Source organism: Odocoileus virginianus, chromosome 3 (assembly GCF_023699985.2).
Source record: "Odocoileus virginianus isolate 20LAN1187 ecotype Illinois chromosome 3, Ovbor_1.2, whole genome shotgun sequence".
NCBI lineage: Eukaryota > Metazoa > Chordata > Mammalia > Artiodactyla > Cervidae > Odocoileus > Odocoileus virginianus.
The window spans coordinates 12,222,257-12,366,435 of NC_069676.1; the positions used below are offsets into that span (position 1 = coordinate 12,222,257).

General features: G+C 41.2%; 4 protein-coding genes, 1 long non-coding RNA gene and 2 pseudogenes across 27 annotated transcripts; 5 read left to right on the forward strand and 2 right to left on the reverse strand.

Annotated features, from left to right (window-relative positions):
• Window positions 1-3,623: 3,623 nt before the first annotated feature.
• Window positions 3,624-4,259, forward strand: LOC139033945 (eukaryotic translation initiation factor 1 pseudogene; annotated as a pseudogene).
• A 12,885-nt stretch (window positions 4,260-17,144) lies between these two features.
• Window positions 17,145-47,712, forward strand: LOC110147038 (zinc finger protein 266-like). 5 transcript variants are annotated; one of them, XM_070463807.1, is made up of 6 exons: window positions 17,152-17,225; window positions 34,031-34,120; window positions 34,638-34,764; window positions 35,382-35,462; window positions 36,332-36,414; window positions 36,894-45,863. In XM_070463807.1, the coding sequence occupies exons 2-6, from the start codon at window positions 34,088-34,090 to the stop codon at window positions 38,778-38,780; spliced, it is 2,211 nt and encodes a 736-aa protein (XP_070319908.1). In that variant the 5' UTR covers window positions 17,152-17,225; window positions 34,031-34,087; the 3' UTR covers window positions 38,781-45,863. The 5 variants fall into 5 exon arrangements, 4 of the variants coding, with proteins under 4 accessions (XP_070319923.1, XP_070319908.1, XP_070319892.1 ...); XR_011486367.1 differs by lacking the exons at window positions 17,152-17,225; window positions 34,031-34,120 and adding exons at window positions 17,232-17,398; window positions 46,024-47,712 and having other exon boundaries at window positions 36,894-44,828; XM_070463816.1 differs by lacking the exon at window positions 17,152-17,225 and adding an exon at window positions 17,310-17,398.
• LOC139029633 (zinc finger protein 266-like) lies at window positions 44,751-83,630 on the forward strand. Of its 17 annotated transcripts, none has more exons than XM_070463854.1 (7): window positions 60,312-60,560; window positions 62,112-62,255; window positions 70,636-70,724; window positions 71,229-71,355; window positions 74,301-74,381; window positions 75,112-75,194; window positions 79,580-83,630. In XM_070463854.1, exons 3-7 carry the CDS (start codon window positions 70,692-70,694, stop codon window positions 81,002-81,004), a joined length of 1,749 nt encoding a protein of 582 aa, XP_070319955.1. In that variant the 5' UTR covers window positions 60,312-60,560; window positions 62,112-62,255; window positions 70,636-70,691; the 3' UTR covers window positions 81,005-83,630. The 17 variants fall into 17 exon arrangements, with proteins under 17 accessions (XP_070319937.1, XP_070319944.1, XP_070319953.1 ...); XM_070463857.1 differs by having other exon boundaries at window positions 62,112-62,240; XM_070463859.1 differs by having other exon boundaries at window positions 62,146-62,255.
• LOC139033950 (uncharacterized) lies at window positions 71,365-74,096 on the forward strand. Its single transcript, XR_011486427.1, has 2 exons — window positions 71,365-73,180; window positions 73,864-74,096. It is a non-coding gene; the product is annotated as an uncharacterized lncRNA (long non-coding RNA).
• An 8,042-nt stretch (window positions 83,631-91,672) lies between the features above and the next one.
• On the forward strand, window positions 91,673-97,958 carry LOC139033946 (LIM/homeobox protein Lhx2-like). The gene is made up of 2 exons (XM_070464003.1): window positions 91,673-94,849; window positions 94,949-97,958. Exons 1-2 carry the CDS (start codon window positions 93,930-93,932, stop codon window positions 95,235-95,237), a joined length of 1,209 nt encoding a protein of 402 aa, XP_070320104.1. The 5' UTR covers window positions 91,673-93,929; the 3' UTR covers window positions 95,238-97,958.
• Window positions 97,959-103,617: 5,659 nt separating this feature from the next.
• LOC139034482 (leukocyte surface antigen CD47 pseudogene) lies at window positions 103,618-104,774 on the reverse strand (annotated as a pseudogene).
• Window positions 104,775-105,167: 393 nt separating this feature from the next.
• On the reverse strand, window positions 105,168-128,633 carry LOC110147032 (zinc finger protein 713). Of its 3 annotated transcripts, XM_070463988.1 has the most exons (8): window positions 128,430-128,633; window positions 125,387-125,510; window positions 120,871-120,959; window positions 120,135-120,261; window positions 118,625-118,708; window positions 117,417-117,466; window positions 116,725-116,807; window positions 105,168-115,992 (listed from the first exon to the last, which is right to left on the reverse strand). In XM_070463988.1, exons 4-8 carry the CDS (start codon window positions 120,212-120,214, stop codon window positions 115,822-115,824), a joined length of 468 nt encoding a protein of 155 aa, XP_070320089.1. In that variant the 5' UTR covers window positions 120,215-120,261; window positions 120,871-120,959; window positions 125,387-125,510; window positions 128,430-128,633; the 3' UTR covers window positions 105,168-115,821. The 3 variants fall into 3 exon arrangements, with proteins under 3 accessions (XP_070320089.1, XP_070320086.1, XP_020763950.2); XM_070463985.1 differs by lacking the exon at window positions 125,387-125,510; XM_020908291.2 differs by lacking the exons at window positions 116,725-116,807; window positions 125,387-125,510 and having other exon boundaries at window positions 105,168-116,687.
• Window positions 128,634-144,179: the final 15,546 nt, after the last annotated feature.

Genomic DNA, 144,179 nt, shown 5'->3' on the forward strand with positions numbered 1-144,179 from the left:
ATAAACTTGGACTTGGTAATGGAGCACAAAGTATGAGGCCCCAAAGTTGAGCATCCTGTACTATTTTTGATGTGCTTCTCATGTTGATAATGTTGTATTTATTTGTTGGCCAGAGGTCATGACTGTATTTGCTCATCATTGTCTTTCCAGGGACCTGTGTGGTGCCTGGCACATAATAGGTGCTCAACACATGCAAATGATGCACATGTAATAAAGATTGAGTTGAAAAGCATAAACTATTACACAAACAAAGAAAATTTCAAGCTTATCATACATTGAATTTAGAAACAAAATTGAATACTAGTATTAGTTAAATGCATTCATATCTATAATATATCATGAATAAGTAATAACTATTCTCAGAATGTAGAGCTGGTTTAATACAACAATGTTTATTAACATACTTCAACACGAAAATAGGTCACTGAAGAGAAATCATAATCACAATTACAATTAAAAATTCATTTGAGAAAATGTACCAATCATTACATTTAACAGTTGTGGTTATCAGACAGGACAAAGCTTCTCACTAACTGAAGAAATCAAGGACAATTTTTAACTCAGTAAAAATGTTTTTAAAACTGTACCCAAAAGGCTATTCTACATTAAAACATGAAAATATTTGTTATTAAATTTACAAACAGAACAAGTCAATCTATTCCAACATCAATATTTCAGTAGTCTCCTGAACAACTAAAAAGATGGTAAGATGAGAAGAAAAAAATAGCCTGCATAATGAATGTCAGATTTAATTAAATTGTGATCAGATAATATCATGGACACTAAAGTGAAACAGCAATAATCAATACAGAACTATTAAGTGCTAACAGTACTCAGTTCAGTTCAGTTCAGTCACTCAGTCATGTCCAACTCTTTGGGACCCCATGGACGGTAGCCCGCCAGGCCCCCCTGTCCATCACCAACACCTGGAGTTTACTCAAACTCATGTCCATCGAGTCAGTGATGCCTTACAACCATCTCATCCTCTGTTGTCCCCTTCTCCTCCCACCTTCAATCTTTCCCAGCATCAAGGTTTTTTCAAATGAGTCAGTTCTTCGCATCAGGTGGCCAAAATATTGGAGTTTCAACTTCCACATCAGTCCTTCCAAGGAACACCAAGGACTGATCTCCTTTAGGATGGACTGGTTGGGTCTCCTTGCAGTCCAAGGGACTCTCAAGAGTCTCCTCCAACACTGTAGTTCAAAAGCATCAATTCTTTGGCACTCAGCTTTCTTTATAGTCCAACTCTCACAGCCATACATGACTACTGGGAAAACCATAGCCTTGACTAGATGGACCTTTGTTGGCAAAGTAATGTCTCTGTTTTTTAATATGCTGTCTAGGTTGGTCATAACTTTCTCTCCAAGGAGTAAGCGTCTTTTAATTTCATGGCTGCAGTCACCATCTGCAGTGATTTTGGAGCCCAGAAAATAAAGTCTGCCACTGTTTCCACTATTTCTCCATCTATTTGCCATGAAGTGATGGAACCAGATACCATGATCTTTGTTTTCTGAATGTTGAGCTTTAAGCCAATTTTTTCACTCTCTTCTTTCACTTTCTTTTTTTTTTCCCCCTTCTTCTTTCACTTTCATCAAGAGGCTCTTTAGTTCTTCTTCACTTTCTGCCATAAGGGTGGTGTCATCTACATATCTGAAGTTACTGATATTTCTCCCGTCAATCTTGATTCCAGCTTGTGCTTCATCCAGTCCAGCATTTCTCATTATGTACTCTGCATACAAGTTAAATAAGCATGGTGACAATATACAGCCTTGATGTACCTTTCCCTATTTGGAACCAGTCTGTTGTTCCATGTCCAGTTCTAACTGTTGCTTCCTGACTTGCATACAGATTTCTCAAGAGTCAGGTCAGGTGGTCTGGTATTCCCATCTCACTCAGAATTTTCCACAATTTATTGTGATCCACACAGTCAAAGGCTTTGGCATAGTCAATAAAGCAGAAATATATATTTTTCTGGAACTCTCTTGCTTTTTCAATGATCCAATGGATGTTGGCAATTTGATCTCTGGTTCCTCTGCCTTTTCTAAAAGCAGCTTGAACATCTAGAAATTCCCAGTTCACATCCTATTGAAGCCTGGCTTGGAGAATTTTGAGCATTACTTTACTAGCATGTGAGATGAGAGGAGATACCTCATGTCCAACGTCAGGAGTGGCAGCTGCACTTTGCTGGACCGGCCATGTGGAGATACCCCATGTCCAAGGTCAGAGAAACCCTAATAAGATGGTAGGCGCTGGAGTGGCTGTGAGGAGATACCCCACATCCAAGGGCAAAGGAGAAGCCCCAGCAAGATGGTAGGAGGGGCGAATTCATGTTTAGAATCAAACCCCATTCCCACCAGAGATGCTCAGAGGGCTCAAAGAAACCTTGTGCATGCCAGGACCCAGGGACCCCACAGAGTCTGAGACAGAGCTGTGTTTGAGCATCTTCTGTGGAGGTGCAGGTTGGCAGTGGTCTGCCACAGGTACAGAAGCTTTGGGTGCAGCAGACTTGGGTATGGCATAAGCCCTCTTGGAGGAGGTCACCATTAACCCAACATAGAGCTGCCAGAACTTACACAGGACTGGGAAATAGACTCTTGGAGGGCACAACAGAACCTTGTGCACCAGGACCCAGGAGAAAGGAGCAGTGACCCCACAGGGGACTGACCCAGACTTGTCTGTGGGTGTCCAGGAGTCTCTGGCGGAGGCATGGGTCAGTGGTGGCCTGCTGCCATGGGTTGGGGGCACTGAATGTAAGAGTACATGCATGGGATCTTTTGAGGGAGGTCACCATTATCTTCATAACCTCCACTATAGTTTGGCCACCCACCAACAGAAAGTTGGATTAACAATTTACTGAGCATGGCCCCGCCCATCAGAACAAGACCCAGATTGCCCCAGTCAGTCTCTCCCATCAGGAAGCTTCCATAAGCCTCTTACATTTCTCCATCAGAGAGCAGACAGACTGAAAACCACAATCACAGAAAATGAACCAGTCTAATCACATGGACCATAGCCTTGTCTAGCTCAGTGAAACTATGAGCCATGCCATGTAGGGCCACCCAAGACGGATGGGTCATGGTGGAGAGTTCTGACAAAATGTGGTCCACTGGAGAAGGGAATGGCAAACCACTTCAGTACTCTTGCCTTGAGAACTCCATGAACAGTGTGAAAAGGCAAAAAGATAGGACACTGAAAGATGAGCTCCCCAGGTCAATAGGTGCCCAATATGCTGCTGGAGATGAGTGGAGAAATAACTCCAGAATGAATAAAGAGACAGAACCAAAGCAAAAACAACACCCACTTGTGGATGTGACTGGTGATGGAAGCAAGGTCTGATGCTGTAAAGAGCAATATTGCATAGGAACCTGGAATGTTAGGTCCATGAATCAAGGCAAATTGGAAGTGGTCAAACAGGAGATGGCAAGAGTGAACGTCAACATTCTAGGAATCAGCAAACTAAAATGGACTGGACCAGGTGAATTTAACTCAGATGACAATTATGTCTACTACTGTGGGCAGGAATCCTTTAGAAGAAATGGATTAGCCATCATAGTCAATGAAAGTCCGAAATGCAGTACTTGGATGCAATCTCAAAAATGACAGAATGGCCCAGTCACTGAGCCACCGCCGAGGACTCAGCAACCTCCCCCTTGAGCCCCCTCGCTTCCCGACGCTCTGTCCCCCCTGCCCGCCTTCTCCCGCCGCCGCCTTCCGCAGGCCGTTTCCACCGAGGAAAAGGAATCGTATCGTATGTCCGCTATCCAGAACCTCCACTCTTTCGACCCCTTTGCTGATGCAAGTAAGGGTGATGATCTGCTTCCTGCTGGCACTGAGGATTATATCCATATAAGAATTCAACAGAGAAACGGCAGGAAGACCCTTACTACTGTCCAAGGGATCGCTGATGATTACGATAAAAAGAAACTAGTGAAGGCGTTTAAGAAGAAATTTGCCTGCAATGGTACTGTAATTGAGCATCCAGAATATGGAGAAGTAATTCAGCTACAGGGTGACCAACACAAGAACATATGCCAGTTCCTGGTAGAGATTGGACTGGCTAAGGACGACCAGCTGAAGGTTCACGGGTTTTAAGTGCTTTTGGCTCACTTAAGCTTAAGTGAGGATTTCCTTGCAATGAGTAGAATTTCCCTTCTGTCCCTTGTCACAAGTTTAAAAACCTCACAGCTTGTATAATGTAACCATTTGGGGTCTGCTTTTAACTTGGACTAGTGTAACTCCTTCATGCAATAAACTGAAAAGAGCCAAAAAAAAAAAAAAATGACAGAATGATCTCTGTTCGTTTCCAAGGCAAACCATTCAATATCACAGTAATCCAAGTCTATGCCCTGACCAGTAATGCTGAAGAAGCTGAAGTTGAACGGTTCCATGAAGACCTACAAGACCTTCTAGAAATAACAACCTAAAAAGATGTTCTTTTCATTATAGGGGACTGGAATGCAAAAGTAGGAAGTCAAGAAACACCTGGAGTAACAGGCAAAATTGGCCTTGGAGTACGGAATGAAGCAGAGCAAAGGCTATGGAGTTTTGCCAAGAGAATATACTGGTCATAGCAAACACCCTCTTCCAACAACACAAGAGAACACTCTACACATGGACATCACCAGATGGTCAACACCAAAATCAGATTGATTACATTCTTTGCAGCCAAAGATGGAGAAGCTCTATACAGTCAGCAAAAACAAGACCCAGAGCTGCCTGTGGCTCAGACCATGAACTCCTTATTGCCAAATTCAGACTTAAATTGAAGAAAGTAGGGAAAACCACTAGACCATTCAGGTATGACCTATATAAAATCCCTTACAACTATATGGTGGAAGTGAGAAATAGATTTAAGGGACTAGACATGATAGACAGAGTGCCTGATGAACTATGGATGGAGGTTCATGATATTGTACAGGAGACAAAGAGAAAGACCATCCCCAAGAAAAAGAAATGCAAAAAAGCGAAATGTCAGTCTGAGGAGGCCTTACAAATAGCTGTGAAAAGAGAAGCAAAAAGCAAAGGAGAAAAGGAAAGATATACCCATTTGAATGCAGAGTTCCAAGGAATAGCAAGGAGAGATAAGAAAGCCAAAGAAATAGAGGAAAACAATAGAATGGGAAATACTAGAGATCTCTTCAAGAAAATTAGAGATGCCAAGGGAACATTTCATGCAAAGATGGGCTCAATAAAGGATAGAAATGGTAGGGACCTAACAGAAACAGGAGATATTAAGAAGAGGTGGCAAGAATACACAGAAGAACTATACAAAAAAAGATCTTCATGACCCAGATAATCACGATGGTGTGATCATTCACCTGGAGCCAGACATCCTGGAATGGGAAGTCAAGTGTGCTTTAGGAAGCATCACTATAAACAGAGCTAATGGAGCTGATGGAATTCCTGTTGAGCTTAAAATATGATGCTGTGAAAGTGTTGCACTCAATATGCCAGCAAATTTGGAAAACTCAGCAGTGGCCACAGGACTGGAAAAGGTCAGTTTTCATTCCAATTCCTAAGAAAGGAAATGCCAAAGAATGCTCAAACTACCACACGATTGCACTCATCTCACACGCTAGTAAAGTAATGCTAACAGTACTAGAGGATAGTTAATGGAATATAATAGAAAAATCCAGTCACATTGTTGTAGGAAGGGGGACCCCCTTCCAGGGGGTTGGGTTCTTGTCTAACACTCGGAAAAGAATTGTCCGAGGAGACACGTGCTGACAAAGCGAGAGATTTTATTGGGAAGGGCACCCAGGTGGAGAGCAGGAGGGTAAGGGAACCCAGGAGAACTGCTCTGCCGCGTGGCTCGAAGTCTTGGGTTTTATGGTGATGGGATTAGTTTCCGGGTGGTCTTTGGCCAATCATTCTAATTCAGAGTCTTTCCTGATGGCGCACGCATCGCTCAGCCAAGATGGATGCTAGCAAGAGGGATTCTGGGAAGTGGGTGGACAGGTAGTGTCTCCTCTTGACCTTTCCTGAACTCTTCTGGCTGGTGGTGGCTTATTAGTTCCTTATTCCTTATCAGGATCTCCTGCCATGAAACAACTCATGCAGATGGTTACTATGGTGCCTGGCCAGGGTGGGCAGTTTCAATCAGTGTGCTTCCCCTAACAACATGAAGAACAAGTTAGACAATATCTTGTGCATAATAAATCTCCAGTGACTAGTTAAATAAAGGATGTGGCATGAGAAATCAAACAGGAGCCTACTGTAGGGAATATGCTATGCACAGGCCTGTACTATAATTAACAGGGCTTCTTTGAAAAATAAGAACGACTTTCTCATTACCCCCAGGCGAAGAGCTGGGAGCAGTAAAAAGTACGTTGTGGGAAAACATCTTGAAAACAAGATGTTTAAGTACTGATGTGACTGGTGGAAAAGCATTAGTGACTGTTCCTGTGAGCAGAGCTTTGAGGGAGTTGCTGAGAAAGGGCATCACTAGCCTAAGGGCTAAACAAAGTCACGAAAGGCCTGAATGCTTGACATTGAGGACTGTGCATTGTATATCTTTATCCCCAGCCTGAGATTGTAAAGAACAGATATCTCTAGAACATGAACAAGGAAGTAGAAATTAACAATAAAAGTCACGCAAGGATTAGGATCTGGGCTTTTGCCTGGGAATGGCATCAGCCCCCTGATCCCACCTTATTTCTGAGTCTTCTTTCTCCTTATTCTTCTGTGGCACCACTCCCTCACGTTGGTTTGTTGTTGGGCTGGTCCCAACACCTAGAATTTGGGAAAGTAGGGAAGAGGTGGAGACTCTCTGGAAAAATACTCTTCACTGGAAGAGGCTCTAAATCCCAAGAAGGGAGAGAAAGAAACAGCCAGAACTAGAAAAGACTAATTTCATTTGAAACTAAAGCACCTTCAAAAAACAGGGACTTCAATGTTACACATCAAGTAAATATGAGACTCTCCCAGTCTCAGTATTTTACAAGTCAAGCCAACGAGAATGGGCTGTTTCCTGCCACATCAGTAAACAAGGATGTCACAGTCTTCAGCAATTGCAGCCCTCCTTCATGAACCTGTGAGCCCTGAGAGAACACAAGAAGACAAAGATTACCTGCCATTTAGCAGCTATCTGAGCACAGCCCCTAAGGTGAGCCCTGAGGAAACCCAGGTTGTGAAAGCTCAGGATACCGGCCCTACTTAGCCGATATGCATATCAAAGGAACCATCTCAGTAAGCCCAGACTCTTGAATCTTCACAGGCATAGAAAATCACTAAATTCCTAACGTGGCATACCAAATTTCTTTAATTAACAATAATCTTTTGACATTCAGACTACTTGCCCTTGGTTATAAAACTTCTATATAACCTGGCTGCCCCCCTCCTCACCTTCTCAAAGTAGTTCTCTCAGAATTCCTTTAGATGCTGCTTCCCAGGCTTGAAGTCCTAAAAATTCCTGCTGAATAAAACACACAACTTTCAACTTTTAGGTTGTCAGTATTTTTAAGTCAACACCCAGTACCCACCATCTCTCTATTCCTTCTTATTCCAGCAGCACATCCTGAGGGACATACTCTCTGATGTTTATCACTGAAGCTTTCTGTTCTCCATTGTCTGTTCTTGGGAAGCCCAACTGTGTTTTCACTTGGCTAGAGTCAGAAAATTATAGGAATGGGACAATAGAAGAGTTTTAAAGTCTCCAGCATCTCAGAGGTTGGATCCTCATAGCTCCTCATCAAATAAACTGTTCTATTGTCTTTCTGCTCTCCAAACAATTCACCTCCTTTGGGGTGCAAAGATAAAAGAATGGAAAATTTTCAGCCAGTGTGGTGTCCTTGCAAGTAGCCTTGGAGGGAGATGGATTTATTTCCTCCAAGGAGAAATTTTTCTTTCTTTGTCTTGACTTAAAATTACAAGGTGTCCCCCCAGAGAAACTTTAATATCTACAGGAACCAACTTTCTATAATGCTCTTCCCTTGATGAATCTTTGGAGGTTTCATGGATTATTTGGTGTCCACAATATCATGGAGAAAAAATGTCCTTTCTGAGGAAAAATAAACTGGTTAATAATTTTGGTTTTCTTCAAATAACTATCAAAATGAAGACTGAAAAATATCCCCTGGTATTTGCTGATGTCAGGAGACCTTTGTTGCTATTAGAGAGGGCTCCATTTATTATCTCTAAAGAGAGGGACAGAAATAACCCAGGTAAAGTGGGTTGAAAAATATTAAGGACATATATGTGGCAAATATAAAGTAACTATAATGAGAAGGAAAGAGGAACGTATAATCTAAAAGGAGTATAAAATATAGTAAAGATTAAAATTTTTAATAGAAGACATAGGAAGAGGTTTAATTTCAGAAAGAATGATAATTTTTAGTGCAAGCATTTGAACACACGGAGTATTCTAATTAATTTGCAAAATGCAGTATACACTCTAAGTCAATGACAATCATTATGTGATGTATCTCCAACAGAGTACATAGGTCTCTAAATGAAGAATTTGATGTGGAGAAACGGGCTCATGGAACATAACTCCTGTTGGAAAAAACTGTAAAACATGACAGTTATGAGTTGTTTTGTTGCTGCTTTTTGTTGTTGTTGATGTTGGTTTTTTTGGCCGCACCTCATGGCATGTGGGATCTTAGTTGCCCGACCAGGGCTCAAATCTGCACCCCTTGCATTAGAAAGCAAAGTCTTAACCACTGGACCACCAAGAAGGTCCCCAGCAAGTTAAGTTTTAGTGGGGGCCAAATAAGAACTGTATCCTGGGAAACAGCTTTTCAGATATTCTGAGAAACTGTTCCAAGGAAGTGAGAGGTGAGCTAGGATATAGAGGAGCTTTTGCGACAAAGACCAGGTAACCTGAAAGTAAAAAGATTATTGTTAATTAAAGAAGTCAGATATGTCAAGGTAAGGAATTTAGCGATTTTCCATGTACACGGAGAGGCAAGGGTCTGAGCTCACTGAAATGATTTCTTTGATACTCTCTTTCACGGTTTCCATGGGTTGTTTTTAGGGGTGAGGGTGAGTGAGATAAACTACTACTAAAAAGAAGGTCGATGGGTCAATCTATAGCCTCTGCTACTGTAGGTGGCCTCAGAGCCATAGTTGATTCTCATTGTCTCCCTCCTGTGCTATCCATTCTCAGCTCTCACCTCCGGATAACACTCTGCTAGATCAGATGGCTTAGTTGGTAGGGTGACCCTGAACCTCATCCCTGAGTGTTGTCAGCCTGGTCATCATTTCTTTCTCATGTTGTATTTTACCATTTACTGTCAAAACTGGGAAAGGCAATTCCAAGAAATGCTCATTTTACAATTTTTAAAACTTTTTCCTAGAGACATTTTTGGCTCCTCTGGTAGCTCAGCTGGTAAAGAATCCACCTGCACTGCAGGAGAACCTGGTTCAATTCCTGGGTCAGGAAGATCTGCTGGAGAAGGGATAGGCTACCCATTCTAGTATTCTTGGGCTTCCTGGTGGCTCAGCTGGTAAAGAATCAGCCTGCAATGCAGAAGACCTGGGTTATTTTTATCACCCCAACAGGAAACTCTGTACCCATTCAGCAATTACTATTTTGCTTTCTCTACCAGGCCCTGGAGACCACCAATCTGCTTTCTTTCTCTATGGATTTACTTATTCTGGATATTTCAGATAAAAGGAGCCATACAATGTGAGACCTTTGTATCTGGCATCTTTCACTGAGCATGTTCATGAAATTAGTATTTCTTTCCTTAGAAAAAATTTCTGGCTGTGGTCAGTTCAACTCAGCCGCTCAGTTGTGTCCAACTCTTTGCGACTTCATGAACCACAGCACACCAGGCCTCCCTGTGCATCACCAACTCCCGGAGCCCACCCAAGCCCATGTCCATTGAGTCGGTGATGCCATCCAACCATCTCATCCTCTGTCATCCCCTTCTCCTCCTGACCTCTGGCTGTGTAATTGATATTTAATTGCTCCATTCTTTTTTTATGACTGAATAATGTTCCACTGTATATGTGTACCACAATTTGTGTATCCGTTCATCCAGTGATGAGCATTTGGGTTATTTCCATGATTTATTAATTGGGAGTAGTGCTGTACATATTAGATTGCATGTACATATTGGTTCGGCTGAAAAGTAACATCTTATGGAAAAACTCAGACTTTTTTGTCAACCCAATATATTTGTTTGAGTGTTTTCAGTGATTTAGGAGTAGAACTGCTGACTCATATGGTAATTCTGTTTATTCCCAAAACATGCTCCAAAAAGCTTCCTGTAAGTCTGTCCTTGTCTCAGAATCAGCTTGTCTCAGAATCAGCTTTTCAGGTTGTGTGACCTACAGTAGTATGAACAGTGTCTGATGAGAAGTTATTTGTGCTGCATGGGGTTCTATAGTTGGGAAAGGCTTCTCTTAAGAAGTGACAGCTAAACTGAGAACAAATTCAATGTTTTTTCCTTCTTTCCTTCATTCCTCCCTTCCTTTCTTCAGAGGGAGCATAGATTTTTTTTACACAGTATGTACTTTCAAAACTTTTGCATTTGACCCTGAACTTATTGATAAGACAAAAAATATAAGCAGGGTATTAAGGCTCAAATTATTAATATCACAGAAGCATTTTAGTGAGAACTTGGATTGGAAATGATTTATTAGTAAAAACTATGGGAGTTTTTTAAAATAACAATTTTGATAGGAAACTTGACAAATGAGAGTGTATAGAGAGAATATTGGTTATTTGGAAAATTGGAAGCACTTCCTTAGTGGTTTAGTGGTAGAGAATCTGCCTGCAGTGCTCAAAAAGTGGATTCAACCCCTGGGTCAGGAGGGTCCCCTGGAGAAGTCAATGGCAACCCACTCCAGTTTTCCTACCTGGGAAATCCCATGGACAGATGAGCCTGGTGGGCCAGAGTCCATGGGGTCACAGAAGAGTTAAACAAGACTTAGCAACTAAACAACAACATCGTAATATTGATGTGTTACACAAATTCTTCCAATTACTTGAAAAAAGGAGTGTTAAGTCAGCTTGGGTTGCTGTAAAAAAAAAAAATACCGTAAGTGGGGGTGGGGTGGGGGTTGAAAACAACAAAAATGTATTTCTCACAGTTTTACAGGCTGGAACTCTGAGATCTAGGTACCAGTGAAACTGTGAGCCTCAGATTGGGACTTGAACCCATTACAATCACTCACCTCATGTCTGAACTTAGCGAGGCTCGGATTCTTTGTGTCTCTGCACAGATGGAATTCAGCAAGAGGCAAAGTAGTAGGCATGAAGTTGATCTGTTAATATAGGACACATGTGAGAGATGCAAGCAGGCCATGTGGAGGGGACTCTACCCCAAGGATTGGTGGTGGTGGTGGTGGTGGTGGTTTAATTGCTAAGTCGTGTCTGACTCTTGCGACCCCATGGACTGTAAACTGCCAGGCTCCTCTGTCCATGGGATTCTCTGGTCAAGAATACTGGAGTGGGTTGCCATTTCCTTCTCCAGAGGATCTTCCTGACCCAGGAATTGAACCCGTGTCTCCTGTGGCTATTGCATTGCAGGCGAATTCTTTACCTCTGAGTCACTAGGGAAGCCCTCCCAAGGATTAAATAGGCTATATTTTTATAATCAAAAGAGAGTCGGGGAGAAATAAAAGACCTCTTTCTTCCTTGTTGTTCAAGTAGATGTTAAGCTTTTGTTACCAACTCCCCCTTTGTATGGGGCAGAAGAGTGTCTGACCCTATGAGGTCAAAATAGGACTGTCATAGTGCTTATTCACATTATCAGAAGATTGATAACACTTTTTTCTTTCACTTAATGACCTGGGGCATGTCTCATACTTTATACTTAAGCAAGCCTACTTCATTTCCTGAGGTTCTGATAGCCTTCTTGAGTGATCATTAACTAACAATATTTGCTAGGTTTCTTTCCCTCTGTATCTGTAATTCCCTACCAGGATTTCAACAATTATCTGTATGACTATCCTGTTTCATCTCTTTCACCAGGATCATCAAGTTATCTTCTGGTTTGCAGATTGTTTCCTTCTCATTGAGTTCTCACAGGGCAGAGGGCAGAGAGAAAAAGCAAGCTCTCTTGTGATTAACAAGGGTAAGAATCACGTCATAAAGGCTTCATCCTCGATAGAAATGAGAACTTCTATCGAGGATGTGAAGCACTGCTACAAAGATCAATAGACCACGTGTTTACAGAGAGAACTACTGGACTGGCTGAAAAGATAATTTGTGTTTTTCTGTAAGATATTATGGAAACAATACAATATATAATAAGCTGCTCACAGAATAGATTCATCTGTCTTCCCCCAAAACAGTCTCTGACATCAGTAGTCCATTCCTGGAAATTCACTCCTCCTCAAGGAAATCTGTACTCTCATTTAAAAAAAAAAAAAAAACAACAACTAATGAAGCTACATGGAAGACAAAAAGGACTTTTCCAGCTCTAAGATTTGTTGATTAAACCTGTTAGTCCAAACTTAGTTCCAAAAGGTACCTCAAATATGGTTTCATTCACTTAACAATATTTGAGAGGCTCACTATGGTATAGACTTGCTATGCACAAAGTTGGCCAAATATATATCTTGACTCTCAGGGAGCATGTAGTCTAGACTTTAGAAAAGAGTAGGGAAGAGAGTGAGTCAGGGAGGAGCAGGACTAGAAGAAACCCAAACAGGAGGCTTCAGATAATTTATCAATATAATCAAAGGTATTTAGGCAAATTGGGTTAATTTTATTTCATCCCTGCAGACCATATGCACTTCCTTTGATTCTGAGAGTGTTAGCTTATGCAGTCCTTAGCGACCCCATGGACTGCAGCCTACCCATGGGGTCGCTAAGAGCTGGACACGACTGAGCGACTTCACTTTCACTTTTCACTTTCATGCATTGGAGAAGGAAATGGCAACCCACTCCAGTGTTCTTGCCTTGAGAATCCTAGGGACAGGGAGCCTGGTGGGCTGCCATCTATGGGGTCGCAGAGTCGGACACGACTGAAGCAACTTAGCAGCAGCAGCAGCAGCAGCAGCTTATGCAGTCCAGACCCCTTTAAGGAGGAGGTGAACATTCTCAGTCTTGCTTTCCTTAAGCCTTGTGCAGCAATGTGTTTTGCCTGAGAACTGGCCTTTCTTTCAGAGCTAATGATTACACAGCATAATGTCTTACTTATGGAAACGCTTTTCTTAGGCTCTATGTTAATTATGATAATTGTAACAAATCTTGCCTGGGAACCTGTGTCTCAAGACTTGTAGCTCTGATTACACAGCAACAGTATATCTTGATCAGAGAGGTTGCCCAGAACCCGTTGTCTCTGGCTAATCTTGTGCCGAAGTTATCTCAGGATGTTGCCTTGGGAAATGGTCTGATGGAACTCTTTCAACCTTGAGGTATTATTTTTTATTTATTCTCAGCAGCCAGTTGAAAAGTATATAATGCCCCACTTAAACTTTGTGCCCCTTCCAGTGATTTTGTTGGAAGCTTTCTCTATCACTGTTACTTTAATAAACTTTACTGCACAAAGCTCTGAGTGACTGGGACTGTGTCTTTTGGTCCCGGACTGAAATCATCTCTTTTGGAGCCACAAACATGTTTGACAATGGTCTCAATGCTAAGCTATCAATTCTAAACTTCATATAGTAAATAAAACTTAAGTTTTGAATGATATATATTAATTTTGAAGAGACGGTTTTCAGTGAACATGATGTCACTGCTTTATATAATTGGCATTATCTCATTTTCTTAAATTAAAAAAAATACGTATTTGTTTATTTATTTGACTGCATCAGGTCATAGCTGTGACGTCAAGGCTGTATACTGTCACTGTGCTTATTCAAATTATGTGCAGAATACATCATGAGAAACACTGGGCTGGAGAAAGCACAAGCTGGACTCAAGATTGCTGGGAGAAATATCAATAACCTCAGATATGCAGATGACACCACCCTTACGGCAGAAAGTGAAGAACTGAAGAGCCTCTTGATGAAAGTGAAAGAGGAGGGTGAAAACGTTGGCTTAAAGCTCAACATTCAGAAAACTAAGATCATGGCAGCTGGTCCCATCACTTCATGGCAAATAGATGGGGAAACAGTGACAGACTTTATTTTCTTGGGCTCCAAAATCACTGCAGATGGTGACTGCAGCCATGAAATTAAAAGACGCTTACTCCTTGGAAGAAAAGTTATGACCAACCTAGATAGCATATTAAAAAGCAGAGACATCACTTTGTCAACAAAGGTCCATCTAGGCAAGGATATGGTTTTTCCAGTAGTCATGTATGGCTGTGAGAGTTGGACTATAAAGATAGCCAAGCACTGAAGAATTGATCCTTTTGAACTGTGGTGTTGGTGAAGACTCTTGAGAGTCCCTTGGACTGCAAGGAGATCCAACCAGTCTATCCTAAAGGAAATCAGCCCAGAATATTCATTAGAAGGACTAATGTTGAAGCTGAAACTCCAATACTTTGGCCACCTGATGCAAAGAACTGACTCATTTCAAAAAAAAACCCTGATGCTGGGAAAGATTGACGGAGGGAGGAGAAGGGGTTGGCAAAAGATGAGATGGTCGTATGGCAACACCTACTCAATGGACATGAGTCTGAGTAAACTCCGGGTGTTGGTGATGGACAGGGAGACCTGGCATGCTGCAGTCCACTGGGTCACAAAAAGTTGGACACAACTGAGCGACTGAACTGAACTGAACTGATCCGACTAAAAGATGAACACTTCTGCACAGGAAAGAGGTCATAAATTTCACTAAAGGAAGTTCTTGAGACTCAGTTGCTTTTGTTTTATTTTTTATTACTTATTTTTTACCTTATTTTTAATTGTACTGGGTATTCATTGTTACAGGCTGGCTTTCTCTAGTTGTGGCTGGCAGGGGCTGCTTTCCAGCTGTCATTGGAAGGTTTCCCATTTCAATGGCTTCTTTTGTTATGGAGCACAGACTCGGGTGCACTGACGTCATTGGTTGCAAAACACAGGCTCAGTCACTGTGGCTAATGAGCTCTAGATCATGGCACTCAAGCTTTGTTGCTCCTCAGTATGTGGAATCTTCTTGGACCAGGGATCAAACACATGTCCCCTGCATTGGCAGGCAGATTCTTATCCACTAAGTCATCAGAGAAGCCTAAGAATCAATTGCTTTAGGAAGTGAAAACTTAGAAGAAACTCAAGCTATGGTATTTTTTGAAAAAGAGGGACAAAGCATACACTCAATGAAGTTGAAGATTTGGTATTTCTGATTACCAGTGTATTTATATAGGTTATTAACAGTGATTCTCCCATCCCAACATCCATGTCTCCTCACAAGGACAAGAAAGACCTGCTGGCAAGTTTCCTCGGGGCCCTATTCATATCCCTGTTCCTCAAGCTGTAGATGAAGGGGTTCAGCATAGGGATGACTACGGTGTACCCCACTCAGGCAATTGCCTGCTTTGAGAAGGAGGGGGGAGAAGGCAGAGCTGAAATACACTCCTAATCCTGTCCCATAGAATAAGGAAATGACTGTTAGGTGAGACCCACAGGTTGAGAAAGCTTTGTACTTCCCCTCCACTGAAGAGATGTTCAATATGGAGGAAATAATCTTAGTGTAAGAGAAAAGGATCCCAGCAAGTGGAGGAATTCCCAGCAATCCATTCACAGAATACAGCATGATGTAATTGCTGAGAGCATCCGAATAGGCAGACTTGAGCACCACAGCAAATTCACAGAAGTTCAGAATTTCCACGTGTGTGCAGAACAAGAGATGCCATCAGACTGCAAGAGGCTGACTGGGACACTGAGAGATCTGGAGACTAGAGCCAGCAGGTCTCACAGGTGGGGACTCATGGTGATTGTGTAGTGCAAGGGGTGGCAATGGCCACATAGTGGTCATTGGCCATCACAGTCAGGAGGAAGTTGTCCAAATACCCAAAAACCAAGAAAAAATACATCTGGGTGATAGTCTCATAGGTGATAACTTTGCTCTGTGTCTGGATATTTGCTAGCATTTTTGGAACTACAGTGGAATTGAAACAAATATCAGAAAGAGACAGGTGGGAGATCAAAAAGTACACTGTGGGTAGAAGTGGGGATCAGAGCTGACAGTGAGGATGATGAGATTCCCAAGCACCAGGACCAGGTACGTGGACAGGAAAAGCCTGAAGAGGAGGGACTGCTGGTATGGATCTTCTGAGAGTCTTGAGAACAGGAACTTTGAGACAACTTTGGTTTTCTGCATCCATGTAGCTGATCACTGTGCCAGGTAACCGACAAAGCAAAGCTAATTCAAATAAACAGGAGTCCCCAAATATAAAGAAACTTTATCCTATTAATGAACACCCCCAGATAAATGGACATGAGTTTGAGCAAACTCCAGGAGATAGTGGAGGATAGGGAAGCCTGGCGTGCTGACATCCATGAAGTTGCCAGGAGACACAACTGAGTGACTAAACAATCAGGAAAACGAGGGGAAAACCCCACACATTTTGACTAACAACCTAATGTGCCTCCCTGAGAGCTTGATAAACACCATTATCTTGTACAGATATTATTTTAGGGAAAATTTCTTCCTCTCTTCTAACTTTTTCACAAATAAGTGACTGCCTTCAAGACCATCAACCTTTGTGGTGTCCAGCTCAGCGTCAGGTGTAGCATGTAAATGGCTTGAACATTCTTCCTTCTTTGGGGTGGAATTTTGCCTCTTGGATAATTCTGCTTTTTCCAAAATTTCTGTAGTAGTCGAGCAGCTCCATGTGTGTTGGTGGTGCATTTACCCCACTTTGCTTTGTGGCCCTACCCCCTGACAACAACGAATTTGATCAGAAAGTGGTGTCTGGCCGAATCTGGCCATCTCAAGGATTGCCAAGTTTGTCAATATGGGAGAATCTAATTTTAAGCGCTCCAGGAATTTGAGAACAGGCAAGCAGAAAAGTTTTTGAGTAGCATCGTTTTGGGTGAGTAACCATCGCCAGCCTCTCCCATCTGCCCTCTAAACCCAGAACTGTTACCCAAAACTCGCCTCCAAACCTACAGCCTGGTATGGGCCCCGGCTTCTGCTTGCAGCTCCGCCCATAGAGTTAGTTCTGGCCTTAGCCGCTTCCTCTGGGCCTGCTTCTGCCTGCAGTCCGCATTCTGAGCTGACCTAGGGAACCCGCTCCAAAGCAGTTATCTCTGCTAACAGAACTTGCCAATCAATCGAACTTGAATGGCAGCCAGCGTTCCGGAACCCCGCCCCTCTACAGCCGCGGCACTAAACGGAAGTGGCGTCACTGGCTCGCGACAGCATTTTGATCGGGCTGGTCTGCGCCTGGTGGAAAGAGGTAGGCTTGTCGTCCCGTGTTTCACATTGTTGTGAGTGAGTCTTGCGTCGAGGCAGGGTTCTGGGATGCACCGAAGTCGTTATACAGCATGTTGGGCCTGGCTTCCGAGGGGACTCCTGAGAGAGGCCTGGCCCCTCCTTTTGAGTCCGCGGGATCTGAGTCACCGTCGGGTGGTAAGTGCTGTGAGGGCGCGTCTAAGGGGTGTATTCATTCTCTGTGCTTCCCTATTTGAAAGCCTCCAATGAGTTCTTTGTGACTTTCGTCCACGAGGAAAAGAATTTCCGCTGTAGTGTGCGTTACTCCGTCCCCCACGTCCTCCGGATGTCACGAACCTGGCCACACTGCCCTGTTGCTCAGAGTATTGGGGAGAGTTGGTTTAAACGCCTGCTTCTTTTGTATGAAAAGTAACGTTTCACCAAACAATTTGGCTTTCTGTTTGCACGTTGTTTTTTAATATTACATAGAGGTACAGATTCCTCGGATATCAAGACTGCGCATATTGCTCTATATAAATGTATGTAGATTACAGAACTTGTTTTAAAAACAAACACACAAAACGAGAGCAGTTAACTCATCTGAAATACCTAGGGTCGTAAGATCCCACAGTCAAACACGGGTCTCCAGGAGATATGGTGGAGGCTTTTTGATACAGGTTCAAGAATGAGAAACCATAATTTGTTTGGATTAAATGTGTATTTCCCCACATTATGTGATTGTGTAACGCCTAGAACCTCAATAAAATGTGACCTTCCAGTACAGTGAATGTTCGTTGTTGTAGGTTCATTTAGTTTTAGTATTTTCCATGCTTGTTCTCGCCTCGATTTACCAACACACCGTGGTGAGTTGTTTGAGAATAAGTTGAAAATAAATTGCATACATGATGACTTGCCTTTTAAATACTTGGTAATACTTCTTCTAAAGGTATGGGCATTATCCTACTAAATATCAGAATTCCATTATTTCACATAAGAAAGGTAAAAATAATATTTTGAAGTATCTACTATAATAAGTTAGCCTCTCCAGGTGGTTCCAAAATATATTTTTGGTACTTTGGGGATCTAGAACCCAATCAGGGCTTATATGTGACAACTGTTAATTTCTTTTAGTCTTTTTTAACCGAGATCACTTGCCGTTGTCTATTAAATTCATTATATTGACACTTTGAGGAGTCACACATTGCTTAAAAAGCCACGGTTTTATATTTGTGCTTTTATATTCACGGTATGTTTAAGTTTTCCTTCATGTCCTGTAGTTTCTGTCAGTTGGTAATTGGTTGAGAGCCATGGTTGGCAAACTTACTGTCTGAAAAGGTTCAGATTGTTAGTGCTTGATGCATCACGAGCAATAAGGTATGGAATTACTCAACTCTGTCTTAGTAGTAGAATAATACTGTCGACTTAGGGAAACAAATAGGCATATCTGTGATCCAAAGAACTTTATTTACAAAAACACACCTGTGACCAAAATGTGCCAACTCCTGGTATAGAGTATTCTACTGGTTATTTCTTATGCATATTTTAAAGGTGATGTTGTATACATCAAGTTGGATTCCATCAGGAAATGTAAATTTAGGACATCCCTTGGTTGTGTTGCTAAGTGGGACTACTTGCTTAAGCTAGGAATCTTCAATGTTTTCTATTTTAATGGTAGACTTTCCTATAAAGTCCTAGGTGCAGTGATATTCTGATCCTCAGAATAGCTTGTTTCCCAGCACTTTGCTATAATTTCTTTTAGCATCTGTTATTAACTTGTGTGAATAAACTTCTCGGTATATTATTTCGCTTTTGGGGGGTATATTTTGAGGGTCAGCTTCTAGATTGTTTTTCTAGGTCATCAGACAAATGTATATTTACTTCAGTGGATATTAAATTCTCTTGCTTAGCTCTTGTGCCATTTTGTAGTTTCTGATCAACTTTAAAAGGCATATCTAAAACCAATTATGCAGAAATGCAAGGGACAAATTTTAGCTTTGACATCGGGACACTTGTTTTCAAGAAGAATGTCCCAAAAGAATTTTTTCATCTTCAATGAAAAATACACACTTTATCAGAACTATAGCATTTTGATTTATGTTTTTGTTCCAAGACATTTCATGTGAGTCTTACTTTATTTTTATGTTGCAATTCTATTTTTTATATTCCCTCAATTGTGTGTACTGTACTAGAATATTTTGTGGAAAGTGGCAAATTGGCAGCCCACAAGTGGTTGTGGAATCCCTTTAATGAGTTAGGCTTTGTGCCAGGGACAGAGACACAATGGTGATATGTATACCTGTGGCTGATTCATGTTGATGCATGGTAGAAACTAACACAATATTGTAAGGCAATTATCCGCCAATTAAAAATAAAAAATATTAAGTCTGTTGTTGTTCAGTTGCTCAGTCATGTCCAACCTTTGCAACCCCATGGACTACAGCATGCCCAGCTTTCCTGTCTTTCACCACCTCCCAGAGCTTGTTCAAACTCATGTCCATTGAGTTGGTAATGTCATCCAACCATCTCGTCCCCTGTCATCCGCTTCTCCTCCTGCTTTGTCTTTCCCAGCATCACGGTCTTTTTCAGTGAGCCAGCTGTTCACATCAGGTGGTGAGAGTATTGCAGCTTCAGCATCAGTCCTTCCAATGAATATTCAGGACTGATTTCCTTTAGGATTGACTGGTTTGATCTCCTTGCAGTCCAGGGGACTCTCAAGAGTCTTTCAGCACCACAGTTGTAAAACAAACTCTTTGGCGCTCAGCCTTCTCTATGGTCCAACTCTCACATCCATACATGACTACTGGAAAAACCATAGCTTTGAGTCTACGAACTTTTGTCAGTGAAGTAATGTCTCTGTTTTTTAATACAGTGTCTAAGTTTCTCATAACTTTTCTTCCAATGACCAAGACTTATTTCATGAGTGCAGTCACCATGCGCAGTGATTTTGGAGCCCAAGAAAACTAGTCTGCCACTGTTCCCATTGTTTCCCCATCTATTTGCTGTGAAGTGATGGGACCAGATACCATGATCTTCAGTTTTTGAATGTTGAGTTTTAAGTCAGCTTTTTCACTCTCCTCTTTCACCTTTATCAAGAGGCTCTTTAGTTCTTCTTTGATTTCTGCCTTAAGGGTGGTATCATCTGCATATCTGAGGTTATTGATATTTCTCCCAGCAGTCTTGATTCCAGCTTATGCTTCATCCAGCCCAGCATTTCATGTCATGTACTCTGCATATAAGTGAAATAAGCAGATGACAATATTCAGCCTTGACATACTCCTTTCCCAATTTTGAACCAGTCCGATTTTCCATGTCCAGTTCTCACTGTTGCTTTTTGACCTGCATACAAGTTTCTGAGGAGGCAGGTAAGGTGGTTCTGGTTTTTTTAATCTCTTTAAGAATTTTCCAGTTTGTTGTGATCTACAAAGTCAAAGGCCTTAGTGTAGTCAGTGAAACAGAAGTAGGTGTTTTTCTGGAAAAACATATGGAAACCCATGATAGAAACTTTTCATGTGAATACTGTGGTGACTTTTTTGTTAGATCTGAGATTAGGACACATCGAAAATCTCATGTTGTAAACATGTTTTTATGTGAACAATGTGGAAAATACTTTAAATGTTCCTTATGCCTTCAGTGTCACAAAAATATTCACTCTGAGTTAAAACCCTACAAATGTGAGAAATGTGGGAAAGCCACATTTGTTGATTGGGTTGTTTGTTTTTCTTTTTTGATAGGGAGCTCCATAACCTATCTGTATATTTTGGAGTCTAACCCTTCCATATTGCTTTCTTAGAAAATTTTTTGCTCCCAATTGGAGGGTTGCCTTTTTATCTTCTCTATAGTTCCTTTGCTTTGAAGAGTCTTTTAAGTTCAATTAGGTCCCTTTCAATTTCTTAAATTTTCAGTAGGTAGGTCAAAAAAGATCTTATTGTGACTTATGTTAAAGAGTGTTTCTCCTATGTTTTCCTCTAAGAATTTTATAGTGTCTCAGCTTAAGTTTAGGTCTTTAATCCATGTTTAGTTTATTTTTGTGTAGGGTGTTAGAAAGTGTTCTAATTTCATTCTTTTACATGTAGCTGTCCAGATTTCTCAGCACCACTTATTGAAGAGTCTCTATTTTCTTCATCAGATATTCTTCCCTTTGTCATAGGTTAGGTAACCAAAGGTGGGTGTGTTTATCTCTGGACAAGAATACAAAGAAGAACTATAGGAAAAAGGTCTTAGTGACCCAGATAACCACGATGGTGTGGTGACTCATCTAGAGCCAGATATCCTGGAATGTGAAGTTAGTGGGTCTTAGGAAGCATTACTACAAACAAAGCTAGTGGAGGTGATGAAATTCCAGCTGAGCTGTTTAAAATCCGAAAAGATGATGCTATTAAAGATGATGATGCTGCACTCAGTATACCAGCAAATTGAGAAAACTCAGCTGTAGCCACAGAACTGGAAAAGGTCAGTTTTCATTCCAGTCCCAAAGAAAGGCAATGCAGAGAATGCTCAAACTACAGCACAGTTGTACTCATCTCACATGCTAGCAAAGTAATGCTCAACGTTCTCCAAGCTAGGCTCCAACATTACGTGAACTGAGAGCTTCCAGATGTTAAAACTGGATTTAGAAAAGGCAGAGGAACCAGAGATCTAGTTGCCATCATCCATTGGATCATAGAAAAAGCAAGGGAATTCAAGAAAAACATCTACTTCTGCTTTATCGACTACGCGAAAGCATTTGCCTGTGTGGATCACAACAAACTGTAGAAAATTCTTCAAGAGATGGGAATAGCAGACCACCTTACCTGACTCCTGAGAAATCTGTATGCATGTCAGGAAGCAATAGTTAGAACCAGACATGGAACAACGGACTGGTTCCAAATTGGGAAAAGGCTGTATATTGTCACCTTGCTTATTTAACTTATATGCAGAGTACATCATGTGAAATGCTGGACTGGATGAATCACAAGCTGGAATCAAGATTGCTGGGAGAAATATCAATAACCTCATATATGCAAATGACACCACCCTTATGGCAGAAAGCAAAGAGAAACTAAAGAGCCTGTTGATGAAAGTGGGAGAGGAGAGTGAAAAAGCTTGCTTAAAACTCAACATTCAGAAAACAAAGATCATGGCATCCAGTCCCATCATTTCATGGCCAATAGATGGGGAAACAGTGACAGACTTTATTTTCTTGGGCTCCAAAATCACTGCAGATGGTGACTGTAGCCATTAACTTAAAAGACACTTGCTCCTCAGAATAAAAGCTATGACCAGACTAGACAGCATATTAAAAAGCAGAGACTTTACCAACAAAAGTCCATGTCATCAAAGCTGTGGTTTTTCCAGTAGTCATGTATGGATGGATGTGAGAGCTGGACCATAAAGAAAGCTGAGCACTGAAGAATTGATGCTTTTGAACTGTGGTGTTGGTAAAGACTCTTGAGAGTCCCTTGGACTGCAAGGAGATCAAACCAGTCAATCCTAAAAGAAATCCATACTGAATATTCATTGGAAGGACTGATGCTGAAACTGAAGCTTCCATACTTTGGCCACCTGATGCAAAGAACTGACTCAGTGGAAAAGACCCTGTTGCCGGAAATGACTGAAGGCAAGAGGATAAGGGTTCAACAGAGGATGAAATGGTTGGATGGCATCAGTGACTCGATGGACATGAGTTTGAGCAAGCTCCAAGAGTTGGTGATTGACAGGGAGACCTGGCATGCTGCAGTCCATGGGGTCACAAACAGCTGGACAAGACTGAGCAACTGAACTGAACTTTCCACAAAACATTAATCTAAGATAGATTTGGGAATTGTATTTGAGCCATATTAGAGGATTATCCCTGGAAGAACATCACAGAAAGCCCTTGTTTAGTGTGTATTTGTGTGTTTATTTATTTATTTGGGGCTTCTTTGGTAAGTCAGTAGTAAAGAATCCTCCAAGACAGGAGACTGGGTTCAGTCCCTGGGTTGGGAAGATCCCCTGGAAAAGGAATTGGCAACCCATTCCAGGACTCTTGCCTAGAGAATCCCATGGACAGAGGAGCCTGGTGGGCTACAGTCCATGAGGCTGCAAGTGTCAGACATGACTTAGCCACTAAACCACCACCATCATTTATTTATGTATATTTTTGGCCCTGCCACAGTGTATGTGGGATATTATCTCCCGGAGGCATGCAGGATCTTATTGCCCCAACAGGTACTGAACCCTAACGGCTGCAGTGGAAGCTTCCCTGTGCTTTGCTATCTGCCTGAGTTTGCTCAAACTTGCGTCCATTGAGTCAGTTACACCATCCAACCATCTCATCCTCTGTTGCCCCCTTCTCCTCTTGCCCTCAATCTTTCCCAGTATCAGAATCTTTTCCAGTGAGTCTGAATAATATTTCATTTTTGAATCTTTTTCATCCATTCATGTGTTGATGGACACTTAGGTTGCTTCTGTAACTTGCCTGCTGTAAATAATGTTGCTATGAACTTTGGGGTGTATGTATCTTTTCAAATTACTGTTTTCATTTTCTTTGGATATACATCCAAAGGAACGGAATTGCTAGATCATGGTGTAGTTTTTTGAGGAATCTCCATACTGTTTTCCATAGTGGCTGCACCAATTTACATTCCCACCAGCAGAATACCAGTGTTCCCTTTTCTTCACAGTCTGGGCAAATTTGTTATTTGTGATCTTTTTGATGACCATTCTGTATGAAGCGATAGCTCACTGTAGTTTTGATTTGCATTTCTCTAACGATAAGTGATGTTAAGAATCTTCTCATGAGCCTGTTGGCTATCTGTGTGTGTTCCTTGGGAAAATGTCTTTTCAGGTCTTCTGTTCATTTTTTTAATAGGATTATTATTTTCTTTTAGTCTTAAGTTGTATGAGCTATTTACATATTTTGTATTTTAGTCTATTATTGTTCATATCATTTGCAGATATTTTCTGCCATTCAGTAGATTGTCTTTTTTTTGTCTTTACATTTTTTTATTGTTTATTTTGCTTTACAAAAGCTTTTACATTTACTTCAATCCCATTTGTTTATCTTTGCCTCTGTTTTCTTTGCCTTAGGAGACAGCCAAAAGCATTCTGCTAATACGTATGTCAAACAGCGTTCTGTGTATGTTTTCTTCTAGTTGTATGGTTTCTGGTGGTGGTTTAGTCACTATGTCTTGTCTGACTCTTGCAACCCCATAGACTGTAGCCTGCCAGGCTCCTCTGTCCATGGGATTCTCCATGCAAGAATACTGGAGTGGGTTGCCATTTCCTTATCCAGGGTATCTTCCCAACCCAGGAATCAAACCCGGATCTCCTGCCTTGCAGGCAGATTCTTTACTGACTGAGCTACAAGGGAAGCCCAGGTATCTAGTCTTTTGAGCTTTTTTTCATACATGGTATGTGAAAATATTCCAATTTTATTCTTTCACGTGAGCTGTCCAGTATTTTTAGCACCGTTTATTGGTGATACTGTCTTTTCTACATTGTGTATTTTTGACTGCATTGTAGAAGATTAGTTGACTCCAGGTGTGTGGGTTTATTTTTTGGCTCTTTATACTGTTTGACTCATCTATGGGTCTGTTTTCATATCAGTTTTATATGGTTTTCATTGCTGTAGCTTTGTAGTGTAGTGTAGAACCTGCCTGCCATTGAGGGAGACACCAAAGACACACATTTGCTCCCTGGGTCAGGAAGATCCCCTGGGGAAGGAAATGGCAACCCGCTCCAATATTCTTGCCTGGGATATCCCATGGACAGAGGAGCCCATGGGGTCGCAGAGTTGAACACGACTGAGTGCGCGCGCACGCGCACACACACACACACACGTAGTGTAGTTCGAAGTCAATGACTGTGGTACCCCTAGCTTTGTTCTTTGTTGCCCATACTGCCTTGGCTCTTCAGAGTCTTTTCTAGTTCTATATAAATTTAAGAATTATTTGTTCTAGTTCTGTGAAAAATATCATGAGTACTTTCCTTAGGGGTTACATTAAATTTCTGGTTGCTTTGGGTAGTATGGAATTTTAACTGTATTGATTCTTTCAGTCAATGAGCACAGAATATCTTTCCACTTCTTTGTAATATCATCTTCAGTTTCCTACACTGTTATATAGTTTTCAAAGTATAGGTCTTTTTTGGGTTGTTTATTTCTAGTAATTCTTTTCGATTTGTTTTTCAAAGGAACTTCTTTTTTCTGCTTTCTTTTTCTGGTAATTCATTATTACAGTATAGAAAAGAAACAGATTTCTTTATGTTAATCCTGTATGCTGCCACTTTACTGAATTCATTTATTAGTTCTAATAGTTTTTGGATGGTGACTTTAGGGGTTTTTTATATATAGTACTATGTAATCTGCAAAGAGTGGCAGTTGTACTTCTTCCTTTCCAATCTGGCTGCCTTTTGTTTCTCTCTCATCTGATAGCTATGGCTGGGACATCCAATACTGCATTAAAGAGATGTGATGAGAGTGGGCATTCTTGTCTTACTTCTGATTTTAAATGAAAAGCTTTCTGTATTCCATTGAGTATGATATTAGCTGGGGCTTGTCATAAATGGCCTTCATTATGTTGAGATGTGTTCCCTCCATACCAACTTTGATGAGAGTCTTTATCGTGAATAGATGGTGAATTTATTCAGTGTCTTTCCTGCGTTAATTGAAATTATCTGTGATTTTTATTATTAATGTAGTGTATGACATTGCTTGATGATCAGATGTTGAACCATTCTTTCATCCCTGGAATAAATCTCACTTGACCATTGTGAATAATCCATTTTATAGACTGTTGAATTCTATTTGGTAATATTTTGCTGAGAATTTTTGTGTCTCTATACATAAGAAATATTGGCCTGTAATCTAATTTTTTTTATACTGCCCCTTTCAGGTTTTAGCATCAGGGTAATTGTGGTCTCATAGAATTTGGGAGTATTTCCACCTCTTCTGTTTTTGGAAAGAGACATTAAGGGACTTCCCTGGTGGTCCAGTGTTTAAGACTATTTCAGTGCAGGAGGCACTGATTCAATCCCTGGTAGTCAGAGAACTGGGATCCCAAATGCTGTGTGGCACAAGTATATGTATTCAGCCTTCTTTATACATGGGATTGAATTCTCCTGTGCAGCTGCCTTGCCTGGACTTTTAATTTGGGTGAATTTTGATTGCTGCTTCAGTTTCAACATTAGTAATCAGTCTACTTAGATTATCCATGGATTCCTATTCAGTTTTCAAAGGTTTTGTAATTCTATATACATATTTCTTCTAGTTGTTCAATTTATTGACATATAACTATTTATAGCATACTTTCTTTTTTTCTCATAGTATTCCCTTTTGATTATTTCTGTGTTTGTGGAATCAGTTATAATTTCTCCTCTTTGATTATTTATTTTGCTTATTTGGGTCTCCTTTTTTCCTTAATGAGACAGGCTAAAGCTTTATCAGCACTAATTATCTTTCCAAAAGACCTGCTCTTGGGTTCATTGATCTTTTCTAATTTAGGGGGAGTGGGGTTCTCTGTTTTATTTTCTCTCTGACGTTTATTACTTCTTTCCTTCTGCTGACTTAAGGCTTTGTTCTTCTTTTTCTAATTCCTTTGGATGGTAGATTAGGTTGTTTACGTGAAATTTTTCTTACTTCTTGAGATAGGCCTGTATCATTATAAAATCCCGCATCATGACTATTTCTGCTGCATCCCATCAATTTGAGGACATTTTGTTTCTATTTTCATGTGTCTTGAGGTATTTTCCCATATCTTCATTGGCCCATTCATTTTGTAGTAACATGTTGTTTGGTCTCCACATATTTGTTCTTTTCCCATTTTTCTTTCTGTAATTGAATATCTTTGTTTCACAGCATTGTGGTCAGGGAAAATATTTGATATTATTTCTGTCCATTAAATTTGTTGAGCATACATGTCATCTGTCTTGGAGAACATTCCATGTGCACTTGTGAAGAATGTTTATGTCTCTCTTTTGGGTTGGAATGTCCTGTAGGTATCTATTAAGTCCAAGTGGCCAAATGTGTCTTAAGACTACTGTTTTATTCTGGATTTTCTGTCTGGATGATCTGTCCACTGCTGCTGTTGCTGCTGCTGCTAAGTCGCTTCAGTCGTGTCCGACTCCGTGTGACCCCATAGACGGCCGCCCACCAGGCTCCCCCGTCCCTGGGATTCTCCAGGCAAGAACACTGGAGTGGGTTGCCATTTCCTTCTCCAATGCATAAAAGTGAAGTCGCTCAGTTGTGCCCAACTCCCAGCGACCCCATGGACTGCAGCCTACCAGGCTCCTCCGTCCATGGGATTTTCCAGGCAAGAGTACTAGAGTGGGTTGCCATTGCCTTCTCTGGTCCACTGATGCTAGTTTGGTGTTAAAATTCCCTGTTATTATTGTATTACTCTCAATGTCTCCCTTTATGTGTGTAAATACTTAATTTATTTAGCTTCTCCTGTATTAGATACACACATGTTAACAGCTGTTACATTCACTTGTGTTAATACCTTTATCATTATATAATGTCCTTTGTCTTTTATTTAGACTTTGTCTTAAAGTCTGCTTTGTCTACTGTGAGTATCGCTACTCCAAATTCTTGTTTGTTTGCCTTTGCATGGACTATCTTTTTTCCATCCTTTCACTTTCAGTCTGTATGTGTGTCTTTAGCCTTACTAATTTGTGATTACCCTGGGATTCATATGTTGACCTGTAACTAGATCTGCTTGTTTTAAACTAATAGTGGTCTGCTTGTTTTAAACTAATAGTGATGTAATTTCAAGCACATTCTAAAAGACCTATGTTATTTCCCCCTTAGTGCACATTTTTTGTCTTTAATGTCATATTTCTTGTTTAATACTTAATTGATTGTTGTAGTTACAGTTTCTTTTAATTTTGTACTTGCTTACTTAAATGGTTGTTGCACAGGCTTTACTATATGTTTACTTTACTAATGGGACTTTTCTTTCCTATACATTCTTCTGCTTGTTTTTCCACTTATGAGAAGACGCTTTACTATTTCTCTTAGAGTTGTTTTAGATTTGATGAGCTCCTCTAGTTTTTGCTTACTTGAAAGTTCTTTGTTTCTCCTTCTGTTTTGAATGATAACCTTGCTGGATAGAGTATCTTTAATTTGTAGGTTTTTTCCTTTCAGTACTTTCAAAGTATATGCCCTTCTGTCCTGCAAGGTTTCTGCAGAAAAACCAGCTGATAGCCTTAAGTGGGTGCCTTGTATATGACTCCTTGTTTTTTCTTACTGCCTTTAGAATTCTCTGTTTACCTTTTGAATTTTAATTATGATATATTTTGGTGTGTGTCTCTGGGTTCATCTTGTTTGAGACTCTGTGCTTTCTGTAGCTGGATATCTGTTTCATTCTTCCATTTCAGGAAATTTTCAGTCATTGTTGTTGTTGTTCAGTTGCTAAGACGTGTCTGACTTTGTGATTCATGGACTGCAGCACGTCAGTCTTCACTGTCCTTGAGGATCTCCCAGAGTTTTCTCTGGGGAATTCATGTCTTTGAGTCAATGATGCTATCTAACCATCTTATCTCTGCCACCCCCTTCTCCTTTTGCCTCAGTCTTTCCCAGCATCACGTTTTTTTTCCAGTGAGTCAGCTCTTTGCATCAGGTGGCCAAGGTGTTGGAACTTCAGCTTCCGCATCAGTCCTTCCAATGAGTATTCAGGGTTGATTCCTTAGGATTCACTGGTTTGATCTCCTTGTATTCCAAGGGACTCTCAAAAATCTCCAGAACCACAGTTTGAAAGCATGAATACTTTGGCACTGAGTCTTCTCTATGACTGGAAAAACAGCTTTGAATAAATAAAGCTTTGCTGGCAAATGATGTCTCTGCTATTTAATATGCTATGTAGGTTTGTCATAGGTTTTTTTCCCCAGGAGCAAATATCTTTTAACTTCATGGCTACAGTAACCATCCACAGTGATTTTGGAGATAATGAAAATATGGTTTCTGCTCCTACTTTTTCTCCCTTCTCTTTGCCATGAAATGATGGGAACAGATGCCATGATTAACTTTCGTTTTTTTAACGTTGAGTTTTAAGCCAGCTTTTTTACTGTCTTCTTTCACCCTCATTAAGAAGCCCCTTAGTTCCTCTTCACTTTCTGTCATTAGAGTGGTATCATGTGTGTTTCTGAGGTTGTTGATAATATCTTCTGGCAGTCTTGATTCCCACTTGTGATTCATCCAGTCTTGCATTTCAAATAATTTACTCTGCATTGAAATTAAATAAGCAGGGTGGCAATATACAGCCTTCTTGTACTCCTTTCTCAACTTTGAACCAGTCACCCCTCCCTGTCCACTTCATTTGCTTTTTGATCCACATACAGTTTTCTCAAGGAACAGTTAAGGTGGTCTGGTATTCTTACTCGTTAAGAATTTTCCACAGTTTGTTGTGATCCACCCAGTCAAAGGCTTTAGCATACTTAATGAAGCAGAAGTAGATGATTTTCTGAAACTCCCTTGCCTTCCTATGGTCCATAAATGTTGACAATTTGATCTCTGGTTCCTCTGCATTTTCTAAACCCAGGTTGAACATCAGGAAGTTCTTGGTTCATGTATTGTTGAAGCCTAGCTTGAAGGATTTTTGAGCATAGCCTTACTAGCATATGTGAAATGGGTGCAGTTGTACGGAAGTTTGAACATTTTTTTGCATTGCCCTTCTTTGGGATTGAAATGAAAACTGTCATTTTTCAGGCCTGTGGCCACTGCTGAGTTTTCCAAATTTGCAGACGTATAGAGTGCAGCACTTTAACAGCATCATCTTTTAGGATTTTAAATAGCTCAGCTGGAATTCCATCACCTCCACTAGCTCTGTTTGTAGTAATGCATCCAAAGGCCTACTTGACTTCACACTCCAGGATGTCTGTCTCTAGGTGAGTGAGAACACCATCGTGTGTTACACACCGTGTCATTAATACTTTTCTTTAAATAGGTCTTCTGTGTATTTTTGCTACTTTTTCTTAATCTTCCCTGGTTCTGTTTGATGATACCATTTCTGTCTTTTATCATGTCCATCCTTGCATGAACATCCTTCATATGTCCAATTTTCTTGAAGAGATGTCTAGTCTTCCCCATGCTGTTGTTTTCCTCTATTAACTTTGCTTTATTCATTTAAGCAGGCCTTTTTATCTCTCCTTGCAGTTTTCTGGAGTTGTATGTTCATTTGGGTATATATCTTTCTTCTTCTCCTTTGCCTTTTGTTTCTATTCTTTGCACAGCTATTTGTAAAGCTGCCTCAGACAACCATTTTGACTTTTTACATTTTTTTTCTTTGGGATGGTTTTGGTCACTGCCTCCTGTACAGTATTGTGAACCTACGTCCATAGTTCTTCAGGCACTCTGACTACCAGATATAATTCCTTGAATCTGTTTGTCACCCTCACTTATAATGGGTATGATTTAGGTCATACCTGAATGGCCTAGTGGTTTTCCCTGCTTTCTTCAATTTAAGCCTAAATTTTGCAATCAGGAACTCATGATCTGAGCTACAGCAAGCTCTGTGTTTTCATATTTTTATCAAATACATTTTCCCTTGTCTTTTTCTCTCTTCTTCTGAGACCCAATTACGAGAAAGTTAGAATCGTTTATGTTAAACCAGAGATTCCTTAACCTGTTCCTTTTTCTTCCACAACACACAGTTTGTAGGATCTTAATTTCTCGATGAGGAATCAAACCCGGGCCCACAGTAGTGAATGCACTGAGTCCTAACCACTAGTCTGCCAGGGTATTGCCATACAGTTCTCATTTTTTTAATTTGTTTTCTCTTTCTGTTTTTCTGATTTTTGTTATTTTATCTTCCATATCAGTTGTGCATTCTCCTATGCCCCCTGATCTGATGTTAGTACTTTCTAGCATGTTTTTTATTTCAGTTATTTTATTGTTCTTCAGATCCAACTGGTTCTTTTTTATTGTCTATGTTCCTTGTTACAACTTTAACTATGTTCATTCATTCTTTTCTCCAGTTCAGTTAGCATTCTTATTTGTTGTTGTTCTTTAGTCACCAAGTCATGTCCAACTCTTTGCGACCCTCTGGACTAACAGGTTCTTCTGTCCATGACATTTCCCAGGCAAGAATGCTGGAGTGGGTTGGCATTTCCTTTTCCAGGGAATATTCTTGATCAAGGGATCAAACCCATGTCTCCTGCATTGACAGATAGGTTCTTTACCACTGAATGACCTGGAAAGCCCTAGCATTCTTGTTCTTTACATTTTGTATTGGTTTCTGCCATATAACGCTGAGAATCAGTCACAAGTTTACATGTATGTGTGTATGTATCACTTCCCTCCTGAGTCTCCCTCTTCTTCCCACATTCCACCCCTGTTGGTCATCACAGAGCACCAGACTGGACTCCCTTTGTTATTAAGCAACTTCCCACTAATATTTTACACATGATAGTGTATATATGTCAGTGGTGCTTTCTGAATACACCCCGCCCTTATCTTCCCCTTCTATGTCTACAAGTTGCTTCTCTGCCAGGTTCATAAGTACCATTTTGCTGCCTTCCATGTATATGCATTAATATATGATTCTTGTTTTTTTTCTCTTTCTGACTTCACTCTGTATAAGATGGTCTAGGTTCATCCACTATTACTGACTCAGACTTGTTCCTGTTTATGGCTGGGTAAAATCCACTGTATTAATGTACCATAATTGCTGTATCCATTCATCCGTCAGTGGACATCTAGATTGCTTCCATTTCCTAGCTATTATAAATATTGCTGCAATAAACACTATAATTTAGTAGTGAGATTTGAGTTATATGGTAGATTTATTCTTAATTTTTAAAGGAATCTCCATATCGTTTTCCATTTGGCTGTATCAGTTTCCTTTTCCACCAGCATTGCCTTGCTGCTTTTAATCATTTTTCTTTGTGTTTAATTTTTGTTAGTTTGAATAATATGTGTGTTGGTATGGTTCTTTTGGGGTTTTTCTTTATGAGACACTCTGGGCTTCCTGAACTTGGGTGACTATTTCCTTTAATATCATTACACTGAATTCTTTTTCAGGTAGACTGCCTGTTTCATCTTCATTTGCTTCATCTGGTGAAGCCCTGGAGTTCTTTTACTAATGCTTTAAACTGATTATTTGGTATATTATTTATCTATGTTAAATTAGTTGTTTCATCTATGTTTTATCTTTGTTCTTTTGTTTGAAACAAATTCTTCTATCTCCTCATTTTATTTCACTTTCTCTGTCTCTGTGAAATTAAGTGAAACACTTACCTATCCCATCTTTGAAGGTGTGTCCTTTTGTAGGTCCCTATGCAGTCTTTGGGAGGAGGCAATGGCAACCCACTCCAGTACTCTTGCCTGGAAAATCCCATGGACGCAGGAGCCTGGTAGGCTGCAGTCCATGGGATCGCTAAGAGTCAGACACGACTGAGCAACTTAAAACTTTCACTTTTCACTTTCATGCATTGGAGAAGAAAATGGCAACCCACTCCAGTGTTCTTGCCTGGAGAATCCCAGGGACGGGGGAGCCTGGTGTGCTGCCGTCTATGGGGTCCCACAGAATCAGACATGACTGAAGTGGCTTAGCAGCAGCAGCAACACGCAGTCTTTGTGTGCAGTAGCTTTGGTGGGAGAGCTGAATTTAAGCAGAGGAGAATCTTCCTTGGCAGTCCCTTGATTGAGGCACCACATTCCACTACAGTGCTTGATCCCTGGTAGCGGAGCTCGGATCCCACAAGCTGCGTGGCATGGACAAAATTTAAGAAATAAAACTTTAAAAATACAAATAAAGGGGCTTCCTTCGTGGGTCAGTGGTGAAGAGTCCACCTGCCAATGCAGTGGACATGGGTTTGATCTCTGGTCCAGGAAGATCCCACATGCCACAGGGCAACTAAGACTGTGTGCCCTGACTATTGAGCCTGTGCTCTAGAGCCTGGGTACTGTAATTACTGAGCCCACATGCTGCAACTACTAATGAGTCTGTTCACCCTGGAGCCTGTGCTCCAGCACAAGAGAAGCCAACCCAATGAAAAGCCCATGCACAGCTACAGAGTAGCCCCAGCCCACTGTAACTGAGTATGGCAAAGGAGACCCAGCATAGCCAAGGAAATAAGTAAATAAATCTTCAAAACAAAAAATAAAATGTGGTGAGCACAGGTTATGTCTTTCCTCGGGGTGTCCTTGTTGGGAAGTTGTGCTGGAGATACAGTGGCTAGAGCCAGAGCCCTGTGTGAGCGTTTTTCTCCTGTGCACAGTGGTTATCACTACCCGGTCATCAGGAGCAGGAGCCAGGTCTGGTTCTAAGGTCCTGGAAGCAGAAGCCCTGAGTGTTGCCTCTCAGTCAGTTCTGTTCTCTCCATGTTTGTGCTCTCTCTGCTCCCAGCAAGGGTACCTTTGCCTTGGAGGAAGCAACACTGGAACAGGAGGGTTTTTGCGGGCCAGACACACACTGAGACTGTCTGCCAGTCAGGTATACAGACAGCTCCTGATCCATCACCTCCACAAGTGTCAGCACTGGCTTAACTCATCTTATTCAGATGCAGTGCTGGGTCCAGATCTGCTGCATACCCTCCAGTGTGCACTCTACTTGGCAGCGAGCACTAAAACTGGATCAATTCCCCTCCTTTCCTAACCTGACTCTGTGGGTCATTTTTACAGCCTTGGTTTTGGACATCATTCTGAATGTCTCCAGTTTGTTTTCAGTGGGAAGGGGCTCCATATAGGTGTATTTTTGATATGTTCCTGAGGGGGAGGTGAGCTCAGGGTCCTACTTCACCTGCTTTCCTCTCAGTGTGACATTTTCTGAGTGTGCAGGGATATTCAGGGATTTTGAACTAGAATGGAATGACTTTCACACAGTGATTGTGGGAATTATGATCATCTCTGAATGCACATGCCTTCTTTTCTCATAGATCTTCCTTCTAAGGACCCTTTATGTGATCCTGAGGAAAGGATAGAGGCAAGACAGAATGGTAGCTGAGTGTTTGAGTGATTGTTCTCAGGTAAGAAGACAGGGCATCCTAATACAGAGTGAGCTACTGCATGCACCATATGGAAACATTTCCTTCTGGTTAGACTTATGTACACAGCTTCTTAAATAAAGCCAGTCTGAGTCCCTTTTGAATTTCTTCCCAATGTGAAAGGTCTCATATTGATAAGGGATTGCTCTCAATAATCTTAGTATTTTAGTAATTACCTTCTGATATTGTCTCATGATTGCTTCTGCATGTGTTTTATTTTGACTGTTTTGACGTCGTACAGAATGAGAGTATATATTTCTTAGTGACCTTATTTATTAGCTTGCACAAGTGTGTGTAATTTGTTTAGGATTGTGTTACTGGTTCCATATCAGTCACGAGTGGGTGTAGCTAGAAAGGAGAGCTAAGACCGTTATGTCCTGGGAGAGATGATGAGAGACCTTGAGGCCCTCTGTTGATATTTGGGCTCCCTTCCTCATTCTCCACTGTACATTGTTGGAGATCTTACTTTACTGAAACTACTGTGTGTGCAATGGTTTAGGACTCAGTGACCTTCGCTGATGTGGCTGTGTACTTCACCCAGGAAGAGTGGACTTTACTGAACCCCTTTCAGAGAAAGCTATATAGAAATGTGATGCTGGAAAACTATAAGAACCTGACCACAGCAGGTAAGGCTGCCATCATTCCTGTATACTCTTAGGGAATGGACATACATGTGCTGTACCTTCTGTGTTCCAAGATGGGTGATGCCAATCTGAACACAATGGAACTAGTAGACACTCGTATCTAAGGAATGAGTTTTACTCCAGTATACTTTCTGTAACAATGAGCTTTGAGAACTAACAGCATTATCATGACTCTTGTTTGAAATATGCATTCTCAAGAGTTCACCTTTGGCATAGAGAATGAAACTTTGGAATTTGGGCCCAGTTATCTGTGTTTTAACAAGCAGTGGGCATGAGTCTTGAAACCAACATTTGGCAACCACTAGTTTAGCGGCTTCTCCGTGAGACCAAACATCTTTTTACACTTACTTTATTTCCCATTTAACAACATTCAGTGCTTTTTAAATGTTCACATAGGTCTGAATATGTTTTTCACTGGCCACAGATACAGTCTCTTTGACACACTGAAAGAGTGTGAAAAGCTATTTGCCTTTTTATCTCTTTGAAAATTATTACCACATTCATTCTAATGACTTGATTAGATATCGGACCTGATTCATGGGAAGGTTTGTCGTATCTGACAGGGACTTTTTCATTAATATATCTTTCCTTGTGAACAGGACATCAGGCATTCAAACCCACTTTAATCTCTTGGTTGGAACAAGAAGTATTAAAAACTGTGGAGAAAGGAATCCTCCAAGGTGAGCAATTATAAAGAACTTCCCATGTCAATTCAATTTCAGTGTGTTTTGAATTTATAAGAAGGAAGCTTATTGAAATGGGCTTTCTCTCAGAAGGCTGAGGACATTGGTTTCTAATGTTCTGTGACTTCTTGAACTTCTCATACATACATACATTTAATCAGACTTTCCTGTGATCTCACAAAATAGCCTTTTGTTTCTGTATTAGTTATATTATATATATATATATATATATATATTTTTTTTTTTTTTTTTTTTTTTTTTTTTTTTTTGGGTGGGGTGAGGGCACTGTATATAGGCTCTTTGTTGCTGTGTGCAGACTTTCTCTAGTTGCAGTGATCAGGGGCTACTCTACTTTTGGTGCACAGGCTTCTCATTGGGTAGTTTCTCTTGTTGCAGAGAATGAGCTCTAGGGCCTCCAGACTCACTAGTTGTGTCACTTGGGCTCTATAGTGCAGGCTGAGTTGTAGTACACAGCCTTGGCTCTTGCCATATTAGTTTCAGGACCAGGGATCTCACATGTGTCCCCTGCATTTGTAGGCAGATTCTTAATCACTGGACCACCTGTGAAGTCCCTTAGTTTTATCATGTTGATGTATATTCTTTGTCCAGAACTTTCCCTAATAATATTCTCTTTTCTTCCTTTTTACTCTTCATAGACTCGTCTTTTAAACCAAGTACTCAATTTTGACTACATATATATACTCTTGCTTAATTTTTGTCATAGTCAAATTCCTCATGTCTTTGTTGCCTTTTTAAAAGGTATGTTAAATTGGAAACTTATACAGATGAGCCTTATTGTTTTTAAACCCCTTTAACATCCATTTCTTTTTGCAAAGTCTTAAATTTGTTATTCTCTTTTACTTTAGAATGGGAAATGCAACTTACATCCAATGACTTGGGAATTCAGCAGGATATTTTGCAGGAAAAAACATCAAATAGGGTACAAATGGTAAGATCAGTAAGTTTCATTCATAAAAAATACTTATTTTCCTTTTAGTTAATATTGGGATTTCCATACAGCATGAACATTAGTGATAGATATTTGAGTGGCATTCACCCCAGAGACAGCAGTGTCTGTCAACAAATTCTGATTATGATCAATTTGGGAATATCCTAACCCAAGGTTAGGAATAGTTGCTGCAGACTTCCCACAAGGAATCATTCCCATGTATATAATTAGACAATGAACTTTGAGAACAATTCAATGAAATTGTATTGAACTGTTTTACCATTAGAATATATGGCACCTCATTGTGTCAAAAGGATTTCATCATTTAACTTTAAAGAAATCAATAGGAAGTGTATGAATGTAACAGAGATGGTAAAAATCATCATCCTCTCTGTAATGATGTTTCTGTTTTGAGATGGGTAGGATCAGTTAATGAATCTGAGAGATCTTTGAATCATCATCCATCCATTTCTCCACAGACACAAAGCCACAATGGACAGGAACTGTATGACTGTGAGCACAGGTGGAAAGACTTCAGTGACAGTGACTACTCATACCTTAGTTCACACAAGAGAACTGAAAATGGAGGCAATTCTTATGAATATAATCATTATGGAAAAAGCTTCTTTACTCTGCACAACGAATCCTTTACTGGAGAAAAATGTTCCATGTTTAATCAGTGTGGAAAAGCCATCAGGCTGACTCCAGATACTGTGTACTGGCAATGTAGCATACAAGAGAAAGCCTTAGAACACAGAGATCTTGGGCGATCCTTTGCTAATGAGTCTTTTCTTCAGGCACAAATGAGAGCTCAGAAGAAAAAAAGACATGACAATTGGAATGAATGTGGGAGAGCTTCCATTCAGTCAACAAGCCTCCATGCACATGTACCAACTCACACAGCTAACAAACACTACATACATGAGGATTCTGGAAAATTCTCTGATGCAACCCTAAGCCGTAGACGACATATAAAAACACACACTGGAGAGAAGCCTTTTCAGTGTGACACATGTGGGAAAGCCTTTGGATCATCCTCATACCTACGCATTCACATACGAATTCACACTGGAATAAAACCCTACAGATGTAAGAGATGTGGAAAAGCATTTGTATCCTCATCATACCTTCAAGTTCACAGTCGAATTCACACTGGAATAAAACCCTACAAATGTAAGGAATGTGGGAAAGACTTCTCTCAATCCTCAAACCTCACTGGACATATGAAAACTCACACTAGAGACCAGGCCTATAAGTGTAAGGTATGTGGGAAAGACTTCCATCGATCCTCAGACCTCATTGGACATACGAAAACTCACACTGGAGAGCAACTGTATAAATGTAAGGAATGTGGGAAAGCCTTTGGGTCGTCCTCACACCTTCGTGTTCACAGTCAAATTCACACTGGAATAAAACTATACAAATGTCAAGACTGTGGGAAAACCTTCACTGGTTCCTCTCGCCTTATTGAACACATGAACACTCACACTGGAGAGAAGCCTTTTAAGTGTGAAACATGTGGGAAAACCTTCACTCAATCCTCATGCCTTACTAAACATATGAAAATACACACTGGAGAAAAGCCTCTTAAGTGTGACATATGTGGGACTACTTTTACTCAAACCTCATACCTTACTCAGCATATGAGAACACACACTGGGGAGAAGCCTTTTAAGTGTGACAAATGTGGGAAGGCCTTTGCTGCTTACTCATATCTTAGTAACCATTTCAGAACTCACACTGGAGAGAAGCCTTTTAAGTGTGACACATGTGGGAAAACCTTCGTTCAATCCTCAGGCCTTTCTCAACATAAGAAAACTCACACTGGAGAAAAACCTTTTAAATGTGACACATGTGGGAAAACCTTCAGTCAATCCTCATACCTTTCTCGACATATGAGGACACACACTGGAGAGAAGCCTTATAAATGTGATACATGTGGGAAAGGCTTTGGGTTTTCTTCTATTCTTCGTAGACATTTACAATCTCATACTGGGGAGAAGACTGCTAAATGTGAAAAATGTGGGAAAACCTTCACTCGAGCCTCAGGCCTTACTCAACATATGACAACACACACTGGAGAGAAGCCTTATAAGTGTGACAAATGTGGGAAGGCCTTTGCTGATTCCTCGTGTCTTACTAAACACATTAGAACTCACACTGGAGAGAAGCCTTTTAAGTGTGACAAATGTGGGAAGGCTTTTGCTGTTTCCTCACGTCTTACTAAACATTTTAGAACTCACACTGGAGAGAAGCCTTTTGAGTGCAATATATGTGGGAAAACATTTACCACTTCTTTGTCTGTTACCATGCACAAGCGAAGGCACACTGGAGAGAAACCATATTCTTGTAAGGGACGTGGGTAGACCTTTTTATGTTCCTCAATACTTACTTCCTATGTACAATGACACTGGGAGAGAAGCCATTGGAACATGATATGTGGGAAAGCCCTTGCTGATTCCTCCTGTCTTAACATTTTGTTTTTAATATTTGACGGCACCATGCAGCATATGAAACCTTAGTTCTCCGACTGGAGATCTAACACGTGCCCCCTGTATTGGAAGGTAGAGCCTTAACAGCTGGACATCCAAGGAGGTCCCCTACTAAACATTTTCAAAATCAACACAGGAGAGAATCCTTTTGAGGGTAATAAACATGGGAAAGGATTGACTCACCAGTTCTTCACCCTTTACCATTCACTAGTGTATTCACACTGGAGAAACACCATAAACTTCAAGAATATGGGGATCAATTTTATCATTCGTATCTCAGTAGTAATGGAAAAAGTAAGGAGACTAGTTCAGGAATGCCTTTGCCTAAATCTATCATGTCTTGTCTCTAGAACAAAGCCTAGAGTTCTTGATCACAAAACATGTTTAGACACACACATACAATTCAACCCATGGTGACTCCTGCACACCAGGTCCCTGCAGTGGCATGAAAGATGAGGTGATGCCTTTGCATCAGCCAGGTAGATTGGAGCCCAGATATCTCCAAGGGCAATTCCAGGAGCTACTGGGTTCCCCTGAGCTGGGAATACATAGCACTGTTGTGTGGGCTTCTTCCTTGAAATACATCTTGCAGGCTGATGTGTGTCAAGACTCACCTTTTTGTGGATGACATGATACTAATACATATAAAACTCTAAAGATGCCACCAGAAAATCATTAGAGCTAATCAATTAATTCAGCAAAGTTGGAAGAAATAAAATTAATATGTGGAAATCCCTTGCATTCTTGTATACTAACATTGAAAAATAAGAGATACTAAGGAAACAATTCCATCATCATCGCAACACAAAAAGTAAAATACCAAGGAATAAACCTACCTAAGCATTCAAAAGATCTCTGTACAGAAAATTATAAGATACTGATGAAAGAAATCAAAGGTAACACAGTTGGAGACATGTATCATGTTATTAGAAGAATCCATATTCTGAAAATGACTGTACTATCCAGTGATATCTACAGATTCAGTGCAAATCCCTGTCAAATTACTGATGGCATTTTTCACAGAACTAGAAAAAAATGTTTTTTAACTTGTCTGGAAACACAAAAGACCCCAAATAGCCAAAGCAGTCTTGAGAAAGAGCATAGAGGTGGAGCAATCACCCTTCATGACTTCAGACTATACTACAAAGCTACAGTCATCAAGACGGTATGGCCCTGGCACAGAAACAGACCAATGATAAAAGATAGAAAGCCCAGAGGTTAACCCACACACCTGTGGGCACCTTTTCTTGGACAAAGGAGGCAAGAATATACAATGGAGAAAAGACAACCTCTTTAAAAAGTGGTACTGGGAAAACTGGACAGCCTCATGTAAAAGAATGAAATTAGAACACTTCTTAACACTATACACAAAAGAAATTTAAAATGGATTAAAGACCTACATGTAAGGCCGGGAACTATAATACTTTTAGAGGAAAATATAGGCAGAACACTCTTTGACATAAATGATAGCATTATCTCTTTGACCCACCTCCTAGTGTAATAGAAATAAAAACAATAATAAACAAGTGTGACCTGATTAGATGTTTTAGCACATGAAGCTATAAACAAGATGAAAAAGATAACCCTCAGAGTGGGAGAAAATAATTGCAGTGAAACAACTGAAAAAGGATAAATCTACAGAATATTTAAGCAGCGTAGGCAGATCAAATACCAGAAAAACAAATGACCCAGTCAGAAAATCAGCACAAGACCTACACAGACATTTATCTAAAGAAGACATAGAGGTGGCCCCCAAACACATGAAAAGATGCTCCACATCACTCATTATGAGTGAAATACAAATGAACTCTACAATGAGGTATCATCTCACATTGGTCAGAATGCCCATCATCAAAATATCTAAAAACAGTAAATGCTGGAGAAGGTGTGGAGAAAAGGGAACCTTCTTATGTTGTTGGTGGGAATGTAAGTTGATACAGCCACTATGAAGAACAGTATGGAGATTTCTTTAAAAACTAGGGCCTGAAACTAACATGACCCAGCATCCCACTGCTGGGCATATACCATGAGAAAACCATAATTGAAAACGACACATGTACCCCAGTGTTCATTGCACCACAGTTTGCCGTGGATAGAACAAGAAAGCAAGCTTTATGTTCATTGACAGATGAATGGATAAAGAAGTTGTGGTACATATATACAACTGAGTATTACTCAACCAATACAAGCAACGTATTCAAGTCAGTTCTGGTGAGGTGGATGAACCTAGAGCCTGTTACACAGAGTGAAGTAAGTCAAAAAGAGAAAAACAAAGATTGCATATTAATACATATGTGTGTGGTTTAGTTGCTAAGTTATGTCTGACTTGTGACCCCATGGACTGTAGCCTACCTGGCTCCCTGTCCATAGGATTTTCCAGGGAGGAATACTGGAATGGGTTGCCATTTCCTTCTCCAAAAACATACATATGGTACCCTAAAAATTATATTTGTGAACTTATTTTCAGGGAAGCCATAGAAATGCAGGACCTGGAGAATAGACATTTGGACCTAGGCTGAAAGGCTGGAGGTGGGGTAGATTAAGAGAGCGGTATTTGGATCTGCTTGTAACACGGGAGACCTGAGTTTGATCCCTGAGTTGGGAAAATCCCCTGGAGAAGGGAACAAGTACCAACTCCAGTATCCTTGCCCAGAGAATTTCAGAGACAGAAGAGCCTGGTGGGCTACAGTCCATGGGGTCCCAAAGAGTTGGACACAACAGAGCAACTTGGAAAATCACTCAGTCAGACACGACTGAGCAACTCACTCACTGACGTGTATACACTACCATGTGTACAATAGCTAATGGGAAGTTGCGGTACAACACAAGGAGCTCAGCCTGGTTCTGAGTGGTAGGATGGTGTGCAGGTTGGGAGGGAGGTTCAAGAAGGAGGGTACATATGTATCCTTATGGCTGATTCATGTTGTATGGCAGAAACCAACACAACATTGTAAAGCACTTGCTCTCCAATTTAAAAAACATTTTTAAAATAAAGTTCCTTTCCCTCCCAGCACTGGCTGTCAGTGACGTCTGCCCACTACTGTCCTTGCATGACCCCCTGCATTTGACCCACCCTCTGGTACCTGCCTGTGAACAGGGAATTCCTGTTTTTGTAAGACTGAGGCAGCTGTGCTTGTGAGACTACTGACCTCCCCCAGCAGGCTGCCTACAGAAGTGACCCTGCATGTGGGTATTTTAAAACACTGTTTTGTGGGACTTCCCTGGTGGTCCAGTGGTTAAGAATCCACCTTGCAATGCAGGAGATTCAGGAGACACAGATACATTCTCTGGGTGGGAAACAAGCATCTCAACATGCAGTGGGGCAACTAAGCTATTGCACCACAACTGGAGAAAAACCCCTTACAACCTTGAAGTCCCAATGCATCACACACAAAAGATATTGTTTGTGTGAGATGTTTTGTTCAGTGTATTAAGTCTTTGAAATAACCAGCTAACCAATTTCTTTATATTCTCTTTATTCATACTCTACATTTCTCCATTTACAATCTGACTTTAGTAGTTTTTTTAAAACTAACATCGTCTAAGAATCTTGAGTTTTGATTTACTAATTTAAAATATCCATTTTAGATAAATAGCTGAAATACATAAAATTCTATATATTACTAGAGAAGCCTCTAGCACTTTAGGTCCTCTGCACAGATATTTTATACAGCTGAGTCTCTAAGAGAAGAGAAGTCTCTCAGTCATGTCCAATTCTTTGCGACCCCATGGACTGTAGCCCACCAGGCTCCTTAGTCCATGGGATTTTCCAGGCATGAATACTGGAGTGGGTTGCCATTTCCTTCTCCAGTCTCTAAGAGAGGCACTGCCAGTCATGCTGGTTTTAACTTTTTCCCCCAGATGTGTTATTTCTGGAGGATCCATTAAATACTACTGTTAGTAATTCTCTACTCACACTTTTCTACTATTGTAAGATGTACATCATGTAAAATTTACTGTGTTAACCATTTTAAGTATGTAGTTAGGTCAAGTTGCATTAAGTACACATTTTTGGGTAGCTGGGGCTGCTATGAGGCTAGTGGAATGTTAGCCCCCCAACTAGGGATTAAACCTGTGCCCTGGGAATGAAAATACAGAGCCCTTAACCACTAGACTATCAGGGAGTTCCCAGGCATATTCTTATTGTTATGCAGTCATTGCCACCATCCATCTCGAGGTGTTTTTCATCATCCCAAATTACTACTTGGTACTTGTTAAATAATAACTTCTTGTTGTCCCTTACTCTATTTCTGGTAACCACCATTGTACTTTCTATCTCAGTCTTTATGAAATAAATTCCTCTAGTTAAGTTATGGAGTTGGAACTATATATTAGACTTGGCCCTTTTGAACACCATGAATTGGAAATGCACAGGGATGGTATTCATAGGGACTTGGGGAAAAAGTACAAATTGGAGTTTTGACCTATGGAAATTCCTTCAGTTGGATATAAAGCCACCAGGGAAGCTGTCTATAGCACTAGAGCATTTAATTTATGTTAATCTTTTCTGTGTTTGCCTCTACATGGATATTTATTATATGCCACAGAGGACTGTGTATTACATCAAGCAACATATGAGTTGTGATTTTGCAATATCTAGGTATCCTTTAATAATCATGAGAAGATAGCCAACAGGAATTTGCTGTATGTCTTAGGAAGCTCAAACAGGGTCTCTATATCAACCTAGAGGGGTGGGATGACGAGGGAGATGGGAGATGGTTCAAAACAGAGGGGATATATATCTGGCTGATTGATGTTGAGGTTTGACAGAAAACAGCAAAATTCTGTAAAGCAATTATCCTTGGATTAAAAAATAAATTAATTTTAAAAATTACTCATGAGAAGAAATATAGTATGTGCTAGTCACAAGTCACTGGGTTCCTTCAGTGAGCAAGGCTCTGTGCAAGGTTCTACGCCATTGGTAATCAAAAGATACAGAAAATGCCCATGATGTGCAGAAACTCTCAAAAGGAGATCCTAATGAGACAGTGTAGACTTTAAAGCATTTCTACATACAGGATTAACTGGATAAAACATTCCAGTCCTTCAAAATAGGAAAGGTTAAATGTGTCTCCTCTTAATACTTCTGTAAACCATATAAAGGAATGTTTGACAGAAATAAAAGAGATAGTACATTGTTCCATAGGGGGACTTAATCATCTTTCTCCCCATAATGTTTCTCCAAGCAATAGGGGATAATCAGGACATTTGTGACAATGAGTAAGGATTTAATACATGTGTACTGAATACTGTCTCTAGTAACTTAGAAAGTGCTTGTCTGGGGATGGAGGTGAGGGGATGGACTAGAACAGGCAGTTGGTTTCAGGGGAAGATTATGTTCTGTATCTTTTTGCAGCTGGTGTTTACTCAAGTATGTGTGTTTTCAAAACTCATTGCCTGAATTCTTAAATGAGCATTTCATTGTACATGAAATATATCTCAACAACAAAAAGTAAACATCCTATGCAGTCACCAGGAAAATAAACAGATGTCTGACCTTGTTCAGTACAAGATTTCCCAGTTTGAGGAATGTGGTATTAAACAGAATCTCTACTAAGAAATAGATAGCTGGTGTGTGTGTGTGACTTCACAGTTAACAAAGGACATACAAAATCTTTCCAAAAGAATGCAGATCCTAATGCCAGACTCACAGACTTGATGTATATGGTTTCAGGCTTTATACTTCTCATTTGTGGTGTTATCATGATGGTGGGTTTGGTTCACACTTAAGAACTGTGGAACTTTCCACCTTTGTCATTCTAATACCATTGGAGATGATCATCTTAGACTGCTGTTTGGTTTTTTATTTTGTTGAAGACTGAATTCCCAGTGGTGGTTCTCCGAGAAGACACACATCTATGGAGACCCATACAATACACAGATTTTGGAACAAGTCTGACTTGCCACTTCCCATCTACAAAGGTGAGTGGGAGAGAGCAGACCTATTTCAATTGAATGTTCTCAACCAAAACATTCTTGAAGTTGCCCAGTAGTTAAAATTTATTCAAAGGGTTTTGGGTGGAGGTGGGGTGTGGGGGGGGTCATAACATTGTTTATCTAATATTTTTTGGTAAAAAGGTATAATATTTATTTTCCTTTTCTGCCATTATCTGCCCCAGAGTACTTTGCCATTGTGTGTGTGTCTGTGGTACCTTCTCTTTTTTTCTTGCCTGCTTCACCTTTCCCATAACACTTTTGAACTGATATATTTATCATTAGTTTATTATCTACCTCCTATATTCCTAACAGGTCATTTGGGCCTTGTATATATATATGTATACATATATATATATATACACATACATATATATGTATATATATGTATACATATGTATATAGATGTATATATACATATATATATATATATATACACACATATACATATATATATATATATATATATATATATACACACATACACACAAGGCCCAAATGATCTGTTTATTGCTTTTAACTTTTTATTGAAATACTACATACAGAAAGTACACATGAGTGTTTACCTCCATACATTTTCACTGTGGAACAGCCTCGTGACCAGGACACAGACCAAAACAAAGAATGTTACTACCACCTCATTGTCCCCTACTGTACCCTTCTACACACTCACCTCCCAGAGTTAGAACTTTACTGACATCTACTAGGACAGAGTGAATTTTATGTCTTTGCTGTTTGACATTGATGGGATGTTACAGTGTCACTTTTTTTATTTAAATAAACTTCTAATTTTTGAAACAGTTCAGATTTGCCCATGAAAAACAAACAATACAGAAAGTTCCAGTGTATACCACATCAAGTTTTTCCTATGGGCACAAGGGAGCTTTCTAGGGTAACAGAAATCTAAAACTAGATTGTATTAAAGTTGCATAATTATAAATTTACCAAAACCATTGATTTTATGCTTTCAGTGACTGAATTTCATGATATATAAATGATCCTTCAATAAGCCTGTTAAATATATTTTTAAAAAAATTTTTTCTGGACTGTCTCAAGGTGAATTGAAAAGTGTTACCTTTGTATTCAGCATGCCTTATTACAGAGCCATATTATTATGGTTATTACTGTGTATTGCAAATAGATGGGGGAAAAATGGAAACAGTGACAGACTTTATTTTCTTAGGCTCCAAAATCACTGCAAATGATCACTGCAGCCATGAAATTAAAATGCTTGCTCCTTGGAAGAAAAGCTATGACAAACCTAGACAGCATATTAAAAAGCAGAGACATCACTTTGCTGACCAAGGTCCGTCTAGTCAAAGCTGTGGTTTTTCTAGTAGTTGTGTGGATGTGAGAGTTGGACCATAAAGAAGGCTGAGCCCCAAAGAATTGATGCTTTTGAACTGTGGTCTGGAGAAGACTCTTGAGAGTCCCTTGGACAGCAAGATCAAGCCAGTCAATCCTAAAAGAAATCAGCCCTATGTAAAGTAATTAGCCTCCAACTAATAAAAATTAAAAAAAAAAAAAAAAAGAAATCAGCCCTGAATATTCATTGGAAGGACTGCTGATGAAGCTCCAATATTTTGACAATCTGATGAGAAGAGCTGACTCTGGAAAAGATTCTGATGCTGGGAAGAGGAGAAGGGAGCAACAGGATGAGATGGTGGATAGCATCATCAATTCAATAAATATGAGTTTGAGCAAGCTCTGGGAGATAGTGAAGGACAGGGAAGAGTGGTGTGCTGCAGTCCATGGGATCACAAATAATCAGAGATGACTGAGCAATTGAACAACATTAAAAAAATAAGAACAGTCTTGATGTGTGAAGCTGGTTATCAGTATTGTGTGATTTTCATTCCTATTCTTTTACAGAAAAATTAAGGAGACAAATATCAATATTTGAGAGGATAATTGTGGGGAAAACCATGCCACATTTGATATGAGTGCTTCAAACCTAATGTTGGAAATCACTCTAAGAAATGTTGGAATGGCTCTAAGAAAGCGGGCCCAACATAGAAATGTATGGTCTGCAAATAGGAAAGAAAAGAAGGAATTACTGATGAGGGTGTTGAAGAGAAACTGATAAAACAACAAATGTCAGGAGCTTTGAGAATAGAAGAAACGAAGCATGTGTTTTAGGGTCAAAAAAGGATGAAGATGTTTAACTTCACAATGTGTCTTTGAGCCTTGTGATGTCCATTTAGTTCTGAGGCCAGTGACCCATCACAGACAAGGAGCAGCTCGGCTGAGGGACCTTCCCAGAGCCCCCTTCACATCCCTGTTCCTCACGCTGTAGATGAAGGGATTCAGCATAGGGGTGACCACAGTGTACAGCACAAAAGCAATAGAGCTTCTCTGGGAAGAATGGGTTATATCAGAACTGAAATAGACCCCAAGCCTTGTCCCATAGTACAAGGAGACCACAAAGAGGTGAGACCCACAGGTGGAAAAAGCTTTATGTTTTCCTGCTGCAGAGGACATTCTCATTAAAGAGGAGACAATTTGGGAGTAAGAGGATTCCAGTGAGGGGAAACACACCCAGAAAGGCAGTGACCACATACAAGCAGATGTTATTGATGAAGGTGTCAGCAAGCCACCTTGATAATCTGAGCCAGTTCACAGAAGAAATGTGGAATTTCAGTGCCAGTACAGAAGGTCAGTCGCCTCAACAGAATATGAATCAGAGCAACCAGAAAATGATGAACCAACACATCAGAAGAACCAGGAGGCAACAGACACATGGGTTCATGATGACCGTGTAGTGCAGGGGTTGGCAGATGGCCACAAACCAACCATAGGCTATTCCAGTCAGGAGAAGACCGACCATTCCTGCAAAAATTTTTAAAAATAAACCTGAGTGAAACATCCTGTGTAGGAGATGTCTGTTCTGTGACTGAATGTTCACAAGCATCTTGGGGACAGTGGTAGAGACATAGCAAATGTCAACAAAGGACTGGTGGGAGAGGAGGAAGTACATGGGGGTGTGGAGGTGGGAGTCAGAGCTGATGGCCAGGATGATGAGCAGGTTCCCAAGCACGGTGACGAGTATATCGACAGTAACACTCCAAAGAGGAGGGGCTGCAGTTTAGGATCATCTGAGAGGTCCAGGAGGAGAAACTGATTCTCCCATATGATTTCTTGCTCCCATGTAGCTGTGTGTCTGCTGGGGAACAAGACAAATGGAAGTTTCACCTAATAGCCAAGTGGCAACTCGGCTAGTTATCAGTTACGATTCCACCTTCTGGTTGATATCCTTTACCCTCTATTAGTCCTTCTTGTGATAGTGATTCACTCAGTCAAATGGTAGCTCATTTGCATTTAAAATGTTTTTTCAGCTAAAATATTTAGCTGAAAAATTTTTTATCTCCTACCACAAGTTCTAATTCTTTTGTTGTTGTTTTTTGTTTTTTTTTTGTTGTTGTTGTTGTTTTTATTTAAGTATAGTTCATTTATGTTAATATGTGCTGTATAGCAAAGTGAGTAAGAATTATACATATATGTATTCTTTTTCATATTCTTTTCCATTGTGATTTAAGTGATTTATCTCAGGATATTAATTTTAGTTCCCTGTGCTGTATAGCAGGAACTTCTTTATTCACTGGTTCTAATTCTATATGAAGCTATGGACATAAACAGATTTTTATAATATGACAGTTGCAAAATGATTAAAGACATTTAATATTGCTAAATGATAATCTTTCATTCAAATAGTTTAATAATAGTTTTTAAGACATGGTATCCCAACTCAGACAAAATTAATTCTATGACTTGATCCTCCCTATTATTGTGACAGTTAATGCTTAATTAAAATTGCCTTATTTGTTTATTTTTTTTTTTAATTTATAAAGGTATGGTTACTCTGGACTTCCTGCTAGTACAGTGGATAGAATCCACCTGTCAATACAGTGGACATGGGTTCAGTCCCTGGTCCAGAAAATTCTGATGCCATGAGGCCACTAAGCCCATGTGCCACAACTACTGAGCCTGTGTGCCACAACTACTGAAACCCATGCACCTAGAGCTTGCACTCTGCAGTGAGAGAAGCCACCAGAATGAGAAGCCTATGCACCACAAAAGAGAGTAGTCCCTGCTCACCACAACTAGAGAAAACACTATGGGAAGCCACAAGGTCCAGTTCAACCAAAAAAAAAAAAATGGTTATTACCTTGTGAGAATTAAAAAGACCCTTGTGGCAGAGGAGGATCCCAGGAAGTGATGGCTGCTATTATTACTATTACAAAAATTATTAATATTTTTGATACATAACTTTTCAAAGTATAGAGATGTCATTCAGATAATGGGATCTTGAGTGAGAGTTCCTTGAATAGAATTTTGCTTCACCAACTTAAGGTCTGTGTGACCTTGACAAAGTTTCTTAACCTGTCTTAGCTGCAAATACCTCACCCCTACAACAGGAATAATAAATATCCCCTACATTGTAAGACTGATGAGTTAATTAAATGAGATGATGCATGTAATTTTTCTAGCATGGTTCTTGTGACAAATAGCAGACATTTGATAAATATGAGTGTCTAACAATAAATCTGTCTTGCATGAGTATCACTGATCATTATTCCCCTTATACAGGGACATCCATCAAAGATCATTCTGGGGACTTCTCTAGTAGTTGAGATTTCACCCTTCCAGTGCAGAGGATTACCAAGATGGAACCTTGGCAGGGGAGCTAGATCCCATATGCCACAACTTAAGAGTTAGCATGTCCCAACTAAAGATCCCAAATGCCACAGCTAATCACCAGTTCAGCCATATATATACATAATGTATACACACACACACATAATGTATATAATATACATAATATTATATATATATATCACTATTTAGAAAATTTTGATGTAAAATGTTCAAAGCTTCTATTAAAAAGTCAAACAAGATGATGGCCTAGCATAGTGATCGGTGTCAAACAGATTCGTGGCCTCCAAAGGAGATTTCATTCTGGGACCAAAAGACACAGGCTCAGTCACTCAGAGCTTCGTGTAGCAAGGTTTATTAAAGTAACAGTGATAGAGAAAGCTTCCAGCAAAGACACTGAAAAGGACAGAAGGGTGCCCACATCATGAACTTTAGCAGGGTTTTATATACCTTTCAGCTGGCTGCTGAGAATAGATATAAAGAATACCTCAAAGTGTAAAAGTTCTTCCAGACCCTTTCCCAAGGCATGTATCCTGAGATAACAGTACAGTGAGATGAGCCAGAAGGAACAGGTTCTGGGCAAAGTGCCTCTGGGGGAGATATGGTGTTGCTTGAGAAGCAGGTTCCCAGGCAAAATAGATTGTTACAATTATTAACATAGAACCTAAGAAAAGCATATGTATGAGCTCCTGATCTAAAGAAAGACCAGGTCTTAGGCAAGATATATTATTCCACTATTAATACAAAGTTTAAGGCAGCCATGTCCCTTGTGACTAAGGCAAAGGAATTTTAAAAGAATGCTCGCCTCTTCCTTCTCCTTGAGGGTAACTGCCTAAGCTTTAGCTCTCTCAAAGTCATCCTGAAAAAATAAGAGACAAATTTAGGATGATTATAAATGTTTACAGTCTCCATGACAGAAAAAATGCCCAGCACTATTATACCTAGAGAATGCAAGTAACATGTGTTTTCAAATAAAGTGAGAATTTACTAAACAATAGTATACTCAGGAGGGAGAGTGGGTAGGGTCAGGTGAACAGCTGCCAAGAATAAAATTAAGAGAAAAAAAATCATTGAGAGCAAATTAGTCTGAACAGGTGGATAAAAAAGACCTCTCTGAAATAAGAATACTGAGCTCTGAGAAGAGGGGCAGGTAATTGCTAATCAGAGGAAATAAGGGAAAGACACGCATTTTGATCTGAGACAACAGAATTCACAGTTACCCTGGAGTTGGTGAGTTTGGTAATAGAAGGGATGTGAGCGTCAAGTAAGATGAGAACTGGGGGAGGATGAAGACAACAGAGTGTGAGGCCCACAAGTCAAGTTCAGGTCAGTTCAGTCGCTCAGTCGTGTCCGACTATTTGAGACCCCATGAACTGCAGTACGCCAGGCCTCCCTGTCCATCACCAACTCTCAGAGTCCACCCAAACCCATGTCCATTGAGTCAGTGATACTATCCAACCATCTCATCCTCGTCCTCTTCTCCTCCTGCCCTCAATCTTTCCCAGCATCAGGGTCTTTTCAAATGAGTCAGCCCTTCGCATCAGGTGGCCAAAGTATTGGAGCTTCATCTTCAGCATCAGTCCTTCCAATGAACACCCAGGACTCATCTCCTTTAGGATGGACTGGTTGGATCTCCTTGCAATCCAAGGGACTCTCAAGAGTCTTCTCCAACACCACAGTTCAAAAGCATCAATTCTTCAGTGATCAGCTTTCTTTATAGTCCAACTCTCACATCCATACATGACCACTGGAAAAACCATAGGCTTGACTAGATGGACCTTTGTTGGCAAAGCAATGTCTCTGCTTTTTAATATGCTATCTAGGTTGGTCATAACTTTCCTTCCAAGGAGTAAGCATCTTTTAATTTCATGGTCGCAATCACCATCTGCAGTGATTTTGGAGCCCAGAAAAATAAAGTCAACCACTGTTTCCCCATCTATTTGCCATGAAGTGATGGGACCGGATGCCATGATCATAGTTTTCTGAATGTTGAGCTTTAAGCCAACGTTTTCAGTCTCCTCTTTCACTTTCCTCAAGAGGCTCTTTAGTTCTTCTTCACTTTCTGCCATAAGGGTGGTGTCATCTGCATATCTGAGGTGATTGATATTTCTCCCGGCAATGTTGCTTCCAGCTTGTGCTTCCTCCAGCCCAGCGTTTCTCATGATGTACTCTGCATAAAAGTTAAATAAGCAGGGTAACAGTATACAGCCTTGAGGTACTCCTTTTCCTATTTGGGACCAGTCTGTTGTTCCATGTCCAGTTCTAACTGTTGCTTCCTGACCTGCATACAGGTTTCTCAAGAGACAGGTCAGGTGGTCTGGTATTCCCATCTTTTTCAGAATTTTCCACAGTTTATTGTGATCCACACAGTCAAAGGCTTTGGCATAGTCAATAAAGCAGAAATAGATATTTTTCTGGAACTCTCTTGCTTTTTGTATGATCCAGCAGATGTTGGCAATTTGATCTCTGGTTCATCTGCCTCTTCTAAAACCAGCTTGAACATCTGGAAGTTCATAGTTCACATATTGCTGAAGCCTGGCTTGGAGAATTTTAAGCATTACTTTACTAGCGTGTGAGATGAGTGCAATTGTGCGGTAGTTTGAGCATTCTTTGGCATTGCCTTTCTTGAATTGGAATGAAAACTGACCTTTTCCAGTCCTGTGGCCACTGCTGAGTTTTCCAAATTTGCTGGCATATTGAGTGCAGCACTTTCAAAGCATCATCTTTCAGGATTTGAAATAGCTCAACTGGAATTCCATCACCTCCATTAGCTTTGTTCGTAATGATGCTTCCTAAAGCACACTTGACTTCGCATTCCAGAATGTCTGGCTCTAGGTAAGTGATCACACCATCATGATTATCAGGGTCATGAAGATCTTTTTTGTACAGTTCTTCTGTGTATTCTTGCCACCTCTTCTTAATATCTTCTGCTTCTCTTAGGTCCCTACCATTTCTGCCCTTTATTTAGCCCATCTTTGCATGAAATATTCCTTGGTATCTCTTAATTTTCTGAAGAGATCTCTAGTCTTTCCCCTTCTATTGTTTTCTTCTATTTCTTTGCATTGATTGCTGAGGAAGGCTTTCTTATCTCTCCTTGCTATTCTTTGGAACTCTGCATTCAAATGAGTATATTTTTCCTTTTCTCCTTTGCTTTTCGCTTCCCTTCTTTTCATAGCTAGTTGCAAGGCCTCTTCAGACAGCCATTTTGCTTTTTTGCATTTCTTTTTCTTGGGGATGGTCTTGATTCCTGCCTCCTGTATAATGTCACGAACCTCCGTCCAGAGTTCATCAGGCACTTTGTCTATCATATCTAGTCCCTTAAATCCATCTCTCACTTCTACTGTATAGTCATAAGGGATTTGATTTTGAATGGTCTAGTGGTTTTCTCCACTTTCTTCAATTTCAGTCTGAATTTGGCAATAAGGAGTTCAGGATCCAAGCCACAGTCTGCTCCTGGTCTTGTTCTTGCTGACTGTATAGAGCTTCTCCATATTTGACTGCAAAGAATATAATCAATCTGATTTCGGTGTCAATCATCTGGTGATGTCCATGTGTAGAGTGTTCTCTTGTGTTGTTGGAAGAGGATGTTTGCTGTGACCACTGTGTTCTTTTGTCAGAACTCTATTAGCCTTTGCCCTGCTTCATTCTGTACTCCCAAGGCCAAATTTGCCTGTTACTCCAGGTGTTTCTTGACTTCCTACATTTGCATTCCAGTCCCCTATAATGAAAAGGACATCTTTTTTGGGTGTTAGTTGACCCTGTACTATTCTTGATGCAACTCTCGTGTTGGTAATTTTATATTTATTTGTGGGTCAGAGGTCATGACCATTTTTGCTCATCATTGTGTTTCCAGTGACTTACATGGTGCTGGCACATACAGCTGCTCAACACAGGCAAGTGTTAGATAGGTAATAAAGACTGAGACCATTAAGTATCAACTGTAACGCACAAAAAGGACCCTCCAAGCCCACTATATGCCTGAATATAGACACTTAGAATTGTAAAATTAGAGTACACTCATACATATATTTTAAAAGAATAATATATAGTGAACAAGTAATTCTTACTCTAGAAATGGAATTCTGCTTATTACTGGGATGTTTGCTATCATAATTTATCTCAAAAATAGGTCAGGGGAGAGCAATCATAACCATAATTACAGTCTAAAATGTGTTTGAGGGAATGTAAGAGCCATTACTGTGGTTAGCAGCCAGGACAGAGCCTCTCACTAAATAAAGAAGCTAAGGACCATTTCTTAAGTCAGTAAATAATATGCATTTTAAGACTACAGTCAACTGGATATTCTATATTAAACAGTAAATCTTTGTGTTAAATTCATGAAGAGGACAAGGCAGTCTACTCGTTGATATTCTCTTAAACATGTAAAGAGAATGGTAAAATGAGCCAATGAAATGAGTACCAAATGTCAGTAATAATTACATTGTTTGTAGATGATATCGTGGACACAATAAGGTGGGTAAGGTGAAACATCAATACAGAGAACTAAAGTACCTGCTAACTACAGACTTCCCTTTCCTAGACTAAATAACTATGGGACTGTCCCAGCCTCATTATTCTAGAGGTAAAGCCCAATACCCACCATCTTGCTTCATTTCCTTCTTACTCACCGCTTTACTGGGACACTGTCTCTGATGCTTATCAGCAAACCTTTCTTGTTATCTGCAGTCAGTCCTGCAGAAACCCATTTGGGTTTTCACCAAGGCTGGGGTCACAGACTTATAGCAAAGGGGCAACAAGTGCATGTTGTTATCTCAAGGGCTATATTCGCAGGGCTCCTCATTAAAATAAATTGTTCTAGTGAATTTCCTCTCTCCAAACAACTCAACTCTATAGGGGTACAAGGAAGAGAAAATGAAAACATTTCAACTAAAGTTGTGTGTGGCAGCAGTGGGAGAAAAAGGTATGTTCTCCAAGGAGAAATTCTTTGACTTGACTTCAAAGTGACCAGGTACCCCCTAAGGAATGTTTAATTCCTACAAGAACTAAAACATGGAGTCCTTTATTGCTATTAGGGAGGGCTCCAGGTGGTAGTGCTACTGGTTAAGAACCCACCTGCCAATGCAGGAGACATAAGAGATGCAGGTTCTATCCCTGGGTCTGGAAGATCCCCTAGAGTAGGAAATGGCAACCTGCTCCAGCATTCTTGTCTGGAAAATTCCATGGAGAGAGGAGCCTGGTGGGCTACCATCCATGGGGTTGCAAAGAGTCAAACAAGACTGAGCACAGCACATGCCGAGGGGCAGGGGCCACAATTAACCAGGTAGATTCAGCTGAAGCGAGTATTGAGGAGATACAATGTGGCAAACAAATCATCTTTAAAGTTTATCACAAAAGGGGAAGACAGAGACAAAAACATAGAATAAATGGAGTATCTAAAATGGGAGGGTTAAAACTAAAATTTAAGGGAGGTTATGGGAATACATTTAATTTCAAGAAGAATGATGGTATTTAGTGCAAGCCGCTGAATACACAGGCATGTCTGGGTACATACATACCTCACATGATGCGCCATACACTTCTAAACCAATAGCTAGCATAATGTGCTGTATCTCCAGCTTGTAGGACATGGATGCAGAAATCAAGGATGGGAAGCTGACGTGAACCCTTGTAATATCACTCCTGGTGAGACATGTGAAGAGTCTGTGCTCCAGCTCTACACAACTATGGCCTTTTCAGGTTTAGATGCCTGGACACCAAAAATGTAACAGTTCTAGAGACATGACAAAAGTCCCATTCAACTTTTTTTTTTTTTTTTGGTCATGCTGCCTGGATTGCAGGATGTTAGTTCACCATCAAGGATTGAATCTGGGTCCATGGCAATGAAAGTGCCAGTCCTAACCTCTGGACCACCAGGAAATTCCTACCATTGAACTTCAAGCTATGCTGAAAAGTGACACTGTTAATCGTTCAGTTATGTCCAACTCTTTATGACCCCATGGACTGTAGCCCGCCAGGCTCCTCTGTCCATGGGCTTCTCCAGGCAAAAATATTGAAGTGGGTTGCCATTTCCTCAGTCAGTGGCTGGAAGCAGGAGCAACCTCAGGGCAAACACAGTGGTGGATACAGATGGTGGTCACTTATGCTCCCATGACAAGAGATCTGAGTGGTGTGATCTCAGGTGAGGCTGCTATCTTTAGTTGAGAGCAGTTATCATAGAGAAGCCTCGGGGCTCTTGATCTGTATGCTTGGAAAAATAAGCCTTTAATTCTAAAGGGAGAAATGGGCAACACAGCACAGGATTCGCTACAATGAATCCTATTAGCCACTTAGATTGTGATCTTCAACAACATGGACAGTGTTCCTGGAGAGCTCATTTGTGATTAATGGGGGTCAGGAGTTGGGAATGACTTTTCTTGGGAAGTGAGGGACAAACCAAGAGCACAAGCATCCTGAGTAAGGCTCAGTCAAGCATGACTGTCTTTTTGGCCTGTTTCTCTATAAAAATCTAATTCTCTCTCCCTACTACTGCTGAGAAACAGGCCAACACATGCCACTGCCAAGTAGATATTAGTGGGGGGGTTTCACAGGCACATCCACTGAACCTTTCCAAGAACAAACTTACATTTTTTTCTTCCTTCCTTCCTTTTCCTCAAACATGTTATATCAGAGTAACACCACAGATGATGTAAACAGATCCACACATGGAACTGTTCTAGACAGCTAAGTAATAACATAATAAAATATTTTTCCTAATTACTTTTTATTGGGATTTATCACAAAGTCTGGTTTACCATTTATTTATGTATTATTTTATTTCCTTTCTCCCAGTAGAATATAATCTCAATGAAATCTGGGCCTTTATTTTGTTCCAAGTCTTATACCAGTACCTAGAAGATAATATATTAGAAATGTTTAAAGGCATGAGTTGATCAAACCATTGCTATTATTAGCATTAGAAAGAAACTGGTTTCATCTTTTGTGGGGAAAAAAGGACAAAATAGAAAAAAAAAAATGAACTTGGGAGCAGACAAATATTCCAATTTTTTTCTTTTCTAGTTTTTGCCAGATACTAAACATCACCTACACAAGTTGAACATTTGTAACTATCAAAAATTTGTATAATGGTTGCAGTCCATCTGTTAATCTCAGAATGTCTTGTTTTCCATATATCTTTTAATGACATGCAACTGTTAGGTAATTTTTATCTCTAAGGAAAAATTCCAAATCTAATAGCAGTGTAAAGGAATACAAAGTGAAAAACACTGCGGTCAAGACAGCATCAGGTTCGTCTTTTTCAGTGTGTTTTCCATATGACCAACAATAATATTACACTTATTTAATAATATTACACTTATTTGTGTACTATTATGGACTGAACTGTGTTCACTCAAAATTTTATGTTGATATCCTTATTCCCAGGGCTTCAGAATGTGACTGTATTTGGAGAAAGTGCCTTTCAAAAGGTAGTTAATTTTAACATGAAGTCACCAGGGTGAACCTTAATTCAATCACTGTGGTGTTCTTGTAAGAAGAGGAAGTCAGAACACACATAGAGGCCAGGGAAACCTGCACAAAGGGAGGACCAGGTTCAGAATAGGCATGATGGTGGCCATCTGCAATCCAAGTGAAATGGAGCAGGACCTTATGATCTATGCTCCCCCCATGTCCTCAGCCTACCTTTTGCCTGTGGAACAACTTTAGTCAAAGAATAAGCTTAATCAGAGACATGAGAAAATGCAGAAACAAAGGAAAATTGTCAAAGGAGGCCAAGTAATAATGGTTAATATCATAGTAAGCAGAGTCAAGGACATTTAGTTCCTCCTCAAGGACTATTATAGATGATATCCTGAGCCGTAACCTGTGAGGTATCTTGTAGATACTGAACTGCACATCAAGTGAAAGAAGTTAACTACATGATGACCAGACTGTAGTCATGATATAAACTGTCACAGTTCCAAGAACTGCCATCAAAGAAATGGGAACAAACCAATCCTGCAACTGAAGACTAACTATAGTTAAACAAGATGAGTCTGATTAGGACACCACATGCCCAATTTCAAGGAGACTATCAGAGCTGACTGTACTATATCTGCACATAGGCCCCTCCCTCTGTCTATAAAAGCTCTTTCCCACTGATTGTCAGTGCAGGGAGTCAGCCTTCTGCTAGGCATCTGCCCTTCCTCTGCCACCCTGCAGGTTGCCAGCATCCAAAGTAAAGCAAACTTTCCTTTCCACCAACCTTATTTGTCTATTGGCTTTTGAGAAGTCAGCTGCTGGACCCCACATGGCCTCAGAGGAAACCAATCCTGGTGGGACCTTGATGTTGAACTTGCAGACTCCAGGATTGTTAGAAAATATATTTCCGTTGTGTAAGTCACCCAGTCTAGCATTATTAGGATAAGGCAAGCACCATTTCAAAATCCTCTTGCTACAGCTGTTACTTGAGCCATGTCTCCTCTAATTATTTCAGTGGAAGTTGTGACAAGCTTTTTGCTCAGATCCAACTGGACACCTTACCACAGGCACATGCCAAACACCTCCTGCTTTCTGCTCTGAAACTTCTGACACCAAATTATGGGACATTTGAGGGAATCTGCTCTGTATTCAGAAGTGTGCAACTCAGACATAAAGGGATGCTAAGCTCTCTAGGGCCATCTTTGGCCCATAGAAAGCATGAGCTAAGGTCTTTTCATCTATTGAGTGGAAAGTTCTGGGACACATGTTGTACCTCAGGAAGGTTTGGTGGGATTTAGTAGCAGTCATCAATAAAAGCAGTCATTATTATTTTGATTCCTTAATTGGTTTGGTATTCCATCCTTCCCTAGTAGATAATAATAGGAGATATATACAACAAATATATACATATTTGTTCTGCTTCTCTGGATAACCCTAATAACAAGGCCCAAGAGAAATGAAAATATGTTTGAATATATCTGGCTTTTCATAGCACCATTATTCATAATATGCACAAAGTGGAAACAATCCAAATATTCATCAATTGATAAGTAAATAAAACAATATCTTCATACTATGGAATATCATTCTGAAATACAAAGAAATTATATATGCTACAACACATGAATCTTGAAAAATATACTAAGTGAAAAAATTATTGATGAAAAGTTTCATGATCTTATTTACATGAAATGTCTAGAAAAGGCAAATGTATAGAGACAGAAGGTAGAATCATGGCAGCATGGATGTTAAGTGTCTAGGAATATGGGGGTGTAACCACCAAAGGGTACTTTCTAATGGAACCAAAATTCCATTATATTTTTACAACTAGGTTTTAAAATAACATAAATCTGTTGTTATCAAAAGAGTCTGATACAGGTATAAGTAAATATTACTGACACAGAAGAGTCTAAAACCTGAATTAGGTATATATAGGAATTTATTGATTAATAAAGGTGGAATTTCAAATTAGTATGTCAAGGATAATTTATCAGTAAACAATTCATCCTCTTTCCAGAGGGAAAACATAATTGTATCCACTACCCCGTGTGTGTGTGTGTGTGTGTGTGTGTGTGTGTGTGTTAGTTATTCAGTTGTGTCTGACTCTCTGTGACCCCATGGACTGCAACCCACCAGGCTCCTCTGTCCATGGAATTCTCCAGGCAAGAATATTGGAGTGGGTTGCTATTTCCTTCTCTAATGCGAATTTTAGTAGCAGTTAGTCACTAAGTCGTGTATGACTCTTGGAACCCCACAGACTGTAGCCTGCCAGGTTCCTCTGTCCATGGGATTCTCCAGGCAAGAACACTGGAGTGGGTTGCCATTTCCTTCACCACCACTACCCCATAACACATGCCAAAACACATTCTTTGAGGATTAAAATGTCAGTAAAAATATAAATTTTAGAAGAAAATTAGAAAATCTGTATGTAACCTAGAGTTGGAAGAGAATTTTTAAGGCTAGGAGAAAACCCATAAAAATTTTTTTTAAAAAAAGAAGAGAGTCCTCTGGCTATGTAAAAAGTGAATATCTCATTTGCAATTGATGAAATATTAACATAGCAAAACAATTATCCGTTTAACAGACGCATAAAACACATTTGATAATGCACATAAGCAATTTTGATAAATGTGCTAACAAGTAGGATTTCGAAATACCTTTATAAACTCCTCTGCGGCCACACACTGAAATATACAGAAAACATGATTAAGGAGAAAACTGAGAACTATTTCTGAATGGGTGAAGAAGGCCTGGTTATCAGAGCTGTTCCTCAGCTTAGTATGAGGGGCCCTAAACGGTATGGTTAAGATCGGAAAAATAAAAAACCAAAATACATACTTTAACACAATATATACAAAGGTTACAGGAAAATGTCACTACTTAGAATACTCAAAGGAGTCAATAATTTAAGTTTAGCACGGTGTCCTAACTTCATACAAAGAAGTAAGGCAAAAATAAACGTTAAATACGAGATTGATTTAATAGAGGAGATAGACCGTATCTCGGATTGGCAGGTTTGTCAATACAAGAGACTCTAAGGGATTCAGGGAGCTGAGAACAGACAAGTACAAAACCTTTCGAAGACGAACCATTTGGATGAGTACCCACCCTTAGCCCCTCCCTTCAGACCCCAAAAGCCGGGACTACGCCCCGTCCCGCCTCCCCATCACTTCCGGGCATGGGTCCCGCCCTCCATTCGCAGCTCCGCCCACGGGCCTAGTTTTAGCCTCGGAATCATCCGGTGGGAGTGTTTCTGCTTCCAGCCCCAACAATGAATCGACCGCAAGACCCCTCACCCGCAACGGTGGGAGAAACTGCAAGTTTTCTCTGCAATGGCTGAATTTGACTGACAGTCCTAACCTCACAACTCCGCCCCGCCACGACCGAAGTAGGAAGCGGAAGTTGCGTCACTGTCTGAGTCGGTCTTCCGTCCGGCGCCTCCGTGCCTCTGGGAGGTAGTGGTTTTGGTCGTTCTGTGTTTCAGCGTGTCCTTGGTGAGGCCCATGTTCAGGAAGGGCAGTGGGATACAAGGAGCGCGTTAAAGGACAGGTTTGGTCCGAATTTTCGAGAGATCTCCTTGGGCAGGCCTGGCCCCTCTCTCTCACATCCTTCGGGCCCTAAGGCCCTGCATTCATCCAGGTCGTATGTGCGGTAAGGGGAGTGTTCGGGGTGTTGTCATTCACTGTGCTTCACTATTCGAAAGCCTTTTTTGTGACTTTAGTTTTTGAGATCATGAATATCCACTGTTTGATTCAGGTTACTCAGGCCCCTGCACCTTCTGGTTATTTTGAAGTTAGTAATCCTGCTGTATTCCTGTTGAATATGAAGATGTTCACTTGAAAATGAAAGAATTGAGTTTATTCAAAGTTTTACTGGGGACTGTTGCCCAGGAGTCAGCCTCTGAGATAGCTCTGAGAAATTATTTTGAAGAGATGAGGTGGCATGTCAGTATATATGTGATTCGGGGGAAGGATGTGTGTTATTTTCCGCGAAAAATTATGGAAGAGTTGGAACACTTTATTTGAGCCAGATTTGAGGATTCCAGCCCTGGAAGAGCATCTCAGAAGGCTCTTGTGTGTATATGTGTAACTGAATCTTCTTTGAGTACATCTGAAACTAACACTTTATTGTATTTCAATCATATCCGACTCTTGAAACTCCCATGGACTGTAGCCTGCCAGGATCCTCTGTCCATGGGGTTCTCCAAGCAACAATGCTGGCATGAGTGGCCACTCCCTTCTCCAGAGGATCTTCCTGGCTCAGGGATCTGCATTGCAGGCATATTCTTTACCATGTGAGCCACCAAGGAAGCCTAAAATATACTATAGTATTACTTACGCATGTAATCTATTTAATAGGAGATTTTTATGTTGCTTTCTTCATTGAAAGTGTCCAAAATTAGCTGCACCCTAAATTTTTATCAGATACACTTCATTAGTGTGCATTTAGGATCTTATTTTTCCAACCAGGGATTGGACCCATGTCCCCTGCAGTGGAAGTGCAGAGTTTTAACCACTCAACCAGCGGGGAAATCCCTTGACTAGTGTTTAAAGTGAAAGTTGCCCAGTCGTGTCAGACTCTTTGCGACCCCATGGACTATACAGTCAATGGAATTCTCCAGGCCAAAATACTGGAGTGGGTAGCCCATTCCCTTCTCCAAGGGATCTTCCCAACCCAGGGATTGAACCCAGGTCTCTAGCATTGCAGGCGGGTTCTTTACCAGCTGAGCCACCAAGGAAGCCCAGATTAGTGTTTAGACTGTATGCAGTTTACAACTGAAAGAGCAGATTCAAATACTGAAGTTGTGAAGTATATAAAACAGACTTATAAGGTCCTCATGAGATAGTTGGTACATAATGGTTGTCAATAAATGGCAGTTGATGTTACTGATACTCTTGTTGTAGAGCATACAGTTTTAGTAGCTTTCATAAATGTCCTCTGCACAGAAGGAACTAATTTATCATGTTGATGACTGATAATTAGTATTTGTTGATTTGTACTTGATATGAAGCTGAGCTCCAGATAACCATGTCTTCAGAGGGATGGAGATGGCCCTATCCACTTATATTCTGAAGCTACCCTGAAATGATCATGATTCAGAAAAGAGTATTTATGCACATTTCACTATCAGTCTTGCAGCATAGCAGCCTATCATATGCCCCATGGTAATTTGTCATTAATGCTTTTTTTTTTTTCCCCCAGAGACTCAGCTTTGGGTTCTGTTTTTAAAATACAGATTTCTTTGGTGTGGTTCTGAGCAGTCGTACTGCTTGTTTACCCAAGAGGAGCTGAAATGAGCCAGAGAATGATGTTCTCTAAGAGAGCTTCCTAGTATGTATGCATGAGGTAGAGTTGCTGCATAGTCCTATTCATGTATTTTATTGCCTTGATAAGTAAAAAGTCACATTACTCAGCGTTTAGGTTTCCTTGCCTGTGAAGTGACTGATTACTCTTTGCCTGGTGGGTCTCTGGCTCCAGATGGGACAGGACTTCCCTGGTACTTCATGGCAGTAGTGTGTACTTGTGAGGTTTTTAGTTTTTGGTTTTGAGTGTGTTTATCTCAGAGTTGCAATGTCAATTTTATTTTTTTAACTTTTTGTTAAAGTATAATTTATTTACAGTAGTGTATTGGTTTCAGGTATGCAACATAATGACTCTATTTTGATTGGTTATACTCCATTTAAAGTTATTATAAAATATCACCTACATTCCATGTGCTGTACAGTATATCCTCGTAGCTTTTTTATTTTATACATAGTAGTTCATACCTCTTAATTCCCTACTCCAGTCTTACTGGCCCTCCCACTGGTAGCCACTAGTTTGTTCACTATACCTCTGAGTCTGTTTTGTTCTATTCATTTCCTTCATTTTTCAGAGTTCACATATAAGTGATAACATACAGTATTTGTCTTTGTCAGACTTGTTTCACTAAGCATAATAGCCTCCAGGTCAATCAGTGTTGTTGCAAATGGCAAAATTTCATTCTTATTTATGATTGAATGATATTTTATTTTGTGAAACTTCTTTATCCATTCATATGTTGATGGATATTTAGGTTGCTTCTATATCTTGGCTTCTGTATGTACATAATGTTGCTATGAACATTGGGGTGCATGCATCTTTTCAAATTACTGTCTTCATAAGCCAGAAAGAAAAACACCAATACAGTATACTAATGCCTATATATGGAATTTAGAAAGACGGTAACGATAACCCTATATGCGAGACAGCAAAAGAGACACAGATGTATAGAACAATCTTTGGGGCTCTGGGGAGAGGGGGAGGGTGAGATGATTTGGGAGAATGGCATTGAAACATGTATATTATCATATGTGAAACGAATTGCCAGTCCAGTTTCAATGCATGAGACAGGGTGCTCGGGGCTGGTGCACTGGGATGACCCAGAGGGATGGGATGGGGAGGAAGGTGGGAGGGGGGTTCAGGATGGGGAACACATGTACACCCGTGGTGGATTCATGTCAATATGTGGCAAAACCACTACAATATTGTAAAGTAATTAGCCACCAATTAAATAAATTTATATCAAATTACTGTTTTCATTTTCTTTGTGTATGTACCCAAAGGAGTGTAATTGCTGGATCATATTATAGTTTCTTGAGGAATCTTCATACTGTTTTTCCTACTGGCTACACCAATTTAAGGTCACATCAACAAAATACAAGGGTTCCCTTTTCTTCACATCTTCGCCAAATTTGTCATTTGTGGTCTTTTTGATGACAGCCATTCTGACAGGTGTGCGGTAATATCTCATTATGGTTTTGATTTGCATTTATCTGATGATGAATGATGTTTAGTATCTTTTCATGTAATTCTTGACTGTCTGTACATGTTCTTTAGGAAAATTTTTTCAAGACTTCCCTTCATTTTTTAATAGAATTGTTTGTTTTTTTGATTTTGAGTTGTGCAGCTGTTTATATATTTTGTATATTAACCTATTATTGGTCATATCATTTGCAGATGTTTTTCTCCCATTCAGTAAATTGTCTTTACATTTTGTTGATGGTTTATTTTGCTATACAAAAGCTTTTGATTAAATCCCATTTGTTTAATTTTGCTTTTGTTTTCTTTGCTTTAGTAGACAGATCCAAAAACAGAATTTTATGATTTATCTCACAGACTGTTCTGCCTGTGTTTTCTTCTAGGAGTTTTATGGCTCTGGTCTTAACCTTTAGATCTTTAATCCATTTTGAGTTTTTTTGTACATAGTATGAGAAAATGTTCTAGTTTCATTCTTTTACATGAGCTGTCCAGTTTTCTGAGCACCATTTATTGAAGAGACTGTCTTTTCTCCATTGTGTATTCTTGCCTCTTTTTGTCATAGATTAATTAACTATAAGTGTGTAGGTTTATTTCTGGGCTCTGTATTCTGTTGTTCTGTGTGTCTTTTTTTGTATCGGTGCTGTACTGTTTGATTACTGTAGTATTGTAGTATTGTCTGAAGTCAAGGAATGTGATATCTCCAGCTTTGTTCTTTTCTCAAGACTGCCTTGGGTATTTAGCGTCTTTTCTGGTTCCATATAAATTTTAGGATTATTTGTTCTAGTTCTGTGACAACCGACAGTTTTCACTGATAGTGAGTACTTTTCTGGGGATTGCATTAAATCTGTAGTTGCTTTGGGTGGTGTGGACATTTTAACAGTATTCTTCCAATCCATGAGCATGGGATAGCTTTCCACTTCTTTGTAATATCATCTTCAATTTCCTTCAGTGTTTTATAGTTTTCAGAGTATAGGTCTTTTTTGTTAAGTTTTTTAATTCTAAATTAGTAATTTAATTCTTTTTAATGCATTTTTAAATGGGATTTTTTTTCTTGCTTTTTGTATCTGATAGTTATCATTGTATAGAAAAGCAACGGATCTCTGTATATTAATCTTGTATACTGCTACATTACTGAATTCATTAGTTTTTTGGTGGAGACTAAGGTTTTATATGTATATATAATAGATGGGCCTCTAGGCCTTAGCGCCATCTTTTGAGAAACCTCTGCGCCATGAGAGCGAAGTGGGGGAAGAAGCAAATACACAGGCTGAAGCACAAAAAAAGAAAGATGAGGCAGAAGTCAAAGTAAACTTGTACACCCATGGAAGCCACAGAAGCAGAAACAAAGGAAGCCAGAGGCCAGGGACGCTGGTACAAATTTTGGACTGCATGCCTACTATGTAGAGCTTCTCAATGGATCTGGAACATCTATGGCCATTCTGATCGCCTTGACCATCTTTGAGAGACCTACCTTGCTCGTATCAAGCCGTCCCTTTTGGTCCTTTGCCCTGGACCTGTGATAACTATGGACTAGTTCTCTTCTCAGTTGTGACTGAATGTAACGTGTACAATAAATCATCTCTTTTGCTGTCTTAGCTGGAAAAAAAAAATAGATGGGGAAACAGTGGAAGCAGTGTCAGACTTTATTTTTGGGGGCTCCAAAATCACTGCAGATGGTGATTGCAGCCATGAAATTAAAAGACGCTTACTCCTTGGAAGAAAAGTTATGACCAACCTAGATAGCTTATTAAAAAGCAGAGACATTACTTTGCCAACAAAGGTCCGTCTAGTCAAGGCTATGGTTTTTCCAGTGGTCATGTATGGATGTGAGAGTTGGACTATAAAGAAAGCTGATCACTGAAGAATTGATGCTTTTGAACTGTGGTGTTGGTGAAGACTCTTGAGAGTCCCCTGGACTGCAAGGAGATCCAACCAGTCCATCCTAAAGGAGATCAGTCCTGGGTGTTCATTGGAAGGACTGATGCTGAAGCTGAAACTCCAATACTTTGGCCACCTGATGCGAAGAATTGACTCATTGGAAAAGACCCTGATGCTGGGAGGGATTGGGGGCAGGAGGAGAAGGGGACGACAGAGGATGAGATGGCTGGATGGTATCACCGACTGGATGGACATGAGTTTGAGTAATCTCCGGGAGTTGGTGATGGACAGGGAGGTCTGGCGTGCTTCGATTCATGGGGTCGCAAAGTGTCAGACATGACTGAGCGACTGAACTGAACTGAACTGAACTGGTACCATGTCATTTGCAAATAGTGACAATTTTACTTCTTCCTTTCCTATCTGAAAAAGAAAAAGTAAAAGTGTTAGTTACTCAGTCATGTCTGACTCTTTGCATCCTTTCCTATCTGAATGCCTTTTATTTCTTTTTCTCATCTGATAGCTGTGGCTAGGACTTCCAATACAAGTAGTGAGAGTGGGTATCCTTGTCTTCTGATTTTAGATTAAAAACTTTCTGTATTCCACTGAGTATGGTGTTAGCTGTGGGCTTGTATAAATGGCCTTTGCTATGTTGAGATATGTTCTCTACATACCAGCTTTGATGAGAGTCTTTATCATGAATAGATGCTGAGTTTTGTAAAATATTTTTCCTGCATTTATTGAAATGATCTTGTGATTTTTATTGTTCCTTTTGTTAATGTGGTATATCACATTACTTGATTTTTTGGATGGTGAATCATACTTGCATCCCTGGAGTAAATCCCACTTGATCATTGTGAGTGATTTTTTTAATAGATTTTTGAATTCAGTTTGCTGATACTTTGTTGAGAATTTTTGCATCTATATTCATGAGAGATATTTGCATGTAATTTTAATTTTTTATACTACCTTTTCCTGATTTTGGCATCGGATGATGATGGTCTCATAAAATGTATTTGGGAGTGTTCCCACCTCTTCAGTTTTTCAGAATAGTTTGATAAGAGTAGGTATTAAAGGGACTTCCCTGGCATGCCAGTGGTTAAGACTCTGCTTTTCCAATGCAGTGTGTGTGGGTTCAATCCCTGGTCAGGGAAATGAGATCCTGCATGCCATGTGGCATGGCAAAAAAGAATAAGTATTAAGCCTTCTTTTTATGTTTGGTAGAATTCCCCTGTGAAACTGTCTGCCCTGAACTTTGGTTTTTAAGGGCTTTGATTACGAATTCAGTTTCAGCAGTGGTAATTGGTCTGTTTAGATTATTTATTCCTGATTTAGTTTTGGAAGATTGTGTGACAGTGGGAATGTATTTCTTCTAGATTGTGCAATTTGTTGGCATGTAACTTCATAGAATTCTTTTTTTTTTCCATAAATAGTATGATTATTTGCAAAATAAAAATAAAAAAAAGTGTGATTATTTGAATCTCTGATATCAGTTGCAATTTCTCCTCTCCCATTTTTTATTGCTTTTGTTTGGTACCCTCTTTCCTCTTGTTTCTTCATGAGCCAGGTTAAAGCCTCATCAACATTATTTATCTTTTCAAAATACTGCTCTTGGGTTCACTGATCTTTTCTCAGATTATTTCCTCTCTGATGTTTTTTATTTCTTTTCTTCTGATAACTTTGGGCTTTGGTTGTTCTTTTAATTCCTTTCAGTATTAAATTAGGTTGTTTATTTGAGTTTTTTCTTATTTCTTGAGATAGTCCTACTATCATAAGATAAATTCTCTCTTCTAACTGCTTTTGCTGCATCCATAACTTTGGTGAAGTTTTGTTTCTGTTTTCATTTGTCTTGACGTATTTTCCGGTTTCCTCTTGATTTCATCATTGACCCATTGGTTTTGTAATAGCATGTTACTTTGTCTCCATGCTTATTCTTTTCCTATTTTTCTTTGTGTAATTGATTTTTAGTTTCATACCACTGTGATCAGAAAAAAATGCTTAATATAATTTCTATCCTTTTAAATTTGTCGAGCTTACATGTTATCTCTCTTGGAGAACATTCCATGTGTACTTGAAAAGAATATTTATTTTGCTCTTTGGGGATGGAATGTCTTGTAGTTATCTATTAAGTCCAGCTGGCCTAAATGTGTCTTTTAGCACCATTATTTTCTTACTTATTTTCTGTCTTGATAATGTGTCCACTGATATAAGTTGGGCATTAAAATTCCCTATTTTTATTGTATTACGATTAATGTCTCCCTTTATGACTGTAATTGCTTTATTTATTTAGGTGTTCCTGTATTAAGCCATATAGGTTAACAGATGTTATATCCTCTTGTATTGATGCTTTTATCATTATCAAATGCCTTTGTTTGTCTTTTGTTTGGACTTTGTTTTAAAGTTTTCTTTGTCTGCTATGAGTAATGCTACTTCAGATTTTTGTTTGTTTGCATTTGTGTGGAATATCTTTTTCCATCCTTTCACTTTCTGTGTATGTCTTTAGCTTTACTAATTTGTGATTGCCATGGGGTTCATATGTTGACCTGTAACTAGATGTACTTGTTTTAAACTAAAAGTGATTTAATTTCAAGCACATTCTAAATTATTTGCTCCCTTCTTCCACATTGTTTGTTTTCAATGTCGTGTTTTATGTTTATCCCTTAACTGATTATTGTAGTCACAGTTTCTTTTAATCTTCATGCTAGCTTACTTAAACCCTTGGTCTACAGCCTTTACTATATATTTACCTTTACTAGTGGAATTATCCTTTCCTATACATTCTTTCTTCTTGTTGTAGCCTTTTTGTTTCTACCTAGAGAAGACCCTTTAACATTTCTCTTTGGGTTCTTTTAGTACTGATGAACTCTTCTAGTTTTTGCTTGATAAGTTTTTATCTCTCCTTCAGTTTTGAATGGTAACCTTGTTGAGTAGAGTATCTTAAGTAGTAGGTTTTTCCCTTGAAGCACTTTAAATGTATTATGTTCTTCTGTTCTGCAAAGTTTCTGCAGAAAAATCAGCTGATAGCCTTAAAGGGGTCCCTTGTATGTGATGCTTTGTTTTTCTCTTGGCTGCCTTTAGAATTTTCTCTTTAGCTTTTGCATTTTATTATTATATATTTTTGTACAGATCTCTTTGGATTCATCTTGTTAGGGACTCTGTACTTTCTGCACCTGGATATCTGTTTCCTTCTTCAGATTCAGGAAATTTTCAACCATCATTTCATCAAATACATTTTGACCCTTTCCTCTCTCCTCATTCTGGGACCCTTCCAATAAGAATGTTAGAATGCAGCATGTTGTCCCAGAAGTTCCTTAAACTGTTTTTTCTTCTGCCCCGCCATGTGGCTTTGAGGATACTTAGTTCCTCAACCAGGAATCAAACCCAGGCCCACAGCAGTGAAAGTGCTCAGTCCCAATCACTGGACCACCAAGGAATTCCTAACTGTCCTAATTTTTTTAATTTGATTTTTCTGATTGAGTGATTTCTGTTATTCTATTTTCCAGATCACTTATACTTTCTGTGTCACCACGTCTACTGTTAATCCTTTCTAGTGTGTTTGTCATTTCAGTTATTGTATTCTCCACTTCTGACTGGTTCTTTTTTATGTTTTCTAGTTATAATTCTCATTGTGTTCTTTCTTTCTTTTCCCAAGTTCAATTAGCATTCTTATTACTACTGCTTTAACCCCTTGTTATATTTATCTTCATTGAATTAGTTGTTTGTCAGGGTTTTGTGTATGTATCCTTTCATTTGAAACAAATTCTTCTGTCTTCTCCTTTTGTTTAACTTTCTCTGTCACTATGAAATTAAGTGAAACAGTTGCCTATCCCATCTTTGAAGGTCTGTCCTTTTGTGGGACGACCCTTATGCATTCTTCGTGTACCCCGTAGCTTTGATTGGCAGCTGGATCTAAAGTAAGCACAGGGCAACTTCCTTGGTGGTCCAGTGGTGGAGACTCTGCTTCCACTGCAGGGGGATGGGTTCAATCCCTGGTCAGGGAACTAGGATCCAACAACTTGTGTGGCATGGCCATAAATAAATAACACTTTAAAAAACAAAGTGAGCACATATCATGTCTTTCCTCGGGGAGTTTTGGCAGCTGTCACCTTGTTGGGTGATGGCTGGAGATAGAAGGGCTCGAGCCAGAACCCTGTGTAGGCTGGTCCTTCTCCCATGCTCAGTGGCTGTCAGTGACCTGTCAGCAGGGGTGGGGCAGGTCCCGACGTGCTGGAAGCAGAAGCCTTGACTGTCGAGTCTAGTTGGTTCTGTTCCCTCCAAGTGTGCTCTCTCTTTTCTCTCAGGACTAGAGCAGGAGGTTTGCTGTGTGCCAGACACACACTGAGACTGTCCAGGAAGCCAGTCAAGGAGCCAGACAACTCATGATCCACCACCTCCGCAAGTGCCAGCAGTAGCCTCTCTCACCCCATTCAGATGAGGTGTTGGGTCCCAATCTGGTACATCCCCCAAGTGTATACTCTTCCTTGGCAGCAAACACTTTTCCCTAGTTGGAAACTGACCTGAGCTTCAGGCAGGTTCAGCCTGCTTCCTCCACCTTGTTCCTGGAAATAAGCAAGCTGTGCACTCTCATCAGGAGCAGAGTCTTGGATTCTTACAGCCCCCCTGTAAGTCCCACTTGTTTTCAAACCAGCTAAGGGAACTTGTCTTCCTGATGTCAGACTACAGGTTTGCAGTGTCCAATTTGTGGTTCAAACCTCCAAGCCCATGATGTTCCTTTTCTTTGTTCCTTTCCTGGACCCCCGACCACTTCCCCTCCTTTCCTACCTGACTCTGTGGGGACATTTTTGTACAGACTTGGTTTTGGAAGCATCTTTCTGCTGATGTCCAGTTTGTTTTCAGTGAGACTTGCTCCACGTGTGGATGTACTTTTTATTTGTTCCTGAGAGGGGATGTGAGCTCAATGTGCACCTACTTCACCAGCTTTCCTCTCTGTGAGATTTTCTGAATGCACAGGGATATTTGGGAATTTTAAACTAAAGTAGAATGACTTCCACGCAAGGACCAAGGGAATTATGATCAATTCTGGGTGCTCATGCCTTCCTTCTTCTCCCAGGTGTTCTTACTAAGGACTCTTTCTGCCTTCCTGAGGAAAAGATAGAAGCAAACAGGATGGTAACTGAGTGTTTGAGAAATTATTCTCAGGTAAGAAGAAAGCATATCCTTATACAAAATGACCTACTGCATTTACCAGATGGACACATTTGAGCTACTTAAATAAAGTCTGTCTGAATCCCTGTTGAATTGCCTCCCAAAATGGAAGCTCTCATACTGCTGAGGGATTGCTCTGAATAATCATAATATTTCAATAATTACCTTCTGGAAGCAGAAGGTCTGTCTCATGATTGCAACTCCCGTTTCGTGTGTTTTTTTTCCTGTTGTCCTGACATGATAAGGAATGAGAGTATGTATTTCTCAGTGAATTTATTTATTCATCAGCTTGTACAAATATCTGTAATTTGCTTAGAATTGTGTTACTGGTTCCATATTGATCAGAAATGAGTGTAGATAGAAAGACCTTTGTGTCGTGGAGGAGATTATGAGAGAACTTGAAGCCCTCTGTTGATATTGAGTCTTCCTGCTTCATTCCCCACTGAACACTGTTGAAGATCTTACTTTACTGAAGCTAGTATGTGTATGATGGTTCAGGACTCAGTGACCTTTGCTGATGTGGCTGTGAACTTCACCCAGGAAGAATGGACTTTACTGGACTGCTTTCAGAGAAAGCTATACAGAGATGTGATGCTGGAGAACTACAAGAACCTGACCACAGCAGGTATAGCCACCATCATTCCTGTAGCCTCCTAGGAGACAGACATATATGTGCTGTACCATCTGTGTTCCAAGATGGGTGATGTCAATCTGAACACAATGGAAACTAGTAGACATTTGTCTCTACATGAATGAGTTTTAACCCAGTATGGTTTATGTAACAATATGGTTTTAGAACTAACAGCATTCAGTTCAGTTCAGTTCAGTTGCTCAGTCGTGTCTGACTCTTTGTGACCCCATGAACCACAGCATGCCAGGCCTCCCTGTCCATCACCAACTCCCGGAGTCCACCCAAACCCGTGTCCATTGAGTCGGTGATACCATCCAACCATCTCATCCTCTGTCATCCCCCTCTCCTCCTGCCCTCAATCTTTCCCAGCATCGAGGTCTTTTTCCAGTGAGTCAGTTCTTCACATCAGGTAGCCAAAGTATTGGAGTTGCAGCTTCAGCATCAGTCCTTCCAATGAACACCCAGAACTGATCTCCTTTAGGATGGACTGGTTGGATCTCCTTGCAGTCCAAGGGACTCTCAAGAGTCTTCTCCAACACCACAGTTCAAAAGCATCAGTTCTTCTGCCATCCGCTTTCTTAATAGTCCAACTCTCACATCCATCAGTTCGGTTTGGTTGCTCAGTCGTGTCCGACTCTTTGTGACCCCATGAACCACAGCATGCCAGGCCTCCCTGTCCATCACCAACTCCCGGAGTCCACCCAAACCCGTGTCCATTGAGTCAGTGATACCATCCAACCATCTCATCCTCTGTCATCCCCTTCTCCTCCTGCCCTCAATCTTTCCCAGCATCAGGGTCTTTTTCAATGAGTCAACTCTTCGCATCAGGTGGCCAAAGTATTGGAGTTTCAGCTTCAACATCAGTCCTTCCAATGAACACCCAGGACTGATCTCCTTTAGGATGGACTGGTTGAATCTCCTTGCAGTCCAAGGGACTCTCAAGAGTCTTCACCAACACCACAGTTCAAAAGCATCAATTTTTCAGCACTCAGCTTTCTTTATAGTCCAACTCTCACATCCATACATGACCACTGGAAAAACAATAGCCTTGACTAGATGGACCTCTGTTGGCAAAGTAAAGTCTCTTCTTTTTAATATGCTATCTAGGTTGGTCATGACTTTCCTTCCAAGGAGTAAGTGTCTTTTAATTTCATGGCTGCAATTACCATCTGCAGTGATTTTGGAGCCCAGAAAAATAAAATCAGCCACTGTTTCCACTGTTCCCCCATCTGTTTGCCGTGAAGTGATGGGACCAGATGCCATGATCTTAGTTTTCTGAATATTGAGCTTTAAGCCAACTTTTTCACTCTCCTCTTTCACTTTCCTCAAGAGGCTCTTTAGTTCTTCTTCACTTTCTGCCATAAGGGTGGTGTCATCTGCATATCTGAGGTGATTGATACTTCTCCTGGCAATCTGGATTCCAGCTTGTGCTTCCTCTAGCCCAGCATCTCTCATGATGTACTCTGCATACAAGTTAAATAAGCAAGATGACAATATACAGCCTTGAGGTACTCCTTTTCCTATTTGGAACCAGTCTGTTGTTCCATGTCCAGTTCTAACTGTTGCTTCCTGACCTGCATACAGGTTTCTCAAGAGGCAGGTCAGATGGTCTGGTATTCCCATCTCTTTCAGAATTTTCCACAGTTTATTGTGATCCACACAGTCAAAGGCTTTGGCATAGTCGATAAAGCAGAGATAGATAGTAACAGCATTACGCAATTGTTCACCTAGGCATAGTGAATGAAACACTGGAATTTGGGCCCAGTCATCTGTGTTTTAACAAGCACTGGACATGATTCTCATAGACACCAAAATTTAGGTGCCTATCCCACTTCTGGGCATACACACCAAGGAAACCAGATCTAAAAGAGACACGTGCACCCCAATGTTCATCGCAGCACTGTTTATAATAGCCAGGACATGGAAGCAACCCAGATGCCCATCAGCAGACAAATGGATGAGGAAGCTGTGGTACATATACACCATGGAATATTACTCAGCCATTAAAAAGAATTCATTTGAATCAGTTCTAATGAGATGGATGAAACTGGAGCCCATTATACAGAGCGAAGTAAGCCAGAAAGATAAAGACCATTACAGTATACTAACACATATATATGGACTTTAGAAAGATGATAACGATAACCCTATATGCAAAACAGAAAAAGAGACTCAGATGTATAGAACAGACTTGTGGACTCTGGGAGAAGGCGAGGGTGGGATGTTTCAAAAGAACAGCATTGAAACATGTATATTATCTAGGGTGAAACAGATAACCAGCTCAGGTTGGGTACATGAGACAAGTGCTCGGGCCTGGTGTGCTGGGAAGACCCAGAGGGATCGGGTGGAGAGGGAGGTGGGAGGGGGGACTGGGATGGGGAATACATGTAAATCCATGGCTAATTCATTTCAATGTACAACAAAAACTACTGTAATGATGTAAAGTAATTAGCCTCCAACTAATAAAAATTAAACACTAAAAAAAAAAAAAAAAAAATTTAGGTGCCTGTTAATAGCCAGAGAAGGCAGTGGCACCCCACTCCAGTACTCTTGCCTGGAAAATCCCATGGACGGAGGATCCTGGTGGGCTGCCATCTGTGGGGTCGCACAGAGTCAGACACGACTGAAGTGACTTAGCAGCAGCAGTTTAGTGGCTTCTCCATAAGAATGAACATTTCTTTTTGCACTTATTTCATTTTCCACTTTAATAAAAGTCTTAGTGCTTTGTAAATGTACATATAGGTCTGAACTTTTATTTCAGGGGCCAGAGAGATGGTCTCTCTGAGACACAGAGGAACTATTCACCTTTATATCTCTTTTGGAATATTATTGATACCACATTCATTCTAATGACCTGACTATATACTGGACCTTATTCATGGGAAGGTTTGTCTTGTTTGGAGGGCTGTTTCTATTAATAGCTCTTTCCTCATGAACAGGATATCAGGTGTTCAAACCCACTCTGATCTCTTGGTTGGAAGAAGAAGAGTTGAGTACTGTAGAGAGAGGACTCCTCCAAGGTGAGTGATTGTAAAGAACTTTGCATGTTAATAAAATTTCAGCGTGCTTTTAATTTATAATGAGGCAACTTGTTAAGATGTGCTTTTCTCTCAGAAGGCTGAGGTCATAGGTTTCGGATGCTCTGTACCTTCCTCAACTTCTCATATGTACTTGTATGTGAGTGCTAAGTCGCTTCACTCATGTCCAAGTCGTTATGACTCTTTGGGTTGTAGTCCACCAGGATCCTCTGTCCATGGGACTCTCCAGGCAAGAATACTGGAGTGCCCTCCTCCAGAGAATCTTCTGACCAGGGATCGAACCCATGTCTCTTGTGTCTCCTGCATTGGCAGGCAGGTTCTTTACCACTGGCACCACCTGGGAAGCCCCTCATACATACTTACTCTCCATTTAATCAGAATTTCCAATCATCTCATAAAATAACCTGTTGTTTCTTCTTTAGTTTTAACATTTTGATGTATACTCTTTGTCCAGAACATTCCCTGATAATACTCTGTCTCTTCCCTTCATATTTAATTTTCAAAGACTTGTCTTTTAAATCAAATGCTGAATTTTGACTACATATACATATATTACTACTTAATTTTTGACATAATCAAACTCCCCAAATCTATCTTGCCTTTTTAAAAGATATACTTAATTTGGAAAAACATACAACTGAGCCTTATTGTTTTTACTTCCTTTAACATCCACTTCTTTTTGCAAAGTCTTAAATTAGTCATTCTCTTTTAGAGTGGGGAATGCAACTTAAAGCCAAAGACTCAGGAATTCGGCAGAATATTTTTGGGAAAAAAATGTCAAATGGGATACAAAAGGTAAGGTCACTAAATTTCAAAAAAATATTTCTTATTTTCCACGTAGATAATTTTAGGATTTTCATTAGAATATGAGCACAAGTGATAGATATTTGAGATCAAAGGCATTCACTCTGGAGATAACAATGTCTCTCAAAGAATTCTTATTATGACTAGCTTGGGGTTATCCTATCCCTAGGTTGATACTTGTTGCTTCAAAATTCCCACAAGGAATCACTCCCACTTATATAAATTAGACATGGAGTTTTCAAAACAATTCATTGAAGCTGTATAGAAGCCTTTTTTTCTTTTTTAAGAAACAGGTTTATTTTTTTGTTCTTTTTTTTTTTTTTAATTTTTTAAATTCTGAAAGTATGGTAACACATTTACAGGAGACTTAGAAAATACAGAACAAAGTTACATATATATACTACATTTATACACTATATATACTACAATTATTGTTTCAGGTATAAAAATTAAGGTTTTTAGTAGAGTGTCAATATCAACTCTTAGAAATTAATAGAACGAACAGAGGAAAAGTAGAAGGGTATAGTAGACCTTACACACACACACGTGCTATGAACCAATTCAACATAATTAAGATTTATACAATTTTCACACAACTGCAGGATACAAATTCTATTCAGGTTCCCATAGACTATAAACCAGGAAACACTAGAACATATCGAGGGACATAAAACAAGGTGCAGAAATTTCATGCTGTAAGAGTATTGAAATCATAGTGTCTGTTCTCTTGTCACTGTAAGGAATTATGTTAGAAATCAATATCAAGAGATAACTGAAAATAACCCTCATATTTTCAAGTGCAGTGTGACATTTACCAAGAGAACTCTTTAACTTAGCCATTGAAAGCCTCAATGAAGTTGAAAGACTGAAAAAACACAGAAGGTGATGGCTGAGAAGAAAGCATTTAAATGAGAAATTAATATCAAGGATACTTTAGAAACCCCATGTATTTGGAAATTTAAATGTCCACTTTTAAATGATAGATGTAGCTCAGAATCCATAAGAAGGAAAATTAGAAAATATTAGTAACAATAAAAATGAAAAGAAAATTTATCAGAACTTATTGCATGCAGCTGAAGTTGCTCAATGCAACTTAATACAGTGTGGAATCTTGAATAACAAATAATGGACACTAGCATAAAGTTTTGTGAAATTTGAACAAAATCTGTACTTTAATTAATAATATTGTATCATGTGTTAATTTTTTTTAACAACATAGTATTTCTTTATATTCTCAGATATGGATTAAATGTTTCAAGCCTCATTCAGTTTTTTTTAAAAAAACAACTAAAATAGTAAGCTTTCTCAGCTTTTATCAGTAATACTAGATGCTAGAATAGATGGATCTATATCAGAGTTTTGAGTGAATATAAATTAGAAATCTAGCATTGTATTATACTTAAACATGTAGAACCAAAATGTCATAAATGTTTTAGCTAATCAAAATTTGTAAGTTTTCTAAAATATATATTATGCATACTATTTACATATATATATGTATACAAAAGTCTTTGTACTACACTTCATAAAGGCTTGAGAAAGAACAACAACAAAAAAACTGGAAAACATAAACTAAGTGAAATGGGAGCACTGAATATGAAAAAGAAAAGATGAAATTATATAAAAGTAAAAGCTCATCATATAGTTCAGTTATTTTTAAACATGACCGCTCATTAGAATCACATCTGGAGCTTTGGAGAAAAAAGCAATACCTGGGCATTTGTATTTTTCAAAAAGCTTCCAAGATAATTCATGGATATGTCATCTGGATTTTAAAAAGTGGATACAGGTTTTTCTATTAAGTGATAATTTTAGTAGTATAGAATTCTATTATTTTCTGTTGACCAATTATGATACAGTGGTGTTAAAATGAATAATAGTTACATAATCACGATAGTAAAGGATGTTTATCAATTTTCACAACCAATAGCCAGACAAAAAATAAAAGATAATTATAATTGCAAGCTATAATGGACACATGATTAACCTAGCAATATAAAAGAATTACATACAATTTAGGTGGTTAAATAGAGTGATGTGGTAAGTGAAAATGCGTATATGTACATGTTTTCATCCACCCAGCCAATCTGCTTCGGTTGGTGCATTTAACCAATTTACATTTAAGGTAATTATTGATATGTGTGATCCTATTTCCATTTTATTAATTGTTTCAGGTTTACTTTTTGTAGGTATTTTCCTTTGCTTGTGTTTCCTACCTGGAGAAGTTCCTTTAGCATTTGTTGTAAAGCTGGTTTAGTGGTGCTGAATTCTCATTAACTTTTGCTTGTATAAAACTTTTCTTTGTCAAATCTGAATGAGAGTCTTGCTGGGTAGAATATATTTGGTTGTACATTCTTCCCTTTCATCACTTTAAATATTAATATATCATGCCATTACTTTCTGGCTTATAGAATTTCTTTTGAGAAATCAGGTGATAACATTACAGGAGTTCCCTTGTGTATTATTTGTTTATAAAACCAATGTTTTTCCCTTGTTGCTTTTAATATTTTATTAATATATTTGTCTTTAATTTTTGTCAGTTTGATTAATATGTGTGTCAGTATAAACCCTCCATGGGTTTATCCTGCCTGAGATTCTCTGCACTTCCTGGACTTGGTTGACTATTTCCTTTCCCACGTTAGGGAAGTTTTCAGCTATTATCTCTTCAAATCAGATCCTTCCTTCTGGGACCCCTCTCATGTGAATTTTGGTGCATTTAATGTTATCCCAGAAGTCTCTTAGGCTGTCTTCATTTTTTTTTTTTCCTATATTCTGTTATTTCTGTCATTTTGTCTTACAGGTCACTTATCCTATCTAGTTATTCTGCTATGATATCTTCTAGTCTGTTGTTCATCTCTGTTTGTTCTTTAGTTCTTTTAAGTCTTTGGTAAACATTTCTTGTGTTTTCCCCGTTCTTTTTCTGAGATCCTGGACCATCATCACTATTACTGTTCTAAATTCTCTTTCTGGAAGGTTGCATAGCTCTGTTTCATGTAGTTGTTTTCCTAGGGCTTTATCTTGTCCCTTCATCTCAGACATAATCCTTTGCCTTTTCATTTTGATTAACTTACTGTGATGTGGTTTCTGTTCTGACAGCTGAGGAATTGTTGTTCTTCTTGCTGCTTCTGTCTGCCCTCTGGTGGATAAGGCTATGAGGCTTGTGTAAGCTTTCTATTGGGAGAGACTGGCAGTTGGAAAAACTGGGGCTTGCTCTGGTGGGCAGGGCCTTGTTCAGTAAAACTTTAATACAATTGTCAGCTGATGGGTGGGGCTGTGCTCCCTCCCTGTTAGTTGTTTGGCCTGAGGCAGCCCAGTCCTAGAGTCTGCGGGCTCTATGGTAAGGTAATGATGACCTCCAAGAGGGCTTACACCAAGGGACAGCTCCCAGGACTGCTACTGCCAGTGCCCCCGTCTCCAGGTGAGCCACCTCGTGGTCCACGCTTCTGATGGGAACCCTCCAACACTAGCAGGTAGGTTTGGTTCAGTCTCCTGTGGGGTCACTGCTCCTTTCTCCTGGGTCCTGATACATGCAAGATTTTGTTTGTGACTTCCAAGAGTGGAGTCTCTGTTTCTACCCGTCCTGTGGAAGTCCTGCAGTCAAATCCCACTGGCTTTCAGATTCCATGGTGATTCCATGGTGATTCCCTTTGCTGGATCTGGAAGCTGAGAAGCCTTGCATGGGGCTCAGAACATTCACAACAGTGCGAGAACTTACTTGGTATTATTGTTTTCCAGTTTGTGGGACACCCATGCAATGGGTACGTTATTTGATTTTATCGTGATAGCACTCCTCCCACCATCTTGTTGCCACTTCTTCTTTGTGTTTGGACGTGGGGTATATTTTTTTTGGTCGGTTCCAGCATCTTTCTGTCGATGGTTGTTCAACAGCTAGTTGCAATTTCAGTGCTGTCACAGGAGAAGAGTGCACATCCTTCTATTCCGCCATCTTGAACCCATCCCCTACTTTATTTTGATTGCTTATTTATTTGACTACTGTGGGTCTTCATTGCAGTGTGTCGGCTTTCTCTCTAGTTGCAGCACACAGACTCAGTTGCCCCATGGCATGTGGGTTCTTTGTTCCATGACCAAGTATTGAACACATGTCCTCTGCATAGGAAGGTGGATTCTTAACCATTGAACCACCAGGGAATCCCCTGTAGAACTCTTTTAGGATGAGAGTATATGGCACATCATTCTTACAGAAGGATTTTATCATTTAAATTGAAATAAATCAACAGGGCAAGCATAGTATGAATGTAATGGAGATGGTATAAATCATTCATCCTCATTATAATAATGTTTCTATTTTGAGATGGGTAGGAGGAGTTAATGAGTCTGAGAAATCTTTGAATCATCGTTCTTCCATTTCTCCACAGGCGAGAGGCCATAAAGTACAGGAACTCTATGACAGTGAGCAATGTGGGACAGACTTCAGTGACCACTCATGCCTTAGGACACACAGGAGTACTCAAAATGGAGGGAACCCTTATGAAGATAATCAGTATGGGAAAAACTTCCTTACTCTGCACAACAAATCCTTTACTGGAGAAAAATGTTCCATGTTTAATCAGTGTGGAAAAACTGTCATGCTGACTCCAGATATTATACCCTGGAAATCTAACATACAAGAAAAAGCCTTAGAACACAGAGACATTGGGAGAGCCTTTGTTAATCAGTCTTACCTTCGGACACAAGTGAGAGCTCACAATAAAGAAAAGCTCTACAAATGGAAGGAATATGGAAAAACTTCTGTTCACTCAACAAGACTTTGTGCACATGTGCCAACTCACACTGCTAACAAATGCTACAGATGTGAGAACCCTGGGAAAGTCTCCACTGCATCCCTAAGCCATAGACAACATATAAAAACACACACTGGAGAGAAGCCTTTTCAGTGTGACACATGTGGGAAAGCCTTTAGGTTTTCCTCATACCTTCTTGTTCACAGTCGAATTCACACTGGAATAAAACCCTACAAATGTAAGGAATGTGGGAAAACCTTTAGATTGTCCTCATACCTTCGTGTTCACAGTCGAATTCACACTGGAATAAAACCCTACAAATGCAGGGATTGTGGGAAAGCCTTTAGATTATCCTCATACCTTCGTGTTCACAGCCAAATTCACACAGTAATAAAACCTTACAAATGTGAGGAATGTGGGAAAGACTTCAAACATTCTCTGCCCTTTAACATTCACATGGGAACTCACACTGGAGAGCAACCCTATAAATGTAAGGAATGTGGGAAAACCTTCACTCGATCCTCAGGCCTTATTGAACATATGAAAACTCACACTGGAGAGAAGCCTTTTAAGTGTGACACTTGTGGGAAAACCTTCACTCGATCCTCAGGCCTTACTGAACATATGAAAACACACACTGGAGAGAAGCCTTTTAAGTGTGACACATGTGGAAAAACCTTCACTCGATCTTCAGGCCTTACTCGACATATGAAAATTCACACTGGTGAGAAGCCTTTTAAATGTGACACGTGTGGGAAAGCCTTTGCTTCTTCTTCCCACCTTATTAGACATCTACAGTCTCATACTGCACAGAAGACTATTAAATGTGATAAATGTGGGAAGGCCTTTGCTAATTCCTCATATCTTACTATACATTTTAGAACTCACACTGGAGAGAAGCCTTTTGAGTGTAATGTGTGTGGGAAAACATTTACCACTTCTTCATATCTTATCATACACAAACGAACTCACACTGGAGAGAAACCATATGAATGTAAGGAATGTGGAAAAACCTTTTCTCACTTCTCAAGCCTTTCTTACCATATAAAACGACATTGAAGAAAGGCTATTGAAATGTGACAAATGCGGAAAAGCCCATCCTGCTTTCTCTTATCTTATGAAACATTTTTTAAAAAATTTTGGCTGCACCCCAGAGCATGTGGGACCTTAGTTCCCAGTGATTGAACCCAAGTCCCCTGCATTGGAAGGTGGAGTTTTAACCACTGGACCACCAGGGAAATCCCTTACTAAATATTTTTTAATTCATAGTGGAAAGATGCCTTTAGAATGTAATAAATGTGGGAAAAGATTTGCCAGTTCTTCACCCTTTGCCATTCACAAATGTATTCACACTGATGAGATACTGTATAAGTGTTTGGAATGAGGGGAGGCATTTGCTGCTGCTTCATCTCTAAGTTTGTGGGGTTTTTTTTGTCCTTTCTAAGCATTTTTGAAATGTTATTTATTCATTTTGGCTGTACAATGCAGCTTGTAGGGTATTAGTTCCCCAACCAAGGATTAAACCCAGGCCCTTGGGAGTGAGAGCATGGAGCTGTAACCACTACTGGACTGCCAGGGAATTGTCTTAAGTATTTTAGAGCTCATACAGGGCAGAAGACTTTCGAGTGTAATATATGTGGGAAAACATGTACCAGTTCATCCATTACCACACAGAAGGCTATTCACAGTGGAGAGAAACCCTATAAATGTAAGGCACAGAGGAAAGCTTTTTGTCTTTCTGATTCACTTCCAACAACATGAAAGGTCAACACTTGGGAGCTGCTTTACAGATGTTAAGAGTATGGTAAGGACGTAAGTCTCACAACTGTTATGTAAGCTATCACAGTGGGGATTTCCCTGGTGGTCCAGTGGTTAAGAATCTGCCTTGCAGTGCAGTGGACACGATTTTAATCCCTGCTTGGGGAACTAAGATCCCACATGCCACAGAGCAACTAAGGCTGCACACTACAAGTACTGAGCCTGCACACTGCAACTAGTGAGTCCATGCACAGCAGCAAAGGATCTGGCATGAGGCAACAAAGTTCTTATGTGCCACAAGTAAGACTCAATACAGCCAAATAAAAAAACTCACAGTGAAGCCATATGATAATATTAAGAGGCATGGACAGACGTTCACTCTTGCCTCAGTGAAATTTATGTTTTTTAAATATGGGAGATCTTGCAGTAGACAGAAATCCTACTGATTTAAGCTATGTGGGTAAGTTTTTTTATTATTTTTTACAGTTTATACCTTTAGGTAAAAGAAAGTAATTTTAACTTGTTCTTAGAGATTTACGTGGTTATTTACCACGTACCAATGTACCCTTTCCTGTGTAAATTCTAATTCTGCTAAATAATGTTCACTTATAATCTCACTGTGGAGAAAAACTTTATGAATGTAAGAAGTTAATTGTGGAGTCATCATTTTCCATTAGATTGTTCCTCATTCTTAATAAACATGAGGTGTTTCATAGTCAAGAGAAACTGAATATGGAGTATTTGGAAAATACTATCCTGAGTCTGAAATCTTAGAGTTGCTGAGAGGTGTAGAGTTCTGGGGGATTCTGTAGATCTATTTTAAGCATTTGTGATTTGGCTGTGACCTCGGGGAGAGTCCGACGCAACTGAGAAACTAAACAACAAGAATAAATTCTTGCACACAGTGTGTCTGTCTTTACTCTCATAGCTAGACCAGGCCAGTATAGTGACTGCACTTTCAGATTGCAACTGGGTCTAAAGTGGACCTTCAGGATATGCACTTTATCCTTGTCTAACCTGCTGGATTCTCTTGTTGGATTGACATTGTCTTCACATTATGAAGACTGAGTGCTTAAATGTGTACAGTGCTCGCTAACCTCATTTACAGTGAGGACTTTCCTGGTGGCTCAGATGGTAGAGAATCTGCCTGCAATGCAGGAGACCTGGGTCCAATCCTTGAGTCAGGAGTATCCCCTGGAGAAGGGAATGGCTACCCACTCCAGTATTCTTGCCTGGAGAATTTCATGGACAGAGGAGCCTGGTAGTCTACAGTCCATGAGGTCACAAAGAGTTGGACATGACTGATGAACTAATTTTCTTTTCATGCTGTCCAAGGTGAGGGATATGGTATGTCTATAAATTTTGTAAAATTATCCTGTCATTCTTATCCTGATCCTGTCATGGCACAAGATAAGGTTACATCTAATGTGAGTCACCCCTTTTTCATGACTTTTGTAGATGAACAACCCCAGCATCTCAGGGAGAACCTTTAATCTCAAGCTGTGCAGAAATTAATTGAGAATAATATTCTCTTTCACCCCTAAACCCAACACCACGGTCTGGCAAAACAACTGTATTTTTCTTGGTCAGACAACAGCTGTCACTGATGATGTAACCTGCTTCTGTATTTGTCATTCCACACATCTGCTGTGAAAACAGAAAAACTCATGTGAATAGAGCTGGTCCTGATCATCTGCTGTGCTTGATGCCATCAGTGGCAGTTCCTGAGTGTGGGTCTTGGGTGCAGATACAGACCTGCAGAAACTCGTTCTAGCCTTGACAGAGTTCTTGTGCTTGAGCAGTCTTGGGTTATGTTGAGTTTGGCTATCATGTCTGCAGCTGCTTGATGATGCTTTATTGAGGTTTAATTAAACCATTGTAATGATAATGATAATCCAGATCAACCTTAATAAATCCTGAACAAGAATTGCATGTGCAATTTTGTGTTACACATTTGTATGTATGGAGGAATATGTCATGTTGTAGTTTAATTCGGGGTGTGTACATTGTGACTCAGCCCATCTGTTGCCACCTTTAATTATTTGCAATGACTAAGGGTTACAGATTGGCTTTAGATGTAGCCTAATTGTCTGAAATAAGACCTTAGTATCCTAGAGATTTTTCCAGTGGTCCAGAGGTTAAGCATCGGCTTAACCCTCTGGACCAGGGGTTAAGTAATGCAGGAGACTCGGGTTTGATCCCTAGTCTGGGAACTAAGATCCCACATGCTGCAGAGTAACTAAACCTGCACACTAAACTAGAGTCCATACACCACAATGAAAGATCCTATGTGCTGCAACTAAGATCCAATACAGTCAAATATTTTTTAAAAAACCTACCCACTGAATCTCTTACAATTGCCTGAGTCTGAGACCTTGCGGGCAATGTTGAGATCACTGCTGCAGATTGACCTCATTCTGCTTGGCCTCCTAGTGACTGTCGTCAAGTGCTGAGCAAGATAAATCAAGTAAATATGGTCCCAGCTTTTGTTATTCAGTGAGTGACAAAGTGGCATATTCACATGGAAATTCTCCAAAGCCAAGATGATGTGAGCCATGTATGCTACAACATGGATGAACCTTGGAAAAACATTTTAAGTGAAAATAGTTATTTATATGAAAAATCTAGAAAGTGCAAGTCTGCGTATAGAGAAAGTATATTTGTGGTTGTTTAGATATTGAGAGAAATGAAGTGGGTGATTTGACAGCCAGAAGCTGCTTTTGAAGTGAAAAGATTATAAAATTGTGATGGTTACCAGTGAATATATCAATACGAAGACAACATTGAGTTGTATAAATTCAATAGGTGTATTGTATGGTAGGCAAATTATGTCTCAATAAAGTGGCTCCAAGAATCAAAATATATACTCTTGATTATACCTTCATTGATCGGGTAGTTACCAGAAGAGCCAGCCAGGCCGCCCAAAGGAGGCCCGTTGAAGCCTCCTACAAGGAACTCGTCCTTGGACGCCCTCCTTCCAGCATGGTACACTCTGGTTCACTGAGGGCCTCACCTAGCCGGGATGCAACTAACCACCACAAAGCTAATCACAGGGAGAGGCACAGACAACGGGAATCTCTGGCATCATTTCCGTTCCCCACCTTGAAAAAGAGGTGTCAGCTATGTTAGGTGGATTCACACAAGTTGTAAGTAGTTCCCTCATGACTGGATGCAGGTAGGACTTTGGCTCCACCCAGAAACGCAGGTGGAGACAGCATTGGACCAAAGGAAAGAGGCTGAGGCTAGAAACAGCCCGGTTTGTGACCGGGCTCTGGGCCGAAGGCCTTGCGCACACCAAGGGTCTGGGCTGGAGGCGGGACCAGGCCTACCGTGGGGTTTAGAGGCTGGAAGGGCATGCGGGTTGAAGGCTCACCCCACAGGATGTTCGTCAAAAGATTTTCCATCACTTATCTAGTTTCCTAGAGCTTTTGTAGGAATTCTACCCATACTGACGAGCCTGCTCATTTTCTTTTTTTTTTTTTTTTTTTTTGCTTCTCAACCTGTTTAATGTGTAAAAGGGGAAAAGGTGGTAGGCAGAGTTTCGGTCTGAATACATTCTCGGAATGCTGGCCATCCAGAGCATCGTTCTGAACAGCTGATTATCTTCTGACTCGAGAGTTTTCGTTTTGAAAAGACCTAATTCCATGGGATCATGGTGACTCATTTATCATAAGAATTAAATACAGAAATTTAAAGGCTCCGAGCAAACAGCAGGGGCGGGACTAATGCAACAGTAATAGCTGGAGTTGATGGGACAAGAGGCAACCAATCATAAAATTACTTTTCCCTTGTAACAAAGGGTTCACACTTTTAACATAAATTATACATTCATTATGGTGTTTAAAAACAGTCAAGCCTAAATAAATTCTTCATACCGTCGAGAAAAGACACACACACTGAAAACCTGCTTAAGCACAGAACTTCTCATTTGACAGCTCTGGGCCGGGGCCACGCACATTTTACAGGGAGCTTTTGCTTCTCAAGCTTAGTGAAAGTCTGGCAATCATTTTGTATAAAAATAAGACTTAAATTTAAAACCTCACCAAACTAGGAATCTGATGTAGAAAATCAGTCACACTGAAGTGGCTAAAGCCCACAGTTCTCAGACTTCAGCCCGTGTCCCACTGACCTGCGAGGCCCCGCCCCGCGTGTCCGAGGCCTGGGGGGGCCCAAGTCCCTGAAGCACTAGCGGATTCCCCGGGGGGCGCCACGCTGTTGCTCCAGGAACCCTGGCTGAGAACCCCTGGAGGGACGTAGCACCATCTCCGCCTCTGCTCGAGCCTGCTCATTTTCAAAGTCGTGGTCCATTCAGTCAATCCCGCTGTTAGGCCTTTTTTTCCTCTTACTGCTTTTTATTTACACAGTTACCATGCTAAAGTCTAATAACACTGAGTTCCTTTGGAATTTCAAGTGTAGAAATTTAAATATCTTTCAATAGAGATATGTAAATTTGGGAAAAAAAGTTTTCAAATATGAATTTCTGGGTTTGTTTTTCATATTTAACAAAACAGGCTAGGACTTCCCCTACTGTGTTAAAATAGCACTGATACCAGGCATTCTTTGCCTGCTCAGGAACAGTACCACAGTTTCTCTGGTAGTCTTGTTTGTTGTGGGTTTCAGGGGATGGCCTTTGAGAGTTAAAAATTTTTTAAACCCTCATGTACTAGCATGTTTTATCAGAAGGTTCACATACATTACCAAATGTGTTTACATTTACCTAATGGTTATTCTACTATGTTAATTTTTAATATTTTGCTGTAATTTTTTTATATAACTAAGGATTCTGTTTTTAAAAATAATTTCTGGATTTGCTACTTTGCTTTAAAAAGTCTCAAATTCTTGATTATATATAAATTTTCTAAATTTCTTCTGAAATGTACTGCTTTTAACATTTGAATATATAGTTTTCGTGGAGTGTATTTTGCTATGTGGACTGGCATAGATCAAATTTACTTTCCTCCAGAAATATGAAAAAAATTATAGTACGACTTACTGAAAAACTCCTTGACTGACTGATTTGCAATTGCTGCTTTATTAACAACAAATTCTTATGTATATACCTGAATCAAGTCCTGTATAGTGCCAGTAATATATTTACTAACATCAACACTACATTTCCTTTGTAAAATTATTTTGGCTGCCTCAGGTCTTTGTTGAGGCACACAGGATCTTCATTTCATCATGCAGGATCTTTCACTGAGGTGCGCAGATTCTCTAGCTGTGGCACAGGGGCTCAGTGGCTGCAGCTCGGGGCTCCAGAATGAGGGAGCAAGCTTCAGCAATTGCTGCTGGTGGGCGTGCTTGCTCCAGGCATCAAACCCATGTCCCCTGCATTGCAAGGCGGATTCTTAACTACTGTAGACCAGGGAAGTCTCATTACATTTCCTTTTGATGACAATAGTTTAGGTTTTAATACCAGTAAAAATATAATGGTAGCTAATGTTTTTGAATGTTACTGTTCTAGGTGCTTCATACATTAAAGTTTTAAAACATAACTACTCAGTGATGTAGGTACTGTCACAATTTTTTGCTTTGAGAAAACAGCTTTATTGAAATTTTTGTACTATATAATTCATGCATTTCAAAATACTGAGTTTTTCTTCTGTTCTTACTTCTATTAATCTGTTCTTTAGATTTCCTTCATGTTCATGTATTTGGTGTATTTCATTTTTACATGGTGTAAGGTCAACTTTTTTTGGTTTAAAATAGACTGCAATCTTTAATAAACCAAAATTATAACACCAGCCTAATTTATTGTTGTTCAGTTGCCAAGTCATGTTCAGTTCTTTGAGACCCCACGGACTGCAGCACACCAGGCTTCCCTCACCATCTCCTGGAGTTCACCCAGGTTCATGTCCATTGAATCGGTGATGCCATCCAACCATCTCATTCTTTGTCATCCCCTTCTCCTCCTGCCTTCAGTCTTTCCCAGCATCAGGGTCTTGTCCAGTGAGTCAGCTGTTCACATCAGGTGGCCAAAGTATTGGCACTTCAGCATCAGTCCTTTGAGGACGTATTCAGGGTTGATTTCCTTTAAGATAGACTGGTTTAATCTCCTTGCTTTTCAAGGAACTCTCAAGAGTCTTCTCCAGCACCATAGTTCGAAAGCATCAATTCTTCAGTGCTCTGCTTTCTTTACTGTCTGGCTCTCACATCCGTACACGACTACTGGAAAGACCACAGCCTTGACTATGCAGACCTTTGTTAGCAAAGTGATGTCTTTGGTTTTTAACACACTGTATAGGTTTGTCACAGCTTTCCTGCCAAGAAGCAGTTGTCTTCTAATTTCACGTCTGCAGTCACCATCTCCAGTGATTTTGTAGTCAAGAAGAGGAAATTTGTCACCATTTCCACCTTTTCCCCTTCTGCATGCTGCTAAATTGCTTCAGTCATGTCCGACTCTGTGACTGTAGCCCACCAGGCTCCTCTGTCCATGGGATTCTCCAGGCAAGAATCCTGGAGTTGGTTGCCATTCCCTTCTCCAGGGAATCGTCCCAATCTTCCCAGGGATTAAACTTGTGTCTCTTATGTCTCCTGCATTGGCAGGCAGGTTTTTTACCACTTGTACAACCTGGGAAGCCTCTTCTGTTTCCCCTTTTATTTGCCATGAAGTTATGGGACCGGATGCCATGACCTTTTTTTTTTTTAATATTGAGTTTTAAGCTAGCCTTTTCACTCCTCCTTCACCCTCGTCAAGAGGCTCTTAGTTCCTCTTCACATTCTGCCATTAGAGTGGTGTCATCCACATATCTGAGGTTATTGACATTTCTGTCATCAGTCTTGATTCCAGCTTGTAACTCATCCAGCTCGTCATTTCCCATGATGTTCTCTGTGTATAAGTTAAATAAACAGAGTGACAATAAACAGCCTTGTCGTACTCCTCCATCCTGAATCAGTCAGTTGTTCCATATGGGTTCTAGCTGCTGCTTCTTGATCTACATATAGATTTCTTAGGAGACAGGTAAGATTCCCATCTCTTTTTAAGACTTTTCCACAGTTTGTTTTGACCCATACAGTCAAAGGCCTTAACATAGTCAATGAAACAAAGGTAGATATTTTCTGGAATTCCCTTGCTTCCTCTACAATCCACCGAATGTTGGCAATTTGATCTCTGGGTCATCTGCCTTTTCTAAACCCAGCTTGAACATCTGGAAGTTCTCGGCTCACATAATCCGGAAGCCTAGCTTGGAGGATTTTCAGCATAACCTTACTACCATGGGAGATGAGTGCAATTGTCCAGTGGTTTGAACATTCTTCAGTACTGCCCTTCTTGGGAATTTGGATGAGGGTTGATCTTTTCCAGTCCTGTGACCACTGTTTGGATTTCCAAATTTGCTAACATATTGAGTGCAGCACTTTAATACCATCATCTTTTAGGATTTTAAATAATTCTGCTGGAATTCCATCATCTCCACTAACTTTATTGGCAGCAGTGCTTCCTAAGGCCCATTTGACTTCACATTCCAGAATGTCTAGCTCTGAGTGAGAGACTACACCATGGTGGTTATCCAGGTCATTAAGACCTTTTTTGTACACTTCTTTTGTGTGTTCTTTCCATCTCTTCTTGATCTCTTCTGCTTCTATTAGGTCTTTACCATTTCTGTCCTTTATTGTGCCCCATCTTTGGGCGAAATGTTCCTTTGATATTTCCAATTTTCTTGAAGAGATCTCTAGTCTTACCCTTTCAGCCTAACCAGTAATCCCCAAAATGGTATCTTGGAAAGTTCCACTGGTCATTATGCATGAAACAAATTCACCCTCCTCAGGATGAGAAGCCTGAAACCTGAAATCATGGAATAGTCTATGTTATCTGACATTAGGCTCTGCTTTCTTATGGAAAGATTTTGCATGCTGTGGGAGGCACCATGTGTTTTCTCTTTTCTAATATTTCTTTGTTACCCTGAAGTTTCATAGGGTCATAGATAAAAACCATTATAACCACCATAGATAAAACCACTATCTACTGCCTACTAGAGATTGTACTTAATACCACAGTCCTCAAATTAGGAAATTTTGTGCTCAACAGGTCCACAGAAGAGTTTAGTTTCATGGTGACTGCACAGGATATTTACTTCTTTTTTTTTTTTTTTTTTTTTTTTTGCATTGAGATACTATTAGTGTTCAGTGAAATACACATTTAAATATTCTGCAAATGACTTTTGAAAATTTAGTATACTTATATAATCACCAGCCTACACAAGATCTAGAACATATTAATCTTCCACAAAAGACCCTTGCACATTTTAGTCCATTCCCACACCGTTACCTGCAGACAAACACTTTCTAACGGTTACTTGACACAGTATACTGCATACATATATTAGGCAGTTTGCTCATCATTTTCACATTGTATCCTACCTAATTTTTCTCTCCTGTTTGAAGAAACATTATGGGAGAGAGGTGATCAAGTCTCCCAGTGAAACTGTGGGCTTTTTCTCCTTGTATTTCTGTCAAGCATTGCTTTATATATTTTACAAATATATTACTAACTGGCTCTTAATGCACATGTCAACTTTTTATATTTTGAAGAAACAGAATTTTGTATATAATTAACTCCATCTGTAGAAATGCTTTGAAGTTTACACAGACTGACAGTAGGGTCTGCTTCTGTTTTCTTTTGGAGAGTTTTTGCATATTGTGGGCAGTAGTATGTTTCATCTGGTTACCAATGACATAGAGCCTTGCTCAGCGAAGAGTAAGGGCACCAGTGATCTTTCTTTTTTTTTTTTTTTTTAGGATCTTAGTTCCCTAACAGATGAACCTGGGCCCTTATCAGTGAAGATGCAGAGTCCTAACCAACGGACCACTAGAGAATTCACACCCAGTGATTCCTGACTAACAGACAACTGGGATCCTTCACAAGGCTGTTGAAAGGACCTTGATATAATAACAACTGGATCTTATTGCTTGATGTGACACACAGTCCTCCAGGGGATGTAAAATTTGTCCCTGTAGAGACAAAAAGTGCTCTGGTGCAACAGTTGCTGCATCTTGATATCCAAACTAGAGACTTTTTGTGTATATCAAAAGTTCCAATCTTCTGCTTTTTCTCAATATGCCTATGAAAAACACACCTGCCAAGATATAGTAGATGAACCCTGAAAACATTCAGCTATGTGAAATAAGCCAGATACAAAAATAAATAAATAAAAGCTATAAGCTGTATTATTCAGCTTACATAAGTTAACTGGAGGAGTCTATTTCATAGGCAGAGACAGAAAGTAGAATAGATGTCAAGACTAGGGAAAAGGGCATTGGAGAGTTAGTGTTTAAGTACCAAATATCAATTTGAGATGGTAAAAAATTTCCGGAGGTAGGTGGTGTGATGGTTCATAACAATAAGAATATACTTAATGCTACTGAACTACACACTTCATTTTTTTTTTAAGATTTGTTTTTATATTTAGCTATGCTGGGTCTTCAGTTGCTACATGCAGGGTTTCTCTAGTTGTGGGGAGAGGGACTATTCTCTAGTTGCTGTTCATGGGCTTCTCTCATTGCAGTGGCTTCTCTTGTTGTGGAGCACAGGCTCTAGGGCAGTCAGGCTTCAGTAGCTGTGATGTACAGGCTTAAGTTGTCCTGAGGCATGTGGAATTTTCCTGGACCAGAGATTGAACCCATGTCCCCTGCATTGACAAACAGATTCTTAACCACTGATCCACCAGGAAAGTCCTGAACTACACAGTTTAAATGGTTGAGAGTAAATAATATGTGATGTATATTTTATCATAGTAAAAAATTGTGGAAGGAGATTTTATGTACTATTTATAGGCATCTAGTAAAGTACCATTTCCAGGGAAAAAGAAATTCTAAATAGGCTTGGCTGACAGTGCCTCTCATAGAGCACCAAGTCAACAAAATACCCATCCAATATAGAAGGCTCTTACGTGCTTGAGGTTTCACTAATTTATATATCTGAGGCATGTATTTAGAAGTCCAATGCGCTATCCATTGCGCCACAGAGCCCGGTCTGAGGCATGTATTTAGAACAGACACTTTAAACCAACTAAACAATAAAAAATCAGATTTTTAAAGGGCTAGATTTTAAAATTGCTACTAAAACCAGACCCTGAACTGAGAGATGTATTGAGTTAAAAAATGAATAAAGCAACTCACTCAGACAGCATTTCACAGAAAGGAAAAATAAAACAAAAAAACACCTGAATAAAACATCTAACAGAAGATGGAATTTTAAAATACCCACATGCAGGTTTCCTGAATAGGGAAGTTAGTAGGCTCACAAGTTCAGCTGCCTCAGCCTCTCAAAAACAGGAATGTCCCAATCCCCCAGGAATCACAAGCCATTCTTTATGTGACAAGTGACTGAGCAGTCAGGAGGAAGACAGCTGCCTGTGAGAGTGGCAGCTCTAGGTGAAGAGTAAAGAAAGGACCAGAGCTGCATTGACTGTAGGATCCCCAAAGCCTAAGGGATAAAGCCAATGGGATAAACTCAACGGATGGCCCCACTGGAGGCTGATGGAGACAGCCAGGTCCAGAATAGAATGGGTTAGAAAAGACCAACATGAATCCTTCATGACCCAGGCAAAGCTGGTGAACAGTCACACCCGTTCCCACCATCAATACTGTAATGTCCACAGTGGGGCAATCATGCATTCAGTCTACATGACTGTGTTCCCTGTACTGTACTGTTTAGTCACTAAGCCATGTCCAACTCTGTGACCCCATGGACCGCAGCGTGCCAGGCTCCTCTCTCCTCCACTGTCTCCCAGGGTTTGCTCAAATTCATGCCCATTGAGTTGGGGATGCTATCTGACTGTCCTCCACTGTCTCCCAGGGTTTGCTCAAATTCATGCCCATTGAGTTGGTGATGCTATCTGACCATCTCATTCTCTGCCACCCTCTTCTCCTTTTGCCTTCAATCTTTCCCAGGATCAGGTTCTTTTTCTAGCGAGTCAACTCTTTGCATCAGGTTGCCAAAGTATTGGAGATTCAGCTTTAGTATCAGTCTTTCCAATGAATATTCAATATTAATTTTCTTAAGGATTGACTGGTTTGATCTCCTTGCAGTCCAAGGGACTCCCAAGAGTCTTCTGCAGCACCACAATTCGAAACTATTAATTCTTTGGCATTCAGCCTTCTTTATGGTCCAACTCTCACATCTGTACGTGACTACTGATGTAGTCGTGATGTACTGTGCTGCCGCTGCCAAGTTGCTTCAGTCGTGTCCGACTCTGTGTGACCCCATAGATGGCAGCCCACCAGGCTCCGCCATCCCTGGGATTCTCCAGGCAAGAACACCAGAGTGGGTTGCCATTTCCTTCTCCAGTGCGTGAACGTGAAAAGTGAAAGTGAAGTCACTCAGTCGTTTCCAACTCTTCACCACCCCATGGACTGCAGCCCACCAGGCTCCTCCGTCCATGGGGTTTTCCAGGCAAGAGTACTGGAGTGGGGTGCCATCGCCTTCTCCGATGTACTGTGCATATAAGTTAAATAAGCAGAGTGACAATATACAGCCTTGACATACTTCTTCCCCAATTTGGAACCAGTCTGTTTTTCCATGTCCAGTTCTAACTGTTGCTTCCTGACCTGCATGCAGATTTCTCAGGAGGCAGGTTAGGTGGCCTGGTATTCCCATCTCTTTAAGAATTTTCCGCTCCTCCTCCTCTTCAATTCTCCCGGTGTCTCCGCTCGGCTCGCTGGCTCCGGAGAAACCCTTACTCCCGTAGCCGACCCAGCGCCTAAGCGGGTCGCCTTGGGCTGGGGGCACACCCCGGGGAGGGGAGAGGTCCAGGCAGCTGGGCCGCCGCGGGCACCTAGTCGCTCCCCAGCGAGCCCCGACCGCAGCCGTCGCCGCCTCGGGCAGAGTTTGCGCTCCTGCTTTGCGCCCGGGGCGCCGAAGCCGGGCGGGCGATGCCCGCGGCGTGAAAGCGCCCGCGGCGGGCGCCGACCTCTGCCCCGGTCTCTTGCCCCCTCCCGCACCCCACCTCCCCCCCTGACCCGCCCCGTGCCCTTGTGACCCTGGCTTTGGCGCCGTCGCCCAGGCGCCCCGCGATGTATTTGCCCCCGCTCCTCGGCGGGAGGCGTCCTGGCCCGCGGGCGCCCGGGGCCCAGAGCCCGGCCTGGGGGCACAGCCGGGCTCGGGCGGGGCCGGGGCCGCGGTGGCGATGCACCGGGACCGTTAGCGCGGGGAGCGCCAGGCAGCTGAGGCGGGGGGCAAGCCCTCCCGCGGAGGAGCCGCGCCCCCGGCCCTGCCGGTCCCGCCGCGATGCTGTTCCACAGCCTGTCGGGCCCCGAGGTGCACGGGGTCATCGACGAGATGGTCCGCAGGGCCAAGAGCGAGGCTCCCGCCATCAGCTCCGCCATCGACCGCGGCGACACGGAGACGACCATGCCGTCCATCAGCAGTGACCGCGCTGCGCTGTGCGCCGGCTGCGGGGGCAAGATCTCCGACCGCTACTACCTGCTGGCGGTGGACAAGCAGTGGCACATGCGCTGCCTCAAGTGCTGCGAGTGCAAGCTCAACCTGGAGTCGGAGCTCACCTGTTTCAGCAAGGATGGAAGCATCTACTGCAAGGAAGACTACTACAGGCGGTTCTCTGTGCAGCGCTGCGCCCGCTGCCACCTGGGCATCTCGGCCTCGGAGATGGTGATGCGAGCTCGGGACTTGGTTTATCACCTCAACTGCTTCACTTGCACCACATGTAACAAGATGCTGACCACGGGTGACCACTTCGGCATGAAGGACAGCCTGGTCTACTGCCGCTTGCACTTCGAGGCACTGCTGCAGGGCGAGTACCCCGCGCACTTCAACCACGCCGACGTGGCGGCTGCAGCGGCGGCCAAGAGCGCCGGGCTGGGTGCAGCCGGGGCCAACCCTCTGGGTCTTCCCTACTACAATGGCGTGGGCACAGTGCAGAAGGGGCGGCCGAGGAAGCGCAAGAGCCCTGGGCCTGGGGCGGATCTGGCTGCCTACAACGCTGCCCTGAGCTGTAACGAGAACGACGCGGAGCACCTGGACCGAGACCAGCCATACCCGAGCAGCCAGAAGACGAAGCGCATGCGCACCTCCCTCAAGCACCACCAGCTTCGGACCATGAAGTCTTACTTTGCCATTAACCACAACCCCGACGCCAAGGACTTGAAGCAGCTCGCGCAAAAGACAGGCCTCACCAAGCGGGTTCTGCAGGTCCTCACTATCAGGCATCATGATCCCTTCTCCTCCACTGTACAGATGAGAACATTGAGGCCCAAATGATTTTCACTTGCCCCAGGCCACACTTTGCTGGTCTGGTTTCAGAACGCCCGGGCCAAGTTCAGGCGCAACCTCTTACGGCAGGAAAACACGGGCGTGGACAAGTCGACGGAGGCGGCGCTGCAGACAGGGACTCCGTCAGGGCCGGCCTCGGAGCTGTCCAACGCCTCGCTCAGCCCCTCCAGCACGCCCACCACCCTCACAGACTTGACTAGCCCCACCCTGCTGACTGTGACGTCCGTCTTAACTTCTGTGCCTGGCAACCTGGATGGCCACGAGCCTCACAGCCCCTCACAAACGACTCTTACCAACCTTTTCTAATGACTCTCTCCCCGCCTCCCCACCTCTGCCCCCGCCCCACAATTTCTTTAAAAAAGAAATTATCTTTAGTTGAATTCCAAGTGTATTTTAAAATAGAGGCTTTGAGCAACTAACTAACCACATTTTAGGATCTCGCCTGGAAACTGAGGAAGAAAATAATTGCGCCCCCCCACCCCCGGCTGACACAGCTCTTTGGACTGGAATTACTTGGAAGATCTATCTGCAACACAACATTTGTGTCACTGTACAGTTTTGTGGACTGAGCGAGGAAAAACAACAAATAATTTAAGTTGGCTAGAGCTTCTGTATTTTCAAAGACTGCCACGTGCCTTAGGAATACTGTTTTATCTCCATACTTTGGATGACTTGTTCATTTTTTCTCTCCCTTTTTCTCTGTATATTTATGACCAGAGCAAAAATGTAAAAAAAGAAAAAAAAAATGTTTGTTACTTTGAATAGTCCTAAACAGAAAAAAAAAAAAAAGGAAAAAAATCAAACTCCCTCCAACGGTCGCTTTGTTGTTTTAGAATTTTAAGGTGGAAGTCTGTTCGAATACCAGAATTTGTAAAATCTAACCGGTAATAAAACCACTTATTGAAACTAAAAAAAAAAAAGAATTTTCCATAGTTTGTTGTGATCCACACAGGCAAACACTTTTGCATAGTCAATAAAGCAGAAGTAGATGTTTTTCTGAAACTTCCTTGCTTTTTCAATGGTTCAACGGATGTTGGCCATTTGATCTCTGGTTCCTCTGCCTTTTCTAAATCCAGCTTGAACATCTTGGAGTTCATGGTTCACGTACTATAGAAGCCTTGCTTGGAGAATTTGGGGCATTACTTTGCTAAAATGTGAGATGAGTGCAGTTGTGCTATAGTTTGAGCATTCTTTGACATTGCCCTCTTTGGGATTGGAATGAAAACTGACCTTTTCCAGTCCTGTGACCACTGCTGAGTTTTCCAAATTTGCTGGCATATTGAGGGCAGCACTTTCACAGCATCATCTTTTAGGATTTGAAATGGCTCAACTGGAATTCCATCACCTCTACTAGCATTGTTTGTAGTGATGCTTCCTAAGGCCCACTTGACTTCACTTTCCAGAATGTCTGGATCTAGGTGAATGGTCACACCATTGTGGTTATCTGGGTGTCATGAAGATCTTTTTTGTATTGTTCTTCTGTGTATTCTTGCCACCTCTTCTTAATATCACCTGCTTCTGTTGGGTCCATACCATTTCTGTCCTTTATTGTGCCCATCTTTGCATGACATGTTCCCTTGGTATCTCTAATTTTCTTGAAGCAATCTGTAGTCTTTCCCATTCTATTGTTTTCTTCTATTTCTTTGCATTGATCACTGAGGAAGCCTTATCTCTCCTTGCTCTTCTTTGGAACTCTGCATTCACGTGAGTGTATCTTTCCTTTTCTCTTTTGCCTTTTGCTTCTCTTCTTTTCATAGCTCTTTGTAAGGCCTCCTCAGACAACCATTTTGCCTTTTTGCGTTTCTTTTTCTTGGGGATGGTCTTGATCACGGCCTTCTGTACAGTGTCACAAAACTTCATCCATAGCTCTTCAGGCACTTTAGCAGATCTAATCCCTTGAATCTGTTTGTCACCTCCACTACATAATCGTAAGGGATTTGATTGAGGTCATACCTGAATGGTCTAGTGGTTTTCCCTGCTTTCTTCAATTTAAGTCTGATTTTGGCAATAAGGAGTTCATGATCTGAGCCACAGTCAGCTCCCAGTCTTATTTTTTGCTGACTGTATACAGCTTCTCCATCTTTGGTTGCGAAGAATATAATCAATCTGATTTCAGTATTGACCATCTGGTCTCTTGTGTTGTTGAATAGGAGGAGAATCCTGAAATCCTGCAAGCCACACAAGATGCTGCTTGGAAAAAAAAAAAAAACTAGAAAACCAAGACAAATTGTATAGGAGCTTATACTACAAAAGAGCAGCAAGTTCAGAGGAATTGGTTTTGGGCTTGGGGGATGGGATTTTGGAAACAACTTTATTGAGACACTATTCACATAGAATTCACCCATTTAATGTGTACATTCATTCAATGGTTTTTCACAAATTCTGAAACCGTTACTATAATCAATTTTAGAATGATTTCATCACCCTGAATACCCCATCCCATCTACAACCCTAAGCAGCCACTGATCTATTGGTTATCTCTACAGATTTGCCTATTCTGACAATTTCATATAAGTTTTTTAAAAAAAATACCATACGGGGGACTTCCCTGGTGATCTGGTGGCTAAGACTCTGAACTCCCAATGCAGGAGGCTGGTTTGATCCCTTGTCTGGGAACTAGATCCCACATGCCGCAACTAAGACCCAGCACAGCCAAATAGATATTTTTAAAATAAAAAAAATTAAAATAAAATATGACTTTTTCTGACATTTCTTTCACATAGCATAACCTCTATGCTCTAATATTTATCAGTATTTTATTGTTTTAGATGATGAGTAATATTTGTTAGTTGATGTTGTTGTTTCCACTCTTTAGCCATTGTAAATAATGCTGTGAAATATTGGTATACAATATTTTGTGTGGAAATGTATTTTCATTTCTTTTGGGTATATGTCTAGGAGTGGAATTGCTGAGTCATGTAACACTATGTTTAACCTATGTGTCACCTGCAGCATTTGGGGATTCCAGTTTCTCTTCATCCTTGCCAATCTTTGTATTATCTTTTTAAAGAATTGTTATGATAACCATCCTAGTTGGTATGGTGTGGTATTTCATTATAGGTGTTTTTTTTTTTTTTCTAAAGGTTACAGAGGATCGGTTCATTCTACCGTGGGAGAGAAGTCTTGAGAGTGGCAGGTGCCGCACTGTCCCTAGTGGAGGAATGGCCCATCACTGTAGTTTTTATTTTAATTTCCCAATGACTAGTGGATATTGAGCATCTTTGTATGTGCTTGTCAGTGATTTTATATATTATTTGGAAAAATGTCTATTCAGATCCTTATGTTTTGTGTTACTTATCATTTTATTATTTCATTCTAAGGGTTCTTTATATATTCTAGATGCCAGTCCCTTATTAGGTATATAATTTCCAAACATTTTCTCCCATTTTGTAGGTTGTTTTTTCCGCTTCCTTATGGTATCTTCCAAAGTATAACAAATTTTAATTTTGATGAAGTTCAATTTGTCTTTTTTTGGGGGGGTTGCTTATGCTTTTGGTGTCAAATTTAAGAAACCTTTGTTAAATCCAAGATCACTAAAGATTTACCACTGTGTTTTCTTCTAAGAGTTCTATATTTTTAGCTCTTACATTTACTTCTTTGATCCATTTTGAATTAATTTTTGTATATGGTATGAGGTAGGCATCAAACTTCATTCTTTTGCATGTAGATATCCAGTTGTCTCAGCACCATTTGTTGAAAAGACTATTTGTTTTCTTATTGAATTGGCTTTTGGCCCCCTTGTCAAGCATCAGTAGACCATAAGTGTGAGCTCAGATGTTTTGGTAGGGGAATTACACAAAATCTTCAAGGTTCAGATCTTTTCATAGTCTGTAAGTTGTTGAAGAGCAATGAGAATAAAGAAAATTTTCCTATCACCTTTTGTGAAGCAAGATAACATTAGTGTAAAACCTGGTAGAATACAACAAAGGAAAATTACAGCCATATCATTTTTTAATATTAATTCAAATGAGCTATAGTAAGTATTAGCAAGTAGAATATAAAGCCACATTAAGAAAATAATAAGCCTTGACCAAATGGAATTTACTCTAGGAAGTCAAGGTTTGTTAAGTTATTAGGAAATCCATTAAATAACACATCCTATAGGACATCTAAGAAGATAAATTATATGATTATCTACATTGATGCCAAAGAAGCCTTTGACAAAATTCAATAGCCATTATTTATATAAACACTCAAGAAAATAAAAATTGGCAAATTACTTTGTTGGTTGATTATATCTATAGCTGTGTGTGTATCTGTGTACTGGTGACATTAGCTAATGCAATTACTTAAGAAAAATTAATTGCAAGAGAAGTAAGACCACCTCTTTTTGCAGATGATATGTTATTACACATGGAAAGGTCTAGAGTATAAATGATAAAATTAATATAAGCAGTGAAGTTCCTGGTGGTCCAGTGGTTAGGACTCTGAACTTCCACTGCTGGGGGCACAGGTTTGACCTCTGGTTGGGGAGCTAACCAGGTTTCATCTGAAAGTCACTCAGTTGTGTCCTACTCTTTGCAACCCCATGGCCTATACAGTCAATGGAATTCTCCAGGCCAGACTACTGGAATGGATAGCCTTTCCCTTCTCCAGGGTATCTTCCCAACCCAGAGATCGAACCCAGGTCTCCTGCATTGCAGGTAGATTCTTTACCAGCTGAGCCACCAAGGAAGGTCTCACATGCTGCATGGCAAAAAAAAGAAAAAAGCAAGCAATTAAAGAATTCAGTATCTTAGCAAGATATGGAATTGCCATTTAGAAGTCAAAAGTGTCTATCTACTAAGCCAATAAACAGTAAGGTGGTACAATGGTAAAGAAAAACTCAATTACAATAGCAAAAAAAAAAAAAAAAGAAACTTTGGGTCAAACTTAACAAAATATGGATAAAACCCAAATGAAGAACTTTATTTATTTATGTTTTTACTGTAAAGTAAAATACTTTATTTTTTTCCCATTTATTTTTATCAGTTGGAGGCTAATTACTTTACAATATTGTAGTGGTTTTTGCCATACATTGACATGAATCAGCCATAGATTTACATGTGTTCCCCTTCCTGATCCCCCCTCCCTCCCCATCCCATCCCTCTGGGTCTTCCCAGTGCACCAGCCCTGAGCACTTGTCTCATGCATCCAACCTGGGCTGGTGATCTGTTTCATCCTTGATAGTATACTTGTTTCAATGCTATTCTCTCAGAACATCCCACCCTTGCCTCAAATGAAGAACTTTAAAACACTCTTGAAAGACACATAATAGACTTGAACAAAAGGAAGAACTTTGTTCTTCAATAAAATGGCTTAACATAATAAAGATATAAATTTCCCAGGATTAATTCAGAAGTATAACATAACCCTGGGCTACCCTTGTGGCTGCTGCTGCTAAGTCGCTTCAGTCATGTCCGACTCTGTGCGACCCCATAGACGTCAGCCCACCAGGCTCCCCCGTCCCTGGGATTCTCCAGGCGAGAACACTGGAGTGGGTTGTCATTTCCTTCTCCAATGCATGAAAGTGAAAAGTGAAAGTGAAGTTGCTCAGTCATGTCTGACTCTTAGCGACCCCATGGACTGCAGCCCACCAGGCTCCTCCGTCCATGGGATTTTCCAGGCGAGAGTACTGGAGTGGGGTGCCTTTGCCTTCTCCGGCCCTTGTGGCTCAGCTGGTAAAGAATCTGCCTGCAGTGTGGGAGACCTGGGTTTGATCCCTGGGTTGGGAAGATCCCCTGGAGAAGGGAAAGGCTACCCACTCCAGTATTCTGGCCTGGAGAATCCCATGGACTATAGTCCATGGGGTCGCAAAGAGTTGGACACAACTGAGTGACTTTCACTTTCATAACATAATCCTAATATGAGTGCCAACGACCTTTTTTTATTAGGCAAATTGATGCTAAAGTTTATATGGAAGAACATCTGATGATACCCAAGAAAGCACTGAAAAATAAGGGATGATGCCCTACTGATGTTAAAACATAGCACAAAGCCACTATAAAACTGTAGTATTGTCACATAAATAGGAATCAAATAGAATAAAGAAGAATTTCTCAGGCCCAAGAATATATGGAATTTTATTTTGTAAAGGTGGTATTTCAGATCACTGAGACAAACATGGAGTTTTAATGAAAAGTGCAAAGACAACTAACTAGTTAGCCATCTGGGAAAAGATAAAATTACACATGTACCTCACATCACTCACGAAAATAAAACTCTAGATGGATCAATGATCTAAATGTGTATGTTGGGGAAGCTGGGAAGCCATACACATAAGTAGAGTATTCAAGTGATTTCTGGACTTATTAAGGAAAAATATATGACCATGAGGTGGCAGTACAGACACCTTATTTGGGTAGAACTTTGACAAGTTTCTTGGTCTTCCTGGTAGCTCAGCTGGTAAAGAATCTGCCTGCAATGCAGGAGACCCTGGTTCGATTCATTGGAAAGTTCCCCTGGAGAAGGATAGATTGGTTCAGACAGTAAAGAATCCACCTGCAATGTGGGAGATCTGGGTTTGATCCCTGGGTTGGGAAGATCCCCTGGAGGAGGGCATGGCAAGCCACCCCAGTATTCTTGCCTGGAGAATCCCCATGAACAGAGGAGCCTGGTGATCATGGGATCACAGAGTCAAACACGACTGAGCCCATAGTTGACAGGTTTGCATCTGAGCAAAGTACCAGGAAATACCAAAGTTATAGCATCAGGGTTACTACTCTGAAGGGGGGAGCAGGAGGAAAAGGCAGCTGCGGAGGTGGTTTGTGTGTCTAGGTGATGTTCAGAAGCCTCATGGGGAGTCTCTGGGTCAGAAAGCTCTGAAGGGCAACAGCACTCTGGGGTCTTTATAGCCCCAGGATTTATCTTCTCATGGTGGGCAGATTTTAGACTTTATTTCTGGGGTATGCTAAGCAGCTATGCTCTAAATGACTGAAACTCTCCATCTCCTTGTTTGGGCTATGTTTAAAGCAATGAATTTGTGTATGTATAACTGAATCACTTCGCTGTACACCTGAAGCTAACACAGTATTCATCAACTATAATCCAATATAAAATAGAAATTTTAAAAAATATAATTAGGAGTTCCCTGGCGGGCCCGTGGTTAACACTCTGTTCTTCCATTGCAGGGAGCACAGGTTCCCTGGTCGGAAAACTAAGATCCTGCAGGCTGCACAGCAAGGTTTTTAAAAAAAAATTGTTTTTAATTAAGAAAAAATTTTTGTGTAAAGAACTTATGTAAGGAATGATAAAAACTCTAAAAAAAAAAAAAAACCCTAAAAAAAAAAAAAAACCCTGAATTTGTAAATTTTTGAGTTTGGAGTTAGTGGGCTACTGTGAATAATGCTGCTCTGAATATTGTTGTGCAAATATTTGCGTCCCTGCTCCCAGTTCTTTTGGATTTATACCCAGAACAGAAAATTCCATGGATGGAGGAGCCTAGTAGGCTACAGTCCATGGGATTGCAAATAGTCGGACATGACTGAGCAACTTCACTTTCACTTTTCTTTCCCAGTTCTTTTGGATTTATACCCAGAGTGGAACATAATAATTATTTCATTATTTGAGGAACTTCCAGACTGATTTCCACAGCAGTTGCATCATTTCATATTCCCACCAGCAATGTACAAGAGTTTCAGTTTCTCCATGTGCTTACCAGTATATTCTTTCAACTTCATGGCAAGTTTGAAATATTTAAAAATAAGAAGTTGATCACCTAAAACTATCACAACATTGTTAATTGGCTATACCCCAATACAAAATAAAAAGTTTAAAGAAAAAAAAGATTGTTAAGGGAATTCCTTGGTGGTCTGGTGGTTAGGACTCTACACTTTCACTGCTGAGGGCATGGGTTCAATCTCATGATTGAACTAGGCTGGGGAACTAGGATCCCCCAAGCAATCCAGCGTGGAAAAAAAAAAGAAGTTGATAGAAGGGGCAAAAGGGGAATCCACTTTTGGTCAAAAAGACATTTCATGCTATGATAAATTCTAAATAATCAAGTGACATTTTTTCCAAAGAAACTAGCATGTCATAGCATGTCTTTGTAGTGACCGTAGCAAGTGGCCTGAGGAGATGACTGCTTGACATCTCCACTACTGGGTATGATGGTCATGTTAATTTTAAGATGCCCAAAAACTAATGCATGATTTTCTCCCAACATTGTTCCTGCTCAGTCTTACCCCATTTCAGTAAATGACAGTTCCATTATTGAGCAGTTGCTCAAGCCAAAATCCTTGAAGCCACCTTTTATTCTTTTTTCTTTTTTAATTAATTTTTTAATTGAAGGATAATTGCTTTACAGAATTTTGTTGTTTTCTGTCAAACCTCAACATGAACTAGTATAGATTAGTACTCATGTAATCTACCACAAAATCTTGTCAGTTCTACATTCAGCACATATAAAGAATATACAAAATACATCTTTAATGCTACATTGGACTTCAGGACTTATCTGTTTCAACAGCCTGCATTACCTTAACTAATATGATTGACTGATTAAAAGATTGATAGGAAGAAAGAAAATAGAGATAATGTTAGGTAATAAAAAAGCATTTTGTATTTTTATATAATATTCTACTTATTTTTTGTGAATTTTAATATTTATCAATTGATTCTTAGACATACAATCTTATTTTGATCTCTTTACCTATTTTTTTGAAATAAGTTTCATTTCTATAAAAGCTTGTAAGGCTCTGCTAAAATCTTCTTTTTTTTTTTTTTGGCACACAACACAGATCATAATTCATTTATTAATTAAATTTAAAAATGCTTTGAATAAAAACTTAACGGTAACAATCATTTAAAGGTCAATTATTTACTTTCTCCCATAGATGGAAACCAGTTACTTTTCTTGTTTTCTTCTCCAGGACAATGAATCAAGGCCATGGTGCTTAAACACAAGTGTATTTCTTTCATGTCATACTACTCTCCAAATCAGAGTCCACCACTCCACTTCAGTTACTCATTAAGAGGTTCCTCTACAGCTTTCTTAGGAGGTTGTATAGTCCTATGATTGGAAGCAACACATTTCATATAAACTAATCCAAGTAATTCTGCTAGAGCTATAATACCCAAACCTGAAATCAGAAGAGGACCATGCACTGGGACACATTCTGAGACACAGAGGCTGAATCCGACCACAGACAGCACATAGCCCAGTATCTGAAGGATCAGTATGCTGATGGTGATGGAGGACATCCCCATAGCTATCATAAACACACAGTAATGAAGTAATATTAATATTACTGTAGGAAGTACAATTAAACCAAGTCCTGAAGCATTCTTTGTTGAATATTCACCTGGGATTAAAAGAAAAGCTCCAACAGTGACGAGGATGGTGAGCAGTAGTCCAGCAACTAACAGAAAAATGGCTTTCTCCTTCGTGTAATTGGATTTATATTTAAGTGTCACAATACCAAACTGTCCCCAGAACAGAAGTATAGCCAAAACTGGGAAAATAACAATGAGGATATTTTCATTTGGAGAAAACCATGAAACAACACGGTATTTTAGTTCTATGATGGTTTCCCCTTCTCTGCTCAACTCCGTTACTTCGCAAGTGTAGTTTCCTGAGACGGCATCACTCTTATCCATCTTCAAAGAGGCAATGCCACGCAGTAATTCTGATGGTGTGATTTTTGCACTAGGAAAGTAACTGCTGGACTTGGACATCCGCTGACTTCCATCAAAGATGAAAATGTTTTCTCCTTTAAATTTCCATCTGACATACAATTCAGTAATGTTCTTCGTCTCCACATTATTAACAAAACATGGGATGACAACGGTTTGATTGCAAACAGTATATTCTACAGATTTGATTACATTAAATATTAGTTGAGCTGAACCTGGGGGACTGATGAAAGTGAAAGTGAAAGTCGCTCAGTCGTGTCCGACTCTTTGTGACCCCATGGACTATACAGACCATGGAATTCTCCAGGCCAGAATACTGGAGTGGGTAGCCGCTCCCTTTTCCAGTGGATCTTCCCAACCCAGGGATCAAACCCAGGTCTCCTGCATTGCAGGCGGATTCTTTATCAGCTGAGCCAGCAGGGAAGCCCTGGGAGACTGATACATGCTTTTATAACCCAAGGTCGCAAGTGCTTTCTTTCCTACATGAACAACGTGCTCTCTCCATTTCCCCCCTAAAATCTTCTTAAACACTGTCAAATTTCAAGAATAATGTTAAACTGGGTTTTTTTAAATATTACTCAAAAAATATTATTACTCATCTGTTAAAAATAAGTCATTACATGTAAACATAAATAAATAGTACTTTATTTTTTAAGTATATTTTCCAAAACAAAAAATTAAAAGAGTAGCATTATTTTACATTTTTGCATTATCTCTTTAATGTCTACTTAACAGGAACGGTTGTATTCTCATACTTTTTACATTCTCAATGCTTTTACAATCATTCTGCTGTGGTATGTTGTTTTGATTGAAGTAGGTGAAGAAATTCAGCTACATACAGATACACAGATGGAAAGGGGGAAGGATTTTTATAGCCTCTTCAGATAATTGAAAAGTCTTCTTTGATACAGTACCAGTATTAACAAGTGGTCATTTATTTATTAAAGATTAGTTGTATTGTGGAATCTGAAATCATTATCAATAAACTTGTCATACTCTGTCACAAACAAAAGTCAATTTCAGATTGATTGAGAATTTAAACATGAAACCAAACATCAAAAGCTGAAGAAGACAATGAAGCTGAACATATTTAGAATTGGGGTTTGGGAATGAGACACAGAAACTAACAGATTAAAGTTCAGAATCACTGTTCATCAAGACGCCATAAAGAGGGGCATTGACAAGGAAAAAAGAACTGGCATCAGAAATATCACACTCCTATAACATAGAGAAATGACAAAGATACAGACAGAAATTAGCAAAAACATGTAAAGGTAATTTCCAAAGGGAAACTCACAAGAGCCAATAAATATAAAAAGATGCCCATTCTCATTAGTAATCAGCAATGAGATACATTTTACATAAAATACAAAAGAAATCTGAACATAAATATTCTACACCCAGTGAGTTCATGGGAGGTGTACAAGAATGTTTATGGCAACTTCTTTAATAAAGGATAAAAGCTACAAACTACCCAGAGAGGCCCATCCACTGTAGACTGGATAAGTAAGTTGTGTACATTCATACAAAAGACCCTTATGTAGCAATTATATAAATTATAGTTTCATGTGACTTAAATAAATCTCAAAAATGAGTGAGCAAAAGTAGGAAAGTATTAACACGCTATTGTTCCTTTCTCAATTTTTAGTCATGTTTTATTTTGAATAAGGATCACAAGAAATTACAAAAATAGTACTGAGGTCCCATGGACTCTTTGTCCTGCATCTCCTAATGACAACGTCTTACATAACTGTAATTCATTATCAAGATAAGAATACTGACATTGCCAGAATGTGATTGACTCAGGTACAGACATCTATATTTCACCTGTTGTTTACTTGCATTCTTTTTTCTTCTTTTGGCAGGGGATACATAATATTACCCTGGGGAAGGAAATGGCAACCCACTCCAGTATTCTTGCCTGGAGAGTCCTATGGACAGAGGAGCCTGGAGGACTGCAGTCCATGCGGTCGTAAGAGTCGGACATGACTTAGCGACTAAAGCATCACAAGTTTATTGTTTGTTTTTTAACTGTACCTATACATTTTCATCAAATCTTCTCTGTTGCCATGTTTTAAAAGAAATCTGAATAGAAATCAGAACTATGAGGTGGTAGAAGTTAATCTAATATATTAGAAATCACAATAAAAAACTAGACGGGTTTACAGATTGAAAGATACTTTCAGAGTGGACTGACATGGGGGTTGAGATCCAGCTACATCCTTTTTACAAGAGACACCTCTAAAGTACACTGAAGGCTTAACATGAGCCGGGAGAGCTATCTGACCAGAAGACTGGCATGGCTTTATTAATAATAATATTGAACAAAATAGATCTAAAAAAACCTTTCTCCTTGCTGTCTCCAATTTTTCTCCTAGTTTCTTCTGAACCCATTTCCATCAGGTTTTTGTGGACAGCAGGTCACAGAATCAGCTTTGACCAGTTTGTCAATGACTCCCATTGATATTCTGTCATCTGTGGTCAAGCTCAGTCAGAAGGAAGAGAGGAGGAAGGCTGGGTCAGGACAGCCCCAGACAGGGGAACAGTCCAGCCAAGTCTGGGCCAGACCAGGGGGGGTTCTTGAACCATGGCCAGCAGCGGAAGAGCCCATGACCTACAGGGATGGGCTTCTACTAGCACTCCCGCCAGGCTTAGTCCCTGCCAGGAGCAGTCTTAGCACGACCCCAGAGGGAGGTTCTGCGTGGGGCAGCAACCAGGCCAATAGCAAACCAAGCCCACATAATAGCCAGGACATGGAAGCAACCCAGATGCCCATCAGCAGACGAATGGATGAGGAAGCTGTGGTACATATACACCATGGAATATTACTCAGCCATTAAAAAGAATTCATTTGAATCAGTTCTAATGAGATGGATGAAACTGGAGCCCATTATACAGAGTGAAGTAAGCCAGAAAGATAAAGACCATTACAGTATACTATCACATATATATGGACTTTAGAAAGATGGTAACGATAACCCTATATGCAAAACAGAAAAAGAGACTCAGATGTATAGAACAGACTTGTGGACTCTGGGAGAAGGCGAGGGTGGGATGTTTCAAGAGAACAGCATTGAAACATGTATATTATCTAGGGTGAAACAGATCACCAGCCCAGGTTGGGTGCATGAGACAAGTGCTCGGGCCTGGTGCACTGAGAAGACCCAGAGGGATCGGGTGGAGAGGGAGGTGGGAGGGGGGACCGGGATGGGGAATACGTGTAAATCCATGGCTAATTCATTTCAATGTATGACAAAAACTACTGTAAAAAAAAAAAACCAAGCCCACGAGGTGGAAGCCCAAGATGCGGGCTCCCCTGGCAACCACACCAGCAGGCACCGTACTCAACGGGAGTGATAAACACTTCAGAAGAATGACTTCCTTGACGGTCCAGTGGTTAAGAATCCATGTTGCACCACAGGGGAATGCGGGTTCAGTCCCTGGTCCAGGAACTAAGATCCCACACGCTGTGAAACGATTAAGCTTGTGAGCCGCAACTAGAGAGAAGCCTGTGTACCGTAACAAAAGACCCCACATGACGAAACAAAGATCCTGTGTGCTGCAAGGAGACCCAATGCAGTCAAATAAAAAAAATGTTTAAACTCCTAACAGAAATAAAGAAAAAACTCTTGATAGCTCCCCCATCATGAAACTACAGTGGAGACTTAAAAAAAAAAGAATATTTCTTTTTCTCATGTACCATGAGTCTAGAGATAAGCAGTTCAGTGTCGGTACAGCCACTCAGAGAAATTGCTGAGAAGCAAGGAAGCCTTGTGTTCTGGCGAAACCATCTTTGCCTGTGGCTTCTGCCTACTGGTCACCTTCTTCCAACCCCAGGCATTGTATTTACTTTCCAGGCAGAAAGAAAGAGGAGGGACCAAGGATAAAGAAAGTGAGATAAACAAACATGGGATTGTCCCCTTTTCAACAGCTTTTCTAGAAATCACACCAGTGATTCTGCCTCTCTGCCATGTGCCAGGGCTGTGAGGCATTCCTTCAAGAAAGATGGGGAGGGTCTTTCCTGGTGGCTCAGTGGATAAGAATCTTCCTGCCAATGCAGGAGACATGGGTTTGATCCCTAGCCCAGGAAGATCCCATATGCTGCACAATTGGGCCTCTGCACCACAACAACTGAAGCCCGTGCTCCACAACAAGAGAAGCCAGCACAATGATAGGCCTGTGTCCCGTAAGAGAAAGTAGCCCCTGCTCACCCCAGCTACAGAAAGCCTGTATGCAGCAACAAATACCTAGCACATCCAATGTTAAATAATTTTTAAAAAAGAAAAAAGAAAGACGGAGAGAGCAAGCTGGGTTTGCTGTTTTTTGTTTTACTAACATTTAACAAGTTGAGCAAAACCCAGGTTGCAATAGTAGGAAGTGGGAAGAGGGGACACAGAGCAATGTGAGCTGCACTGGGCCCAGAAAGCCCCAACAGATGCCAAAGGTTCCACATCCTACAGGTCGCTGACTCCAGCCACAAACAACTAGAATGGAAATGAAAAACAAGGCGACCGAGAAACCCCGGCACCGCATCTGGAAGACATATTCCTGAATAACCCATGTATCTAAGGGGCTGTCAAAATGGAAATAAGACAGTATTTAGAAGTGAGCCACAATAAGTAAAAAGATCACCTATCACAGCTTGTTAACCTGGAGGACATTTAGAGTGATATATGTGGCCTTGAGTATTTATATTACGCAAGGAAAAGCCAAGAAACTAATGAGCTCGGGGTCCATGTAAAAAATGCAGCATTGGGAGCTATGTCTAGAAGGGAAAAGAATCTGGAAACAATATATACAGGCACATATAACTGAATCACTTTGCTGAACACCTGAAACTAACACAACATTGTAAATCATCTTTACTTCAATATTTTTTTAAAAAAAGAATGTAGCATAAAGTCAAACCCACATTCATAACATTGACAGAGTCCCTCTCTCAAAATGAGTTCTCTTGTAAATAGTAAGTGAAGGTCCCATCTGAAGGCCCATCCATAGTCATTACACTAACACGACCCTTCTCTATTTGTCCTTACATGTCACATAGAAGGATGGGTGCTCATGAGGGCTTTCACAACTTCCATGAAAAAGAAAGAAAAGTTTTCTGTGCAGGCATCCATTTCCTGTCTTACCTGATTCAGGGTTGAATAAAGTCACTTTTTTCAGAAGGCTATATTTAAGTGTTGAATAAAGTCACTTTTTTCAGAAGTGAATAAAGGGTTGAATAAAGTCACTTTTTTCAGAAGGCTATATTTAAGTGTTTATTTTCCCAGGACTTGTTATGTAAGTTTTTTGCTTTTTTTTTTTTTTTCGGCTGCATCTCACAGCTTGTGGAATCTTTGTCCCCAGACCAGGGATTGAACCCAGCAGGCCCCTTGGCAGAGAGTGCAGAGCCCTAAACAGTGGCCCACCAATGAATTCCCAAGGTTTTTTTAAAAAATAACTTAAAAAATTAAATTATAATTTGAATCCTCAAGAAAGGATATTTGTGGGGAGAAATTTGATTAGAGCTTGTGTGCTCTAACATTTTATCCATGTTAAATTTCATATGTATATTCATTATATTTTGATTATAGAGGAAATGTCCATTGGGAGATAGTTCTCCATGGGATAACTCACAGTTCCACATGTCCTGCTCTGTTCTGGACTGTGTCCTTGAGGATGTTTATCGAGTAGACATCCTCGGGGCAGAGGGCAGGTATGTTTGTAGTCCAGTGTCATAAAGTTAAGTCTCCCTCCCAGGCAAAGATGGGGCAGATTTGTTTACAGCTCATTAGAAAACCCTGGGGTTCCTGAGCTGTGACACAAACTGACTTCATGTGTAGCAGCCACGTGGGTCATTGCACAGCACCCCTGTGCAACTTGGGGGTCAAGGAGAATCAACAGGAATGTGAAGAATCTGTTGCCTCCTGCACTGTTAATAAAGCCCTTAAGTCTCTGATCCAGAAATCTGGTGACTGGCCAACGTCCATGAAACTGTGGCAGACTAACGGTCAGCCTGGAGGAAGGGAAGATCTTTCTATTTTTGACAATATCCCGGTTCTTGGGATGAATGCTAACGAAGTCTTATGTTTGTAATGGCTCACCCATTAAAAAAAGAAAGGGGATTTCCCTGGTGGCTCACATCCCCTGGAGAAGGGAATGGCTACCCACTCCAGGATTCTTGCCTGGAAAATCCCACGGACAGAGGAGCCTGACAGGCTATACAGCCCATGGGGTCGCAACAAGTCAGACATACATGAGGAGGGAAAACATAAAACAGTTGTCCAAAAAAAAAGTTGATAATTGGTGAGTAAAGGCATGGACTTTGAGGGAATTTCCCCAACTAACTTTATGAGGCTGGCATATCCCAACAACAAAAGAACAGCATCACAAAGGGAAATTTGCAATCTGGTGTCACTCAACGATGCAAAAAGCCTAGCTAGCAAACCGGGAACAGTGCTGTGTAGTAGATATGAGAGGGCAGAGTTAGCCAGGAATGCAAGGTTAATAGCACAGTAGAAGAGTCAATTCAAGTCATTTACCACACAGACATGTTAAAAAAAAAAAAAGCTACCTGTATTCATTCATTCATTCAACAAATACTTATTGAGTGCCTGCTATGAGTTCTACCCTTGTTCCAGGGGTTTTGAAATACATCAATGAACAAATACTATCATCTCACAAGATGCAGAACAGACATTCGATTTTGTAAAAAAAAAAAATAAATGCAATGCCTGTTCTTAAGAAAGAACACTAATGCCCTAGGAGAAGAAGGCAACTTTCTCATCCTGATAAAGTCATCCACCAAAATTTAACAGCAGACAACACTTTGATACAATAGGAATACAATGCCATTTAAGATCAGGAGGTGCAGAAGGCCCCTTCTAATCAATATGATTCAAAAGCCCCTGCCAGAGATAGGCAACAAGAGCATAAGAAAGTGGTAAGAATTTAAAAGGAGCAAATGAATCTATCTGTATATGTAGATATGGTTATCTGTAGAAATCCCCCCAACGATCTACCCATCAGTTATTAGACAGGAGTGTATCAAATTTGCTATGAACAGACTCAACAAAGAGAACTCTCTATGAGGACCAGCAAGACACATATACCTCTAGGTCTTCTCCAGAAATACAGTGTGAAGTATTCAGATTCTAGGAAAGAAAACCATGCCATTTCTCACAAGAAGTCCAAAAAGACTTCTAAATAACACAAGGAAAAGAACCAAATTTAAAAGTGTAGCATGGAAACTATGGGTTAAAAGGAAGAAGACCCTGAAAGAGAAGATGACACGCCAAGATAAATAACCCCAACTGAACCCCAATAATGAGTTAAAGAGTGTTGCACTCTTTAGATCATTCATTCAGTCCAAAGAAGACTCATTAACAATTGAATACCAGCATTTGAGAAAACAGACAGTGACTGTCCTCTCCAAGGAATGCCACAATTACAAAGATGACTTCATAACTGAGTATTATGGGTCTATCCTGCCATGATGAAAATGGTAGCTATGTTTACCAAAATGAATGCACAATGGAAGAACCTTTTAAAACAACTTTAGTGGGGTATCACTCACATACCGTAAAACCCACACATTTGAAATGTACAGCTCAAATGATTTATAGTCAACGTATCACACTGTGCAACTATCAGCATGAACCAGTTTTAGAACATTTCCATTACCCCAGTAAGATCCCTCATGCCTGCATAGTTAATCGGGTTCTCCCCACCAGCTCAGACAAAAGTGGACCTAATTTCTGTTTCTATGCCCTCTCTGCCTAATCTGGATATGTCACATAAATGGGTAATACAGTCTGTGGTCCTTTGTGACTGGTTTCATTCACTGAGCATGTTTTGCAAGGTTCATTTGTTTCTGTGACTTCCCTAGTGGTCAAGTGGTTAAGACACCAAGCTTCCACTGCAGAAGTTCTATCCCCAGTTGGGGAACTAAGATCCCACATGCTGCATGGCACAGTTAAAAAATTGAAAGGAAAAAAAAAACCTTCATGTACTTGTATGGCCAAATAATATTTCATTGTACAGTTAACTATATTTTATTTATCCAGCTCCCCAAAGGGAAATTTTGGGTTTTCTCTTTTTGGCTATCATGACATATGTTTTGTACACTTGTGTGCAAGTCTTTGGACAGCTTTTGATTTCTCTTTGGGGTCAAGTGGTTTTCAGTTACAACCAACACCATTTTAAGTTCCCACCAGCAATGTGTGTTCTCTGAACTTTGGAAGCTGCATTTCCTAGTTTCCCTTTTCCCTCAAGATCACATTTGTCGATCAAAATTAATTTTTTTTATAATATTTCTAACTTTGGCCAGGCCTCTCAGCTTGTGGAATCTTAGTTCCCCAACCAGGGACTGAACGCAGAATCACTGCAGTGAGAGCACCAAGTCCTAACCACTGGACCGTCAGGAAATTCCCAATTTCTTACATACTGAGGATCCAGTGTCCACACTTCAAAGTTCTGTGAGTGTTTTGTTGTTTGTTTTTGTTTTAATAAATAAGCCAATAAGGTGCAGTGCTTTTCGAAAGCACGAGTCTCCTTTTTCCACTTTCTTAATGCAACCTCTGCCTTAAAATAAGGATAAGCCAGCCTGGCTTCTGTTTTTGTATAGTTTTGATGGTGCACAGCCACACCTGTTTATTTATGTATTTTCTGTGGCCACTTTTGTCCCACATGGTAGAGCTGAGTAGTTGTAACAGAGATCATCTGGCCCACCAAATCAAAAATATTTAATATCTCCCCATTTACCAAAAAAGTTTGCAAACCCCTGTCTTAAAGTGTAGGTTTAGAAATATGCACAAAACACAAAGAGTTAAACTAGTGTGTGTGGCGGGGGACTACCCTGTTGGTCCAGGGGTTAACAATCTATGTTCCCAATGCAGGGAGCCTGGGTTTGGTCCCTGGTTGGGGAACTAGATCACATGGATCACAACAAAGACTTGGCACAGTCAAATAAATAAATTTAAATATACAATTTTTAAAAACCCTACTGTTTTGGAGGGCTGAGAAAGAAATACATCAGACTGGCCTAACTTAGAACAGTCAATCTGCTCTGCAAATTAACCCCCAATGCAACTGCTTTAAGGTGCTTAGAGCCCTGCACAAAGCTCTTGATTAGGGCACTGAGAAGGACATTGGCCTATCACGTCGTGTGATGTGGGCATGCGTGATGAGGCAATCAGCTTCTAGGCTGTCTGCTTAGGTTAAACTGCCAGGCTTAAAGTCATGTTGTTTATTGAGGGTTTTTGTTGTTTTTTGCTGCTAGGCAGCTTTCGGGATCTTAAGTTCCCCAAATAGGGATAGAACATGCACCTCCTGCAGTAAAGCATGGAGTCCTACCCACTGGAAATTTCCACCAGGCAATTTTTTTTTTCCCTATCAAATTGCTCTTTTATTATGGAACACAAAAGCATTCTCATTTCCACAGTTTACAGCTTTGTTAATGATGGGAAAAATCAATGTTATTCTTTCTGGGAAGATGGTAATGTTTTATATCCTAATTTGGATGGTGATTATAGAGGTTTACACACTGGTCAAATTTCATCAACCTGTACATTTAAAATGGTGCATTTTACATGCAAGGTAAGTTTTCAGACAGAATTATAAAATTAAACATCATTCTCCAGAGAGAGGTTCAAAGAAACAGCTGCCTGCATGAAAAATACATTTAAAGATTTCTTTTCTTGGTCTTGGAAAAAGCAGATATAAAACGAACAGAGATGTTTAAAAAACTGTGGTTCAACAATCAGCACAAAATTCCGTTTCCTGGAGTTCATCTCCCAACTTTGAACAGAAATTATGTTTGACTTAGCGACTGAACAACAAAACCTGACACCATAAATAAAAATCAACATGGATAGGAAATCATTTTAGAAGACATTTTAGAAGGGTATTTTAGGAACATTTTATAAGATGAAAATCTAAATGTATTCTCATTTCTAGCAGAGTGTATTTGTGACTACACATTATTGTCCCAACACAAATCAGCCAAAGACCACCAGGGACAAAACCTATAGTGTAACAAGATGGGATTTACCAACTTGTTACACAGGAAATGACATCCCCGAGGAACCCCCGGGTGTCCCACCAAACCACGGAAGACACAAGGATATTAGAGGACTGGGGGGAAGGACAGAGTTTGGATGAAATTCAAGTGAAGTAGTATTTTGATAGGCTTAAAAAGTAAAGTGACACTGTGAGTTAAAACAGGTCTAATAGATAAATCAGATGATACTTAGAACTAAACCAAAGTTTTAAAAACCTTAGCTTAAAACCCATGTGCGGGTTCAACTGGTGGCTCAGTGGTAAAGACTCTACCTGCCAATGCAGGAGACGCAGGTTTGATCCCTGGGTCAGGAAGATCCCCTGGAGGAGGAAATAGCAATCCACTCCAGTATTTTTGCCTGGAAAATCCCATGAACAGAGGAGCCTGGAGGGCTACAGTCCTAGGGTGGCAAAGAGTCAGACACAGCTTCATGACTGAGCACACACACATGTAATGTAGTCAAATGGGGTATTGAGCAGGATATCTATGGCCTTAACTGCTTAAATTCAAAAACACAGACTGAAAATTAATGAGCTAGATTTTCAGCTTCAAGATAGGACCTAATAAAAGCAAGCCCACATTCTTCACGTTTACATGTTTGCCCTGCCACTCTGAATTTCCTTGTGCAGTAGTTTAAGCCCCAGCAGGCTTCCCCCCATACCAAAGCTATTCACAGAGCTGCTCTCCTGTGACCGATGAGCCTTTCTCTGCTTCCACTCCCAGACCTGTCTTCAGTGTGCATCCTCACGTGTTTCCTACGTGATGAATGACTGGAAAGCTTCCGGCACTGCTACATCTTCCCTCTTGCATGTAGCCTCTTGTGGGCAGTCGCCTTAGAGCTCCTATGGAAGGCTTTTCTGCAGGCGCTGACTGGGCAGGGCTTCTCCCCAGTATGGGTTCTCATGTGCGCCATCAGAAAGAACTTTCTGCTAGAGGTTTTGCTGCATCACTTCACTGGCGGCGTTTCTCCCCCGTGTGCACTCTCCTATGCACTGTCCGGTCACTGCTCCTGACGAAGGCCTTCCCACAGTCACTGCATTCATCATACAGCTTCTCCCGAGCGTGCATCCTCTTGGCTACAGCGAGGCTCGAAGTAGAGCTGAAGATCTGCCCACACTAGCTACACCTACACGGTTCCTCTCCAGGATGAATTCATGCGTGCGGCCCGAGAGAGGAGTTGCAACTGAAAGCCTTTTCACACTGAGAACATTTGTAGGTTTTCTCACCAGTGTGTGATCACACGTGGACCCCAAGGAAGGAAGGATAACTAAATGCTTCCCCACATTCTTTACGTTCATCGCGTTTCGCGCCTGTGTAATTCCTCTTAGTAGTCAGGTCAGGATTCCTTCTGATGGCTTTTCCACACAGACTGTGTTCATAGGACTTCTTTCCAGGTTGAGCTGGTGCCTGTCAATGAAGAGATAGGCAGTAACTAAAGGCTTTCTCACTTTCATTGCACTCATGGGAATTCTCCCCCATAGGAAGTGTGTGGAGTAAAGAAAGCAAATTCCTACCTTAGAAATTGCTACCATTTTCAGAGCAAGTGCACTGCTTCTGCCCTGTCTGAGTTCAAATTGAGCAGAGAGAATGAAGTCAAAGTGTTTGGTCGCTCGGTTGGGTCCAACTCTTTGTGACCCCATGGATTGCAGCCCCGCCAGGTTCCTCTGTCCATGGAATTCTCCAGGCAAGAATACTGGAGTGGGAGCCATTCCCTTCTCCAGGGGATGTTCCCAGCCCAGGTATTGAACCTGGGTCTCCTGCATTGCAGGCAGATCCTTTACCACCTGAGCCACCAGGTAAATACAGGGAATGCGCTACCATAAGGTTCCATCATGGCTGCATTCATAAGACTTCTTATGTACAGACTTCTTTTTTTCTGATAGTTATGTAAAACAAAAACTCAATTCTAAGTTATATTTATGGACCTGCTTATTTGTGGGATCTATCTATGAATCGCTATTGAAATCAGTTTAGGATATTACCCAAATTCATGGCACCCCAAGACTCTCTCCTGAGACATGACTTATCTTAGGTGAAGGCTACTGGCCCCTCGTGTCTCCCCAGGTTGTTGCGCTCTTTGTCTATCTCATGGCAATTCCCTCCTGCAGAGAACCAGCAATGAACCCTCATGAGCCTTACCCCTTTCCTGCCAGTAAATGGTTTTTCCCAAACTTTATTCCTCCCAGCCGTGGTCTCCTTGGTTTTAAGCTGAGAATTCTGGTCTGAAATGATCAGAATGAAAAATGTTTAAGTTCATGGAGAAATAAATGGTTAGATAAAACAACAAACAGAGGCCCATGGAGTTTTTCTTTCATATACTGACTCTTCTTAGTCACTGTGACAGGGAAGAATGCACCAGCAGCTAAAGACAGACTTAGGATTTCAGCAAGGTATAGAATTTGACAAGGACACAAACAAGGGGTGAAAATGGCAAGTGACAGGCAAGGAACAATTTTGTTAAGAATGAGACAACTGTCTAAAAGAGGGCAAGCAAACTTTGAGGACAGTGGGAAAATGGGCAAATAGCACACTTGGGAATGTTCTGGAAAGAAGAAGCAGTACTCAGTACTCTGTAATGGGAAAAGAGCTTAAGAAAGAATGGATATATGTACATGCATAACTAGTTAGGTATTCCTGAATACCTAAAACTAACACAGCATTGTAAATCAACCATATTCCAATAAAAATGAATTTTAAAAAAGAGAAAGCAGGACAGAGCTTATTCTTATAGAAAAAGTGGTAGAAACAGCAAGGATTATGTTCAAATCTTGTAATAACCTACAATGGAAAAGAATCAAAACAACAAAAAAAGAATACAGATATATACATACATGTTGTAGTGGCAGAAACAGCAAGGATTATGTTCAAATCTTGTAATAACCTACAATGGAAAAGAATCAAACAAACAAAAAAGAATATATATATATATATATATATATATATATAAATGTTGTTGTTTAGTCGCTAAGTCATGTCCAACTCTTTGCAACCCCATGGACTATGTAGCCCACCAGGCTCCTCTGTCCATGGGATTTCCTACTGGAGTGGGTAGCCATTCCCTTCTCTAGGGGATCTTCCCAACTCATGGATAGAACTCTACCACTGAGCCCTGAGGAATACCCTATATACATATATATTAATACACATATGGCTGGTGGACTAAGTCCATGTGTCGCAAAGAGGTGGCCATGATTTAGCGACTAAAACAACATATATGCATGACCGAATCACTCTGATGTACATCTGAAATGTATCCAACATTGTAAATCAGCTATACTTCAATTTAAAAAAGAAGTGGAAGCAACCTAGATGCCCATCAGCAGACGAATGGATGAGGAAGCTGTGGTACATATACACCATGGAATATTACTCAGCCATTAAAAAGAATTCATTTGAATCAGTTCTAATGAGATGGATGAAACTGGAGCCCATTATACAGAGTGAAGTAAGCCAGAAAGATAAAGACCATTACAGTATACTAACACATGTATATGGAATTTAGAAAGATGGTAATGATAACCCTATATGCAAAACAGAAAGACACAGATGTATAGAACAGACTTTTGGACTCTGTGGGAGAAGGCGAGGGTGGGATGTTTCAAGAGAACAGCATCGAAACATGTATATTATCTAGGGTGAAACAGATCACCAGCCCAGGTTGGATGCATGAGACAAGTGCTCGGGCCTGGTGCACTGGGAAGACCCAGAGGGATCAGGTGGAGAGGGAGGTGGGAGGGGGGACCGGGATGGGGAATACATGTATATCCATGGCTGATTCATGTCAATGTATGACAAAAACCACTACAATACTGTGAAGTAATTAGCCTCCAACTAATAAAAAAAAAAAAGAAAAGAAAAAGAAAATAAATGGTGAGAATGAAAAAAAAAAAAAAGTGGGAGAGAAAAGAGAGAAGGGAAGGAGAGGAAGGAAAGTAGAAGTTTCAAGAGGAAATTCACCCCAAGTGGCTGGACACAATTTCTCAGACAAAAATGACCTTTGAGAAGCTCTGTAAAGGGGCTCCTTTTCCCCAGGGCTCACCTGCACAGGTGTCTTGGAGAAGTCTCCTCTTCCGGGTTCTCAGCTCCCCCTGGGTGAGCAGGCGGGGCTTGCGGAGATGATACCCTGGCACATGGGGAAAGACACATGAGGTGGGGGGGTGTGCAGGGTCAACACAGGAACTCTGCCCAGAGTAGGGCCAACAGTTTCAGCATGCGTGGCCCCATGAGCAGTAACACAATGATGGTTGTTGTTTAGTCGCTCAATCGTGTCCCACTCTTTGTGACCCCACGGATTTCAGCCCATCAGGCTTCTCTGTCCATGGGATTTCCCAGGGAGGAATACTGGAGCGGGTTGCCATTTCCTTCTCCAGGGATCTTCCCAGACCAGGGATCAAACCTGCATCTCCTGCATTGGCAGGCGATTCTTCAACACTGAGGCACCTGGGAAGACCAACATGATAACCCAAGACCCGAAACTATCTCACATCATACCCTCCAGGGATCCTCAGACCCAAGCTCAGAGACACACATAATGGGCATGAAAACTTCCAATCATGAAGAAAATCAGGTTGATATAATGAATAAATCTTCACTCTCAAAAGGAAGACAGGAGACTAGGGGCTAGTGCCTGCAGCCCAGACATTAGCCACCTGCTTCTGTAAGTCAAGTTGTATTGGACACAGCCCTGCCTATTTGCTTACATGCCATCTGCGGTGGCTTCGGCACCATAGTGGCAGCATTGAGCAGTTGCAACAGGGACCCAGGGTCCACTGAGCTGAAAATATTTACTCCTTGGCCCCTTAACAAAAAGAGTGCTCACCCCCATTCTACACAAATCACTTTTTTTTTTTTTTTTTGGCTATGCTGCAAAGCTTGCAGGAGCTTAGTTCCCCAACCAAGGATCAAACCTATTCCCCTTCCAGAGGGGAAGTGTCGAGCCCTAATCACTGGACTGCCAGAGAAGTCCCTACAGTATCACTTCTTAAGGATGGGCCACATACTCCTCCCAAGAGCAAGAACAGTTCCTGCAACACAGCAGGTGCTTGAGAAAGGTTTGCAGCAAAAACCTATGAATGACACTTCCCTGGTGGTACAGTGGATAAGAATCCACCTGCCAATGCATGGGACATGGGTTTGATCCCTGCTCTAGGAAGATTCTACATGCTGAGGGGCAACTAAGCCTGTGCGCTACAACGACTGAATCCTTGCACCCTAGAGCCTCTGCTTTGCAACAAGAGACACCACCACAATGAGAAGCCTGTGAACTGCAATGAAGAGTAGGCCCTGCTCGCTGAAACCAGAGAAAATCCACACATAGCAACAAAGACCCAGTGCAGCCAAAAAAATCAATAATTTTTAAAAATAATAAATCTGCTTTAAAAAAAAAAAAAAAACCTATGAATGACATCCTGCCCATTGTGTACATATGGTGGGGTGTTGCTCCAGAACATTGCTTCAGACATGTAAACTTCCCCATCACTAAACCACTGATAGCTTTGAAAAACAGAAACAAAATCTACTAATGAAGAGAGGTGGCCGACCACACTCACCCACAGAAGTCAGGTTCCTGTAGTTCTCCAGCATCACGTCTTGGTACAGGATTTTTTGAGCAGGGGCCAGCTGGGCCCATTCCTCCCGGGAGAAGTCCACCGACACTTCCTGGAAGGTCACTGGGTCCTGAAATATCACAAGCTCATCTCCATCAGTGTCCCAGGAGGCCAGGGCATCAGGAAGATGGAGCCAGATGACTGAGGCTTGGGAAGTTCAGACAGAAAGGTGAACTTGACCTCAGCAGCCCCATATAGCCCCATTGATATGTTAATTCTTCAACACACAGTTGAAGTCTTCTCCAGCTTGTCTGTGAACCCATCCTGCCTGGGTCCCCTCAGTCAGGTACACCCAGCCCTGAGGTCCCCAAGGTCCTGGAAGAATACTTGGTAAATGAATGAGTTAAAGCAACTATACTCCAATAAAAATTATTTTTTAAATAAATAAATGGTGACAAATTTTCATTTTTTTTTAATTTAGATAAATGAATGAGTGATGTTCCCAAGAGTTCCTGAGACAAAGTGGTCTCATAGATTTTCTTGATTTTCTGTCACAGCCCAGAAGGGACTATACTGAGAAAAGTTCATAAATACTGAGGCAATGCCAGCATTCTCTGGGAAGCTCCTTCGCCACCGTTAGAGGAAGAGTAGGGACAAGTCCCGGTGGGGTTGGAGGCTCCAGGCCACCCACCCTCAGGGAAGGGAGACGCCACGTGGATGGAGGGGGATTTCCAGTTACCTCTGACCAGGCTGTTGGCAGCACTGAAGCTACTGCTTCCTCCTCCATGTTCCCCTCCTGGGGACAGGTGGGGTCCTGAGCAGGCATAGCTAGAGGACAGGGGAGATGCCGTGAGCAACAGGCCAAGCCTGGATTCCACTCCACCCACGCCTGCACATTGCTTCACACCACCCTGAATGAAGCAAAGGCAAGCCCGCCCACCTGCCTTCCGGGAGGTTTCACTAAAAGGCCAGGGAGGCCCTGTCTCTCTCACATTTAGAAAAGAGGCCAGTGGACCTTGCCGCCCGGGGGAAGCCTAGTTATCTCCTGTGACTATTGTGGGTAATCAAGTTTCAGAACAGTTTTGCAAGTCAGTCCTCCAAATTTATAAATCGAAAACAAGGAGGGGAATCCCCTGGCAGTCTAGTGGCTAGGACTCCAGGCTTTTACTGCCAAGGGCCCAGGTTCAATCCCTGCTTAGCGAACTAAGATCCCACAAGCCACTTGGCAAGGGGGAAAAAAAAGAAAGAAAAAGGAACGGGATGTCCCTGGTAGTCCAGGGGTTAAGACCTTGCACTCCTAGTGCAGGGGGCCAGGGTTCTATCCTTGGTCAGGCACAGCCAAAAAAAAGGATGGGAGGGAGGGGGGAAGGAAGGAAGCAAGGAATAATACAATATTATCCCCCAAATATCCCAAACCCTAAAAAGCATCGATCCTGGGGCGCAGGGGCTCCTGGGGCTCCACTCCTACCTCGTCCTGGCCTTTAGAAGCCCTGGAGGAAGAGGGTCTCAAAATACTGGCCAGGGCATGAACTAGCTCTGGGAGGGGGCTCAAGGGGGAAGAAAGCCCGTGTGGGAGTGGCTGGAGCTTGGTGATTGGAGTGTCTGGGGAGGAAAACTGAAGGAGCAGAGGGACCAGGAGCTGAGTCAAGACCAGAGCAAAGGATGGACTTCCCTGGTGGTCCGGTGGCTAAGAGTCCTCCTGCCAATGCAGAGGACACAGGTTTGATCCCTGGTCCAGGAAGATTCCACATGCTGTGGGGCAACTAAGCCCATGCTCCACAACAAGAGAAGCCACAGCAATGAGATGCTCATGAAACGTAACTGAGAGTAGCCACCCCCCCCCCACCGCACCCCCACTCGCCCCCAACTAGAGAAAAGCACCCGCAACAACAGAGACCCAGTGCAGCCAAAACTAAATAAATAATAATAAAAGACCAGGGCAAAGGGACATGTGGGTTTATATCCCATGACTAGCTGAGCAGAAGAATTTGGCACCAAGAGTGTTCTGTTCCTATTTTTATTTTTTTAAGATCATATTGACTGCTATTCACAGGACAGAACTGGGGAGGGCAGAAATAGAAGCAGTGGGCTGGTAAGCAGCAGTGGCAGGGCCCAGAACGCCTTGGAAGAGGCCAGGAGCAGCAGAGACCATTCTAAGTCATTAGTATGGTATACATATCAGAGGAAACACCAAAGGATTTGCTAGGGAATTCAACTGGGGTGGAAGAGGGGCCAGTTGACCCTCAGCCAATGGGAGAAGGTAAAGAAACCAAGGAAGGATCACTGGATCTTTTATATTCACAATGCTGAACTTTTGGAGGTGGGGAGTGGAGGAAGGCACAGCTTGCAGGATCTTAGTTCCCCAACCAGGGATTGAACCTGGGCCCCAGCAGTGAAAGCACTGAGTCCTAACCACTGGACACCCAGAGAATTCCCAACAACTGAACTTTATACCTGAGCCCTGTGGTCCTAGAAAACAGTGATGGGTAAGAACCACCTCTCCAACCCTTTCTGTCCTGCCATTAAACACCCTTCCCCACACAACTCAGGTAAGACCCAAGGATGGCTGTTTACCTAGGACAAGGCCAGACAGAGGCTATCCGAATTCCCAATATCTGTCTGTGAATGAGTACCTGAACTGTCTGTCCCCCTTGAAAAGCCTGGACAGAACTTAACCAAGCTTCAATCAGGCTTCTCCCCATCCCCCAACCCCCAACCCTCCTGGGTCATTGAACTTTGACCCACCCATGAACCTGGAAACCAGTTGTCCGCCCTGACAAACTACCCTACCACCCCATCAGTCATCCCACTTCTCAGCTTTGTTTATTCTTTCCTATCAAAGAAAGCCTGACCTGGGATTTCCCCGGCAGCCCTGTGGTTAAGACTCCAGGCTTCCAATGCAGGGGGCACAAGTTCAATCCCTGTTTGGGGAACGAAAATCCCACATGCTGCATTGTGCAGCCAAAAAGAAAAAAAAACCCTGACCCTAAGATGGGAGATTTCAGCCTACAGCAAGTCTCTCCTTCCAATATTAGTACACTAGCTAAAAGATGACCACTACTTGAGAGGGAAAGATGGAGGAGAAGCAAGTTTGTTCAAGGTGAGGTTTGGCAGAGGCAAAAATATATGTATTTTGTATAACATGTGAAAATTAATATGCATATATCATATATACTTTACACACATATGCATAATGTATTTTACAGATTTAACAAATGGCATATTTTCCCATCAAATTTAAAAGGGTTATCCCATGTGGTGCAGTGGTAAAGAATCCGGAGATGCAAGAGACTTGGGTTCAATCTCTGGGTTGGGAAGATCCCCTGGAGAAGGTAATGGCAACCCACTCCAAGGTTCTTGCCTGAAGAATCCCATGGACAGGGGAGCCTGGCAGGCTACAGTCCATGGGGTCACAGAGTCAGACACGACTGAGCATACACACCACACACACACCCCAGAAAGCTCAGGCACTAGTGAACTTGGGAGGACAGAGGGTAAGGGGCGTCTCTTCATTCTGACTATGCTCTCCCCTCTCCTTGGCAAAAGAGGAGGGGGCTGTTGTCAGCTGGAGGTTTCAGGAAGGCAAAGGAAATTTCCTCTGGGGGCAGCGCCACCCCTACAAGGCAGACTCCCTCGGAGAGAGGCTTGATACAGCAGAGGGGTTTTTTTGTTTTTTTGCAAGAGGGATATCAAGGCCTGTTCTTAGGCTTGTGGGAGTGACAGGGGCTGCGGGGAATAATTTCAAAATGTGGTGGACCAGCAAGCTGAGAGAGAGCTTCAGGGGATGTCTCTCTTTTTTGGGGGGGGGCCTACACTGGCTCTAAGTTACAGCATGTGGGGTCTAGTTCCCTGACCAGGGGTCAAACCAGCACCCCCTGCATTGGAAGCATGGAGTCTTAGCCAGTGGACCACCAGGGAAGTGCCCCAGGGATGTCTTATCTGGGCTCCAGGTTCAGGCAGCCACCCGCCCTCAGTACCCAATAGAAAAAATTGTCTTTGCCACAGATGACAAAGATGACCAGGGGCCTGTGGCAGTTGGGACTGTGCTGGGGGTAATTTGAATTTATGTGTATAAAAATTTTAAATATTCCCATGCCTTCAACTAGCAACTTGCAGGACTGTAGCTAAGAAAAACCTTGGCACCTGTGTAGATATAGACAGATAAATAGATGTGTGTGTATATTCAAGCTTGTTTACTATTATACAAACTGTTTATAATGGGTAAGAACTGGAACTAACCAAAATATCCATTAGAGTATAGCAAGGGGCTAAAGATTGACCAGATATTTGTATGTGGGATATGATTATGGCTTTTAAAAATAAAAAACTGACATAGATCTTGAAGTATTAAATACATTCATATAATCTATAAAGTTATGTGTATGCTCAGCGGCTCAGCCTGTCCAACTTCTTGCAACCCCAAGGACTGTAGCCTGCCAGGCTCCTCTGTCCATGGGATTCTCCAGGCAAGAATACTGGAGTGGGTTTCCATTTCCTACTCTAAGGGATCTTTCCGAACAAGTGATCAAACCCAAGTCTCCTGCACCGCAAACATGCAACTCCTGCACTGCAGGTGTATTCTTTACCACTGCACCATCTGGGAAGCTTATAAAATATACATATGTATTAAATATGACTGAGAAAAAGGCCTTCAATGAATACTTCTCCAAAGAAAATACATAAATGGCCAATAAGCACACAAAAAGATGCTTGACATCACTAATCATTAGGGAAATGCAAACATGAACCATATTGAGGGACTTTCCTGGCAGTCCGGTGGTTAAGACTCCACACTTCCAGGGGCCATGGGTTGGATCCCAGGTCAGGGAACTAAGATCCCACAGGCTGGTGGGGCAAATAAATAAATAAATAACAAGATATCACTTCATACCCAGTAGGATGACTCTTATCAAAAGAAAAAAAACTAACAATTGTTGGAGAGGATGTGGAGAAACTGGAACACTTATGCATTGCTGGTGGGAATGTGAAATGTGCAGCTACTGTTAAAAAGTGTGATGGTTCCTCAAAAACTGAATCACATAACTACCTTAAAGACCCAGCAATTCGAGTTTTTCCATTCTTTTGGATGTCCATACCCAGCAATAGTATATACATCCAAAAGAACTGAAAACAGAGACTCAAACAGATATGTGCACATGAATATTCATAGCTGCATCATTCACAATAGAGGAAAGGTAGAAAAAGTCCCCATGCTCATCAACAGATGAATGGATAAACAACATGTGTATACTCACAATGGAATATTATTCAGCCTTGTGTGTTAGTTGCTCAATCGTGTCCAACTCTTTGTGGCCCCATGGACTGTAGCCCGCCAGGTTTCTCTGTCCATGGAATATGAAATTCCTGAACTGGGGCCTCCTGCATTGCAGGCAGATTCGTTACCAACTGAGCTACCAGGGAAGCCATTCAGCCTTATAAAGGAATTAAATTCTGACACATGCTACAACATGGAAGAATTTTGAAAACATTATGTTAAATGAAATAAGCTGGACACAAAAGGACGGATGCCATATGATCCCACTTATCTGAGGTAAGGGTCAACTTCACAGAGAAAGAAAGCAGAACAGAGGGTGCCGTGGTCTAGAAGTTAGGGTTCTGGGGAGTTACTGTTTAATGGGTACAGTTTCCATTTGGGAAAACGAAAAAGTTCTGGAGATGGATGGTGGTGCTGACTGCACAACAATGTGAATATACTTAATGCTACTGAAAAGTACCCTCAAAAAAGGTTAAAAACTGGGATTTCCCTGCTGGTCCATTGATTAAGACTTCACCTTCCAATGCAGGGGGTGAGGGCTGGATCTCTGGGTGGGAGCTAATAAGATCCCATATGCCTTGGGGCCAAAAAACCAAAAGACAGAAGCAATATTGTAACAAATTCACTAAAGACTTTTTTTAAAATGGTTTAAGTAAAAAAAAAAAGTTAAAAGGAAAATTTCATGTTATATATCATTTATTACAATTTGCAAAAAAACTGCAAAGGCCTACTGAGATAGGTAACACTGGGACCCTCTGGAGAAGAACACAACACTATTTCATGGGCATTTGGCAGGGGAAACATGAAGGGAAATGTTGATATTTTTACTCTACAGTTTCCTGAGTTACTTTAATTTTTTCATATTCAGTTTATTTCAATATTCCTTCCACTTCTCCTACTTTATGGAAGTTGTAAAAAGTGAAAGTGTTAGTCCCTCAGTTGTGTCCAACTCTTTGTGACCCAATGGACTATAACCTGCCAGGCTCCTCTGTCCATGGAATTCTCCAGGCAGGAATACTGGAGTGGGTTGCCATTCCCTCCTTCAGGGGATCTTCCCAGTCCAGGAATTAAACCCACATGCCCTGAGTTGCAGGCAGATTCTTTACCATCTGAGCCACCAGGCAAGCTTAGCTGAAATAAAATGTGCTTTGACTAATTGTTTAAAGAAAATAACAACAGGGATTTTCCTGGTGGTCCAGTGGCTAAGACTCGGTGCTCCCAATGCAGGCAGCCTGAATTCCATTTCTGGTCAGGGGAACTAGATCTTGTATGCTGCAACTAAGACCTGGTACAGCCAAATAATACATAAATAAACTATTAATAAATAGATTTTCATCTTTATTTTTAAAAAATTTAAAAAATAACGCTACCATGCAAAATGATGTTTCAGCTCGGCATACAACAAAAGATACATGGCATGTAACATTTTCAGTTTGTTTCTGTTTTAAACTACAATATTTACTTTGAAAAGCACAGCACTGTTTCTTTTAGAAATATTCACTTCCCCTTTCTACATATACCAAAAATGATTCCTTCTCACCTCTCTAGAGTTAGACTCTTATCCAGAAAGTAGCAGGCATGAGATTGCAGCCACAAACTACAGATGGAAGATAACTGAAGTGTTAAAAATTGCATAAGGACAAATGGCAACCTCTGCCCCAATTCCATGCTGAATTCTCTTCTGCTCAACCCCCTTCATGAGTAGGAATGTACCCTTAGCTTAAAACTACCCCAATTTTGCTGTTCAAGCAATCATTGCTTTGGGAAAGATCCCAATGTCTTCCTTACTTGCTGCAAGTAATAAATCCTTACCTCTCCTGCTCTTTGGCTTGGTTATGTCATTTGGCTAGATGCCCACCAAGAGGTGAACCCACATTTCAGGTAACACTGCCTCCTTTTCTCATCACTCTCTGCCCTTCCAGGTCAGGTCTCTCTTTCCTTCATTCAGGCAATACACCAGGCTCTGTCCTGCTTCTGGGATTCTGAACTTCCTTCCACCTCTCAAACTCCCTTCTTACACAGCCTCTGCCCAGCTCTGTCCTACTTATCTTTCAGTTCTTAGATATCAGGGCCTCCTAATATCAAGCCTCCTTCCCTGCTTGTCCATATAATTAAGCTCATCTGTCCATTATAGGCCCTCATATCAGTTTCACATCTGTTTCTCCTCTAAACAGCCTACTGGGGGGAGACAGCACTGTGCATTTTTAATTTTTCTGGTACCCAGGCATTGACTTAGGTTTGGCTCACACTCACCACCCAGTGAGTTTTGTTGAGTGCCCTGGACAATGTTCAGTTACAGCTAGACTGAAGGTGCACACATCCAATAAGATACAGTACAAATATTAACACTGGGATTAATTTAAATGGCTGTCCACAATATAAACCACTCATGTTATTTAAGGAAAGGTAAGGTAGGCAATGGGGTCTCAGAGTCAGACACAACTTAGCAACTGAACAACAAGGTGTGAGAAGTATTTTCAGAAACAAAGAACCCGTGTTGCTGAATTTCCTCCAGAATCATTTTTCCTCCAATTTTTCACCCATGAGTTTTTAACTTCACTGAAAAAAAAAAAAAACTCACTTGGTCAAAACACATCTCGTTTAAGGCTACTAAATTCGATTTTCTTCTACTAATATTAAGAAAGCTGCTTCCTCCCTTTTACTGAAGAATCCTTTTGTTTTAATGAAATACAATCTCATGTATTTCACTTTGGATTCTTTCACGCCTTCACTACAAATATACAACACCAAAATCCCTTTTAATAATATCAATATTAAGAGATCCCTATATTTTTAAACTCAGCGGCGATCACAGCCACTGGAGGAAAGTTGGAGCTGATTCCGGATGTAAAGAATAATCTTACTTTAATTTTAAGACCTGTTATTTACGTTTTCACTTCTCCTCCTTCGTTTTCTTTATCACACTTGCTTATTTATACTCACCCTAGAATCCTAAAATTATTTTCCCAAACGAATTTGTCAAACATAAATAAAAATTGAAAACAAGTTTATCTTAACCTCACCTCAATGCCGCTCACGAAAGCAAAAGTCTTGTACAAGTAAAATTCTCTTGTACAAGGAAGGCAGAAAGGGACCTCCTTGATTAAATTTCACGGGCACACAAAAAAAATGTTTTCACTGGCGCCTCTCGCTGGAAAAACGGATGAAACGGCCAGATCACGAGAATCCAAGGACACGAGGACGAAACGTCAACGCCAGCTGAATACTCAGTCGCTCGAATCCCCGCCTCCGGAGGCCCAAGGCCCCACCCTCTTTCCGACCCCGCCCCTTGGAGCTCCAAGCCCCTCCTCCTATGCCCCGCCTCCCAGAATTCCACATTCACGCCGAGCCCCCGCCCCGCTGAGCCCAGTCTCTCCGCCCAGAGCCCGCCCCTTGGATCCTACCCCTGCCCCCGCCTAGACCCCGCCCCCAGAGGCTCATCTTCCCGCCCTTCTCGAGACCCCGCTCCGCGAGCACCGTCACCTGCCTCCCGAGCCCCATTTCCAAGTCCTTACCCAGACCCCACCCCACACCCCTCCCAGCCGCATCTCCACGCCCTCGCCGAGTCCCCGCCCCCCAAGAGGCGGGACCGCACATGGACCTACTCCTCGGTGCTGGAGGCAGGTCGCTAGGAAAACAGTGGCGCGGTTTCGATAAGGATGGCCGCTCCAGGGACGCCCACTATTTCCTTAGAAGGGGGAAGACTCGGGGGCCGACCTAGTAGCACCTGAGGCGGCGAGAGCGGCGACCACAGCATCTTCTAGCCTCGGGACCGGAGAGTCCCCGTATCCTCCCCACCGGAGCCACTGGGCCCGCGGGGCAGGCTCCAATAGGGACCTTGGGGGCGGGGCCAGGCGGGAGGCTCGGGCTGGGCGGGGGACCAGGTCTACTGAAGTCGATTGGACCTATCCTCGAGCACACCTGGGAGCCGCCAGGCTGTGGGAGTCTCTGAGAATGCTTTTCTCCCAGCTCTAGCTACTCCTTAGTACCTCCTTTCAGTAAGGCATACTAAGTTTGCTGGTGGTCTGTTATGCAGCAGTGGATAACTAATACAACCCTCTTCAGTTTTTTATTTCTATTATTATCTTTGAACCTGTGTGTTAAGTAACTTCAGTAGTGCCGATTCGTTGCGACCCTGTGGACTGTAGCCCGTCAGGCTCCTCTCTCCATGAGATTCTCCAGGCAAGAATACTGGAGTGGATTGCCATGTCCTCTGCCAGGGGACCTTCCCCACTCAGGGACTGAACCCGCAACTCAAGTCTCCTGCGTTGGCAGCTGGTTTCTTTACCACTAGCGCCAGCTGGGAAGAACTTATCTTACATTTGTATATTAATCTTGAGACTTGTTCAGTCGCTCAGTCGTAACTGACTTTGCAACCCCATGGACTGGCAGCACACCAGGCTTCCCTTTCCTTCACTATCTCACTGGAGGTTGCCCAAGTTCATGTCCACTGAATTGGTGATGCCATCCATCCATCTTATCCTCTGCTGCCCCCTTCTCCTCCTGCCCTCAATATTTCCCAGTATCAGGGTCTTTTCCAATGAGTTAGCTCTTTGCATCAGGTGGTCAAAATATTGGAGCTCCAGCAATCAGTCCTTCCCATGAATATTCAGGGTTGATTTCCTTTGGGATTGACTGGTTTAATCGCCTTGCTGTCCAAGGGCCTCTCAAGAGTCTGCTCCAGCACCACAGTTCAAAAGCATAAATTATTCAGTGCTAGGCCTTCTTTATGGTCCACCTGTTACATCTGTACCATAGCTTTGATGATACCTTTGTAGGCAAAGTGACATCTCTGCTTTTTACACTATCTAAGTTCATCATAGCTTTTCTGTCAAGGAGCAAGTGTCTTTTAGTTTTATAACTGCAGTCACTGCCCACAGTGATTTTGGAGTCAAAGAAAATAAAATCTGCCACTGTTTCACCCCCCCCATCTTATTTGCTATGAAGTGATGGAACCAGTTGTCATAATCTTAGTTTTCTGAATATTGAGTTTCAAGCCAGCATATTCACTGTTCTCTTTTACCCTCATCAAGAGGCTCTTAAATTTCTCTTCACTTTCTGTCATAAGGGTGGTGTCATCTGCATATCTGAGGTTACTGATATTTCTCCCAGTAGTCTTGATCCTACCTTGTTATTCATCCAGCCCAGTATTTTGCATAATGTACTCTGCATATAAGTTAAATAAGTAGGGTGACAACATACAGCCTTGTCATAATCCTTTCCCAATTTTGAACCAGACCATTGTTCTATGTTCAATTCCAACTGTTGCTTCTTGACCTGCATACAGGTTTCTCAGGAGGCAGGTAAGGTGGTGTGGTATTCTCATCTCTTTAAGAATTTCCCCAGTTTGTTGTTATCCATGCAGTTAAAGGTTTTAGTGCAGTCAATGAAGCAGTAGATGTTTTTCTGGAATTTATTGCTTTTTATATGATCCAACAGATGTTGGCAATTTGATCTCTGGTCCCTCTGCCCTTTCTGAATCCAGCTTGTACATCTGGAAGTTCTCAGTTCACGTACTGCTGAAGCCTAGCTTGAAGGATTTTGAGCATTACCTTGCTAGCATGTGAAATGAACACAATTGTACAGTAGTTTGAGTATCATTTGGCATTGCCTTTTTGGGGGATTGGAATGAAAACTGACCTTTTCCAGTCCTCTGGCCCTTGCTGAGTTTTCCAAATTGTAGACACTATAGATACATACATCTAAGTTTTAGTTTAATTTCCCATTTGATTGCTTGGGGGAAGTTCTGAGAGTTGAGGGACCCGCTTTGATTTAAATCAAAGATGTAAATCAGTATTCACCTGATAAAGTAGATGCCCAGCAAATATGCATTCCTTTATTTTTCCCCTTATGAGGAATGAAGGGGAATACAAATGTTAGAGCTTTCTTAATTCCTGTTATAAAGTTGTATTTATAATTTACATGGCAAATATAATGATGTGTTGCCACCTGCTGGGGATCAAGGGTATCACGTGCTGTCTCAAGCAGCTGCTCTTGAAACCAACCACAAAATAATCCTTTCTGTATTGGATAGTTCTCATTTTTTTTAAAAAAAAGCATTTTCCTGGCAAAGCCTTGCCTGCCCACTTGCATCTCTCACAAGCATCCTGGATTCCTTCTGCACTGAGACATAAAAATACCTGAGTCTCAGGAAGTCCAGACACAAGATACTGACACCCATTCCAGGTAGAAAAAGTTAATGATTAATGATGGTAGGCTGTCCACAAGCATGTAGACCCCAGATCATTTGGACCTGAGGGTTAGTGATGCTGACTCCTACTTACCACACCACCAGTGCTCCAGAAGAATTCAAGCCCATCACTCCCTTGATCCTTATCACCTACCCCTGAGCATTAGCCCTGTCTATAAGACCTCTCCCTATTCCCTAAGGAGTGGGGCACAGTTCATGAGCACTAGCCTGCTGTATTCCCTCTTTTCCTGTAGAAGGAATAAAGCCACTCTTTTCTTCTCCTCCATAAGTAAATTTTCCTTTCCCAGGACAGCTTTGGGTTCTAACAATGCCTACTGCTTGGGGTTTGGCAGGAAAGGAATGACAGTTTGGCAAATGAGAAAACTAGGACTCGGAGTTACCTAGACACAGTATTTCCACATTACCCACCCCCCTCCACCCCCAACAATCAGACTGAAGGATTTTAGGGACTGTCTTAGAATTTCTGGAGGAAGAATGAACAGCAAGGGCAAAGATCCTGAGGCAGGAAATGTTTGGCCTCTTTGACCAACAGCAGAAGCTCAGTACCTAAGATGGTGGAAGTGAACTGGGCAGGATGGAAACCAGCAGGAAATAAAATTAGAGAAGTAAGAGTGTCAGAGTATATGGGGGTTATCTGGGCAACTATAAGAATATTGGGTTTAACTCTGAGTGCAGTGGGGAACCCCTGAGGGCTTTGAGCTACAAGAGGAGCATTATCTGATATATATTTTTAAAAGATCTCTGTCTTCTGTGTGGGGCTTCCCAGGTGGTGCTAGTGGTAAAGAACCCACCTGCCAATGCAGGAGACACAATGGACAAGAGTTCGATCCCTGGGTAGGGAAGATCTCCTGGAGGAGGGGATGGAAACCTATTCCAGTATTCTTGCCTGGAGAATCCCATGGACAGAGGAGCCTGGAGGTCTACAGTTCACGGGTCGCAAAGAACTGGACGTAACTGAAGCGACTGAGCACGCACGTCTTTTGTGTGACTCCAAGGAAGCAAAGATAGAATTGGGGAGGATGATTTTAAAAGTTAAGGCGGGAACTTCCCTGGTGGTCCCGTGGCTAAGACTCCCACTCCCAATGCAGAGAGCCCAAGTTCGATCTCTGGTCAGGGAAACTAGATCCCACATGCTGCAATGAAAATCAAAGATCCTGAGTGCAATGAAAATCAAAGACCTTGAGCAGCCAAATAAATAAAATAAATTATTTTTTAAAAAAGAAAGTTAAGTCAATAATCCTGATGACAGATGGAAATGTCTGAACAAGCATGTCAGGGGAGAATAGAGTGGGACACCATTTGCAAAAAGTATGTGCTTGATTGCATGTACTCCCCCCTCACCAAAATAACATCTATACTGACATTTCCCCTGCCTCTTTGGAACATTTTCTCAGAGCTATCTGAGGAGCTGTCTCCAAGGCTACAGTCCTTTATTTTGCTCCAAATAAAATTTAACTCACAAGTCTCACTCTGTGCTTTTTTTTTTTTTTTAAGCCAGCACTCTATCTCCTTCTATCTGAGACCTCAAGCATGCTCCTGGATCCTTTAGGACCTGTGACTAATGAACCTGTATTTTCAAGTTACCTGATGATCGTTGATGAAGTGCTTCTTGGAATTGTCAACAAAACAATTAATTAGTAGTCAATCCAAGAACGAAATATAGAATTTTATTCTAGCCAAGCTAAGGGTTACCCGTATAACCTGGGAGAGAGTCTTTTAGAAAGCCCTGAGGACTTTTCCATTGGTTAGAGATCAAAGCACAGTTATATACTTTTTTTTCCAGGAAAAGAAAAGAAAAAAATCAAAGTGACATGCTGAGAGTTTACAAATTGGATATATAATGGGTCACTGTGATTCTAACAGGGTTGTGAAAGGAATATTATCTCTCAAGGAGTTACCTTGCTGGAGAAATTTGCTCTTTATAAATGAGCAGGTATTCCTGTGTCTTCTAAGGAGGTCTGATTTGTCTATAATACAGATGCACATCGCACACAAAGTGGAGGAGGTCATGGCCCAAATGAGCAAAGAGAGAATGCTATGTTTACATTTTTTTCTCACCCTGCCTTAAAATAAGTTTATTTCATCACAATCATAATAAGAAACCATAAAGGCCAGTCCAGCCACACAGTGTTGGCCCCCATTGGGGGAATGTCCACGGGGGCTCATCCCAATGAGTCTGGGCCCAGGTGAGTGCCCAGGCACCCCTAGATGATAGCAACTCTATCAATATGCTGTTGTTCAGTTGCTAAGTCATGTCAGACTCTCTGCGACCCCACAGACTGCAGCATACCAGGCACCAGGCTTCCCTGTTCACCATCTCCAGGAGCTTGCTCAAACTCTTGTCCATTGAGTCAGTGGTGCTATCCAACCATCTCATCCTCTGTGGCCTCCTTCTCCTCCTGCCTTCAGTCTTTCCCAGCATCAGGGTCTTTTCCAATGAGTCAGCTCTTCAAATCAGTGGCCAAAGTATTGGAGCTTCGGCTTCAGTATCAGTCCTTCCAAAGAATATTCAGGGTTGATTTCCTTTAGGATTGACTGGTTTGACCTCTTTGCTGTTCATGGGACTCTCAAGAGTCTTCTCCAGCACCACAATTCAAAAGCATCAGTTCTTCATCACTCAGCCTTCTTTATGGTCCAACTTTCACATCAAAACATGTATGCCTCTAAGTTAGTCTGAGTTAGGGAAGAGACTCCATTTCTCTGGCTTCCTAGGTCCAAGTAGGGGAAATTTCAGCTGAAGCGACAGTTCTGATTCTTTTCTGCACATAAAACACCCACACACTTTATTTGACTAGTGGATTTGGAAAAAGGAGCTGAGTTTGAATGGTCCATGCCCTTTCTCTCTGGCTTTTGGAGTCAGCTGGACCCCAGAGAGAGGGTGTTGCCCTAAAGGTCGGGGAGAGAGTGACAGAACATGAAATCTGGTGCAATGGATCAGGGAACCGGCAACCTCTATTGGACTGAGGTGCAGAGTCCACTCTGAGTCAAGCTTTTATTCCTGATTGCAGACTAGAAAACTTTCTTTGCTCTATCTTTCCCAAGATACTATGTTGACATAGTCCAGATCTTGTTTTTACCCCAGGCTGTTCCCTTCTGGGATAATCTAGGGAACAGTCAACAAGTGTGTAGGCAGTGTTCATACCTAACACCGACCCGGTGTTCCAAGGTCCATGCTTTCATGACCCCAGTCATATTTCTTTCTGGGTCTGGCCATGGGGTCTGTAACAAGGCTATTATTCTAAGAAAAACATGATGAAAAAAATGTTTTTTTATCATTGTTGATATATCATCAACACAGTTTCTTGATATATGCTGTTTTTCCAGGTGCTATTTCTATGAAATTTCTCAAGGCTGTGAAAGTACATTATTAGAAATTCCCACTTCAAGAGGGTATTTTGGTCAGGTTGGGACCATGTAGCTGATATCCAGAGGAGCCTTGTGGTTGACTAGCTGTGCCATGCCTGAGTAGGTTGGGCACATTAAGGGGTGAAATGTCAGAAAACCCATCGAGTTGCATAATGAAGCCACATGTCCCGGTCCTGCCTTTATGGGCCATGAAGCTGATGTTTTCATTGCTAGTTCCTGTGACTGGTCTCGACCTCAGAAGTGAAACGAAGAGATGCCAATGATTATTTTCTGTCCAAAGTCGCAATAATAGAATGCCAACTGAAAATTGTCGCTTGCCCTCTGATTCTATAACAATGAAGTCACTAGTGGGAATTCCCCAGTGGTCTAGTGGTTAGAACTTGGTGCTTTTAATGTGGGAGCCCAGGTTTGATCCCTGGTTGAGGAAGATCCCACAAACTGCATTGTGTCGCCAAAAAAAAAAAAAAAAGAATAAAGTCACTAGCCACTGCAGTGACTTCAACACACCCTGGAAGGAGTTCAGGATACAAATCAGGAATGAGGCACTCTGTGCACAGAGAAAAACTGGCAGAACAGGTCTTCTAAGGGTTAGATATTTCAGGAGATTTTCCGAGTCTAATTTCTTGCATCTTCTCATATTTAGAAAAGCACTAAAATTATTAAGAGAGACATCTGCTACTTGAGACTAACAGAAACCTTCTACCAAAATGTGGCTGGATTGCACCTATCCCCCTTCACTAAAATCATATATCTACTCACCTCCTCCCCTATTTAAGAGCAATTCCTCAGAACTGTCTGAGAGACTGTCTCCTGAGCTTTAGTCCTCATTTGGTCCCAAATAAAAATTAAATCACAACTCTTACATTGTGCTTTTCTTTTTTTAGTCAACAAGACAACATTTTAGAAGATGATAAGCCAAACTTCTTACAGTGATTCCCTGTGGGGTCTAGGATTAGAATAGACTCACTTTCTGTAATGTTAATATTATTTACAAGGGACTTCTCTGGCGGTCCAGTGGTTAAGACTGTAACAGTCAAGACTTCCCTGCAGGGTCCACAGGTTCAATCCCTGGTCTGAGAGCTAAGATGCCACATCCCATGGGGTGGCGAAAAAAAAAAAAAAATATATATATATATATATTTACAACATCAGGACAATTTCTTTTTAACCAAAAATTATATGTTTTCAAGGCTTGTATGTATATGTGTGTGCTCAGTCTCTCGGGTGTCCATGACTCTTTGCAATCCTATGGACTACAGCCTGCCAGGCTCCTCTGTCCATGGAATTTTCCAGGCAAGAATACTGGAGCAGGTTGCCATTTCCTACTCTAGTGGAGCTTCCTGACCCAGGGATTGAACCTGAGTCTCTTGTGTCTCCTGCACTGATAGTTCCCTATGCCAACTGGGAAACCATGTCTTCAAGGCTTTTTTTTTTTTTTTTTTTTTAATATTTACTTATGTACTTGGCTGCTCTTGGTCTTAGTTTTGGCATGCAGGATCTTTAGTTGTGGCACGTGAAATCTAGTACTCTGACCAGGAATCGAACCCAAGTCCCCTGCATTTGGAAATGTGGAGTCTTAGCCACTAGACAACCAGGGAAGTCCCACGAGGCTTATTTTATATTTTATTTTTTAATTGAAATATAGTTGATTTACAGTGTTGTGTTAATTCCCACTCAAAAATTCTATGTTTAAACACAAATAACCTGGAGAAGGAAATGGCAACCCACTCCAGTATTCTTGCTTGGAAAATCCCATGGACAGAGGAAGCTGGCGGGCTACAGTCCATGGGATTGCAAAGAGTTGGACACGACAGAGCGAATGAGCAGACACATGCTGCTCCTGGTTTAGAATCCTGCCATGGCTCACCACTGCCCTCAGTACAACTTCTTGGCCTACCCATTGGGTCCTCCAGCATCATGTTGGGACATTCGTATCTAGAACCCTCCCAACAGTCCTACTCAAAGATCCTGATGCTGGGAAAGATTGAAGGCAGGAGGAGAAGGAGGCGACAGAGGATGAGATGGTTGGATGGCAGCACTGACTCGATGGACATGAGTTTGAGAAAACTCCTGGAGATAGTGAAGAACAGGGAAACCTGGCGTACTCCATGGGGTCTCAAGGATTCTGATACGACCAACCGACTGAACAACAGTCCTACAAAGCCACTTGGAACTCCCTCATTTCCCCACACCTTTGTGCTTGTGATTTCCTGTTCCTGGGGGGCCCTCTCCTCCCTCATCTTTTGATGACAAACTCCCATTATCCTTCAGGTGGCAGTTCTGCTTCCCTTGCAGGGAAACACTGCCTCCTTTCATGTGCCCAAACTCGAGAATCAGTGCTGGAGGGACAGGTTCTCAGGGTCACAGGGTGGCGGGACAAAGTGTCTCTGTCACGTCCCCTTTGGGATCTCTGGTGACCTCGGAATGGTTGCCTACAGCTGTGGCCCAAGTCTGTGCACAAATGCCCAGCAAAGTGGACCCTGGCTGGATCTTTCCACAATGGCAAGCCGCTGGAAAGTAAACCCCTCCAAGTGGTGGGTCCTGATGCTGTCGCAGGAGCCCTCCCTCGTGCCCCTCCTGCTCCACCCTCCACTGGAGGGGTCTTTTCTGCAGCTCAAAGGCTGGCACACTGCCTCCTGATGGCAGTTCCATTCCCTGCCCTTGACAGAGTGCACTTTACATCCTATCAGAGTCCCTGCGTGAATTAATGAACTATCTGGCATCACCATGCCTGGTCTCCCTGTGCCCTTGCTGCCTTCATTCAGGGGGGATACCATCGACCTCTCAGGGGCACCCCTGGCACTTTGACGTCTCTGAGGTCAAGCCTTAGAGAGGCAGGCAGTCCGTGTCCACTAGGTTCCGGCACGCCCACCACAGCAAAAGGCTCATCCCCTTACATGGCAGTCCTGCCCCGCCACACACGGCGAGCCCCTTCCTTCTCGGTGCTCCCACCACCCGTCCACTTCTCGTCCTTCTATGCCTGGCACTGATCACACTTGTGACGACAAGAATTCTCCCAGAGGCAAGAACCAGAAGGGGTCCCCGATAATCAGCCGAGGTGTGAAAGCGCACAGTGCCTGCTTTTATAGGCCCTGCTTTCAACTGATTGGGCACCTGACACAAGCCCACCCATTACTTCGTCGGCAGCCTATGAGGTGACTGAGAACAGAAGCTCTGGCCAATCAGGGAGGCCGGACCTGAACTGGCCAATCAGGTTTCTCTCAGTCGGCTTTTGAATACAGAGCAGGAGGGGAGCCTCTGGGAGCAGGTGCCGCGTGAACAGGGACAGGAGGGGCCGAAAGGCTAGAGGGGAGTTAGCAGAGGGTGTCTGGGCTCCTAGTACGGATGCGCCTGCTCCACAGGGGACTGCTGCCTTCACTCAGGATTCCTATTGCTTTTATGTCCAAAATAAACTCCCCCTTTCCTGAGGACGTCTGAATCTTGGATACTTACCACCGAATAGCTTACCCGCCTGTAGAGAAACAGGCCTCCTGTCTTAATGCTGTGTGTTCTGGACCGTGAGTCATCTCAGTCCTGAGGAGAGCACCAGTCCCAAACTCAGTGCCTGCAGCTGTGCTGTGTGTCCTGGGGCAAACTAGGAAATCTCTCTGCGAGTGATTTTCCACTTTGCAAAATTCTACTAGAGGGTACATTTCTCAGGTCTTGATCATCGTGTGAGGTGTATATATATATATCTCACACACGTGTATATGTTTGTATATTTTAATGATCTGTGTGTATCATTATTTTTTACTTAGTATTTTTTTCTTTAAATCAGTTCAATTTTTGTTTCAAGACTTTTATTTAAGGAAAAATCTTTATGTTGATTCTGTAAATGGAAAAACCAATATTCACTATAAATAAAAGGCAACAGCACAAAGTAAATACAGTAAAAAAAAAAAAAAAACCACACAAATAACCATCCATATGTGAATGGATAACAAATTACTGCCTCTAGTCATATGATGGACTACTACTCAGGAAGAAATTTTTTGTTTGTCTGTTTGTTTTCTTTTTTTTTCTTTTTGTTAGGAAGAAATGTTTTTTACTTATTTTTTTCTGTTTGTTTTTTAGGGGACAATTTGTTGGTTCATGTTTGGAGTTTTGGTGGGGTTTTTTGTTTGTTTGTTTGTTTTTGCCATACTGCACTGCTTCCTGGATCTTATTTCTCCCACCAGCGATTGAAGCTGGGCCCCCTGCAGTGGAAGAGAGGATTCCTAATCACCTGATCACCCAGGAATCACTTTGAACAAATTTTTGATCCTTGAAACAATCTTGATAAATCTCAAAATTTTTATGCTGGGTAAAAGGAACAAGACGTCTCCTCCCAAATACACACACACACACACAAACACACCATATGATTCTATTTCCACAAAATTCTTAGAAAAGCAAAATAATTTCTAGTGACAGAAAGGAGATCAATGGTTGCTTAGAGCCTGTGCTCTGCAACAAGAGGAGCCAACCCAATGAGAAGTCCAGGCACCACAACTAGAAAGTACCTCCTGCTAGCCACAACTAGAGAATGCCTGCATGCAGCAACCAAGACCCAGCACAGCCAAAAATAAACAAATGAATAAATAAAGTTTTACAAACAAATAAATAAAAGACAGTTGTTGGAGCATATAGGGAATGAAAAGTGACCACTGAAATGAGAAGGCTGAAGTGACCACTGAAATGAGACTGAAAAACAAGGCAAGCAGCTTCATATAGTCAATGGATCAATTTATTAGAGGGTGACTTGCTCATGGGCTTCCCAGGTGGTGCTAGCAGTAAAAAATCTGTCTGCCAGTGCAAGAGACATAAGAGATGCAGGTTCAATCCCTGAGTTGGGAAGATCCCCTGGAAGAGGGCAGGGCAACCCACTCCAGTATTTATGCCTGGAAAAATCCCATGGATAGAGGAGCCTGGAAGGTTCTGGTTCATAAGGTCTCAAAGAGTCAGACATGACTGAAGCAACTTAACACACTCACAACTTGCTCACAGGGTGGGATCAGGTACATGACAATTGAGAAGCATTCATGGCCACACTCTCACCCCTGAGAGACCTTTGGACAATGTTTAGTTAACCTAGGGTCTGGGGGAAGGTGCTGGGAAACAGAATGTACATTGCTAAGTCAAGATTTATAAATGAGTAACTAGTCTCATGGGCACTGGGAATACATCAGCAGTGAAAGTTTTCATCACTGTTTGGGGACTATCAGAGCATAGAGGCCAACCAATCCTAACGACTGTTAAACAATATCTCTTAACTACAAGGCCCTTGATGACAGAGAAGAGGTTTACTGTACAGTACATTTCTGCATGGGGTCAGCAGAAGGACAGGAGGAATTATAAGGGCCCAAGATGGTGTCAGTTATGCTAACAGCCATCCTACCAATGTCTCCACATCTGTCACCTTACTATACACGATTCAACAAGCTCCAGGTACATTTTGTTTTATTTTATTTGTATTTTTTAGTGGGGGTGTGAAGTAAAAAAGAGTAGCTTTATTGCTTTGCCAGGCAAAGGGGGCCACAGAGGGCTAATGCCCTTAAAACTGTGTGTCCCGATGTGGAAGGGGCAGTGAGGCATTTTTATAATACTTGTAATACTTCAAAGAGGAAGGCATGATCAGCTCATGGACATTCTTCTGATTGGTTGGTGGTGAAGTAGCTGGGAGTCAACATTATCAACTTTCTGGTTCCAACTGTTCTGGGGTCTCTGTGCTTATGGAGAGCACACAGCTACTTTCTCCCACCTGGTGGGGGTTTTGTTACAGTAAGTCCCCTATAGGAACCTTCAAGTTGAGAACTTTTGAAGATACAAACATAATCTGGTTCCGGCCAGAAACCAGAACCTGTGCCATCAACGTCATGCGTTAACAAAACTGCAGCTGCATTCCATCTCCTATTGCTGACGGTCCTTCAGCTCTACCATTTTCTACCTCCTCTCCCTCCTCCAGTCAGTAACTCTTCTTGCCTGCTCACTAGATGCCAGCTCCTGTTTGCCAGCCATTTTACTGTACTACTGAATTTTCAATAAATTTTCTTAAGTTGAAGAAAGTAGGGAAAACCACTAGACCATTCAGCTATGACCTCAATCAAATCGATTACAATTATAGAGTGGAAGTGACAAATAGATTCAAGGGATTAGATCTGATAGAGTGCCTCTATCCATAGAACTATGGATGGAGGTTTGTGACATTGTACAGGAGGCCGTGATCAAGACCATCCACAAGAGAAAGAAATGCAAAAAGGCAAAATGGTTGTCTGAGGAGGCCTTACAAATAGCTGAGCAAAGAAGAGAATCAAAGGATAAAAGGAAAAGGAGAAAAGGAAAGACATACTCATTTGAATGCAGAGGTCCAAAGAATAGCAAAGAGAGATAAGCCTTCCTCAGTGAACGATACAAAGAAATAGAGGAAAACAATAGAATGGAAAAGACTAGAGCTCTCCTCCAAAAAATAAGAGATACCAAGGGAACATACCATGCAAAGATGGGCACAATAAGGAACAGAAATGGTATGGACCTAACAGAAGCAGAAGATATTAAGAAGAGGAGGCAAGAATACACAGAAGAACTATACAAAAAAGATCTTCAAGACCCAGATAACCATGATGGTGTAACCACTCACCTAGAGCCAGACATCCGGAATGCAAAGTCAAGTGGGCCTTAGGAAGCATCACTATGAACAAAGCTAGTGGAGGTGATGGAATTCCAGTTGAGCTATTTCAAATCCTAAAAGATGATGCTTTGAAAGTGCTGCATTCAATACGCCAAGAAATTTGGAAAACTCAGCAGTGGCCACAGAATTGGAAAAGGTCAGTTTTCATTCCAATCACAAAGAAGGGCAATGCCAAAGAATGTTCAAACTACAGCACAATTGCACTCATCTCACATGCTAGCAAAGTAATGCTCAAAATTCTCCAAGCGAGGCTTCAATAGCACATAAACCATGAACTTCCAGATGTTCAAGCTGGATTTAGAAAAGGCACAGGAACTAGAGATCAAATTGTCAACATCTGTTGGATCATAGAAAAAGCAAAAGAATTCCAGAGAAACATCTATTTCTGCTTTATTGATTACGCCAAAGTCTTTGACTGTGTAGATCGTAGCAAACTGTGGAAAATTCTTAAAGAGATGGGAATACCAGACCACCTTACCTGCCTCCTGAGAAATCTGTGTGCAGGTCAAGAAGCAACAGTTAGAACTGGACATGGAACAACGGACTGGTTGCAAATTGGGAAAGGAGTACCTCAAGGCTGTATATTGTCACCCTGCTTATTTAACTTATATGCAGAGTACATCATGAGAAACACTGGGCTGGAGGAAGCACAAGCTGGAATCAAGATTGCTTGGAGAAATATCAATAACCTCAGATATGCAGATGACACCACCCTTATGGCAGAAAGTGAAGAGAAACTGAAGACCCTCTTGATGAAAGTGAAAGAGGAGAGTTAAAAAGTTGGCTTAAAGCTCAACATTCAGAAAGCTAAGTTTGGTCCCATCACTTCACGGCAAATAGATGGTGAAACAATGGAAACAGTGACAGACTGTATTTTCTTGGGCTTCAAAACAACTGCAGAAGGTGACCACAGTCATGCAATTAAAAGACACTTGTTCCTTGGAAGAAAAGCTATGACCAAACTAGACAGCATATAAATAGCAGAGACATTACTTTGCCAACAAAGGTCTGTCTAGTCAAGGCTATGGTTTTTCCAGTAGTCATGTATGGATGTGAGAGTTGGACTATAAAGAAAACTGAGTGCCAAAGAATTGATGCTTTTGAACTGTGGTATTGGAGAAGACTCTTCAGAGTCCCTTGGACTGCAAGGAGATCCAACCAGTCCATGCTAAAGGAAATCAGTCCTGAATATTCATTCAAAGGACTGATGTAGAAGCTGAAACTCGAATACTTTGGCCACCTGATGTGAAGAACTGACTCATTGGAAAATACTCTGAGGCTGGGAAAGATTGAAGGCAGGAGAAGGGGACGACAGAGGTTGAGATGGTTGGATGGCATCACCGACTTGAAGGACATGAATTTGAGCAAGCTCCGGGAGATGGTGAAGGACAGGGAAGCCTGGTGTGTTGCAGCCCATGGAGTCGCAAAGAGTTGGACATGACTGAGTGACTGAACTGAAATGAACTGAACTTTCAAGGTACCGTATTCTAAGATTTAAAATGTTTTCCATATTTTTTGTGTTTGTTTTTATGCATTATTTGTGTGAAAATTGTTATAAACCTGTTACAATATAGTATATACAGATATTGTGTTATTTGAATACCTAGGTTAACAAATTGGACTTATGAACACACTCTTAGAACAAAATTCATTTATATGTAGGGACTTACAGTATCTGAAAAACAGCTCAAAGACAATGTTATTGCTTGAGGGGAGAACCAGGACTCCTGCCCCAAGGCTTCACTATGGTCCAGTTACATTTTATTTATATATTTTTGGTTGTGCTGGGTCTTGGCTGCTGCACTCGGGCTTTCTCTAGCTGTGATGATGGGGGGCTACTCTTTGTCACGGAGCACGGGCTTCTCATTGTCATGGCTTCTCTTGCTCTGGAGCACAGGCTCTAGGCAGGCAGGCCGCAGTAGTTGCAGACGCAGGCTCAGTAATTGTGATGTAGTTGCTCCATGGCAAGAGGATCCTCCCGGACCAGGGATCGAACCTGTGTCCCCTGCATTGGCAGGTAGATTCTTATCCACTGTGCCACTGGGAAGTCCTAGATATATTTTAAAACAGAGGACAGCCTTAAGTCCCCAATTCCTTATCTAGGAAAAGGCACTGGTTGTGATGGGGAGGATCCCAAGTGGGGAGGACCTCTGTCTGATGTCCCACAACTCCACCAACCTTCAGAGCTAAACTCAAGGAAGGGACCACTAAGATAGAATGAGCCTCCACCAGGTGAGCCTGGGAAAAACACACCGCTAACTAGTGGTGTGCTGCAGCCAGTTCATGCCAGCACGGGGAGCTGATGCTAAACTTTCATGAATTTCTTGAGCCAAGTTGTTAAACTGTTGGTAGCTTGAAACCAGCCATGGCAGAGAGTCTTACACGACAAAACTCTGCACATGCTACAAGTACCGGGCGGAGGAATCATGACTCCCCCCCGCCCCCGCCGCCACCTGCTAACCCCAGCCATTAAACATTTCTGTGTACACCACTGCATCTAACTCCATATCTGTTGCTCCATTCCCACTG

Bases quoted from the DNA above. Each gene is read 5' to 3' on its own strand.
- LOC110147038 (XM_070463791.1), top strand. From the start codon at position 17,291: ATGCACCGAAGTCGTTATACAGCATGTTGGGCCTGGCTTCCGAGGGGA. The intron at 34,765-35,381 runs GTAAGGCTGCCA...CCTTGTGAACAG, and splicing joins TAAGAACCTGACCACAGCAG to GACATCAGGCATTCAAACCC. The intron at 36,415-36,893 runs GTAAGATCAGTA...ATTTCTCCACAG, and splicing joins CATCAAATAGGGTACAAATG to ACACAAAGCCACAATGGACA.
- LOC139029633 (XM_070463836.1), top strand. From the start codon at position 44,765: ATGGAGACCCATACAATACACAGATTTTGGAACAAGTCTGACTTGCCA. The intron at 44,829-70,635 runs GTGAGTGGGAGA...TTCTTCTCCCAG, and splicing joins GCCACTTCCCATCTACAAAG to GTGTTCTTACTAAGGACTCT. The intron at 75,195-79,579 runs GTAAGGTCACTA...ATTTCTCCACAG, and splicing joins TGTCAAATGGGATACAAAAG to GCGAGAGGCCATAAAGTACA.
- LOC139033946 (XM_070464003.1), top strand. From the start codon at position 93,930: ATGCTGTTCCACAGCCTGTCGGGCCCCGAGGTGCACGGGGTCATCGAC. The intron at 94,850-94,948 runs GGTCCTCACTAT...CCACACTTTGCT, and splicing joins CTCACCAAGCGGGTTCTGCA to GGTCTGGTTTCAGAACGCCC.
- LOC110147032 (XM_070463985.1), bottom strand. From the start codon at position 120,214: ATGGGCCCAGCTGGCCCCTGCTCAAAAAATCCTGTACCAAGACGTGAT. The intron at 118,709-120,134 runs GTGAGTGTGGTC...CCCATGTGCCAG, and splicing joins CAGGAACCTGACTTCTGTGG to GGTATCATCTCCGCAAGCCC. The intron at 116,808-117,416 runs GTATGTATATAT...TGATCATTTCAG, and splicing joins TGTTTCTGCCACTACAACAT to ACCAGAATTCTCAGCTTAAA.